Source organism: Oncorhynchus masou, chromosome 15, assembly GCF_036934945.1.
Source record: "Oncorhynchus masou masou isolate Uvic2021 chromosome 15, UVic_Omas_1.1, whole genome shotgun sequence".
In the NCBI taxonomy this organism is placed as follows: Eukaryota; Metazoa; Chordata; class Actinopteri; order Salmoniformes; family Salmonidae; genus Oncorhynchus; species Oncorhynchus masou.
In genome coordinates this window covers 30,753,617-30,897,795 of record NC_088226.1, presented here as the reverse complement: position 1 = coordinate 30,897,795, position 144,179 = coordinate 30,753,617, and the positions used below count along the sequence as shown (strand labels likewise).

Sequence of the window (144,179 nt, the reverse complement as noted above, 5' to 3'; positions counted from 1 at the left end):
TGAAATGCTGGTAGAAGATAATACAGATTTAAGTTTGCCTGCATTAAAGTCCCCGGCCACTAGGAGCACCGCTTCTGAATAAGCATTTTCTTGTTTGCTTATGGCCTTATACAGCTTGTTGAGTACGGTCTTAGTGCCAGCACCGGTTTGTGGGAGTAAATAGATTGCCATGAAAAATATAGATGAAAACTCACTTGGTAGATAGTGTGGTCTACGGCTTATCATGGGGTACTCTACCTCAAGCGAGCAATACCTCGAGACTTCCTTAATATTAGACATTGCGCACCAGCTGTTATTGACAAATAGACACACACCACCACCCTTTGTCTTACCAGATGTAGCTGTTCTGTCCTGTCGATGCACGGAAAACCCAGCCAACTGTATATTATCCATGTCGTTGTTCAGCCACGACTCATTGAAACATAAGATATTACAGTTGTCAATGTCCCGTAAGCTCATCCAGTTTATTATCCAGTGATTGCACATTGGCCAATAGAACGGATGGTAGGAGGCGGGTTACCCACTTGCCGATGAATTCTCACAATGCTCCCGGATCTGCGCCTCCTGTATCTCACGCGAATAACAAGGATTTGGACCTGGTCCGGGAGAAACAGTATATCTTTCGCTTCACTCATTAACGGAAACATCTTCATCCTGTTCGAGGTGAGTCATCGCGGTTCTGATATCCAGACGCTCTTTCGGTAATAAGAGACGGTAGCAGCAACATTATGTACATAATAAGTTTCAAACAATGAAAAAAACACAAAATAGCACGATTGGTCAGGAACCTGTAAAACGGTGCCCCCCCCCATTATCAGATCTTGTCACGTTATCGCTGTGCATTCAAATTGCCATCGACAAAATGCAATTGTTTTCACTGTCTGTCACTTATGCCTGCACACCATAACCCCACCGCCACCATGTGGAACTCTGTTCACAACGTTGACATCAGCAAACCACTTGCCCACCTGATGCCATCTGCCCGTTACAGTTGAGACTAGGATTAATCTGTGAAGAGCACACTTCTCCAGCGTGCAAGTGGCCACCGGAGGTGAACACTTGCTCACTGAAGCCAGTTCTGACGCCGAACTGCAGTCCGGTCAAAACCCTGTTGAGGACGACGAGCACGCAGATGAGCTTCCCGAGACGGTTTCTGATAGGTTGTGCACATCCGCTGTCCTGGTGGCTGGTCTCAGATGATCCCGCAGGTGAAGAAGCCGGATGTGGAGGTCCTGTGCTGGCGTAGTTACACTTGGTCTGCGGTTGTCAGGCCGTTTGGGCGTACTGCCAAATTCACTAAAAGGACGTTGGTGGCGACTTATGGTAGACAAATTAACATTCAATTGATCACAGCTCTGGTGGACAGTCCTGCAGTCAGCATTCCAATTGCATGCTCACTCTAAACTTCATATCTGTGGCATTATTTTGTGTGACAAAACTTCACATTTTAGAGTTGCCTTTTATTGTCCGCAGCACCGGTGTAATGGTCATGCTGTTTAATCAGCTTTTTGATATGCCACACCTGTCAGGTGGATGGATTATCTTGACAAAGAAGAAATGCTTACTAACAAGAATGAGAGAAATACGCTTTTTGTGCATATAGAACATTTTTGGGATCTTTTATTTCAGCTCATGAAACATGGAACCAACACTTTTTTGTTTACATTTTTGTTCAGTAGTTACATGACCGAGAGCTTGCTATGTGGCATTGAAGAATTCTCAGATTTTACAAACATTTTTGGTGTACCATATTTTGGTGTACCAATAAACATTTTCATAGCTTATATCACTTTTACCTGAAGAAAAGGTAAACAATCATTGTTCAGCATAGTTTTGTAGAGGAATATGAAGAAACAGCAAGAAAAATAATCCTTCTAAAATGGGCCCAAAACACACATTGATATCTACCAGTTTTTACTTCCCAGTTAACCAGCAGCCAAAGGAAACATATTTGTTTCCCCATAAAATACACAAGGAGACTTTGTAAAACAGTCACACATTGGTATTTCCCCTGTCCCTCAAGTTGTTTCTCTGTAGACAAAGCAAAACATTGTCAATGTCAAGAAATGGCTTGTCATTTGGAATGATTCTGACAGGGAAGTGCGTTTGAATAATGCATTTAAATACATTGGAGTTGGCTCGTTCTCAAAAAGCAGCATTGATTGTCAAACATCATTTCAAATGTCTCATTCAACTTGAGTCACAATGTTGTGAAGTTTCAAATGTGAAGAAGTAGTCAGAAAAAAGAAAGTTGGTTCTGGTGTTTGCTTGTCACAAACATTGGCTAACCTTTGGCTTGAGTAGTATAACAAGCGTTCTTCTTGGCTAGTTATTTTCTTGTGTGACTTGACCACTTCCAATACATTCTCTTCCCTCTCTGATGCACCCTTGTTTTGACATTTCCACCCATTGTGCAACTAGAGGTGTACCACACGCAACACACAACACACAAAACCAATAACATTATCAGGTCCACCTCTACAACTCAGCACCTCTTCAGCCCCACGTTACCCCAAGGCACGGTCAGGGATCAGTCACTCAATCAGAACAATACAATAGACCTCCACGGTCAACGTCATTTGACGTCCATCTATCCGTCCCTCCTCACCCTCCCTCGCATCCCTCTTGCCCTTCCTCTGATGTAGTGCAGTGGCTCAGACTTAGACCAAATATGGACCCATCTGTCTCTGTGTACTGTGTTCCACCTCCTCAAATCTCAATCTTAAACCAGCTCAAAACCAGCCCAGACCAGTTCAAACCGACTCAAACCAGCTCCCTGCACCCGAGGAGACACGCCTAGCACTACCAGCCATGGTAGACAGTACACATCACTGTGCAAGCTTTGATTGGAGTCAATAACACACATCCATCCTTCTATGGGCTACTTATTCTTGACTTGGCTTTCTGAAGTTGCTCCCCCGTTGGATGCAGTGGGGGCATTGACGGTGTCAGATCGTGGTTTAGATTTAGGAGCGGAGTCTGGCTCCCAGAGGAAGAACTCGTGCAGGAGGGTGTTGACGCTCTCGGGACACTCCATCATCACCATGTGACTGCCCTCATTGATTATCTTCAGGAAGGCCAGCAGCAAGATCTGAGAGGAGGTAGAGAGGTTAGATTAGGTTTAAAGAAAGGGTTAAAGTTGGCGTTTAAAGGTTTCTCACTCACCTCTGCCATGCGTTGATCCTCCTCCACGGGCACAAACTTGTCGTACATGCCGTGCACCAGTAGGATGGGCACAGTGATCTCTGCATGGTACACCTCGTCGCCCTCTGGCCAGTACTGGCCACTCATCATGGCACGCAGCACAAAGGAGGACACGTTGAAAGCATTGTTGTCTTTCAACAGCTGCTTCTCCTTTGCACCCTGATGGGCAAATCCAGCCCTGAGGGAGGCAGAGGAGAGAGTGAGTAGGATATAGGATATCATACTTGAACGTCATAGACGGAAAGATATTTGTACTGAAGTTTGTCTGTACCCATACAAGGAAGGCATGCACACACACATACACACTCTCTCTCTCTCGCTCTTACTTGAGAAAGCTCCAGGAGAGGCAGGGGGAGAGGCAGTGCAGGACGCAGGTGGGCAGGTTGAAGATGGAACAAAGGCTGGGCTCCAGGGCTGTGGGGCCTCCTCCGTTTATCATCACCATCTTGTGGACCTGGTCGGGGTACTCATGGGCCAGGAATGTACAGAATGACACACTGTACAAAGAGAGAGATGGAGAGAGTCTGGGAGAGCAAAAGGCAGAAAATACAATATGTAGTGTCTATAACTAACACACTTCTGTCTAACTCACCCATAAGAGTGTCCAATGAGAATGTTCCTTTTCCGTGCATATCTCTTAAAGATGGCCCTCATGTCCTCGGCCAGGGCATAGAACGTGTATGCCGCCGCGATCTGGGGCGCCGAGCTCGCCCCGTGACCTACCAGATCTGGCACGATGACCTCATAGCCCAGACGGAAGAAGAAGTCCAGCTGACTGCCCCAGATGTCCAGCGAGCCACCCACACCGTGCACAAAGAACAGTGCCACGTCCGCATGTGTCCCCTTACACGATGTGATCTTCCTCTCACTGTCGATCACCACTGTGCGCTTGGGCTTCCGCCGTCGCTTCCGGGGCTGCTGGGTCAGATCTGGAGCTGTTGCTGCTCCCCCTGTCCCAACCACTGACCCTGTCTTGTCCACTTTGGTGTCAGAATTGGGAGTTGGATTGGAAGGTGGGTCTGCGAGCTCTACCTCTACTGTACAGTTGGGTTCTGCTTCTCCGTTCGGAGCATGTAACCGCTCCTGTCTCACCGCATCCCCCAGGTTTTCTATCAGTAGCTGTCCGTTACGATACACTGTGATCTTCCTCTTGCAGTGGACGCTTCCCCCTGGCCCGCTGGGCTCTTCCTCCACCTCCCGGTCCGGAATGACATGTCGGACCCTCAGGACGCGACCTGGTTTGACCTCCACAAACTCGTAGCCGTCAGCGGGTTCTGAGGTTTCTATGGGAACCACAACGTTGGCCGACTTCCCCGTCAGGCAGCAGAGGAGGCCGTCCATTAAGGTGGTCAGCATGGCTGCCCCTGGATGTTCACACACATAGACATAAACATGAGTCAATTGCATATGAATAATGAAGGCAATAACAGTGTCTGACAATACATACCCGGCTGTTTCACTATACATTTACAAATATAAGGAAACACGCACCCACTAACAGCATCCACACACAAACACATGCTGCCAGGATAATCCCTATTCTAAAGCCGTTAGGGGTAAGGTTAGACTATGTGACAGAGTCCACTCTTAGAATCCTAGCACAACAGAATAATGAGCGCATAATATATCAGGAATGGGAGAGGAACTCCTTTGACACGTTGGTGACTCGTTAAAACCACAGAAACGTGACCATTTTCCTTCAGACGTGGCTAATAAATAGGCTCTTCTATCAAGCCTCTTCCCCTAGTGAGGCCTTAGAAGTATTAATAGAAAGGGGGGACCGTAATAGCCCATGGCTGAGATAAAGCCGGCTACAGTGTGCCTATGTGTGCCCCCTGTGTCTTCCAGAATTATTACACTTCATAGGACCCAAGGCCTGGGGTGAATATTGTTGAGGCTACAAAGCAAGAACGTGTTTGTTTTGATAAGCAAAGTAAATGACAAACTTTGCATTTCATTGCTGATGCTGTTTTCCAACTACTGTTTTTTAAAATGTAGAATACTTAAACAATGTTTCTGTTATTTTCGGGCTGTTCCAATCTGATTATGAAAATGGGGTATTTGGGATTGGAACTGCTCTGAATGAAGCGAAGATGACATGCGTTCACAGATGTTGCCCACACAAACCTAATCGGGCTCAGGACAGCCCTTTTAATGGGATTGGGGTGTGGCTCTTCTGAGTGGGCAGCATCTTGGCTTTTAACAGACTTGTTACACTGTTTTCACATATTGACAAACAGCTGACAAAATGTTCCCGACAAAAGAACAAAACAAATCAGACAAAACCAGATTGTGACAACTACTAATATGTATTTCACACTATGTCCTCTCACTGTGTTCCTAAAGTATTATTTCCTGAGCAGCAACTCTTAAGATAAGTGTTATTTATCAGACTGGCAATAGCAGAGAGAGTCAAGCTGGGTCTGTCTCCTGTGCTATTAGTCTTCCTGCTGCTCTCCTCACCTTTCTTGTACACCCCTTTCTTTCTCTCCCTCCAGACACACTGCAATCCGCAATATGTTTGTCTATCTATCCTTTCTAAATAATATATTTTAAAAATATGTGGTTCTCCATAAACAATTCTTTCAACTTTTGTGTTTGCAATAGAATAGAATAGGCCGGATATGTCTTTTCTTTTGTGGTTTGATGTTGGAACCAGACTTTCTCTTTGTACAACTGCAGGACTTTTCAACCTCAGCCCCCACTGCTCACTATGGTTGGATGAGGATTATAGTAACAATGTAGCATATAACTCCGCTCCTCTTGTTTTCTCTCCTTTTTCCCCCTCTCTTTTGCTTACTTGCACTTCCTCAGCCTACACGGTGTTCTGTGGTGCTGTGTGTTGTGTGATAAGCTGTAGGCCTTTATGTCTGACACATCAGGTTTTAACTATTGGAAAAAAACGTGTCCCTCGACTACTGTGGCGTGGCCCTCCAGTTTCTCTTAGTGTCGATTCTGACAGGGGCATGGCCAGCATGTAAAGACCCTGTCCTGTGTTTTAAAGGTAAACCTCTTATAGGCTACCTAACTTACCATACACCATACTGTTAATAAGTAGTCCATTTCAGGTGCCATTTTAGGTAGAAAACTGACACACATTGCGTCCCCCTCCATAAATGACTGCCTTTAAACCACACCTACCCCTCCTTTTCATAGCAGTCTCCCTCAGTGCTCATATATATTATTCAATAACCAGGAGTATAGATGCTATAGGTTTAAATTATTCATAATTCCAGTGATTCCTAAAAACAGACTCAGTGTCTCCTCACAACACACTGAATGACAAATCACTGAGTGGGACCTCTCCCAGAAACGCCACAAACTGCAAACGTGGGCTTATTTGTGGTGTGGCACACAACGGTTTTACATCTCTCATATGTGGTCTTATCTGAAATAATAATAAAGGATTCGAAGGTACTGCCACCCACTTTCTTGGCCAATAACGATGTTATGATGTTATCGGCATAACACGGCACTGGCTACAAATAGCAGAAGTCCCACACACATTCTTCGCATGCACACTCATTAAAATCCCCCCGCTGTCTACCCACTGAGGAACAAGAGTGTAACGTTTTGGCAACTACAAACAATTTCAGCAATTGGGTCAAAATCTCTGGTCCATATGAAAATTTAGTCAATCCTTCAAAATTGGCCAGTAATATCTGCAAGGCTAGCAGTAGTAACACACAGACTTCCTGCCAATGGCGTAGCTAAAACAGTGTTACATAAGCCCAGATCAAAGGGTAGTCAACTCTGCGTAGGGATTGGCGCTTAGAAAAGAGCAGATAGCATCAGATGGATTAAAACACATTATGGCCTGTGCTGACGGTCTCGGGCCTGCTAAGGGTCAACAAACACTAAGAATAATCCTTCTTCTTCTAGGTGTGACTAGGGGCGTGCTTCTGTTCTGCATGATGCAAAGTGGCATCCTTAATATATCAAGGTCACAATATTGTGTGATTGTATGTAGTTCTGTCCTTCAGCGGTCATTGCCTGTTCATGTTATGTATTCTGTCATATTTTATGTTTTGTGTGGACCCCATACTAACAATGGCTCCAACTTCTGTGGATGAGTGTCAGGACAATTGATTTGTTGGCTCATGGTGAGAGTCATAACCATGAGATGTGCATAGGCTACATGGGATCAATAGATACTTTAAAAATGGTGTTGAAATCTAATGCTAAGCGGACTCTAAATTCATGTATACATGCATGTTATATATTCTGTACTACATCAAGAGGCGAGACCAGCCATGAGAAAAGTTTCTGAGGAGTTGATCAAAATCAGAGCCTATTTGGTACTAAAAACACAATTTCTAAATGCTGCTGAGAATGTGTTCAATATCCTCCAATGGACTGGTGTCAGCTGGAGGATCCAATCAATATCAGCTACTTTACAAGGCAACACATCACATGACCTATCACTGGGTGACATCTTCAAATCAATACACAGGATAGGTGCTTTGTCTTGAATACAAAATAATCAAAACAATTGGTCCCAAAACCAATCAAATAGGATATTGGTGTGACATTAAATACAAAAGACATCATCATTATCAAAAGGAAAATTATTTTCATGACGATGTATTAATAATATATCATCCAAGCTTATTTTGAAACCCTCAACCAGTACAATATAATCTCAGGAATACCATGCAATAAGTGGGCTGTCCAAAGGACAAATCCTACCTGGGCTCTCATGAATCACATGTCAATAATTAGGTCATATCACAACTGAAATGAATCTAATATCATTTATTGTTATTAGTTGGATACAACAATAGCCAACAATGTATATATATCTAATAAATGAGGTAGTTTATTTGCTACTGTTCCGTTTACTATGGGTCCCCTTCCATAGAATGGAAAACAACAAAGCGTGCGCACTGCCTTTTACTTCTGAATGGATCACTGACGGAACATCTGATGCAGCAAATATACAGCAAACGCCAGAATGTTTTTCACCTTTTGTTCACCAATTTTCAAGATGCATTAGATCAGCCATACCACTTTACACACAAGTAATAACACATCCCCATTTTGGTATTTGATTTAGGCTAATTACATTCTGAGAATTTGTTATGCAATTGGTTTAGTGTATCTCCCTACTTTCCCGGTGCGTTCTCTTTTTGCCTTCTGTTGACACGAAACACAATTATAATCATACATCAGGCTTCATTCATATACATTCTCAACAACGAAGAATCATACCTTATTATTGTCGAAGTCCACAGGGGTAAAATTGTTAGATCATACGCGTCTTCCTCGGTATACTGCGTCTTGGAAGCAGGCGCGCTATAATCTGTTGCAGCCAATCCAATAATCTAATCTAATTGGAGTCAGCAGCACTGTTCTCAACCTCAACATTCTTACCCGTTAGTTTACCTGATAAACTACTAAAAATGAAAACCAAGGTGCATTATCAATTCCATTGCATATTGGACGTGCCCGTGGGCGCATAGTGTATGCGCACGCCAGGTGTCTATCTACATGTGCAGGATTTTAATCCATTGTAAAGCGCACGGCTCACGCTTTTTCAAACTGTTCCCTGTTCATGTGACTGCCTCTCTGGAACCTGGTCTCAGAGCAAAACGTTTTTATATTTGACTAAAATCCGGGTCAATACGTTTAGTATGAAATGTTACTTTACATTAGGTTACATTACATTGGCCCTACCAATTTAATAACGGTCGTAAAATATAATATGAATTGTAGGATGTATAGTATCCTATATCTTGATCACAATTGACCTGTTTAGTATGATACATTACGTTCGACTGCTTTAGTATGATATCCTATGTTAGGTTAGGGTTAGGAGTTAGGTTAAAGGGTTAAATTTAAGGGTTAAGGTTAGGGAAAGGGTTAGCTAACATGCTAAGTAGTTGCATTGTAGCGAAACAGTAGTAAGTAGGCAAAAAGTTGTTAATTAGCTAAAATACTAAAGTTGTCCGTGATGAGATTTGAACACGCAACCTTTGGGTTGCTAGACTTTCACATTAAACGTCATGGAGGACTTTTTTGACTCATTGGTTCAAGTTGAAAAAGAAATGCTGCTCTCATGGAAGGGCATGCTTTGAGCACGACCAAAAAAACTACTATTTGCATGTGTATGTATGCCATATACTGCATTTGCCATAGGCCTATGGTTTTTGTTGGTGACCCTTTGATATCTCTATAATTTGCAGATGTTTAAAGTGCGAATCCACAGTTGAAACAATAACAAAGCTGTTAAAAGACGAGAGATGGGCATGGAGAAATGTAACCACTTTCAGATTAATAGACAGAGCTATGGATGCAAGGACTGACACTCTATTATGTCAAAAGTATTGTTTTAAACATGTTTTTTTTCAGGCTACACATTGTTTGTTTACATTTACAATGTTTACAAACATAGGGGGGAGAAAAATATTATATTTTGGATTCTCATGGGTGTGACAGTTGAACTAAGCTCATGGTCTGATTAGGATCTCTTTTAGTTCTCATTTGGACTAATCGTCCAAGAATCCTTAAATGTAAAAAAAAATACAATTTATAATACAATCACATTTTCACATAACACACTGTTACAAATAACGGAAATAATACACTGACATATTGACCAGATAAATACTCTGACAGTATGAAAATATAGATTGGTTCCTTCGTCTACCATAGTCCTGCACAACCTTCAAAGTATTGTATTTAACTGGTTCTAAAGTATTGTCTGAATTAATAAACGTTTCTGTTTTGCTCAGATAAATTATTACATTTCTTTATTGCTCTGAATCTAAAATGTTATTTTGCCTATTTCTCTTTTCTGCCAGAATTACACAGATGGTGGACAACCTATTCCTAGTATTGACTGAATGTCTGTCTCTTATCAACTGAATACCGCTGTGAACGGAGTTTGGCCGTTTAAATGGTGTACATTGTGAAATAAAACAAATGTTTGTTTTTTTAAATTCTCTTGTTGATTGATAACCACCCAAGAGTATTGCACATGACTAAAACAGAATAACCATATCTCCACCTTAAAACAATCATTACTGATTTATTCTGTGCAATCTGCAGCCTCTTAAATATTACTTCATGATAGATTTCTCCAGACCACAGAAAAACAGTTCATCTGACTCCCAATTAATGCTTGGGTTGTTTGCTTAAGAATCTTTCCTGGTAAATATTTAGCTATCCTTCTGATCATGCATGCAGTTATTTATTTTTGACATAGATTAGTAATTTAGATAACGAATTTGTACTCCCCCCCCCCCCATGCTTAATCACACCACATATTGTATTGCCCTTTTGGTGGAACAGACCAACATAACCTTCTTAGCGTTCAAAACAAGTTTGTTTCGGCAAACCCACTCCCTGATATTTCCCAGATCTACCGGTTGTACCGATTGCCTTGCTGTATAAAATTGTAGTATCATCTGCAAATACTTTAGCTTGAGTTTTAGATAAGGCATAAGAAAGGTCGTTGGTATACACTACCGGTCCAAAGTTTTAGAACACCTACTCATTCAAGGGTTTTTCTTTATTTTTACTATTTTATACATTGTAAAATAATAGTGAAGACATCAAAACTATGAAATCATGTAGTAACAAAAAAAGTGTTAGACCAAAATACATTTTATATTTGATGTTCTTCAAATAGCTACCCTTTGCCTTGATGACAGCTTTGCACACTCTTGGCATTCTCTCAACCAGCTTCACCTGGAATGCTTTTCCAGCAGTCTTGAAAGAGTTCCCACATATGCTGAGCACTTGTTGGCTGCTTTTCCTTCACTCTGTGGTCAAACTCATCCCAAACCATCTCAATTTGCTTGAGGTCAGGGGATTGTGGAGGCCAGGTTATCTGATGCAGCACTCCATCACTCCTGTTGAAAAATAAATAATATCCCATCTGGTTTATGCTTAGTGGAACTAAAAGTTCTTGAAATCTTCACAATTGACTGACCTTCATGTCTTAAAGTAATGATGGACTGTCATTTCTCTTTGCATATTTGAGCTGTTCTTGCCATAAGATGGACTTGGTCTTTTACCAAATAGAGCTATCTTCTGTGTACCACTCCTACCTTGTCACAACACAACTGATTGGGTAAAACACATTAAGAATGAAATACATTCCAAATATTAACTTTTAACAAGGCACACCTGTTAATTGAAATGCCTTCCAGGTGACTACCTCGTGAAGCTGGTTGAGATAATGCCAAGAGTGTGCAAAGCTGTCATCAAGACAAAGGGTGGCTATTTGAAGAAAATATATTGTGATTTGCTTGACACCTTTTTGGTTACTACAGGATTCCATGTGTTATTTCATAGTTTTGATGTCTTAACTATTATTCTACAATGTAAAAAACAGTAAAAAATAAAGAAAAATCCTTGAATGAGTAGGTGTTCTAAAACATTGACCAGTAGTGTATCTGAGGAATATGTAAGATAGTATATGTACAGCAATAGTTGAATTTGGATGGCCTTGACTAGAATACAGTATATCCATTTAAAATGGGTAAAACAGTATGCAGTTGCCGTACCAGGCGGTGATACAGCCCGCCAGGATGCTCTCGATTGTGCATCTGTAGAAGTTTGTGAGTGTTTTTGGTGACAAGCCAAATTTCTTCAGCCTCCTGAGGTTGAAGAGGCGCTTCTGCGCCTTCTTCATGATGCTGTCTGTGTGAGTGGACCAATTTAGTTTGTCTGTGATGTGTATGCCGAGGAACTTAAAACTTACTACCCTCTCCACTGCTGTTCCATCGATGTGGATAGGGGGGTGTTCCCTCTGCTGTTTCCTGAAGTCCACAATCATCTCCTTAGTTTTGTTGACGTTGAGTGTGAGGTTATTGTCCTGACACCACACTCCGAGGGCCCTCACCTCCTCCCTGTAGGCCGTCTCGTCGTTGTTGGTAATCAAGCCTACCACTGTTGTGTCGTCCGCAAACTTGATGATTGAGTTGGAGGCGTGCATTGCCGCACAGTCGTGGGTGAACAGGGAGTACAGGAGAGGGCTCAGAACGCACCCTTGTGGGGCCCCAGTGTTGAGGATCAGCGGGGTGGAGATGTTGTTGCCTACCCTCACCACCTGGGGGCGGCCCGTCAGGAAGTCCAGTACCCAGTTGCACAGGGCGGGGTCGAGACCCAGGGTCTCGAGCTTGATGACGAGCTTGGAGGGTACTATGGTGTTAAATGCCGAGCTGTAGTCGATGAACAGCATTTTCATGTAATCATGTAGTAAACAAAAAAAAGTGTTCAATTATTCTAAATATATTTCATATTTGACATTCTTCAAAGTAGCCACCCTTTGCCTTGACAGCTATGCACACTCTTGGCATTTTCTCAACCAGCTTCACGAGGTAGTCACCTGGAATGCATTTCAATTAACAGGTGTGCCTTGTTAATAGTTCATTTGTGGAATTTCTTTCCTTCTTTATGTGTTTGAGCCAATCAATTGTGTTGTGACAAGGTAGGGGGTGGTAATCAGAAAATAGCCCTATTTGGTAAAAGACCAAGTCCATATTATGGCAAGAACAGCTCAAATAAGCAAAGAGAAATGACAGTGCATCATTACTTTAAGACATGAAGGTCAGTCAATCTGGAAAATTTTAAGTGCAGTAGCATAAACCATCAAGCGCTCTGATGGAACTGGTTCTCATGAGGACTGCCACAGGAAAGGAAAAGCCAGAGTTACCTCTGCTGCAGAGGACAAGTTCATTAGAGTTACCAGTTTCAGAAATGGCAGCCCAAATAAATGCTCCAGAGTTCAAGTAACAGTCACATTTCAACATCAGCTGTTCAGAGGAGACTGCGAGAATCAGGCCTTCATGGTAGAATTGCTGCAAAGAAACCACTACTAAAGGACACCAATAAAAAGAAGACTTGCTTGTGCCAAGAAACACAAGCAATGGACATTAGACCAGTGGAAATCTGTCCTGTGGTCTGATGAGTCCAAATTTGAGGTCTTTGGTTCCAACCGCCATGTCCTTGTGAGACGCAGAGTAGGTGAACGGATGATCTCTTCATGTATGGTTCCCACCATGCAGCATAGAGGAGGTGTGATGGTGTGGGGGTGGGTGCTTTGCTGGTGACACCGTCTGGGATTTATTTAGAATTCAAGGCACACTTAACCAGCATGGCTACCACAGCATTCTGCAGCAATACATCATTCCATCTGGTTTGCGCTTAGTGGGACTATCATTTGTTTTTCAACAGCACAATGGCCCAACACACCTCCAGGCTGTGTAAGGGCTATTTGACCAAGAAGGAGAGTGATGGAGTGCTGCATCAGATGACCTGGCCTCCACAATCACCCGACCTCAACCCAATTGAGATGGATGGGGATGAGTTAGATCGCAGAGTGAAGGAAAAGCAGCCAACAAGTGCTCAGCATATGTGGGAACTCATTCAAGATAGTTGGAAAAGCATTCAAGGTGAAGCTGGTTGAGAGAATGCCAAGAGTGTGCAAAGCTGTCATCAAGGCAAAGGGAGGCTACTCTGAAGAATCTCAAATATAAAATATATTTTGAGTTGTTTAAAACTTTTTTGGTTACTCCATTATTCCATTTGTGCTATTTCATAGTGTTGATGTCTTCACTATTATTCTACAATGTATAAAATAGTAAAAATAAAGAAAAACCCTTGAATGAGTAGGTGTGTCTAAACCTTTTACTGGTACTGTACGTGTCAAGGTAAGTTCTGATACAAATTTCCTCTGACACAACATCAATGTACATCCATAGTTAGCATGTTTTTCCAGATATTTTCCCATGTTTCAGGAGAAAGGCGGACACCCAAATCAATCTCCCAGGACAGTTCTACACTGTGGTAAACAGAAGATCTGGAATTATTCATGATTTTATAAAGTTGACTAGCTATGTGTCTTTTGGACTTAAAAATGTAAATAAGTTTGTTTTCAAATTCAGTAGACTTTGGAGGGTCGATCTTGAGTAGGAATTTTTTACTGGGTAAATTGAATACATTTCTAAACAATCTCATATTGTTGTCAAAGAGGGGCTTGGGGTGATTATATTCCAACAAAGCCCATAGTTATGTAAATTGAAAGCAATCTTATGATAGGATTCTTTATCCCTTACCAGTATTTCAGATTGTCTCTTCAAGGATGAGTGGTACAAAGAACATTTGTTAATGTCTAAGACTTCTTGTTCTATGATCTCCCAAGGAGTGGGAGTGAAATCGTTGTGAAAAGCCCATTTAAGAGGGTACCTTGCATTAAATGCCAAATAGTATTTCTGAATATCAGGAAGGCCCAGGCCACCTCTATTTCTGTCCATTGATAATTTTGAGCAGCTGACTCTTCCTGAATAAGTATTGAACCTCCAGCTAACTTTGTCTAAATATTCGGAAATAACTTTTACTTTTTTTTTAGAAAGATAAGCTTGAACTGTGCTTGGTGTAGGCTAATTGACTGAACAACAAAACACACATATCTAAGTTTAGCTTTCTTAATTATCCAGAAAATCTATTGTTATTTCTGGGTTGTTTATTGAAGTTAGCTGGCTAACTAGTATACCCCTCTGCTCTGTGAATTAATTAAAACAGCTGTCTCCATGGAGATGGCAGCCTACACATGATAACATTGGAAACAGTGTTCACCTCCTAGCAGACACACTACTGATACAGGGGGAATGTAATCTATTCATGGATAAACAGATTCTGAAAAGTACCATTTCAGTAAAAGCTAAGTTGTTTCCATTTACACTGGAAAACAGTTACAATTGTAACTGATAAAGCCAATGAATCCCATTGGTTTCCAAACAAGTCTAACAGGAAAATGCAAACTCCCAAAATCTTCCTCTCTCCCTATCCTCCTCTAGCTGACAACCACTGCTGATGTGGTTTCTATTAGTTTTGTTGCTAAGGAACAGTTACCAAGGGTCCAGGTGCCAGAGAGGTGAGACAAGGCAGACTTCCATACATCAGCGGTGATGGCCTATATTCACAGCTGTGTTTCACATAGGCTTACCACAAAAATAATCATACAGAGCAGCAACATAGGTCTCAAATAAAGTTTAGAAATTTGCTGAAATTATCTTGTGAAGATATTCTGTGATTGGCCTATATCAATTTAGTCATATAGCATCAATGCACTAGCGAGAAAGAACTGGTAGGTGAAAGCAAATTCCACAAAGTCTGCATTTATGTTATAGATCAATGAGAGGAGACTATCGAGATGCATCATTTCCATCCCTACCTGCCCATTTGTCAACCTATCCCTGGTTTTGGAGTGGGGCTAAAATATTATAGCCAGGAATGGAGAGCCCTGCTCTCTGTGACCGGAGGTCGCCCTCACAGGTTCTGTCACTCTCCTCTTCTCCCTCCTGCCCCAGACTGTAATCTCAGCCAACCACCCACAGTTAATATCATCCAAATTATAATCCCACCTGACTTCAAAGGGAATATGAAGAAATGTAGGATGGGACCTGCAGGACTTTTTGAAACATTAAAAAAAAAAAAAAACTAAATTAGGCTTTTGAAAGATCTAAGGGCAGGTCTGTTTGTAACAGCCCTTTCACAGACTCATTCACAACCAGACAACCAACCATTCCACTACAGGAGTATCCCCAGCATCCTTCAGTTTGGGATAAGCTTCCAGGGTAACCCTTTATTTTACCGCCTGTTAGTAGGTAAATACATAGTAGCAAAAACAAAATATGTACCAATAATTTAGTCTTAAATGTAGTTACTAGGAACCAAGCAAGTAAGTACTACATATTTAGTATAGGTAAGTAAAAGTAAATACCAGTGAGCCTACCAGATTAGCTAAATGCCTTCTATGCTCGCTTCTAGGCAAGCAACACTGAACCATGCATGAGAGCGCCAGTGGTTCCAGATGACTGTGTGATGATGCGGCAGCCTATAGGGAGGAGGTCAGAGACCTGGCAGTGTGGTGGCAGGACAACAAACTATCCCTCAACGTCAGCAAGACAAAAGGAGCTGATCGCGGACTACAGGAAACGGAAGGATGAGCATGCCCCCATCCACATCGAGTTCCTCAAAAAGTTAAGCAGCTGTACCATTGAGAGCACTGGCTGCATCCCCGCTTGGTACGGCAACTGCAAGGCACCCGACAGCAAGGCGCTACAGAGGGTGGTGAATACGGCCCAGTCCATCACTGTGTTTGAAAGTAACTCCTATAACTTTTCTTACACAAGCTGTATGTGAAAGTAAATTCGGAGTGAGGTTGGGTTCATGTGCTTTTTCTTTTTACCAATCTACCAATAGGTTCCCTTCTTAGTAAGGCATTGCAAAAGCTCCCAAGTCTTTGTGGTTGAATCTGTGTTTTAAATTCACTGCTCGACTGAGGGACCTTACAGATAATTGTATTTGTGGGGTACAGCGATGAGATAGTCATTCAAAAATCATGATAAACACTATTATTGCACAAAGAGTGAGTCCTTGTAACTTATTATGTGTGACTTTTTAAGCAAATTTTACTCCTGCATTTATTTAGGCTTGCCATAACAAAGGGGTTAAATACTTATTGACTCAAGACATTTCAGCTTTTCATTATTAATAATAATAAAAAAAAGCTTTGACATTATGGGGTATTGTGTGTAGGCCAGTGACACAAAATCTCAATGTAATTCATTCTAAATTCAGGCTCTAGCACAAAAAAAATGGATAAAGTCTAGAGGTGTTACATACAGTTCCTTGCAAAAGTGTTTTTCCTATTGTGTTGCATTACAACCTGTAATTTAAATAGCTATTTATTTGGATTCCATGTAATGGACATGCATAAAACATTCCAAATTGGTGAAGTGAAATTAAAAAAAAAACAAAAAAAAAAACATGCATATGTAGTGGTGCGTGCATATGTATGCACCCTCTTTGCTATGAAGCCCATAAATAAGATCTGGTGCAACCAATTACCTTCAGAAGCCACATAATTAGTTAGATTGCACATAGGTGGACTTTATTTAAGTGTCACATGATATCAGTATATACAGTGGGGCAAAAAAGTATTTAGTCAGCCACCAATTGTGCAAGGTCTCCCACTTAAAAAGATGAGAGGCCTGTAATTTTCATCATAGGTACACTTCAACTATGACAGACAAAATGAGAAAAAAAATCCAGAAAATCACATTGTAGGATTTTTATTGAATTTATTTGCAAATTATGGTGGAAAATAAGTATTTGGTCCCCTACAAACAAGCAAGATTTCTGGCTCTCACAGACCTGTTACTTATTCTAAGAGGCTCCTCTGTCCTCCACTCGTTACCTGTATTAATGGCACCTGTTTGAACTTGTTATCAGTATAAAAGACACCTGTCCACAACCTCAAACAGTCACATTTCAAACTCCATTAAGGCCAAGACCAAAGAGCTGTCAAAGGACACCAGAAACAAAATTGTAGACCTGCACCAGGCTGGGAAGACTGAATCTGCAATAGGTAAGCAGCTTGGTTTGAAGAAATCAACTGTGGGAGCAATTATTAGAAAATGGAAGACATACAAGACCACTGATATTCTCCCTCATTCTGGGGCTCCACGCAAGATCTCACCCCGTGGGGTCAAAATTATCACAAGAACGGTGAGCAAAAATCCCAGAACCACACGGGGGGACCTAGTAAATGACCTGCAGAGAGCTGGGACCAAAGTAACAAAGCCTACCATCAGTAACACACTACGCCGCCAGGGACTCAAATCCTGCAGTGCCAGACGTGTCCCCCTGCTAAAGCCAGTACATGTCCAGGCCCGTCTGATGTTTGCTAGAGAGCATTTGGATGATCCAGAAGAAGATTGAGAGAATATCACATGGTCAGATTAAACCAAAATATAACTTTTTGGTAAAAACTCAACTCGTCGTGATTGGAGGACAAAGAATGCTGAGTTGCATCCAAAGAACACCATACCTACTGTGAAGCATGGGGGTGGAAACATCATGCTTTGGGGCTGGTTTTCTGCAAAGGGACCAGGACGACTGATCCGTGTAAAGGAAAGAATGAATGGGGCCATGTATCGTGAGATTTTGAGTGAAAATCTCCTTCCATCAGCAAGGGCATTGAAGATGAAACGTGGCTGGGTCTTTCAGCATGACAATGATCCCAAACAGACCGCCCGGGCAACGAAGGAGTGGCTTCGTAAGAAGCATTTCAAGGTCCTGGAGTGGCCTAGCCAGTCTCCAGATCTCAACCCCATAGAAAATCTTTTGAGGGAGTTGAAAGTCCATGTTGCCCAGCAACAGCCCCAAAACATCACTGCTCTAGAGGAAATCTGCATGAAGGAATGGGCCAAAATACCAGCAACAGTGTGTGAAAACCTTGTGAAGACTTACAGAAAACGTTTGACCTCTGTCATTGCCAACAAATGGTATATAACAAAGTATTGAGATAAACTTTTGTTATTGACCAAATACTTATTTTCCACCATAATTTGCAAATAAATTCATTAAAAATCCTGCTATGTGATTTTCTTGATTTATTTTCTCATTTTGTCTGTCATAGTTGATGTGTACCTATGATGGAAATTACAGGCCTCTCATCTTTGTAAGTGGGAGAACTTGCACAATTGGTGGCTGACTAAATACTTTTTTTGCTCCACTGTATATACACCTGTTCTGAAAGGCCACAGAGTCTGCAACACCTCAAAGCAAGCGGCGCCACCAAGCAAGTGGCACCATGAAGACCAAGAATCTCTCCAAACAGGTCAGGGACAAAGTTGTGGAGAAGTAAAGATCAGGGTTGAGTTATAAAAAAAATCTAACTTTGAACATCCCATGGAGCAACATTAATTCCATTATTAATAAATGGAGAGAATATGGCACCACAACAAACCTGCCAGGAGAGGGTCGCCCACCAAAACTCACGGATCAGGCAATGAGGGCATTAATCAGAGAGGCAAGAAAGAGACCAAAAATAACCTTGAAGGAGCTGCAAAGCTCCACAGCGAAGATTGGAGTATCTGTCCATCGGACCACTTTAAGCCGCACACTTAACAGAGCTGGGCTTTACAGAAGAGTGGCCAGAAAAAAAGCCATTGCTTATAGAGAAAAATAAGCAAACACATTTGGTGTTCGCCAAAAGGCATGTGGGAGAGTCCCCAAGCATATGGAAGAAGGTACTCTGGTCAGATGAGACTAAAATTGAGTTTATTGGCCATTACGGAAAACGCTGTCTGGCACACACCCAACACCGCTCATCACCCCGAGAATATCATCCCCACAGTGAAGCATGGTGGTGGCAGCATCATGCGTTGGGGATGTTTTTCCATCGGCAGGGACTAGGAAACTGTTCAGAATTGAAGGAATGATGGTGGATGGCCCTAAATACAGGGAAATTCTTGAGGGAAACCTGTTTCAGTCTTCCAGAGAATTGAGACTGGGACAGAGGTTCACCTTCCAGCAGGACAATGACCCTAAGCATACTGCTAAAGCAACAGTTGAGTGGTTAAAAGGGGAAACATTTAAAAGTCTCGGAATGGCCAAGTCAAAGCCCAGACCTCAATCCAATTGACAACCTGTGGTGTGACTTAAAGATGTCTGTACACCAGCGGAACCCATCCAACTTGAAGGAGCTGGAGCAGTTTTGCCTTGCCGAATGGGAAAAAATCCCAGTGCCTAGACGTGCCAAGCTTATAGAGACATACCCCAAGCGACTTACAGCTGTAATCGCAGCAAAAGGTGGCGCTACAAAGTATTAACTTAAGGGGGCTGAATAATTTTGCACGCCCAATTTTTCAGTTTTTGATTTGTTAAAAAAGTTTGAAATATCCAATAAATGTCGTTCCACTTCATGATTGTGTCCCACTTGTTGTTGATTCTTCACAAAAAATATGTTTGAAGCCTGAAATGTGGCAAAAGGTCGCAAAGTTCAAGGGGGCCGAATACTTTCGCAAGGCTCTGTATTTACACCAATAGTCTTTATGGGCATGAGTGTTGCACACAATTCTCTCACTAATAAAATGCATATTTACAGGTGATTTAACCTCCAACAAATGGTATTATGGCAGCCATATTGGATACCATATTGGATTTGAGGCCATATTGGATTTGTATTTACTTTTGCAGTCAGGACCATACATCACTGAATGAGAGCAAATATGACTTGGAAAGTTGTCTATTAATTAGCTACCAAAATGTAAAGCTTATGTTCTTCATAAATATTCATAGTTGATATTTCTGCATATTATATCAATGTGTTACAGGTCTATATTCCCAAGATGCAATTTTTATGTTTAATTTCACCTTTATTTTACCAGGTAGGCCAGTTGAGAACAAGTTCTAATTCACAACTGCGGCCTGGCCAAGATAAGGCAAAGCAGTGCGACACAAACAACACAGAGTTACACATGGGATAAACAAACGTACAGTCAATAACACAATAGAAATATCTATAAAAAGTGTGTGCAAATGTAGTAAGATTAGGGAGGTAAGGCAATAAAAATAGGCCATAGTGGTGAAATAATTACAATTTAGCAATTAAACACTGGAGTGATAGATGTGCAGAAGATGAATATGCAAGTAGAGATACTGGGGTGTAAAGGAGCAAAAAGACAAAAACATTATGGGGGTGAGGTAGTTGGGTGGGGTATTTACAGATGGGCTGTGTATGGGTACAGTGATCGGTAAGCTGCTCTGACAGCTGATGCTTAAAGTTAGTGAGGGAGATGACTCCAGCTTCAGTGATTTTTGCAATTAGTTCCAGGGATGACCGCAGCAAAGAACTGGAAGGAAAGGCGGCCAAAGGAGGAGTTGGCCAGTGACCAGTGAAATAAACCTGCTGGAGCGCGTGCTTCTATGGTGACCAGTGAGCTGAGATAAGGCGGGGCTTTACCTAGCAAAGACTTATAGATGACCTAGAGTCAGTGGGTTTGGCGATGAATATGAAGCGAGGGCCAGCCAACGAGACCATACAGGTTGGTAGAATATGGGGCTTCGATGACAAAACGGATGGCACTGTGATAGACTGCATCCAATTTGCTGAGTAGAGTGTTGGAGGCGATTTTGTAAATGACATCGCCGAAGTCAAGGATCGGTATGATAGTCAGTTTTGCGAGGGTATGTTTGACAGCATGAGTGAAGGAGGCTTTTTTGCGAAATAGGAAGCCGATTCTAGATTTAATTTTGGTTTGGAGATGCTTAATTTGATTCTGGAAGGAGACTTTACAGTCTAACCAGATTTCTAGGTATTTGTAGTTGTCCACATATTGTAGTTGTCCACACATAAGTCAGAACCGTTCAGAGTAGTGATGCTAGACGGGCGGGAGGGTAAGGGCAGCGATCGGTTGAAGAGCATGCATTTAGTTTTGTTTGCATTTAAGAGCAGTTGGAGGCCACGGAAGGAGAGTTGTATGGCATTGAAGCTCGTCTGGAGGGTTGTTAACACAGGGACAGAAGGGCCAGAAGTATACAGAATGGTGTCGTCTGCGTAGAGGTGGATCAGAGAATCACCAGCAGCAAGAGCGACACCATTGATGTATACAGAGAAAAGAGTCATGCTGAGAATTGAACCCTGTGGCACCCCTATAGAGACTGCCAGAGGTTCGGACAACAGGCCCTCCAATTTGACACACTGAACTCTATCTGAGAAGTAGTTGGTGAACCAGGCTAGGCAGTCATTTGAGAAACCAAGTCTGTTGAGTCTGCCGATAAGAATGCGGTGATTGACAGAGTCGAAAGCCTTGGCCAGTTTGATGAAGATGACTGTATTGTCTTTTATTGATGGTGGTTATGATATCGTTTGAGACCTTGAGCGTGGCACCCATGGCCAGCTCGGAAACCAGATTGCATAGTGGAGAAGGTACGGTGGATTCGAAATGGTCGGTGATCTGTTTGTTAACTTGGCTTTCGAAAACTTTAGAAAAGCAGAACAGGATGGATATAGGTCTATAACAGTTTGGGTCTAGAGTGTCTCCCCCTTTGAAGAGGGGGATGACCGCGGAAGCTTTCCAATCTTTAGGGATCTCAGACGATACGAAAGAGAGGTTGAACAGGCTAGTAATAGGGGTTGCAACAACTGCAGTGGATCATTTTTAGAAAGAGAGGGTCCAGATTGTCTAGCCCAGCTGATTTGTAGGGGTCCAGATTTTGCAGCTCTTTCAGAACATCAGCTATCTGGATTTGGGTGAAGGAGAAATGGGGAGGCTTGAGCAAGTTGCTGTGGGGGGTGCAGAGCTGTTGACCGGGGACCGGGGTAGCCAGGTTGAAAGCATGGCCAGCCGTAGAAAAATGTTTATTGAAATTCTCGATTATCAGGGATTTATGGTGGTGACAGCGTTTCCTAGCCTCAGTGTAGTGGGCAGCTGGGAGGAGGTGCTCTTATTCTCCATGGACTTTTCAGTGTCCTAGAACTTTTGGAGTTTGAGCTACAGGATGCAAATTCTTGTTTGAAAAAGCTAGCATTTGCTTTCCTAACTGCCTGTGTATATTGGTTCCTAACTTCCCTGAAAAGTTGCATATCGTGGGGGCTATGTGATGCAAATGCAGTACGCCACAGGATGTTTTTGTGGGCAGTCAAGTCTGGAGTGAACCAAGGGCTATATCTGTTCTTAGTTCTACATTTTTTGAATGGGGCATGCTTGTCTAAGATGGTGAGGAAAGCACTTTTAAAGAATAACCAGGCATCCTCTACTGATGAAATGAGTAGATATCAATATCCTTCCAGGATACCCGGCTAGGTCGATTAGAAAGGCCTTCTCGCTGATGTGTTTTAGGGAGCTTTGACAGTGATGAGGGGTGGTCGTTTGACCGCGGACCCATTACGGATGCAGGCAACGAGGCAGTGATCGCTGACATCCTGGTTGAAGACAGCAGAGGTGTATTTAGAGGGCGAGTTTGTCAGGATGAAATCTATGAGGGTGCCCGTGTTTACGGATTTAGGGTTATACCTGGTAGGTTCCTTGATAATTTGTGTGAGATTGAGGGCATCTAACCTAGATTGTCGGACGGCCGGGGTGTTAAGCATATCCCAGTTTAGCCTGTTGAAACTCTAGGGGCGCAATTTCATTTTTGGATGAAAAACGTTCCCGTTTTAAACAAGATATTTTGTCACAAAAAGATGCTCGACTATGCATATAATTGGTAGCTTTGGAAAGAAAACACTGACGTTTCCAGAACTGCAAAGATATTTTCTGTGCGTGCCCTAGAACGTGAGCTTCAGGCAAAACCAAGATGAGACGGCATTCAGGAAATGAGCAGGATTTTTGAGGCTCTGTTTTCCATTGTCTCCTTATATGGCTGTGAATGCGAGAGGAGTAAGTCTGCCCTTTCTGTCGTTTCCCCAAGGTGTCTGCAGCATTGTGACGTATTTGTAGGCATATCATTGGAAGATTGACCATAAGAGACCACATTTACCAGGTGTCCGCCCGGTGTCCTGCGCCGAAATTGGTGCGCAAAAGTCAGCTGCAAGTATTTTTCCATGGAATTTAGAGAAGAATGCAGGCTTCCACGAACGATATATCAATGAAGAGATATGTGAAAAAACACCTTGAGGATTGATTCCAAACAACGTTTGCCATGTTTCGGTCGATATTATGGAGTTAATTCGGAAAAAGTTTGACGTTGTAGGTGACTGAATTTTCGGTTCGTTTCGGTAGCCAAATGTGATGTACAAAACGGAGCGATTTCTCCTACACACAGACGCTTTCAGGAAAAACTGCGCATTTGGTATGTAACTGAGAGTCTCCTCATTGAAAACATCCGAAGCTCTTCAAAGGTAAATTATTTTATTTATTTGGTTATCTGGTTTTTGTGAAAATGTTGCGTGCTAAATGCTACTCAAAATGCTAAGCTAGCTTAGCATACTCTTACACAAATTAGTCAATTGGTATGGTTCAAAAGCATATTTTGAAAATCTGAGATGACAGTGTTGTTAAGAAAAGGCTAAGCTTGAGAGCAGGCGCATTATTTTCATTTTATTTGCGATTTACAGAAATCGTTAACGTTGCGTTATGCTAATGAGCCTGAGGCTTTAGTCACGATCCCGGATCCGGGATGGGGAGTTTCAAGAGGTTAAGTCACATAACAGTACAAACTCTGAAGATAAATGGGGGGGGGGCAATTAATTCAAATATGGTGTCCAGGGCACAGCTGAGGGGGGTCTATAACAAGCGGCAACAGTGAGAGACTTATTTCTCCTGAACTTATTTAGGCATGCCGTAACGAAGGGTATGAATCCTTGTTGACTCAAGATATTTCTGTATTTAATTTTCAATAAATGTGCCAAAATTACTAAAAACATGTTTTCACTGTCATTATGGGGTATTGTGTGTAGATGGATTAAAAACAAATGTTTTAATCCATTTTGAATTCAGGCTGTAACACAACAAAATGTGGAAAAAGTCAAGGAGTGTGAATACTTTCTGAAGGCACTGTCAATCCGACCTGTCAGCCCCTTTTTGCTTAAAGATAACAAAAGATTAGATAATGTATCTAATGATGTTCTACTCAATATGTTCTTTATTAAACTCTATTCCTGCATCCCGTTTTCCCTCATACTCTATCTCAGTCTCTCCCTTTCCCTCTCATACCATCCACACTGTATCAGTATATGTTCCACTGTCTTTGTTTCCTGGCAGTAATCAAACCTTCCTGTTCAATGCTTTCCTATCATATGTCATGTCTTACTCAGCCGGCTGTGTCCCACCCGTAGCCTTCTAAAGATGGCCTCCTCTCTTCTGTCCCCGACTTTCCTCTGTACTTTTCCATATTTCTAATGTCTCCCATTTATGAAATGGATGGTTGTGTAAAAATATTTTACTGCAAAGTGGTTAAATTGATAAATATTGTGTTAAACCCCCTTAACTCCTGAGTGGCACAGCAGTCTAAAGCACTACATCTCAGTGCTTGAGGTGTCATTACAGACAGACACCCTGATTCGAATCCAGGCTGTATCACATCCGGCCGTGATTGGGAGTCCGATAGGGCGGCGCACAATTGGTCCGGGTTTGGCCGGTGTAGGCCGTCATTGTAAATAAGAATTTGTTCTTAACTGACTTGCCTAGTTAAATAAAGTTTAAATCAAATAAATAAAAAACAAACTACAGAAAAATGACTGGCTGGATTGGGGAAGGGCCACATGAACTCATGTAACCCAATATTTCAAGCTTTTTTGAATACAAGTAGTCAGGCGTCTACCCCACAAACACAAACAGAATTAGGATATATTATTATATTAGGAGTTCCCCAAGATGGCGTAGCAGTAGGACGTGTGTATTTGTCTGTGTAAATAGCCAGTCTTATTTTGTATATATCTTAATCTCACTTTCTATCTACAAACTAAATATACTTTCCTACAAACCGCCTCACCCTATGTGGTACGGATCTGATATTTTTATTCCTTATAACCGGAACTTCCATCATGAGCTCGCCAGCTAACTAGCTACTAGTCTTTGTTAGCCAAGGTCTTCATCTTTTTCTCGGGTCAACAAGCCAGCCTTAGCTCGGACAACACCTGCCTGTCTGCACAGCGCGACATCAACCCAATCAATCGGACTGCTTCTCTCTACCGTATCACCGGATTCCTGCCGCTCTGGATCAATACACCAGATCATTGCAGCTAGCTAGCTGCAAACGAGTGGCTACTGTTAGCTAACGCCTGTGTCCCGAAGCAAGCACCAGCTAGCCTTGATCTAGTCTCAAAGAAGGCCCATATACCACTTAATTCTAGGTACAATACCTAATTTGCCAATTGGCCTGGACCCTTTATTGTCAACACGGAACCCCACCAATCCATCACGACTGGACTGCCAACGTGATCTCTCGATGTGGTCTCAACAGGCTATTCAGTTACGATGTCACCGAAGAACCCGCTACTTGCCCCGGACCGCTAGCTTTTCTGAACGCTGTGTCCCCTGCTCGCCTAGCGTAGTAGTGACTACCGAATGGCACCCTGACTCACCTGTTGCTACTCTTTTGACCCTATGATCACTCGGCTACACAGCTGATGCCCCCTGGACTAGTTTCAAAAACACGGTACCTCATTTTGTTTACGTGTCAGCCCCAGTCTCGAACTCAGGTCCTGTTTCTACCTAACTGACTCGCTCTGCCCATTCATCGCCATTTACCCGATGTTGTCTTAGCCATCCTGATCAACACCTGTGATTGCTTTTTGCCTCTCTCTAATGTCAATATGCATTGTCTACTGCTGTCTTGGCTAGTTCTTATTGTTTTATTTCACTGTAGAGCCCTCAGTCCCGCTCAAAATACCTTAGATAGCTCTTTTGTCCCACCCCACACAGATGCGGAGACCTCACCTGGCTTAACTGGTGCCTCCAGAGACGAAACCTCTCTCATCGTCACTCAATGCCTAGGTTTACCTCCACTGTACTCCCATCCTACCATACCATTGTGTGTACATTATTGCCTGAATCTATTCTACCAGGCCCAGAAATCTGCTCCTTTTATTCTCTGTCCCCAACGCACTAGATGACCAGTTCTTATAGCCTTTAGCCGTACCCTTATCCTACTCCTCCTCTGTTCCTCTGGTGATGTAGAGGTTAACCCAGGCCCTGTAGCCCCCAGGCGCTATCATTTGTTGACTTCTGTAACCGTAAAAGCTTTGGTTTCATGCATGTTAACATCAGAACCCTCCTCCCTAAGTTGATTTTATTCACTGCTTTAGCACACTCCGCCAACTCTGATGTCCTAGCTGTGTCTGAATCCTGGCTTAGGAAAATAATTCTGAAATTTACATCCCCAACTACAACATTTTCCGGCAAGATAGAACTGCCAAAGGGGGTGGAGTTGTAATCTATTGCAGAGATAGCCTGCAGAGTTATGTCATGCTATCCAGGTCTGTGCCCAAACAGTTCGAGCTTCTACTTTTAAAAAGTATAATAAGTCAAGAGGTATGAATAATCTCTGAAGGCACTGTTGTTCCTCACTGTCTCTGGCCCACACTCACATACAGTTGGTGGTGGTAATGCACCATTAATGTTGGATGATAAACGGCAATAAATCCCATCGAAGGAGAATGCTAAAGAGGTCTGTGACGCTCGCCGCTTTGTGCGATGCAGATCCACAGGAGAGAGTGGGAAATGGAAAAGACGTTGTCTGTTCTTTTGAGTTTTGATGTAGAGTCTTTACCATAAGATTAAGGTAAGAAGTGTAAGTTATCCCGTGAGAGCGTTTGTTTCTAAAATACTAAAGTGTTTTAGGTGTCAAGTTTATGGGCATGTTGCAGCTGTATGTAGGAGGGAGAGTCCTAGATGCGTGAAGTGTGCAGAAGGGCATGAGACAAAGGAATGTGTAGTTTCAGTGGAGAAAGTTATGTGTGTTAGTTGTGGGGTTGCCCATGGGGCTGGAGCTCAGAGGTGTCCGGTGAGAGAAAGGCAGGTTGAGGTTGCTAGGGTCAGATTAGTACAGAAAGTGTTATATGCTGAAGCAGTGAAGAGTGGTACAGGAAGATGGGTACAGGGTGAGGGACCCTGAGATAATTCCTGTGAGTAGGCAAAGACTAGCAGAGTGATGGGAAAAATATTTGCATCAGTAATGTAGGTTTCTTGGCATTCATAGCTATGGTTGTCAATTGTACAGCAGAAATGGATCAAAAGTCCCAGAAATAAAAGGTTGAGGTGGCAGCAGCCGAAATACACTTAGGATTGCGAGGTTTTACTGCAGAACAGTTCAGGGGGTGTTGAGTGGTAGTGTTCTGTCCTCCTAGACTGTTGGGCTGGAGTAGGATTAGATAGGGTAAATAATGGAGTGGTGTTTTTTTTAGAGAGAGAAGGCTAATAGTTGGCATGGTAATGTTTCCTTTTCCCCAATTTTATAGTACTGTAGAACAAATAATTGAATGTCAGTAGGCGTGAATGGCGTCACACCCCAGTACATTAGGCTGCGGTGTCTGCACCTTAAATTGGATGCGAACCACGAACACAATCTCAAGACTTTCTCCAACTGCTAACATCAGTGGAATCTGAGGACGATTGCTGGGACGAGGGTTGATTGGAGCTCCGGTAACAATCGTTGATAAACAAACAATCAAACCTTTCTCTGCGTGGCGGCGGTTCGGCATGGCTGTGCTGTGACTGGGACAGAGATGGTATGAGATAGTTATAGAGAAGAAAGTCAAGCAAGTATGGAGCAAAGCGGTACAAGGGGGGGATTAGGAAAGTGAAAAGGAAAGCGGGAGAGAAAGGGAGTAGGGGTTTTATGGGGAGCGAGAGGTTTAAGGAGGCAGAAAAATATGTTTTCTGAGAGCGCACAGAAGAAGTGCGAGATAAGTTGCGAGTAAAGTAGAGTCTAAAACAGAGAGGATTCAGCTAATAGTGAACGCGGCTGGGAGGCGTCTGAGAATGACAGGGTTGACATGGGAAGAAGTTAGAGATTACTTCATTCAACCAAGGGTGGAGTCATTTATTATTGGATCTTTGTTATGGTGGTAGTACTACCATGGAATGCTCGAAGCGTGTTAGCAGGAGTTTAAGCAGTTCATTGTGGATATGCCAGTTAAGCAACAAAAAAACAAGATGGCGCCGGCAGAGCTGGTTGCCTCGCTTCAAGTCCTTAAGAAACTTTGCAGTAATTTGTTTTTTTAATGTATTATTTCTTACATTGTTAGCCCAGAAAATCTCAAGTGTTATTACATATAGCCGGGAAGAACTACTGGATATAAGAGCGACGTCAACCTACCAACATTACAATCAGGAATAAGACTTTGCCAAAGCGAACCATTTGTTCCGACCTCCACCTTGGACATGGGATCTTATCTCAGAGACCGACACAAAACAACACGGTTGCCGCAGGAGAGACAGACGGAGCAGTCTACTGGTCAGACTTAGAAGGCGAGCACACCATCCACCACTTCCGAGCATACTACTCGCCAATGTCCAATCTCTAGACAACAAGGTGGACGAAATTATGGCACGAGTTGCCTTCCAGAGAGACATCAGAGATTGCAACATTATCTGTTTCATGGAAACATGGCTCACTCTGGATATGTTCTCAGAGTCGGTACAGCCACCCGGTTTCTTCATGCATCGCGTCGACAGAAACAAACATCTCTCTGGTAAGAAGAAGGGCGGTGGTCTATGCCTTATGTTTAATGACTCGTGGTGTAATCATAACAACATACAGGAACTCAAATCCTTTTGTTCACCTGACCTAGAATTCCTTACAATCAAATGCCAAACGCATTATCAACCAAGATAATTCTCTTTGATTATAGTCACAGCCGTGTATATCTCCCCCCAAGCAGATACCTCGAAGGCCCTGAAAGAACTTCACTGGACTTGATGTAAACTGGAAACCATATATCCTGAGGCTGCATTTATTGTAGTTGGGGATTTTAACAAAGCGAATTTGAGAACAAAGCTTCCTAAATTCCATCAGGATTTCGAATGAGCGACATGAGCTGGTAGCATGGATCATCTGGTGCTAATCTTGACCATTGCTTCCACGAGCCTGTAGACAGAAACTAAAATAGGAAACGCCCGTGCTCAGGTCTTTCCAAAGCTGGTCCGACCAATCGGATTCCACGTGTCAAGATTGCTTTGATCACATGGACTGGGATATGTTCCGGATAGCCTCAGACAACAACATTGACGTAGATGCTGACTAGGTGAGCGTATTCCCTAACAAGAAACCGTGGATTGTTGGCAGCAATCCCGCAAAACTGAAAGTGCGAACCACCGCTTTTAATTATGGTAAGGCAACTGGAATCATGACTGAATATAACCAGTGTAGCTATTCCCTCTGCAAGGCAATCAAACAAGCGAAGTGTCAGTATAGAGATAAAGTCGTCGCAATTCAACGGATCAAACACAAGACATATGTGGCAGGGTCTACAGTCAATCACAGATTTAAAAAAGAAAACCAGCCCCGTCGCGGACATCGACGTCTTGCTCCCGGACAAATTAAACAACTACTTTGCTTGCTTTGAGGAAAATACAGTGCCACTGACACGGCCCGCTACTAAAGCCTGTGGGCTTTACTTCACTGTGGCCAACGTGATTAAAACATTTAAACGTATTAAACCTCCCAAGGCTGCCGGCCCAGACCCCATCCCGAGCCGCGTCCTCAGCGCATGCGCAGACAGCGCATGTAAAGACACCCTCTCCGGGGTCTTTACAGACATATTCAATAAATCCCTATCCCAGTGTGCTATGCCCACATGCTTCAAGATGGCCACCATTGTTCCTGTTCCCAAGAAAGCTAAGGTAACTGAACTAAATGACTATCGCCCCGTAGCACACACTTCTATCATCATGAGTTGATTTGAAAGACTAGTCAAGGATCATATCATCTCCACCCTACCTGTCGCCCTAGACCCACTGCAATTTGCTTACCGCCCCAATAGGTCCACAGACGACCCAATCACCATCACACTGCACACTGTCCTAACCCATCTGGACATGAGGAATACCTATGTAAGAATGCTGTTCATGGACTACAGCATTTAACACCATACTATCCTCCAAACTCGTCATTAAGCTCGAGACACTGGGTCTCAACCCCGCCCTGTTCTACTTGGTCCTGGACCTTGATGGGCCCCAGGTGGTGAGGGTAGGAAACAACATCTCCACCCCGCTGATCCTCAACACTGGGGCCCCACAAGGATGCGTTCTCAGCCTTCTCCTATACTCCCTGTTCACCCATGACTGTGTGGCCATGCATATCTCAAACTCAATCATCAAGTTTTCAGACGACACTACAGTGGTAGGTTTAATTACAAACAACGACGAGACGGCCTACAGGGAGGAAGTGAGAGCCCTCGGTGTGGCGTAAGGAAAATAACCTCTCACTCAACAAAACAGAGGAGATGATCGTGGACTTCAGGAAACAGCAGAGGGGGCATCCCCCCATCCACACCGACTGGACAGTAGTGGAGAAGGTGGAAAGTTTTAAGTTCCTAGGCGTACACATCACGGACAAACTGAAATGGTCCACCCACACAGACAGCATGGTGGTCAACGTCAGGAGGCTGAAGAAATGTGGCTTGTCACCTAAAACTCTCAAACTTTTACAGATGCACAATCGAGAGCATCCTGTCAGGCTGTATCATGACCTGGTACGGAAACTGCACCGCACACAACTGCAATGCTCTCCAGAGGGTTATGCGGTCTGCATAACAAGGGGCAAAATAGCTGCACTCCAGGACACCTACAGCACCCGATGTCACAGGAAGGCCAAAAAGATAATCAAGGACAACAACCACCCGAGCCACTGCCTGTTCACCCCGCAATCATCCAGAAGGCAAGGTCAGTACAGGTGCATCAAAGCTGGGACGGAGAGACTGAAAAAAAGTTTCTATCTCAAGGCCAACAGACTGTGAAATAGGCATCACTAGAAGAGTATCTGCTGACAACATACAGACTCAAATCTCTGGCCACCTTAATAAATGTTATAAATTGATTTAATAAAAAGGTATCATTGTCACTTTAAATAACATCAACATATCCTATATTACTCATCTCATATGTATATACTGTATTCTATACCATCTACTGCATCTTGCCTATGCCGCACGGCCATCGCTCATCCATATATTTATGTACATATTCTTATATTTTCCTTTACATTTGTGTGTATAAGGTAATCTTTGTGAATTTATTAGATTACTTATTAGATATTAATGCATCTGAATTAGAAGCACAAGCATTTCGCTACACTCGCATCAACATCTGCTAACCATGTGTATGTGACAGGAAACATGTCTCAATCGGACTGTGGAGGGATATGTAGTGATTTCTAGGGACAGATATGAGGGGACTTTATGAAGGTGGCAATAATAAGGTATTGAACAGGAATGTGTGGTGGTGAAGGTGTGGTTGAGTCTTCAAGGATGGGGCTAGTGGTAGTGAACTACTATAATCCTTGTCAGATATTGGACTGGGAAGTGCTGGAGAGGGTGGAGGGCCAGGATTGAAATAAGGTGATGTGGTGTGGGGATTTTAATGGATGGAAATGGCCAAGTGGTATCTAGTGCGATGGCAGGAATCTGTGAGTGGGAGGTATGGGAGGAGTCGACAGTAGGGAGTGATCATTACCTCATAGTATGCACAGTTGGTCGGAGGGAGGCGGAGGTGTCAGTGGATGGGGTAGGCAGGTGGGTGTTTGGAAGGACAAAGTGGGATCCGTTTCAGGAGCTGAGTGAGCAGGTGATTACTCAGGTGGATAAGAGAGGGGATGTGAACAGAATGAATAACTTGGTGAGAACAGCATTAGTGGGGGCAGCTACTGAGGCTATACTTAAGAGTTCAGGGAGGAGGAAGAAAGCAGTCCCATAGTGGACAGAGAAGCGTGGGACAATGATGAGGAGTAGGAACAGAAAGGGACGCATAACTTCCAACATCTGATTCAGTATAAGCAGGCCCAGGCCCTGGTGAGGAGAACTATCAGTCAGGCAAAGGGGTCATGCTGGCGTCGGTTCTGTGACACCATTGGAAGGGGATGATTAAGAGGATGAGTGGGGTCAGAAGGGAGTGGGGTTATCCAGTGTTGACACGTGGGAAGGATGTGAAAGTAACAGGTGAGGAAAAGGCAGAGATGATGGCCAAATCGTTTGTCCAAGTGCATAGCTCGGCAAATTTGTCAGGAGGGGCGGAGGAGGAGAGAGAGAAAGAGAGGAGCACCCTAGAGTGCTAGAAAGGAGGGATGATGTAAATTATGCGTTGAATGCACCATTTACTATGGCAGAGATGAAAAGGATAATAGATAAGCTTCGGTTAACTTCACCTGGGAAAGATGAGGTGTGCTATGTTATTTTGGCCCATCTTTGTGATGAAGCACTGGATAAGGTATTGTTGTTGTACAACAGAGTGTAGGAGGAGGGGAAACTACCAGGCAGCTGGAAGGAGGCAGTAGTGGTACCAATCCGGAAGCTAGGAAAGGACCCAATGCTACATCAGAGTGGGTTCAGGAAGTGTAGGAGAACTATGGACCCAGTGCTCTGCTTAGAAGCAGATGTCAGGAAGGCTCAGGTGAACAAGAAGACCGCTGAAGCTGTCTTTTTTGATGTGGAGAAGGCTTATGATATGATGTGGAAGGAGGGATTGTTAATCAAGCTTGATATTATGAGGGTAGGAGGAAGACCGTACAAATGGATAAAGGATTTCATGTTTGGAAGATCTATCCAGGTGAGGGTGGGGACGTCTCTATCAGGCAGCTACCTGATGGATAACGTTACACTACAGAGGAGTATGATTAGATTAGTCTTCTGTTGTTCTCAATCATGATCAATTATGTTTACTCTCAGGTACGGCCGGATATTGGTAGGTTGGTATTTGCAGATGATGGGGCTTTATGGAAGAGGGGAAGAAATGTGCCATACACAGTCAGGAAGGTACAGGAAGCAATTAATGACATAGCGCGGTGGGCTTTAATGTGGGCATTCAGGTTCTCTGTAGAGAAAACTCAAGACAGTGTTCTTTGCCAGGAGGAAGGTGGGAGATTAGATATGCGGGAGATGAGGTATGTTTGAGGTTATATGGAAGAAACGTGGAGAGAATAGGGTCCTTCAGGTTCCTTGGGGTATACTTTGACACCAGACTGACCTGGGCAGAACACATTGAAAGTGTGGTGGGAAAGTGTAAGAAGGTGCCAAATGTGATGCGCTGTCTGACGGGGAAGAAGTGGATAATATGGAACCATGTATGTTGCATTGATACAATCTGTAATACACTATGGCAGTATAGCGTTTGGTTGGGCAGCCCGGACCTCATTGGAAAGGCTAGATGTCATACAGGGGCAAGGATTCAGAATATGTCGTGGGGTGTTTCGGACCTCCCCACTGGCTGCACTACAGGTGGAGATGGGGGATATGCCATTGCAGATTATGAGACAGCAGCTGGCAATTAATTATTGGGTCAACCTACAGGGACATGGGGTGTCTCATCCTGCAAAAGGGATTTTAGAAGCATGCTGGGAACATGAGCGAGAACAGAACACAAACTTTGGGTAATACCCAGGCGAAGGGACTGTATAGAAGGGAGTCCAACGATAGCTATTCCTGTAAATCCACCATGGCCAATCCCGCCTCCCATAGTTGATCTGTGTTAGAGAGACTACAGAAATATAGGGAGGGTGATTTGTTAAATAGACATCATGATTTTTGTATTTTACCAGGTAAGTTGACTGAGAACACCTTCTCATTTACACCTGGGGAATAGTCACTGCCCTGAGGCATTGGGATATTTTTTAGAGGAAAGAGTGCCTCTAACACCACTTCCAGCAGTCTCCCATCCAGGGACTGACCAGGGATTGACCAGGACCAACCCTGCTTAGCTTCAGAAGCAAGCCAGCAGTGGTATGCAGGGTGGTATGCTGCTGGCAATACTGATACTATGAGTCAGGATTTGTTTTTGTTTTTTTGTTGTTGAATTTTTACCCTTTTTTCTCCCCAATTTTGTGGTATCCAATTGTAAGTAGCTACTATCTTGTCTCATCGTACGGGCTCGGGAGAGATGAAGGTTGAAAGTCATGCGTCCTCCGATACACAACCCAACCAAGCCACACTGCTTCTTAACACAGCGCGCATCCAACCCGGAAGCCAGCCGCACCAATGTGTCGGAGGAAACACCGTGCACCTGGCAACCTTGGTTAGCGTGCACTGCGCCCGGCCACAGGGGTCGCTGGTGCGCAATGAGACAAGGATATCCCTACCGGCCAAACCCTCCCTAAACCGGACGACGCTAGGCCAATTGTGCGTCGCCCCATGGACCTCCCGGTCGCGGCCGGTTACAACAGAGCCTGGGCGCGAACCCAGAGTCTCTGGTGGCACTGCAGTACAGCGCCCTTAAGCACTGCGCCACCCGCGATGCCCCGTGAATCAGGATTTTGTGGCAATTTACACAGATGATTCAAACGATCCAAGGACAGGATGCACTGGGTCCGCATTTGTAGTGTAGGAATGTGGGGTGGCAGTCAGGAAACTATTATTACAGATCATCTGGCTGTATATACGGCAGAGCTGATGGTCATGCTGTTGGTCTTGCAGTGGGTGGAGGAGGTCAAGCCAGACAGAGAAGTTATTTGCTCTGATTCATGTGCAGTGTTGAGCAGTCTGCAGTCCTTTAGTTCACGTAGCAGACAAGACCTGCTTTATGAGGTACTACAAACCCATTGCAGGATTAGACAGATGGGTACACAGATAAGATTTACTTGGGTTCCAGCCCATGTGGGGGTGGGGGATAACGAGGCAGTTGATGTACTGGCTAAATAAGCACTTAGTAGTGGGGATGTTGATGTTGTAGCTTCAATGAGCAAGGCAGAGGCAAAAAGCCTGAAATTGACAGTGATGGTGCAGAGACGACAGGAGCAGTGGAATAGAGATTCTAAGGGCAGGCATTTATTTCAAGTACAGAGGAAAGGGTAGGATGGCAGGAAGGGAAAGAATAGAGGAGGCTATTTTTAGAAGATTAAGGATGGGACACAGCCAGTTGAATAATACTTTAAATGTGATAGGAAAGCATCCAACAGGACAGTGTGATTATTGCCAGAAAACAGAGACCGTGGAGCGTGTATTGCTACAGTTTAGGCAGTATCAGTGGGAAAGAGAGGATGAGATCTAGTATGAGGGAGAAGGGGATAAGGGAAATTAGTTTATAGAGTATATTAAGTAGCAAGTAGGATTTAGTTTCTCCGTGTCTGCTCCACACTCCAGTACATTAGGTGGTGGTAATGCACCATAACGTTGGATGCCAACCACCGATTAACCCCACCGAAGAACACAATCCCAAAGAAAAAAACGCTAAAGACTCAGGCCACGAAGCCAGCGAGGCCCTTGTATTATAGCCATGACCATGTGCCTTACTGTAGATTGTGACAGCCGGTTAAATGGCATCCCTTGAGAAGGCAAGAACAAGATGTATGTCAGAAGAAGTGCAGTACTTTCATACGCATATGTATATTTGGAATATGGAGGAGGAATGGTGGGAAAAAGAGAAGCAGGAGGAGGTCTAAGAGAGAGAGGGGGGAAGAGGGTGAGCTTGAGTCGGTAAAAAAAATTCAGAAAAAAGGGAGATGGTTTGTTAAAGAAGAATGGTAGAAAGTGTAAGCAGAGTGAGCTGAAGACGGGCAGAGAAATGGAAGTGAATGAGGGTGAAGTGGCGGAGGTGGTAGGTGGTAGGTGTGATGAGGTTCTCGGAGCCCGAGGCTTGCACCGAGGGTCAGGATAAAGATGAATCTGTGAAAGTAAGAGTAAAGTTTAGAAAAAGTGGACCCTTGCCTTTTGGCTGATCCATTTGTGATTTCAGGGTGGGTGCAAACAGAGTTGGGTGCTGTTGAATTGGTGAGGGTAACCAGAGGTGGTCTTGTGATAATTGTTAGTGTTTCTGCTGGTCAGAGGGAGAAAGCGCTCCGTGTTAAAAGAATGGGGGCAATAAATGTGAATGGTTTTGCTCTCAAGAAAAGAGCACCATTGAAAGGAGTGATTACTGGGGTAGCAGTAAATGTAAAAGTTGACCAACTGAAGGGGAAGATTCCCGGTGTTTGCGGGTGGCGTGAGTGGTGAAACAGAAGAATCATTGACTGTTCTTTTAAATGTTGATGTTGAGTCTGGCCAACAAAGTGAACTTAGGATTTAAAATTTATCATGTTCAAGCTATTATGCCAAATACATTTTATTGTTACAGGTGTCAAGCTTATGGGCATGTGGCAGCAGTGTGTCGGAGGGAGGTTCCTAGGTGTGAGAAGTGTGCAGAAGGGCATGAGACAAAGGAATGTGTAGCATTGGGGAAAGTAGTGGTATGTGTTTGTTGTAGGGGTGCCCATGGAGCTGAGGATCAGAAATGTCCTGTAAGAGAGAGGCAGGTTGAGGTTTACAGGGTTAAAGTAGTGCAGCATATGCTGAGGCAGTGAAGAAAGTAGAGGAAGATGGGTCAAGTGGGAGGGATCCTGAGAGGAGTGGTGTTTGTAGTATATACTGTATGTACCAGCACAGAGGGACAGGCCAACAAGTGATATGTTTCAGTAAGATTGGATTTTTAGCATTTATAGCAATGGTTATCAACTGTACTGCAGGGATGGAAGGTAAGTCACAGAAAATTGGGTTGTGGAGGCAGCTGCAGAGAAGTATTTGGGTGTGCGAGACTTGATATCAGAAGAGTTGCAGGGTGTGTTAAGTGTTGGTATAGATTTTTTTTAAGCAAAGTATAAGGGAGTTATACTCCAGTCTAGTAGGTGGCGGTAATGCAAACATTTATTGGATGCCAACCGCAGTTAAACCTAGTCGAAGAAGTGCCTCACTGTACTTGCGGGTTTTCACGATTACAGAAGATAAAGTTGGACGCAAGAATGTATACAACAGCGTGCTTCAAATAACAAGTGACTGTGGAGGATTTCATAAATATTGGCTAGTAGGCTGGAGAGCAGGTAGCAATCTAACTAGCTAAAACAGCAGTCTAACGTTCGCTGGCTTGATAAAACAGTCCATTAACTTTACCTAGCTACCTGCCACATTATCTATCCAGCTGCAAGATATTGTGCAAAGCTCAGTCAGCGTTTCGTCTTGCGACACAAAAAGGGAACATCATGGACAAGGTAACTTACCGGCAAAACGTTTTGCGAAGAGAAAGCAGCTACCTAGCTGGCAGCTTAGCAATATAACGTTAGCTAATGTCAGTTCAGTGATCTCATCATATGGCTGTTCATTTTTCAGTTATTTAATTGTATGATCTGAAGTAGCTTTCTGTCTTATTGGTAACGTTCATGTGTTGCCATTAAATAATAGTTAGCTAGCTTGTATCACATAACAATGAGACAGATATTTCACCAGATGGATAAATGTGAAGCATCCGGTTGGCGTTTCCACTCACTATCAAATATGGTAGTGAGAGGAAGCCCAGTGTCCGGCGGTGGGAGAAGATGGAACGAGATGGATTTTGGCCGACATTCTGTTAATATACTAATCGATGAAACATTTGATCTCAATAGTTTTCTGTAACCAAAACAAAGGTCTGTTGCAAACAGAGTGGGGTTTTTTGTAGAATTTACCCTTTAACAAAGTTGTTTATTTATTTTAAATTTGCGTTTAGACGGGGCGCAAAGGCGTCTCGAGTTATTGTACACGCGCATTTGAGTGGGCGTTCCCCAACGGAAATATGAAAATGTTGCAAGAACACGCCAATTGGATCTCGCTATCTCGTGCTTTTGGGTCTCTCCCCCCCTTGCTTGTTCTGCCCACTATGGCTCATTTGTTCCCATTTGAAACGACAGACCACAGCCTCTCGTTTTAGTTATACAAATCTTTGCTTGTTTCTCACCTGCCAGCCAGCAAGCCAGATAGAATCCTCCACTTGTTTCGACCATATGACAGGGAACGCCCAGGGTGTCAGCCACATGGCATCAGCCCCGGTTTTGAGCAGAGGTGTACCCCACCCACCCCATGGTGTCTTGGAGGTCACTTATTCCAGAACATACAGTCCTTTGCTTCTCTGTAGTTTGAACCAACTGCTGTCAAATGGGCAGTAAAGCATCCTTCATATTGAACTAACTAGATGTCAACCTAAACGAGCCATGTGGGGTACATGGTACTCCTCCACTGAGTTGAGTGCAGACTAGAGTTTTTTTATTTTTTTATTAACCTCTGATTCCTTCAAGTCACTCTGTGTCGATACTTAAATGTACCCATGTTTGTCCTCTGTTGCGTGCCTTTCGCTGTTTCTTTTTAATAAAACTTTAATTAAATACAACCACCTCGGCGCTAATACTCATGTGCCAATTTAATTTCAATGTGGAGGAGTTGAGGTACTTAGCTAACCTAAAACCAAACATGATAGATAAGGCAAGGGATGGTACAGAATCTTGCAGGGCAAGAGGCTTGGTCACCCATGAACTGCAGGACTAGGATGAGACACTGCAAAATTGGCAACTTTTAGATGTAGTCTACACCTTTGCTTAGCTACACAATACCGACTGAATAATGTTTTTCTACAGGCAGATTTCTTAAAGGGTCTCCCTGTTTACAACAAGAGCAATTTCAGCCTGTTCCATGCAGACCCTGTGTGCAAAGCATCGGTGAGCACTTACTCATCTATCAGAACATTTGTAATATAATATGACAGATGAACATCAGTCTTGCTCCACCTGAAACTATTTTAAATCACTTTTTACAGAACCGAAGACCGTCTGTGTACCTCCCGACATGCGAGTACCCCTCAGAACAGAGTAAGTTCCTTCATCCTTACTGGAGAGCACATACTTCATCGATAGTCTTTATTTTCTGTCTTGGGAAACATGTACTGCTAGAAATGTAAAAATGTATTTTAAACTCAAGCCATTTCCCCTTCCAAAACAACTAAATTATTCCTCATAAATGGATTTCTTTTACTTCCTAGTCATTGTCACGGAGAAAACAAATATCCTCCTTCGCTACCTTCACCAACAGTGGGACAAAAAGGTGAGTTGGCGGGGGCTTCCCATTCCTGAATGAATAGATACATTTATGAATAGCAAGGTGTCATGCAAGAGTAACAGATGTGACCTGTAACAGACCAGGAACTGCTTAAAGCATGGTCAGCAATGCTCACTCTGAAACTGGAACATCAACTTTGTAGAGGAGGTTGTCAATCAGGAGAGTGAATGCACTGATTGTACTCCTCTGTTGAACAGAATGCAGCGAAGAAGAGGGAACAGGATCAAGGAGAGGGAGGGAGTCCAGCACCTCCACACAAAATTGCAAGGACAGATAGCCAAGAGATGAACGAGGACTCTTAGGAGTGTGTGTGTGCATCTGGAGGAAGTACATGACTATAAAGACATACGAGACACTCACACTTTGTCAAACAACCTGAGAAAATGTTCACCCTGGTTTGGGAAAATGAAAAGTGGCTTTTTTTGTTACCTTCAAAGAGTTTCCTGCCTTGTCTAGTGCCCTGTTTTCAGATTCACTCCCTAGCCCTGACCACATGGGGCACTGCAACATCTTTCCACACAGTTTGCAGACCCAATACACTGAACTTCTGCCTGCCACAGCAGGGGAGGACCCGAGGATGTATATAAACTCTGGTTTGATGATGCAATGTATTGGCCGTTGAGAGGCTTTGAAGCCACTGGTCGGCCATATTGGCACTCCAGTAGGAGCAGTCCGCCGTAGGAATTAATGGAATTCAACAGTATTTCAATTAAATGTTTGAAGAACAAAATTACATGCATTTAATTTCAGTAACCCTAGTACTCACAAAAAATAAACATTTAATGTTTAGCTCACATAATTTAAAAGTATGTATTAGTGTCTAATAGACTAAGTGTCAAAAACGAATGTGGCTTCCAATCTTTTTATTTTTTTTATTTTTTTACAATGGAGGATTACCAAGATGGCTGTGCTGAGGCTTCAATACAGTGTCCCCTGTCAGTCATCCAGGGTTTATACACATCATTGGGAAGAACCCTCCCCCTGGACTTAATGTTCAACGTGCATTATCTTCCATTCTGCTCTGGATTTGTTTCTGTTGAAGTCTGTTGCTTTGTTTTACTGTCAATTTCAGTTCTGAGATGTTAACTAGGACAAGTCAGTTAAGAACAAATTTTTATTTACAATGATGGCCAAACCCGGACGATGCTGGGACAATTGTGCGCCGCCCTATGGGACTCCCAATCACGACTGGATGTGATTCAGCCTAGATGACAAGTGACTCAACAGTATACTCGCTTAGTTTGAATTCCCTGTTAAACAAAAAGGATAATATGTCAAGCCAAAGTGTTGACTACTCAGTTTGCTAGAATTGCTTTTCAATTTGTTTATACGGCAATCGATGGACCCATTAGGTATTTTAAACTCAAAAGTTATAGCACCGGTAGAACAAAGAATAGTAGCCTACATCAATGAGGGGAAGAGAGAAAGTTGTATTCAGTATGAAGACCTACAGTGCCTCCTGAAAGTACACACCCATTGCACATTCTTCACATTTTTGCTGCCTTAGAATTAAATCTTAAAAGGAATGAAATTAGATTTTTTTTTCTCCACCTTGTAGATCGGTTGAAAAATAATCAAATGTAGTCCTGTGTTGTCTTTCATTTTTTTTTATATAGCAAAATGTGAAGACTGCAACTTGTATGTAAATATAATAGCCAGTGCCAGCTGTTAGATATTAAGGTCTTGGCTTGATATTTATCAAAATAAATTACTTTGAATCTGCCTTTTTGTAAAAATGAATACACGTAGCTACATGGATATTATACTAGATGCTGTTATTAAATGTTAAGAGAAGCACTGCTACCCAATGTTTGTGATCTTCAAGAAGAAAAAACGTCAAACTTCCCGAGCTGGGGGGGAAAGTTGTGTGGAGAAGAGGATAAGGGAATAAAGATGGTATGATACGTAATAGACCACTTGCCATGGAATGCTAAAATAGGTGCAGTCGCCATCCTGCCTTGTTCCAGAGATTTAGTTGGTACTCGTACTGGTGTACATTCACAACATTGAAGATAAAATAGTCATGAAAAGCGATGATATGATTAATATCTGCTCTGGAGGTCGACCGATTTATCGACATGGCCGATTAATTAGGGCCTATGTCAAGTTTTCATAACATTCGGTAATTGGCCTTTTTGGATGCTGATTATGGCCAATTACATTGCAATCCATGAGGAAACTGTGTGGCAGGCTGACCACCTGTTACACGCGAGTGCAGCGCGTCAAAAGGGACCTAGTTGCTAGCTAGCATTAAACTTATCTAATAAAAAACCATCTTCACATAATCACTAGTTAACTACACATGGTTGATGATATTACTAGTTTAACTAGCTTGTCCTGCGTTGCATATAATCAATGTGGTGCCTGTTAATTTATCATCGAATCACAGCCTACTTCAACTCCCCCAAACGGGTGATGATAACAAAAGCACATTCATGAAAAAAAGCACTATCGTTGCACAAATGTACCTAACCATGAACAGCAATGCCTTTCTTAAAATCAATTTTAAACCTGCATATTTAGTTAAGAAATTCATGTTAGCAGGCAATATTAACTAGGGAAATTGTGTCACTTCTCTTGCGTTCAGTGCAAGCTGAGTCCGGGTATATGCAACAGTTTGGGCCGCAGCTCCATGCGAACTGTGAGCTAATTTGCCAAAACCTTACATAGACATTGAAGGTTGTGCAATGTAACAGAAATATTTAGACTCAGGGTTGCCACCCATTCAATAAAATACAGACGGTTCTGTATTTCACTGAAAGAATAAACCTTTTTTTTTCTCAAAATTATAGTTTCCGGATTTGACCATATTAATGACCAAAGGCTTGTATTTCTGTATTTATTATATTATAAGTCTATGATTTGATATTTGATAGAGCAGTCTGACTGAGTGGTGGAAGGCAGCAGCAGACTCGTAAGCATTCATTCAAACAGCACTTTACTGCGTTTGCCAGCTGCTCTTAGCAATGCTTGATGCACAGCTCTGTTTATGACTTCAAGCCTATCAACTCCCGAGATTAGGCTGGCAATACTAAAGTGCCTATAAGAACATCCAATAGTCAAAGATATGAAATACAAATGGTATAGAGAGAAATAGTCGACGCATCATAATTCCTATAACTACAACCTAATAAAATTGGTTGATTAATCGCTATCTGCTTTTTTTGGTCCTCCAATAATCAGTATCGGTGTTAAAATCATAATCGGTCAACTTCTAATCTGCTCTATATAATACATTTCTATACATTTTCTGTAACGTTGCACCCCTCAGAACAGGCCCCAGACCTATGTTAATATTTACACTGCTCAACAAAATCACTGCAAATGTATTTTCCAGATGCTGCAATCAAAGTGAGTTGACTCTTGTCAGTGATGTTCCATCCTGACTTTGAAGCATAAAGACATGTTATGCTTCTACTAGACTGTTCTCAATACACATGCTATGCCTTGCCCTGTTTTATTGTGTATAGATGGGTTGGCTGACAACATCATGAAAATTATGGGCGCACATCGATGTGGCCGGAAGGTGCACGTTATGATTATGAAAAGTCAGAAAAATTGCAACAATGAAAAGAAGCTACCTTGTGGGGGATCGTAGGTGGCTTGTTTCAGTTCATATCTTGTTATTGAAGCCATGTCTTGTTTTGACTGATGTCATGTCTATGCCTATATGGCAAAGATTTGCTAGTTAGCGAACCAACAACTCTAAATATGTATTCGAGAGACAAATGCTCATTGTGCAAATGTATTTGTTTTCAATAAACATTTGGAGATTAAATATAGTTTACTTCTCAACAGTCTAAACCAACCCCGTCTGTTTTGCCCCATAGATGCGTATGTGTCGAAACAACTAACCTATGTAGGTCAAATGTTCTTTTCAGCTTGGCTCAAAAAAAAAAAAGATTGAAAAGTAGACCGCTGCTGGAAACTAAGACATTGCAGTGCTTGAGGCATCTCTACAGACCAGGGTTCAATCCCAGGCTGTGTCGCAGCTGGCCATGACCGGGAGACCTATGAGGTGGCGCACAATTGGCACACAGTTGTCCATGTTAGGGGAGGGTTTGGCCAGCCGGGATGTCCTTGTCCCATCGCGCTCTAGCACGCGCTCTAGCAACTTATTGTGGCAGGCCGGGCGCATGCACGCTGACTACGGTAGCAAGCTGTAGGTGTTTCCTCTGACACATTTAAAAGCGAGCAAAAGTAGCAGTGCGGCTTGACAGGGTCATGCTTCGAGAATGCATGGCTCTCGACCTTCGCCTCTCTCTCGGCGATGGGACAAGACTGTAACTACCAATTGGATATCTCAAAAATTGTGGAGAAAAAGGAGTAAAAAGTACCCAAAAATTATAACACATTTTTAAAAAGTTGTTTCCGTTATGTAATTGAAACAATGTAAATGTACATTTGTTTCATACTTTCATGTTTCAGGGAAGAAAAAAAACGAACATTTCAGTTTACATTTGTTTTATTATCTATTTTCAAATCTTACAAAAAATGACAAAATAAAATAAATAATCCCATTTCCCAGTATTATATTTTTCTTGAAAATAAAGATTTTTTTTGTACAGTGGTACATTGGAAGAGAACATGATGTCTTGTCAGTGAGGCTGTTGTGAATATGTTTTTTAAAATTTAGTTAAGAGGTTTAAGGGAAGGGTTCTACATACTGGTAGCTGTACAGTACACCCGTACACCTCCACACATCCACTTCACGGCATCAACAGCACTCCTCCCACAAGTCCCCAGAAAACGTATGTTTTGGAACTGAGAGGGATCTTTTCATTATAAAGTTGGAGGAAATACATTCCTAGCGTGCAAGGAATGTGTTTGCTGGCCTCCTGAATGCTCGCCAGCTAGCTAACCTGTTTGCAATTCCTTTAGCGTTGCTTGCTGGCTAGCTACAGAGGTTAGCTGGCTAGCTACTGCCATCAGTTGTTGTGTTGGTATCATATTTGGCCTATTCCAAGTTTTGTATAATGCATACTGGCATTTGAATGTAGCGTGGGATAAGGGAATCCGGACACGGTAGACACATTTAAATATAGGTGTAGACACGACGCATTCGTAATACCATGATCCAGAACTCTGATCGGATATTAAAACTGAACTGTCAAGTCCAACTGTCAAGTCTAAACACGGCATCAGTTCTCTTCTCGTAACCCTTGTAATATTTGTAACTAAGCAGTGCAATGATAGAACATCAAAAGGTAAACTCTTTCAGAGTACTTCCTTACAGTTTTAAAATACGTATAGTTGCATTGATACTGACATGAACCATTTCACTACTTCGAAGTAGCTCTGTCTGATAAAAGGGTCAACGTGTTTAGTGAGGCCAAAGGACATGGACGGCCACTGATCCAAGGCAGGCTGCATCTCGATAGTCTTACTAACATGGCCTGAGCTCCTCGTCTCCTTTCCATCATCGGCACTTATCTGAAAATACCAGACAGGTAAAAGCAACATGTTAGTTGCCTGCTGGGAATTTGCTTTAGCTTGTCCATTTCTTTCAGATCAGGGAAATAGAGGAAGCCATTCAGAACTACGAAGATACAACCTGTATCAAAGGTGAAACAAAGAAACCAACCTAGTCTGGTTCCAGAGCTGCGGCAGACAGGTGTACCATGGATGACTGTTACTAACAATAGTCTATGACAGAAAACCTAATCAAACACTTCCAAATGTGTCCGACTAAGCAGCTGCAGTAAAAGAGAACAAAATTGAAATCATGTCTCAATCCGTGTCATCCATGGCCTAGTTATTTGGCATTATTCACAAATGTATGGTGACGATGATAGTAACCAAATGGTTTCCTTGTTATTTGTACAGAATTACTTAATGGCTGTAGAGTGAGAGCGAAATGTAATGATAAGGTCACAAACAACTGCTCTTTCTGTTTCCTTGAAGTGCCTTTTCAGCTCAAATACATTCTCATGTCACTACTACTACCAGTACTAGTTCAGTCAGTCAGAGCTCAATACTCATTGTTTCAATCATATGCATGAAAATACTCAACCTGGTCTCAGAGCATTTCTTATCATTCTGTAGCTAGGCTAGGGGTTAAGGTTAAAGGGTTGGGGTTTGCTAAAAGGATTAAGATTAGGGGAAGGGTTAGCCTAAAGGGTTAGGGGAAGGGTTATCTAATACGCTACGTAGTTGCAAAGTAGCTAAAAAGTAGTAAGTAGTTCAAGTTGCTAATTAACTATAAATTGTCCATGATGAGATAAGTAACCATACTAAACATAATATATCATACTAACTTGAGTGTCCCGGATGTACATGTACTATGTTATGTCTAGTCTATGAGACCAGGCTGAAATACCATAGAGTTTCATTGCAGAAGCATGACATTATTTTGTATCTTGTATAATTACAGCAAGGCAATCCATGCAAAATTAAAGTTTATGCATGTTTTTGCCAAAATTCATATTTGATAGGCATTTTAGGTAACCTCGTCTCATATTTAAAGCACAGAGAGAGATGAAAAGGACAGTGTACCAGGGAAGCTTCCTTAGATTAGGTTTCCTATTTCAGAAGGGAGACAGGTGTGTGTCTGGTTCAGCCCAGATGGAGAGAGGAGAGATGAGATGTTAATACCCACACTGAGAAGCCAGGTCAGGTGGAGGAGATCGAAAAATGTAGGTGGTGGAACAAGAGATGCAGTTGGCTAAGGCATGGACCAGTAGAAGACTAGTGTATATGGCTGAGCCACTATGTCCCTCCAATACTATATTATTGCAAAGATCCTAGCCAAAGAGGATGACGTGGAGGTGCACAGTTAGTTTACTGCATGTCTCTGTGCTGAATCTCTGCTGTGAATTGCAGTGGTTCTTCTCTTCAATGAAGAAGACTGGATGTACTATGAGTTTATAAGCACAGATCTAATGTTAGATTACCTTCCCCAAATCCAAAATTTAACAGTAGGGATGGGGGACACACAACTGACTGCTGATCAGTATCCAAGGACAATGCCATCGTACTCTAAATTAGAGACGTATAAACCACTTTCTTGTTCTCTTGGCACCATCCTCTGGCCACATTATAGAAAATAAAGATGGTTGAATAATCCCTTTGGATTTTCTTATAAAAGGAATTTAGAAATCTGGGATCTCCAGAAATGTAACTATGTTCTCACATGCCAGAAAGGTACTGCTTTGGCAACATCCCAAATGACATATGTCCCCAAAGACACAAGGTGAAGTAAAATATATGTCAGCTCTCGAATGATTGGGATCATCAGCCATCCAAATGAAATAACAACAGCATCAGTATAAAATACTAGCGATAAAAAAAGCAAGTGTTTGCATATGTTAGGTTGTGTTATGAGCCAGGCTGGTATGGTCCTTCCTTACAGCTGCAGAACAAGCTCTGCTGTCTCAGTGCAGTACTTCGGGGTTTAGTGCAAATGTTCTCTCTTTCTATCTCACTAATCTACTCAGATCTTTGTGTTGAAATGCAGTGCCAGGATTAGTATACTGTCTATAATGTGTCTCTCTACCGGCTTGAATGGGGAGATATTAGAATGGCACACAGTAGACTACAGTAACCCAAACTCTACATAGCACATACTGTACACTGCCTAGTCTACACACACATCCATGTCAACATCCTGTGGCATCTTCCTTCATCGGACTCTCAGTTTCCTGGGCAGGCATCAGTCAAAACAACTGTCATTCTCTCCCTCTCTTTCTTTTCCTCTCTCCCTAGAACACATACTGATACGAGACAGTATGTGTTGGTTGTCTTTTATCAAACGACTTTCATCTCGGTCTTTCACAACATCCACTCTCACTGTCAGACATACACTTCAGATATTCCTGTTGTTTTCTTGGGAGGTAAGCTCGGGTGGTTCTTTTTGCTTTGTAAATAAAGCTCATAGCACTTCATGTATGTCTTTAAATGGGAGATGAGGCTGATGAGAATGAACTTCACGTTTTGCAGTACTGCCCAAATTTTAAACACTGATTGATATTGCATGGCTAGCAAAGCCGCTTCGTTTAAGTAGAAAAGCTGATAGGCCTTCATAGTTCAAAATTTGTATGAGATCAGGCGACCATTTTGTGGATGCTACGAAAGGTCTCATTATGCCTTTGATAAATGTTTTTCCTTCTCTCCCCCAAAACCAAGCTATTATGTTTCAGTGGCAAAATGGCCACCAAGATGATTAAAATTTTCAGATGAGAATAAAATCAAGATAAACTGCTCTCCCTTTTTCCCCAAAAAGTTTTAGAAATACAGCCCATGCATGTCTATATATGTATTGCAGACAAAAGTGAGGTATGTGTGTCTCTATACACGCACGGGTTATCATCATCATCACCATCAGCCCATTCCCCTCACAGCCTCTAGGCAGTGTCTACATACACAACATCAGACAGCATGGAGAGGCTTGGCCATTTCACCCCACTTATTTTTTCCTTGTAGTAGATATATCAAGTTAAGTTCTCACAGCAGTTTATTATCTCTTTCCAAAGAGAGACTAGACTTTACGGTCCGAGGAGTCTGTGTGGTGTTCGTTCTCCCCTGCGTCCCCTCCAGGTGAACGGCTCTCGCCCGTCACCCCATTCAGGTCAGACTTGGTGAGCTGTTTGTCAGACACCTGGGACCCCTCTCCTGGTCGGGGTAACTGGATCCCATTCACACAGGAGCCCCCCTCCGACTTCCCAAAGTTAAACAGTTTCCCCGGGTTGAATGACTTGCTTGGCGACTGAGACCACTCCTGGTTACCACTTGGGACGGTCGCAGACATCGTGTTATTCGTTGCCGTGGCTGCCGCTACTGCAGCAGCAGTCGCTGCCGCTTCCTTCTTATTCTCGGGCGACTTGAGGAATTTGAAGCTAAGGAACCCGGGGAGCTTAGGTTCGTTTCCGGTGGGAGATTGAGGGGAGCGCGTGCTGCTTGAGGAGAACTTGTTCTGTAAGGGGATGATTTGTTTGAGCTTCATCACATTGTTGTTGGCCAAGAGGGAGCTGGGCCTCTTGGGCTTGTCCCCCCCTCCACCCCCTCCAGTGCGGGACTTCGCCCTATGGCTCTTGTCGTGGTGGTCTCCCCCAGAGGAGTCCTTCCCCTCATCTCTCTCCCTTTCCCTGCGAGCCTGATACTCCACCTGCCTCTGCCTCTCCTCCTCCTCTCTCTTCCTCCTCTGTAGCTGTTGATAGTGTTGCTGTGCTTGCCGCTCGTGCCTCTGTAGGGAGAGAAACAACTGTTACAACAACTCATACAATCACAGTCTGACAAAACTGTGCGCACTCTGAACCGAGAAACTATCTATTCACTCTTCACCTCTACCAGGTACAGCCAGAAGATGATGTTTTCTTTTCTGGGGAGTTTTCCTACCCAATGTGCCTCTGCTTGCTCTTTGAGCTCTAGGCCGGGTTACTGTATCACTTTGGGTTACTGGGTCACTTTGTGATAACTGGTGATATAAAAAGGGCTTTCGAAATCAATTTGATTGATTATTGATTGATTGATACAATGAACTCCTCACAACACCAATGTGATTCAGGCATGGACAATTTACCTTAAAGGCCTCCCTGCGTTGGTACTCCAGTTTTGCCATCTTCTCTCCTACCCAGCTGGGGATATCTGGGATCGCTACGTGAATGATGTACTTCAGCAGGATGGCAAAGTGCTGAGAGAGAGCGAGCAAGAGGGAACGTTATAACATTTAAAAAACCAGGCTGGTCAGGCATTTTGAGTTAGCAGGCCCAAGCCAGAGAGCTGTTTACCTGTGAGCTGTTTACTGGCTGCAGTGCTGTGTTGTGTTTATTTAGCATGTTGAGACTGTCCTATTCTGTCCACCCCACTCCCTCCCCTTTATACCTCACCACCGGCAGTGTGACAGAGTGGTGGAGATGTCCAGAGATCAAGTAACACTTGAGCTTTCTTACAAGTACGTACAGTCTCTGGCTAGGAGTAGGGTTCACATCACTCACCACCCACCTGTCCTGTCAACAACCACAGAAGTAGCCAGGAATGATCCGCCTCATTTCACACTTACTCATTTTTACTGCTATGGGCACTTAGTTGAATATCTGAAAGCTGCCTCAGAGAAGAATACATTTCATTGAGGTAGCTGTGGCTAGCTTCAAAATAGTATTGCCTGTTTCTAAGCTTTCATAGGGGCTTAAGACACACTTGCTGCTGACTAGTGAGCAAGACTAGCTTCAACATGGTAGATACCGTTCTAACAAATCCCTTCTCTGGGATGTAAAACAACTTCGACACCTTTACTTACAAAATATTTAAATAAAGGAGGAAGTTAATATGAAATTGCAAATGACATGCCCAGCAGTCTCCAAAATATTTGTCATATTTATTATTTTGACTTAATTTTAATCTCATCTGAAAGCCTGCTAGTATACTGCACACTGAGGACGGCTTGATGCCAAAACGCATTGGTGCAGCTGCAGGTCATAATAAACATTTGAAATGTGTCTTGGAAGACGCTACTATGACCACAGCTCACCGAGGTGACTTTTAAAGAGACAAGTCTGTAAGGCCTGCTGGGCTGCTGTCAGGTTGAGCTGCTCTGAGATCAGTTGACCAGCCATATATCCACCCCTCAACTATTAGAAGACGTCAATCAAATCTGACTCTTGATCAGTGCTAAGTGTTAGTCTACCTCCTACAAAATCCCTATTTAAACCCTGCCAACACTGAAACAGAGTGAGAGTCAAAAACCCAATCAGCTAACTGAGCTAAAGCCTAGGCATTAGCTGATGTCATGTGTGTTACTGTAGTAGAGTCTGTACTTCGAGGATGACAATGGAGATGATGGCCATCTCAGGGCTGAGCCAGGGGAAGAGTCGCTGCAGCTGACCACACTGACCAATCAGGTAACAGTTGACTATGATGGCGATTAGACCCATGGCTTCCATTGCTGTCTGCAGAGAGAGAGAGAGAGAGAGAGAGAGCGAGAGAGAGAAAGTATTTACATGAAGAGAACATGCTTTCAAAGCGAGAGAGAGAAATGATTAGGTTTATACTAAAGGACAGGGCAGAGATGAAATATTAGCGAGAGAGAAAAGCCCGAGAAAGAGCGAGATAAAGAAAGACTGCCGGTCTTAGGACTGTCCTATATTAGAGAAACTGTCCCTTAGCAAGTCCTTGTCCTACTTGTCATTGTCCCTCAGTCCTAGATGAGAGAAAGTACTACCTGTCGAGCGAGAGAAAGTCCCTCAGTCCTACCTGTCACTCAGTCCTACCGCCAGAGTCCCTCAGTCATATATGTCACTGTCCCACACACACACCACTGTCCCTCAGGCTTACTGTATTTACATGCAATATAACACATGCTTTCAAAGCTTACACAGGGTAAATTCATGATTAGGTTTATACTAAAGGACAGGGCTCTGTTTATGAAATATTAGTGCTAGGCTGCAGCAAAAGCCCGTGAACACTGTGGCTTTCCATAACCAGTCCCCCGTTCCCACTGCCGGTCTTAGGACTGTCCTATATTACTACCTGTCACTGTCCCTTAGTCCAACCTGTCCTTGTCCTACTTGTCATTGTCCCTCAGTCCTACATGTGCCGTCGCTCAGTACTACCTGTCGCTCAGTCCTACGTTCCACTGTCTGTCGCTCAGTCCTACGTTCCACTGTCTGTCGCTCAGTCCCACCTGCCAGTGTCGCTCAGTCCCACCTGCCAGTGTCCCTCAGTCCCACCTGCCAGTGTCCCTCAGTCCCACCTGCCAGTGTCCCTCAGTCCCACCTGCCAGTGTCCCTCAGTCCCACCTGCCAGTGTCCCTCAGTCCCACCTGCCAGTGTCCCTCAGTCCCACCTGCCAGTGTCCCTCAGTCCCACCTGCCAGTGTCCCTCAGTCCCACCTGCCAGTGTCCCTCAGTCCCACCTGCCAGTGTCCCTAAGTATCATTTCTACTTTTTTTTGTAAGTTCTTTCAATTTGACATTATATTAAGTACTGAGCTTGAACAGACTGTTCTACCTGCCACTGTCCGATGCTCTCCACCCTCTGACCAAAGGGCCTCTGCAGGCCGGTACAGAGCTTTAAGGCATCGCTGCGGATCTCTATGATGTTGTTAATGAGAGCACACATGGCCGCCAAGGGGAAGGCTGAGGAGAAGAGAACCACATAGCCAAACTGGACAAACATCTCCTGGTAGTCCTGGAAGGTGTCCTGGAAGGGACAAAATACACAACAGACAGCACTGTGACATGGATAGATGATTATCACAGTGTTTAATATCTTTATTGTTTCAGTAAGGGCCAGAACAAAAGTTGTGTAAATGTAGTTGTACGTGAATGGGAAGTTAGCTAGTCATGGCTAACTTTGCCTCGCACAGTGACGTCAAAAGAGTAATATCTTACTGATTCTCGGTGCAAGACACAGACACCATGTATTTACATTTCTTGGTGGTAATACATACTGTATCTGCACTGTAGGGTTGTTCCACAAAAAGAGTGCCTTTTGCGTCCCTTTGATATTTTAATACGAAATTGTGCACCAATATATTGCATTTCAAAGCCAGTTATATTAGGGGCCTCCCAAGTAGCGCAGTGATTTAAGGTGCTAGCTGTGCCACTAGAGATCCTGGTTCGAGTCCAGGCTCTGTCGCAGCTGGCCGCAACTGTGAGACCCATGGGGCGGTGCACGATTGGCCCAGCGTCATCCAGGTTAGGGGAGGGTTTGGCCGACAGGGATGTCCTTGTCCCATCGTGCTCTAGCGAGTCCTGTGGTGGACAAAGGATGGCACGCTGACACGGTTGCGGTTCCTCCGACACATTGGTTTGGCTGGCTTCCAGGTTAAGCGGGCATTGTGTCAAGAAGCAGTGCGGCTTGGTTGGGTTGTGTTTTGTTTTCGGACTTAAATCACTGCTCTAGACTTTCGCCTCTCCCACCTCTACCAATTGGAAACCATGAAATTGGGGAGAAAAAAAAAGGGGTACAATATGAAAAATATATCAGCCAGTTATATTAAATTAAGTACCTTTTAATATAGACCACATGGAGAAATCAATAAATCTTATTTTTATATGAATAAAGACTTGCTCAAGTGCTGACATACAACATTTTGACACCCCCCCTGTGCACCCTCTGACTTATAGGAAGATTTTAACCCACTTAACCAACATTTCTCCAAGTTTTCACCATTAGTAGCTAGGTTTCCATCCAATTAATTGGTGATAGGTTTTAAATGTGCATATTCAAAAATTTGCATTAAATAATATAAATTTTCCCACCAGATACGCTTCAATCAAATGTGTTTCTATCAAAAAAAGGCTTTGCGTGATGATGTAGTGCACTTAAAATACCCTTTGAAGTCAAATGGGTTTCCATTACATTTTCAACTCTACTAATGGTTTTCTCATAAAAATGTTGTACTATATAGCATGTGCCCACTCTGGTATTGGCACTTGTGCTCTAGCCAACAGCTCTTAGATACAGTGCGGGTAGGATAGCCTACATGATGAGATTATTATGGAGAGCATCATGTTGTGGGGGTGCTTTGCTGCAGGAGGGACTGGTGCACTTCACAAAATAGATGGCATCATGAGGGAGGAGAAATTTTGTGGATATATTGAAGCAACATCTCAAGACATCAGTCAGGAAGTTAAAGCTTAGTCGCAAAAAATGGGTCTTCCAAATGGACAATGACCTCAAGCATACTTCCAAAGTTGTAGCAAAATGGCTTAAGGACAACAAAGTCAAGGTATTGGAGTGGCCATCACAAACCCCTGACCTCAATTCTATAGAACATTTGTGGGCAGAACTTAAAAAGTGTGTGCGAGCAAGGAGGCCTACAAACCTGACTCAGTTACACCAGCTCTGTCAGAAGGCATGGGCCAAAATTCACCAGCAGGGAATTTTTACTAGGATTAAATGTCAGGAATTGTGAAGAACTTAGTTTAAATGAATTTGGCTAAGGTGTATGTAAACTTCCAACTTCAACTGTATCTATGTATGTGTGTTTGTTGTCCTACCTCATAAGTCTGCATGCAGCTCTCAATCTCAGCCTGTGCCAGAATCGTACTCTCTTGCTCCTCTGGGGGGTTGATCCACGACTCCCTCTTGGTCTCAGAGTCTAGTCTCTCCAAACTCCTCTGCCTTCTGTGATGACGCACCCTCACCGTGCTCTCCGGCCCAGAAGGCAGTGGGGCAGCTGCCACACTTTCATTGGCCAAACCACCCGTGTCCTTCATCTCATTGTCATCGGCATCATCATAAGTCTCGAACACCGAGGCCGGGTCCATCCCCTTCTCCACCATGGTGGGGCTGCCATCCTCCAGGAAACTATCCTCTATTGTAGGGACGCAGCCCCCTCCAGACAACTTCCTGTCCACCTTCTCTATGAAGCTAACCTTCCTCAGCTTCAGGCCACAGTCTATCAACTCCTCGTTCTCTCCCTCACTGAACCTCCCGCTGTCTCCCTCCTCCCTCTCCTTCTCGTCAGGCACCCCACATCCCCCGTTCAGACACTTCTTCTCCCTATACACCAGTCAGAAAGTTTAGGCTTCCACTTACAATAGTGTTGATTAGACTAAAGTATGTAAATAGGTCACACATCCTCAAACAATTCAAAACATAGGCTTGTCTATAGTCAAAGAAACATGCCCTAAAAAAAGCTCTAATTGAACTTATTCGTGAATGAATATAAGCCGTTGTGTCAGCATTACCTGCGGCCAGGCTGTTCCACCCCGGATCTGGTTCCCCTCAGGCCGTGGCTCGGTACGGCCTGGTCGGTGGGTGAAGCCTGGGCCTTTCCTGCGGCCAGCCGGCAGTACTTGAGCAGTGCTGAGAGGAGCAGGTCCCAGACGCCGTGCAGGGTGAGCTCGCCCAGCTTATGGCGCTCGTACAGGTAAGGCTGCAGCACCTCTTTCACGTTCTGGACAAACTGCCTGGTGATCAGAAGGGTGGCCAGCATCTGACAGGATCAAGGCTTAAAGGTCAGAGTTGTCATGATCGGTCAATGGGTTTGAATACCATGGGTGGAGTTTTCCATAAGTTGGCACCACACTATACGAAGAAATACACTGCGTATACAAAACATTAAGAACACCAGTCCATGACATAGACTGACCAGGTGAATCCAGGTGAAAGCTATGATCTCTTATTGAGTGCCTTTCAATGGGATATGGTAGTAGGTGCGAAGCGCACCGGTTTGTGTCAAGAACTGCACCGCTGCTGGGTTTTTCATGCTCAACAGTTTCCTGTGTGTATCAAGAATGGTCCACCACCCTAATGACATCCAACCAACTTGAAACAACTGTGGGAAGCATGGGAGTTAACAAGGGCCAGCATCCCTGTGGAACGCTTTCAACACCTTGTGGAGTCCATGCCCTGACGAATTGAGACTGTCCTGAGGGCAAAACTCAATATTAGGAAGGTGTTCCTAATGTTTGGTATACTCAGTGTATAATATTCATTCGGTACTATATATGATGGACTGAAAACAATCCTCTATATAAACAGCAAGCAGTTCACGCCCATTCAAATACAGTAGATACACACACTACTCTGTATGCAGCCTAGTCAAATGTGCCACATCAAAACCATGACATGTAAAACTACTACTGCAGGAATAACCACAGGGCATTGTGCTCAAGCCCAGAGGTAATACCCAGGACACAGACACAGTGTCCTTTCACTGCAAACCATGACCAAGTCAACGCACAAACCACAGACAGCCCATAAGTCAGTCCATCAGTTTACACAAAGGCCCATTCAGTGCTTATAATGTTCCTTAACACGAACAGCAAGTGCAGTATGAAAACATATCCCAGACATTTTTGGCTTACAGAAATAAAACACTGGGAATATACAGTAAACACCCAAAGACAGTAATTAACAGAGTTGGTGAAAGAAAGACAGATGGAAAAGAGTACAGAGTGATGTGCCAGGCACATGACTTTCACGACACGAACCTTATAGGTCAAATGTCCAAATCCACAGGTGGTCAGACTCTATAAAACCCATAACATAACACTGCTTAACAGACATGTCAAATGCTTAAAAATTTACATCATATACACAATTAACAGGTAGAAAAAACAACTGTGGGAAGCATTGGTTTTGTGTGTTATGTTTTGTAAATCAACATAGCATTAAGTTCTGGGTCCATACATGTTAAGAGATCAAGAAATGCTAGAACGATGAGCTCCACCCTCTCTCTTCGCAAGTTACGGGCCAAATGTCCCTCCTCTTCCGAATTTCGAAAGATACTAACAACTGCGAAATCGTGATTTATCGAAAAACCCAAAACACTGGAACTACTGCTACTCTTATATTACGCATCCCATTCATTCCCGACAGATTCTCTCGATTTACTCGCATAATCTTTCCACGAGAGATTCACCTAAACATAGAAACACTTTCTATGCAATGCCAACGATACATAAAGATGCTACAAACGACAAGCACAACAAACGTACAGACTACAACTCTAAACAAATAAGCGCAGGTGAAAGTGCTTCGGTACGGCGTCCTGGCAAAACACGAGCCGATTACAGTAGTGGCCTCGTATAATCTGGCCTAATGTCAATCGGCATTACACTTTTTGGTGTTTTGTGTAAAAGGTGTCTCTTTCCATTCACCACTGTTTGGAGGCTGGAAATATGTTGCGAGTGGATGAACATGCGCGGGTAGCCCAGTAAAGGAGCCCTTTGAAGTGAGTGATTGACAATCATATGAAGACATCATAATGGGTTGCATTTATGCCACAATAAATACATTTTAAAAGTTAAAAGACAAATCTTCACAACTAGGCCCACAGAGATCATATTGAATTAAATAGGGATTCTATATGTAATTCTATGATTAGGCCCATAAAAAATGTGGGATGCTGGGCAGGTAATGTCGAGATGACTAACCCCTGACCCCACGGTGGTGAGCGAAGTCGTACTTTGGACCTAAAAGAGGCCCTGATGACCCAGATGGTGAAGACCAGCACCAAAGACCCACACAACACAGAGACAGATGGAGAAATAGGCAGAATGGAGAGAGAGCAACATGTGAAGAAGGTAGAGGGATTAAAGAAGGAAGACCAGGGAGGTGAAAATGGTTTGGGTAACTTTTGGAAGGAGAGGAAACATGGTGGGATTTCAGTGGTTTTTACCTCTTTCAGGCGCTCCATGTCTCTGAGGTAGAATCCAATGTAGAAAAGACTGAGATAAGAATTTACAAACTGAAACTGCAAATAAAGAAACAAAACATGCGAGTTGAAAAACTTTAGAGAGAAAGTATAAGTGTGGAATCTGTATTTCAATCATTTGTCATGTGAAAAGTGAGTCCAATTTCCATGTAATAAGGAAGAAGAAGACCACTCACAAGAACCATTTTGATGATGAGATTTTTCTCATAGGCACTCTGGAGTCTGTAGTTTTCTGTGGGGGAAGAAATATAATGTCAGCATTCACAGAAATAATCATCATCACCTGAATAAAAATAAAATACACTGCTCACAATGTAACTCCAAGTCAATCACACTTCTTTGAAATCAAACTGTCCACTTTGGAAGCAACACTGATTGACAATAAATTTCACATGCTGTTGTGCAAATGGAATAGACAACAGGTGGAAATTGTAGGCAATTAGCAAGACACCCCCAATAAAGGAGTGGTTCTGCAGGTGGTGACCACGGACCACTTCTCAGTTCCTATGCTTCCTGGCTGATGTTTTGGTCACTTTTGAATGCTGGCGGTGCTTTCACTCTAGTGGTAGCATGAGACAGAGTCTACAACCCACACAAGTGGCTCAAGTAATGCAGCTCATCCAGGATGGCAAATCAATGCGAGCTGGGGCAAGAAGGTTTGCTGTGTCTGTCAGCGTAGTGTCCAGAGCATGGAGGCGCTACCAGGAGACAGGCCAGTACATCAGGAGACGTGGAGGAGGCCGTAGGAGGGCAACAACCCAGCAGCAGGACCGCTACCTCCGCCTTTGTGCAAGGAGGAGCAGGAGGAGCACTGCCAGAGCCCTGCAAAATGACCTCCAACAGGCCACAAATGTGCATGTGTCTGCTCAAACGGTCAGAAACAGTCTCCATGAGGGTGGTATGAGGGCCCGACGTCCACAGGTGGGGGTTGTGCTTACAGCCCAACACCGTGCAGGACGTTTGGCATTTGCCAGAGAACACCAAGATTGGCAAATTCGCCACTGGCGCCCTGTGCTCTTCACAGATGAAAGCAGGTTCACACTGAGCACGTGACTGACGTGAGTCTGGAGACGCCGTGGAGAACGTTCTGCTGCCTGCAACATCCTCCAGCATGACCGTTTTGGCGGTGGGTCAGTCATGGTGTGGGGTAGCATTTCTTTGGGGTGCCGCACAGCCTTCCATGTGTTCGCCAGAGGTAGCCTGACTGCCATTAGGTACCGAGATGAGATCCTCAGACCCCTTGTGAGACCATATGCTGGTGTGGTTGGCCCTGGGTTCCTCCTAATGCAAGACAATGCTAGACCTCATGTGGCTGGAGTGTTTCAGCAGTTCCTGCAAGGGGAAGGCATTGATGCTATGGACATGTCTCGCTCCATCCACCAACGCCACATTGCACCACAGACTGACCAGGAGTTGGCGGATGCTTTAGTCCAGGTCTGGGAGGATATTAATTTACCTTTATTTTTTACTTAGGCAAGTCAGTTAAGAACAAATTCTTATTTTCAATGACGGCCTAGGAACAGTGGGTTAACTGCCTGTTCAGGGGCAGAACGACAGATTTTGTACCTTGTCAGCTCGGGGATTTGAACTTGCAACCTTTCGGTTACTAGTCCAATGCTCTAACCACTAGGCTACACAGAAGACCATCCGCCACCTCATCAGGAGTATGTCCAGGCATTGTAGGAAGGCATTGCATTAAGTACTGGCAGAACACTGTCTTGCAGGAAATCCCGCACAGAACGAGCCGTATGGCTGGTGGCATTGTCATGCTGGAAGTTCATGTCAGGATGAGCTTGCAGGAAGGTTACCACATGAGGAAGGAGGTTGTTTTCCCTGTAACGCACAGCGTTGAGATTGCCTGCAATGACAACAAGCTCAGTCCAATGATGCTGTGACACACCGCCCCAGACCATGATGGACCCTCCACCTCCAAATTGATCCCGCTCCAGAGTACAGACCTGGGTGTAACGCTCATTCCTTCGACGATAAACTTGAATCTGACGATTACCCCCGATGAGACAAAACCGCGAATCGTCATTAAATAGCACTTTTTGCCATTCCAGTCTGGTGCAGCGAAAGTTTGTGCCAATAGGCGACGTTGTTGCCGGTGATGTCTGGTGAGTACCTGCCTTACAACAGGCCTACAAGCCCTCATTCCAGCCTCTCTCAGCCTATTGCGGACAGTCTGAGCACTGATGGAGGGATTATGCATTCCTGGTGTAACTCGGGCAGTTGTTGATGCCATCCTGTACATGTCCCGCAGGTGTGATGTTCGGATGTACCAATCCTGTGCAGGTGTTGTTACACGTGGTCTGCCACTGCGAGGACGATCAGCTGTCCGTCCTGTCTCCCTGTCTTAGGCGTCTCACAGTATGGATATTGCTATTTATTGCCCTGGCCACATCTGCAGTCCTCATGCCTCCTTGCAGCATACCTAAGGCACTTTGACGCAGATGAGCAGGGACCATGGGCATCTTTCTTTTGGTGAGTCAGTCGAAAGGCCCCTAGTGTCCGAAGTTTTCATAACTGTGACTTTAATTGCCTACCGTCTAAGTTGTTAGTGTCTTAACGACCATTCCACAGGTGCACGTTCATTAATTGTTTATGTTTCATTGAACAAGCATGGGAAACAGTGTTTAAACCCTTTACAATGAGGATCTGTGAAGTTATTTCTATTTTTACGAATTATCTTTGAAAGACAGGGTCCTGAAAAACGCACTACCGGTCAGAAGTTTTAGAACACCTACTCATTCACGGGTTTGTCTTTATTTTCACAATTTTCTACATTGTAGAATAATAGTGAAGACATCAAAACTATGAAATAACACATATGGAATCATGTAGTAACCAAAAAAAGTGTCAAAATAAAAATATATTTGATATATTTCAGATTATTCAAAGTAGCCATCCTTTTCCTTGATGACAACTTTGCACAGTCTTGGCATTCTCTCAACCAGTTTCACCTGTTATGCTTTTCCAACAGTCTTTAAGGAATTCCCACATATGCTGAGCACTTGTTGGCTGCCTTTCCTTCATTCTGCGGTCCGACTCATCCCAAACCATCACAATTTGGTTGAGATTGTGGAGGCCAGGTCATCTGATGCAGGACTCCATCATTCTCCTTCTTGGTAAAATAGCCCTAACACAGCCATATGTGTTCGTGTGTGTGTGTGTGTGTATTTGCCTATGTGTTCTCACCCATGTCGTTGAGCCAGCAGGCTATCTTCCGGTACACCTCGTCACAGGCAGTCACAGTGATGGCCAGCATGATCTTAGGGATGAACCTGGCCAAGCGTGGTACCTCCTTGATCCCCATCACAAACTCCTGTGAGACAACAACAGCTGCCTAATTGTTGCAATCCTCGCTAATATGAGCCACGTTACAATTCCCACCAAGTGGGCTAACTCTATTGGCACAACGCATGGGTGTTGACATTTCACGGCAGCGACCCGTTACAATCAATTCCACAGGTATATTTCCCTTTCTACGGTTGAAGGAAATTTTATTTTGTGGGGTTGTTAAATTCCGTTAACTTTCTCAAAATTCCCAGGTTTTCCAGAAATCCCAGTTGGAAACTTTCCAGGAATGACGAAGGAATAAGCACAAAATCCACAATTCTCCAACCAGGTTTTCAGGAAAACCTGTGAATTTTGGGGAAGCTCCCTAGACACTAGGAAGGCAGTTATGTAGGTAGAGCAGCAGCAGCCAGAAGGAGCAGTACTGACATACCTGCAGCTCAAAGCAGATGAGCATGGCCAGGAAGACAAAGCAGAGACAAAGGATACAGATGGGCAGGCTGACCAGCCACCTGAACATCCTCCTCCTCCACGGAGAGTAGTATAACTCCTCACAGCCTGTTATGGGACTGCACCGCTTTACGCCCTGCAGGGGGGAGGGGTCGAGCGAGGAGATGGAGGGAGAGAGGGGAGATGGAGGGGATGGGGCAAGAGGGAAAGGGTGAGAGAGAGGATAAAGGGTAGGAGGAGAAAGGTGGAGGGAAACTGAGAGGGAAGAGAAAAGCAAGAAAGGGTAGAGCTGCCGCTTTCAAGTAGCAGGACTATTTAAAAATATATATATATTTAACCTTTATTTAACTAGGCAAGTCAGTTAAGAACAAACACACCGGCCAAACCCGGACGATGCTGTGCGCCGCTCTATGGGATTCCCAACCACGGCCAGATGTGATGCAGCCTGAATTTGAACCCGACTGCTGCGCCAATTGGAAGCCCCTAAAGCTTATAACCCGGAAGCTTATAAGACATCCTGCCCTACGACGAACCATCAAACAGGCAAAGCGTCAATACAAGACTAAGATCGAATCGTACTACACCGGCTCAAACGCTCGTCAGATGTGGCAGGGCTTGCAAACTATTAAAAACTACAAAGAGAAGCACAGCAGAGAGCTGCCCAGTGACACGAGCCTACCAGGCGAGCTAAATTACTTCTATGCTCGCTTCGAGTCAAGTAGCACAGAAACATGCATGAGAGCATCAGCTGTTCCGGACGACTGTGAGATCAAGCTCTTTGCAGCCGATGTGAGTAAGACCTTTAAACAGGTCAATATTTACAAAGATAACCAGGACGTGTACTCCAAGCATGCGCTGACCAACTGGCAAGTGTCTTCACTGACATTTTCATCCTCTCCCTGTCTGAGTATGTAATACCAACATGTTTCAAACAGACCACCATAGTCCCTGTGCCCAAGAACACTAAGGTAACCTGCCTAAATTACTACCAACACGTAGCACTCACGTCTGTAGCCATGAAGTGCTTTAAAAGGCTGGTCATGGCTCACATCAACAACATTATCCCAAAAACCCTACACCCATTCCAATTTGCATACTGCCCTAACATATCCACAGATGATGCAATTTCTATCGCACTCCACACTGCCCTTTCCCACCTGGAGAAGAGGAACACCTATGTGAGAATGCTATTCATTGACTACAGCTCAGTGTTCAACAACATAGTGCCCTCAAAGCTCATTACTATGCTAAGGACCCTGGGACTTAACACCTCCCTCTGCAACTGGATCCTGGACCTGCTGACGGGCCGCCACCAGGTTGCAAGGGTAGGTAACAACCCATCCGCCACGCTGATCCTCAATACGGAGGCCCCACAGGGGTGCATGCTCAGTACCCTCCTGTACTCCCTGTTCACTCATGACTGCACGGCCAGGCACGACTCCAACACCATCATTAAGTTTGCCGATGACACAACAGTGGTAGGCCTGATCACTGACAACGACAAGACAGCCTATAGGGAGGGGGTCAGAGACCTCGCCGTGTGGTGCCAGGACAACAACCCCTCCCTCAACATGATCAAGACAAAGAAGATAATTGTTGACTTCAGGAAAAGGAGGACCAAGCACGCCCCTATCCTTATTGACGGGCTGTAGTGGAGCAGGTTAAGAGCTTCAAGTTCCTTGGTGTCCACATCACCAGCAAACTAACATGGTCCAAACACCAAGACAGTCGTGAAGAGGGCACGACAAAACCTATTCCCCTTCAGGAGACTGAAAAGATTTGGCATGGGTCCTCAGATCCTCAAAAGGTTCTACAGCTGCACCACCGAGAGCATCCTGACTGGTTGCAACACTGCCTGGTATGGAAACTGCTCGGCCTCCAAACGCAAGGCACTACAAAGGGTAGTGCATACGGCCCAGTACATCACTGGGGCCAAGCTTCCTGCCATCCAGGACCTCTATACCAGGTGGTGTCAAAGGAAGGCCCTAAAAATTGTCAAAAACTCCAGCCACCCTAGTCATATACTGTTCTCTCTGCTACCGCACGGCAAGCGGTACCGGAGAGCCAAATCTAGGTCCAAAAGGCTTCTCAATAGCTTCTACCCCCAAGCCATAAGACTCCTGAACAACTAATCAAAGGCCTACCCAGACCCCTCTTTTACGCTGCTACTCCTCTCTGTTATTGTCTATGATTCGTCACTTTAACCCTACCTACATGTACATATTACCTTAATTACCTCGACTAACCGGTGCCCCCGCACATTGACTCTGTACCGGTACCCCCTGTATATAGCCTCGCTATTGTTATTTGACTGCTGCCATTGAATTATTTGTTACTTTTATTTTCTATTTCTTACTTAACACTTATTTTTCTTAAGTCTTCTTAAAGCATTGTTGGTTAAGGGCTTATAAGTAAGCATTTCACTGTAAGGTCTACACCTGTTGTATTCGGCGCATGTGAAAAATAAAATGTTATTTGATTTGAAATATTCTCATGTCCTCCTCACCATAAACTGTGTCCGTGGTTCCTCTAGGGACTCGTTAGGGGTATCCAGCGTACCCCACTTATAGGCTAGCTCCGCCCCCCTTCTCTTCCACCTCTCCAGGAACAGCGTGGCCCACACCACGTTGAACAGAGCAAACACTACACAGCAGATATCACGACTTGTCTGAGAGAACACACAGAGAATACACAGGTGAATCTTTAAATAGGAAACATGTAACCTCTATAACACCTGTGTAAAAACTAAAGGAGGACTGGAGGAAAAGGAAAACGTCTTAGAAAGAAATGGGATCATCATATCTGAGGTTACTTCGAAATAATTCCTACATTTTCAAGTGTCAACAGTTCGATATCTCACTCTGTGATTCCATTGAAAAGGCATTGTTAGAGAACGGCATAAGTCTGTTAGAGAGCAGATGAGTGTATCACAATTAACATCTGTGTCCAGACAGTACACTTGAAAAGTAAGTGGTAAGTAAGCCTTGGACAAGTAAGGCTTGTCTGAGCCAGAACTACCCATAGGGGCGAATCTTATAGTGCCTTCAGAAGTTATTTATACCCCTAGACTACCATATTTTGTTGTGTTACAGCCTGAATTGAAAATGGATTATACACGCAAAAGTGAAAACCAGGGGTTGGAACCGGTTCAGGAAACAGAACAGAAAACCGTAAAAGAACGCAATTTTTCAGTAACAGAAACGTAACCGGAAACGAAAGTAATCTATACCGTTCCGTTACTTTTAAAGCACGGGAACTGGTCAATAAAATTGTTTTACGTTTCAGACATTTTGTTCTAGTCCCACAACAAAATACAACAAAGCACCTACGCAAAGCACTCACTCTGTCACTCAGAAACATATACCAGTGTGTCACGCCCTGATCTGTTTCACCTGATTGTCTCCACCCCCTCCAAGTGTCGCTGATTTTCCCCAGTGTATCTATCCCTGTGTTTCCTGTCTTTCTGTGCCAGTTTGTCTTGTATGTTTTTAAGTCAACCAGCGGTTTTCCCGTTCTCCTGCTTTTTGCATTCTCCTTTTTCTAGTCCTCCCGGTTTTGACCCTTGACCGTTTCTGGACTTTGTAACCGCCTGCCTGACCATTCTGCATGCCCTGACCACTAGCCTATCTGCCAATCTGTACCTCCTGGACTCTGATCTGGTTTTGACCTTTTGCCTGTCCACGACCATTCTCTTGCCTACCCCTTTGGATTAATAAACATGTTAATACTCCAACCATCTGCCTCCTGTGTCTGCATCTGGGTCTTGCCTTGTGCCTTGATAAGTGTCTGCCTGCAAGCTGAAAATCTTTGCCTGTGCATGTTTAGGCTACCTGCTCCTCCCCCTCCCGAAGCATAGGCTACTGTACTGATGTTACAAGCTTGATTCAGAAGAGAAGGAGAGAGATTTTTAATTAGTAGAGAAGAATGGATAAACTTTTTCAATGCTAGGATACTATAGGTCTATTTATCACATTGGATTAATTAAGGCCTGTCTAACTAAAAGGTAAGACGTGTTTTTAATTATTGTGCTGCTCTGCACACACAAGCTAGCTAGCTCAAGCTTGTAAGCTAGCTAGCTCAAAGGACATTTCAAGGTTCCTCCATAGAAGCCGCTCCTTCTAGGAATAATTCATATAATGCATGTCATAACAACATGCCCAGCGATTCAAGCCTCCTCCTCAATCCTCTTTCACTCTCTCCCCACCCACAAAATTTAAGTTGCATATTGCAGCATAGGTTACACTTGTCTGTCCACCACGTATGTAAACAACTAGCTTGCCTGCGCTCTCCGCACGGATTGAAGTAATTTAATGAGCTAAATGTAAAAACCTGTTGATTTCACAGGTTAAAAAAGGAACAGATAGGAACAATATAAAATGGTACTTTTTTGGGGTCGAACCGGTTCAGGACTTTATTTTGCCTGTCAGAACAGTGGAACAAAACCCCCCAAAATAATGGTTCTGTTCAGATCGAAACGTTAGATTTTGTGTGTGTACATTTATTGAAAAATAAATAGAGAAATATCTCATTTACATGTGACAGTATGTAGTCACACATCAATACTTTGTAGAAGCACCTTTGGCAGTGATTACAGCTGTGAGTCTTTCTGGGTGAGTCTTGAACTGTAACTTGGCCAATCCAGAACATTTACTGTCTTGTTGGTAAGCAATTTCAGTGTCGATTTGGCCTTTTGTTTTAGGTTATTTTCCTGCTGAAATGTGAATTAATCTCCCAGAGTCTGGTGGAAAGCAGAATGAACCAGGTTTTCCTCTAGGATTTTGCCTTAGCTTCATTCCATTTATTTTTTATACTAAAAACTCCCCAGTCCTTAATGATTACAACAATATCCATAACATGATACAACTACCACTATGCTTGAAAATATGGAGAATGGTATTCAGTAATGTGTTGTATCTGCTCCAAACATAACACTTTGTATTAAGGACAAAAATGTCATTGCTTTACAATTTGTTTTTGCATTATTACGTGAGTGCCTTGTTGCAAACAGGATGCATGTTTTGGATTATTTTTATTCTGTACAGGCTTCCTTCTTTTATTTCTGTCAATTAGGTTGGTATTGTGGAGTAACTACAATGTTGTTGATTCATCCTCAGTTTTCTCCCGTCACAGCCATTAAACTCTAACTATTTTAAAGTCACCATTGGCCTCGAGGTGAACGCCACTGGCCTCCTCTCCGGCAACGGAGTTATGAAGGATGCCTGTATCCTTGTTGTCTCTGTATTGATACACCTTCCTAATTGCAATTAATAACTTTACCATGTTGAAAGGGATATTCAATGTCTGCTGTTTTTTGTATACCCATATATTAATAACTCCCCTTCTTTACAAGGCAATGGAAAATCGTATTGTGTAAATCCATTTTAAATCAGGCTGTAACACAACAAAATGTGGAAAAAAGTCAAGGGGTGTGGATACTTTCTGAAAGGCAATGTATCTCCTGATTCTGTAGTGAGGTAGCTTGATATACAAGTACACCCCGTGGACAGGATGCTAGAAAAGGCACTTGATAAGGCCCAGTGTGAACGTCACCTGATCAGACTCCGTCAGAATCCAGAGCACAAAGCCTATGACAGCTGGATACAGCATAGATGTGGTGTAGAACCCCAGCCAGGCAAAGTACATGGCTATCTTCACCCCAAAGTAATCATGAATATCATCTAGATACAGCACAGAGGGACCGAGGGAGAGAGACAGTTAGCAATGAAACATTTATAATTCCATTCAACATACAATTCTGTGAGTGAAGAAACTTTTTTTGGTGAGTTTTGGCCTCGGTTGACCTTTTTTTTAAATTTATTTCACCTTTATTTAACCAGGTAGGCTAGATGAGAACAAGTTCTCATTTGCAACTGCGACCTGGCCAAAATAAAGCTTAGCAGTGTGAACAGACAACAGAGTTACACATGGAGTAAACAATTAACAAGTCAATAACACAGTACAAAAAAAGGGGAGTCTATATACATTGTGTGCAAAAGGCATGAGGAGGTAGGCGAATAATTACAATTTTGCAGATTAGCACTGGAGTGATAAATGATCAGATGGTCATGTACAGGTAGAGATATTGGTGTGCAAAAGAGCAGAAAAGTAAATAAATAAAAACAGTATGGGGATGAGGTAGGTGAAAATGGGTGGGCTATTTACCAATAGACTATGTACAGCTGCAGCGATCGGTTAGCTGCTCAGATAGCACATGTTTGAAGTTGGTGAGGGAGATAAAAGTCTCCAACTTCAGGGATTTTTGCAATTCGTTCCAGTCACAGGCAGCAGAGTACTGGAACGAAAGGCGGCCAAATGAGGTGTTGGCTTTAGGGATGATCAGTGAGATACACCTGCTGGAGCGCGTGCTACGGATGGGTGTTGCCATCGTGACCAGTGAACTGAGATAAGGCGGAGCTTTACCTAGCATGGACTTGTAAATGACCTGGAGCCAGTGGGTCTGGCGACGAATATGTAGCGAGGGCCAGCCGACTAGAGCATACAAGTCGCAGTGGTGGGTGGTATAAGGTGCTTTAGTGACAAAACGGATGGCACGGTGATAAACTGCATCCAGTTTGCTGAGTAGAGTGTTGGAGGCAATTTTGTAGATGACATCGCCGAAGTCGAGGATCGGTAGGATAGTCAGTTTTACTAGGGTAAGTTTGGCGGCGTGAGTGAAGGAGGCTTTGTTGCGGAATAGAAAGCCGACTCTTGATTTTATTTTCGATTGGAGATGTTTGATATGAGTCTGGAAGGAGAGTTTACAGTCTAGCCAGACACCTAGGTACTTATAGGTGTCCACATATTCAAGGTCGGAACCATCCAGGCTGGTGATGCTCGTCGGGCATGCGGGTGCAGGCAGCGATCGGTTGAAAAGCATGCATTTGGTTTTACTGGCGTTTAAGAGCAGTTGGAGGCCACGGAAGGAGTGTTGTATGGCATTGAAGCTCATTTGGAGGTTAGATAGCACAGTGTCCAAGGACGGGACGGAAGTATATAGAATGGTGTCGTCTGCGTAGAGGTGGATCAGGGAATCGCCCGCAGCAAGAGCAACATCATTGATATATACAGAGAAAAGAGTCGGCCCGAGAATTGAACCCTGTGGCACCCCCATAGAGACTGCCAGAGGACCGGACAGCATGCCCTCCGATTTGACACACTGAACTCTGTCTGCAAAGTAATTGGTGAACCAGGCAAGGCAGTCATCCGAAAAACCGAGGCTACTGAGTCTGCCGATAAGAATATGGTGATTGACAGAGTCGAAAGCCTTGGCAAGGTCGATGAAGACGGCTGCACAGTACTGTCTTTTATCGATTGCGGTTATGACATCGTTTAGTACCTTGAGTGTGGCTGAGGTGCACCCGTGACCGGCTCGGAAACCAGATTGCACAGCGGAGAAGGTACGGTGGGATTCGAGATGGTCAGTGACCTGTTTGTTGACTTGGCTTTCGAAGACCTTAGATAGGCAGGGCAGGATGGATATAGGTCTGTAACAGTTTGGGTCCAGGGTGTCTCCCCCTTTGAAGAGGGGGATGACTGCGGCAGCTTTCCAATCCTTGGGGATCTCAGACAATATGAGAGAGAGGTTGAACAGGCTGGTAATAGGGGTTGCGACAATGGCGGCGGATAGTTTCAGAAATAGAGGGTCCAGATTGTCAAGCCCAGCTGATTTGTACGAGTCCAGGTTTTGCAGCTCTTTCAGAACATCTGCTATCTGGATTTGGGTAAAGGAGAACCTGGAAGGGCTTGGGCGAGAAGCTGCGGTGGGGGCGGAGCTGTTGGCTGAGGTTGGAGTAGCCAGGCGGAAGGCATGGCCAGCCGTTGAGAAATGCTTGTTGAAGTTTTCGATAATCATGGATTTATCGGTGGTGACAGTGTTACCTAGCCTCAGTGCAGTGGGCAGCTGGGAGGAGGTGCTCTTGTTCTCCATGGACTTCACAGTGTCCCAGAACTTTTTGGAGTTGGAGCTACAGGATGCAAACTTCTGCCTGAAGAAGCTGGCCTCAGCTTTCCTGACTGACTGCGTGTATTGGTTCCTGACTTCCCTGAACAGTTGCATATCGCGGGGACTATTCGATGCTATTGCAGTCCGCCACAGGATGTTTTTGTGCTGGTCGAGGGCAGTCTGGAGGTCTGGAGTGAACCAAGGGCCGTATCTGTTCTTGGTTCTGCATTTTTTGAACGGAGCATGCTTATCTAAAATGGTGAGGAAGTTACTTTTAAAGAATGACCAGGCATCCTCAACTGACGGGATGAGGTCAATGTCCTTCCAGGATACCCGGGCCAGGTCGATTAGGAAGGCCTGCTCACAGAAGTGTTTTAGGGAGCGTTTGACAGTGATGAGGAGTGGTCGTTTGACTGCGGCTCCGTAGCGGATACAGGCAATGAGGCAGTGATCGCTGAGATCCTGGTTGAAGACAGCGGAGGTGTATTTGGAGAGCCAGTTGGTCAGGATGACGTCTATGAGGGTGCCCTTGTTTACAGAGTTAGGGTTGTACCTGGTGGGTTCCTTGATGATTTGTGTGAGATTGAGGGCATCTAGCTTAGATTGTAGGACTGCCGGGGTGTTAAGCATATCCCAGTTTAGGTCACCTAAAAGAACAAACTCTGAAGCTAGATGGGGGGCGATCAATTCACAAATGGTGTCCAGGGCACAGCTGGGAGCTGAGGGGGGTCGGTAGCAGGCGGCAACAGTGAGAGAGTTATTTCTGGAGAGAGTAATTTTCAAAATTAGTAGTTCGAACTGTTTGGGTATGGAACTGGAAAGTATGACATTACTTTGCAGGCTATCTCTGCAGTAGACTGCAACTCCTCCCCCTTTGGCAGTTCTATCTTGACGGAAGATGTTATAGTTGGGTATGGAAATCTCAGAATTTTTGGTGGCCTTCCTGAGCCAGGACTCAGACACAGCAAGGACATCAGGGTTAGCAGAGTGTGCCAAAGCAGTGAGTAAAACAAACTTAGGGAGGAGGCTTCTGATGTTGACATGCATGAAACCAAGGCTTTTTCGATCACAGAAGTCAACAAATGAGGGTGCCTGGGGACATGCAGGGCCTGGGTTTACCTCCACATCACCCGCGGAACAGAGAAGGAGTAGTATGAGGGTGCAGCTAAAGGCTATCAAAACTGGTCGCCTAGAGCATTGGGGACAGAGAATAAGAGGAGCAGGTTTCTGGGCATGGTAGAATATATTCAGGGCATAATGCGCAGACAGGGGTATGGTGGGGTGCGGGTACAGCGGAGGTAAGCCCAGGCACTGGGTGATGATGAGAGAGGTTGTATCTCTGGACATGCTCGTAGTAATGGGTGAGGTCACCGCATGTGTGGGAGGTGGGACAAAGGAGGTATCAGGGGTATGAAGAGTGGAACTAGGCGCTCCATTGTGAACTAAAACAATGATAACTAACCTGAACAGTATACAAGGTATACAGTAATCACAGGTGTTGAATTGGGAAAGCTCGCTAAAACAGTAGGTGAGACAACAACAGCAGGTAAAATGGCGTTGACTAGGCAACGGGGCCGACAGATAAAACATAAACAAGCAGAATGAGGTACCGTGATTAATGGACAGTCCAGCGTGCATCAGCTATGTAGCCAAGTGATCAGTGTCCAGGGGGCAGGGAAGCTGGATTAGTGAGTGTTATCCAGGTTAAAAAAAACTAACAATGACTAAATAGGTTGTAGCTAGTTAGCTTCTGGAGGTCCTTGAGTGTGTTCTAAAAATTAAAAAGAATAGCGATTCCGTATCACATTGGGTGAGGCAGGTTACCGGAAGGTATAAACAAATTAAAAATCGGAAAAGAGAGTAAATATGGGTCCAGTGAGTGTTTGGGACGAGGCGATTCAGACGGTTAGCAGGCCTGTGCTAACAAGCTAACAGTTAGTGGGCCGGGGCTAAACAAGGTAGCAGTTAGCGGACCGGGGCTAAACAAGCTGGCAGTTAGCCCGCCGAAATAGCAAGCAAGGAGATAGCAGGGGCTAGAGAGTTAGCCTTTGGGGGACGTCGCGATGGGGTGAGTCTGTTTATTCCTCTTCATGCGGTGACATCGATAGACCGGTCGTGGGTCCGGGTAATTGTAGCCCAGGAGTATGCTACGGTGGTAGGTATTGTAGCCCAGGAATATGCTACGGTGGTAGCACAGGTGCTCTGGCGGGGCTAGCTTCAGGCTAAGTGGGTGGAAGCGCTAGCCAGCAGTAATCGTCCGGGGTTGCGGTTTAGCTAAATAACTAGTTGTGAAGATCCAGCTGAAAGATGTTCCGTTTGCGGCGGGAATCCGGGGATAAAAAAATAAATAGGTCCGTTATGCTCTGGTTAGAGTCGCGTTGTTCGAACTGGCGAGAGCTTTCCGAGCTAAAGGTTAGCTGATGACCGGTTAGCTGAAGACCGCTAGCATAGCTGGTAGTTAGCTGACTAGCTTCAGTTGAGGAGTTTAGGGAATTACTTTAGGGAAAAAAATAGCTACATTGGGTGAGGCGGGTTGAAGGAGAGTATTTGGAAGCTGAGGTTTAGCAAAATGTTTTAAAAGATATGCGAAGAAAAAATATGTAAAAGACTAAATATACACGGGACAAGGGACACGACACGTCTTACTGCTACATGTGCTTACATGTGACCTTAAGTTTAAGGTCACATGAACCACATATACAGTTGAAGTCGGAAGTTTACATACACCTTAGGCCAAATACATTTAAACTCCGTTTTTCACAATTCCTGACATTTAATCAAAGTAAAAATTCCCTGTCTTAGGTCAGTTAGGATCACCACTTTATTTTAAGAATGTGAAATGAGCGAATGATTTGAGCGAATGATTTATCAGCTTTTATTTCTTTCATCACATTCCCAGTGGGTCAGAAGTTTACATGCAGTCAATTAGTATTTGGTAGCACTGCCTTTAAAATGTTTAACTTGGGTCAAACGTTTCGGGTAGCCTTCCACAAGCTTCAAGCACAAGTGATTTTTGGCCCATTCCTGAAAGAGCTTGTGTAACTGAGTACGGTTTGTATGCCTCCTTGCTCGCACATGCTTTTTCAGTTCTGCCCACAAATGTTCTATATGATTGAGGTCAAGGCTTTGTGATGGCCACTCCAATACCTTGACTTTGTTGTCCTTAAGCCATTTTGCCACAACTTTGGAAGTATGCTTGGGGTCATTGCCCATTTGGAAGACCCATTTGTGACCAAGATTTAACTTCCTGACTGATGTCTAGAGATGTTGCTTCAATATATCCACATACTATTCCTTCCTCTATTTTGTGAAGTGCACCAGTCCCTACTGCAGCAAAGCACCCCCACAACATGATGCTGCCACCCCCGTGCTTCACGATTGGGATCGTGTTCTTCGGCTTGCAAGCCTCCCCTTTAACCTCCAAACATAATGATGGTCATTATGGCCAAACAGTTCTATTTTTGTTTCATCAGACCAGAGGACATTTCTCCAAAAAGTACAATCTTTGTCCCCATGTGCAGTTGCAAACTGTAGTCTGGCTTTTTTATGGCGGTTTTGGAGCAGTGGCTTCTTCCTTGCTATTCTTCCTTGTCGATATAGGACTCGTTTTCCTGTGGATATAGATAATTTTGTACCTGTTTCCTCCAGCATCTTCATAAGGTCCTTTTGCTGTTGTTCTGGGATTGATTTGCACTTTTCGCACCAAAGTACGTTCATCTCTAGGAGACAGAACTCGTCTCCTTCCTGAGCAGTATGACGGCTGTGTGGTCCCATGGCGTTAATAGTTGCTTACTATTGTTTGTACAAATGAACGTGGTACCTTCAGACGTATGGAAATTGCTCCCAAGGATGAACCAGACCTGTGGAGGTCTACAATTATTTTTCTGAGGTCTTGGCTGATTTCTTTAGATTTTCCCATGATGTCAAGCAAAGAGGCACTGAGATTGAAGGTAGGCCTTGAAATACATCCACAGGTACACCTCCAATTGACTCTAAAGCCATGACATCATTTTCTGGAATTTTCCAAGCTGTTTAAAGGCATAGTCAATTTAGTGGATGTAAACTTCTGACCCACTGGAATTGTGATACAGTGAATTATAAGTGAAATAATCTGTCTGTAAACAATTGTTGGAAATATATACTGCTGAAGTTGGACATTTACATACATTTAAACTCACATTTAAACTCACAATTCCTGACTTTTTTTACACCCTTTTTCTCCCCAATTTCATGGTATCCAATTATTAGTAGTTACGGTCTTGTCTCATCGCCCAGTACGGGCTCGGGAGAGACAAAGGTCGAGAGCCATGCGTCTTCCGAAACACAACCCAACCATACCACACTGCTTCTTAACACAGTGCACAACCAACCCGGAAGCAAGCCGCACCAATGTGTCAGAGGAAACACTGTACACCTAGCGACCTGGTCAGCCTGCACTGCGCCCGGCCCGCCACAGGAGTTGCTAGTGCGCGACGAGACAAATGCACAAAGTAGGTGTCCTAACCGACTTGCCGAGACCATAGTTTGTTAACCTGTTACATCTAAGGGGGCGCTATTTCATTATTGGATAAAAAAACGTGCCCGTTTTAAGTGCAATATTTTGTCACAAAAAGATACCTCGACTATGCATATAATTGCCAGCTTTGGAAAGAGAACACTCTGATGTTTCCAAAACTGCAAAGATATTGTCTGTGAGTGCCCCAGAACTGATGCTACAGGCGAAACCAAGATGAAACTTCAAACAGGAAATGAGCAGGATTTTTGAGGCTCTGTTTTTCATTGTCTCCTTATATGGCTGTGAATGCGCAAGGAATGAGCCTGCCCGATCTATCGTTTCCCCAAGGTGTCTGCAGCATTGTGACGTATTTGTAGGCATATCATTGGAAGATTGACCATAAGAGACTACATTTGCCAGGTGTCCGCCCGGTGTCCTCCGTCGAAATTGGTGATTCATCTTCAACTGCACGTCTTTTTCCAAGCGATTCACAGGAGAAAGTAGACATTCACGAATGATATATCAATGAAAAGATATGTGAAAAACACCTTGAGGATTGATTCTAAACAGCGTTTGCCGTGTTTCAGTCGATATTATGGAGTTAATTTGGAAAACAGTTCGCCGTTTTGATGACTGAATTTTCGTGAGGTACCAAACGGAGCGATTTCTCCTACACAAAGAATCTTTCAGGAAAAACTGAACATTTGCTAGGTAACTGAGAGTCTCCTCATTGAAAACATTCGAAGTTCTTCAAAGGTAAATTATTTTATTTGAATCCTTTTCTGGTTTTTGTGCAAATGTTGCCCGCTAAATGCTACGCTAAATGCTACGCTAGCTATCAATACTCTTACACAAATGCTTGTTTTGCTATGGTTCAAAAGCATATTTTGAAAATCTGAGATGACAGTGTTGTTAACAAAAGTCTAAGCTTGAGAGCAAATATATTTATTTCATTTGCGATTTTCATGAATAGTTAACGTTGCGTTATGCTAATGAGCTTGAGGCTATAAATAGGATCCCGGATCCGGGATTGCTCGACGCAAGAAGTTAACAAATAATTTGTGGAGTGGTTGAAAAACTAGTTTTAATGACCCCACCTAAGTGTATGTAAACTTCCGACTTCAACTGTACATCATGAAAGATTCACCCAGCACAGCCTGACTGCACTAACAATTCACTTCCAGCAAACACTCATCTAACAAGGAAAAGTACACAAACAGTTCTGTGTGTGTGAGAGTGTTAACTGGGGAGAACGGGCTTGTGGTAATGGCTGGAGCAGAAAAAGTGGAATGGTATCAAATGCATCAAACCATGTGTTTAATGCCATTCCATTCACTCCATTCCAGCCTTTTTTATGAGCCGTCCTCCCCTCAGCATCCTCCACTGGTACTGACCTAGTGGCTGTTTTTCACACACGGCCTGCACCCAGTACTTCATCAGCTGACTGAGGATCCTCTGCTCATGGAGCGGAAACACCTTCTGGATCACGCCCCGCACACTTAGCTCTGGGACTGGTGGAACATGCATACAAACATGAATTCTTATTTTCCAACACACAGAGTACAAAGTGGTACACATAGAAGCATTCAGGAGCACGCACACACACACACACACACACACACACACACACTTACAGTATATAGTATGGTATTGGGATTTACACAGTGCTGGGTATAAACAAGTTACACAACATTATTTACTTCACAGTGACTAACAAAGGCAAAACAAACAACAAATGCTGCTCACTGATTGGCTGTCCCTCCAGGAACTGTATGTTGTGAAGCACCTCTCCATTCTTGGCACGTAGATTGTCGAGCCAGTACTTGATGATGCTTTGCCTCTCCTGAGGAGAGATAGGGACCGACTGGTCAGACAGAATCAAATCTTCAGGTTCTCAGACAAGGTTATTTATCACACAAGTGTGTGTGTGTGTGTGTGTGTGTGTGTGTGTGTGTGTGTGTGTTGACCTGTGATGTGAAGAAGCATAGTTCACTCTCAATGTTCTCATAGATGTAGTCTTCTTCACAGGAGAAGCTGCGTGTTCCTCCCCCAAACTCTGGCTTCACTGATTTCCTCAGACCCATCTCCTCTGCCCCACGCAACAGACTGAGAGACAGGGAGAGAGAGAGTAAGAGGGAGAGAGTTAGGGAAACACAGGCTTCCACAGGCCCACAAGGCTGGAGCAGAGTTGGGATGGAGAAATGCACACTCACAAACCAACAGAGAGTGGCACAGAGTGACAGACAAGCAAACAGACAGGTGTTAGGACACGCACACGCACACACAATAAAAACAAGAACATACACACAAAGATTGGAATACATGGTCTAATGTGAATAAGACCTGTCCTGATATGCCACACATCTGATAAGAATTTCATATGACACATCCCATGATAGATGCACATGAAGGGACCAAATAACACTGAACAGAGTAGCAAAGGAAAGCCTGAGTAAACTCTGAATGACAGCATTCTCGATTGACAACAGTATCTATTCTAGGTTCTACTTCGCCTCTCCTCCTCCATTCCTATCCTCCTCTCTCTAGAGGCTGACTCTATGCAGTTGTGCTCTGTTCTCTCTGCAGAATGATAAGCCCAACTCACACAGCTACACACACACACACCACACACACACCACACAGAGGTATCCTGCTACTGCCAACACTCTTTACGAGGGGTCGTGACTGAACACGTCCAAGCACCCAAGCTTCTATTGGATTAAAGGTTTATAGCCTTATTTTCCTTTCAATTCAAGAAGTCATTACCTGCGTGTAGTGTCCCGTTGTCATTGGCCACTGCTAACCTGGGATAAATAACCCAGTCTAATACTGCTGAGAGGGCTAGCCTAGCCAGTTTCTCTATGCAGCTTGCTCTGTGCTAATTTAGAAAATAATATATCACCAGTAATGAAAAATTCTGCCCTGCTTGCGGGAAAAAACAGCGAACTCAGAACTAGAGAAGAGTGAATGAATTGATGAATGTTGCCATCTGCTAGAAGAAAAGTACGATAAGCAAGAATTTCAATAAGCATGTTTCTATGGCTGGCCATGCTTTCCACCTGGCTACCCCTACCCCGGCCAACAGCTCTGCACCCCCCGCAGCAACTTGCCCAAGCCCCCTCCCCGCTTCTTCTTCACCCAAATCCAGATAGCTGATGTTCTGAAAGAGCTGCATCCCTATAAATCAGCTGGGCTAGACAATTTGGACCCTCTCTTTCTAAAATTATCCGCCGAAATTGTTGCAAACTCGATTACCAGCTTGTTCAACCTCTCTTTTGTATCGACTGAGATCCCTAAAGATTGGAAAGTTGCCGCGGTCAGACACTCTAGACCGAAACTGTTACAGGCCTATATCCATCCTGCCCTGCCTTTCTAAAGTCTTCGAAAGCCAAGTTAACAGATCACTGACCATTTCGATTCCCCACCGTACCTTCTCCACTATGCAATCTGGTTTCAGAGCTGGTCATAGGTGCTCCTCAGCCACGCTCAAGGTCCTAAACGATATTATAATCGCCATAGATAAAAGACAGTACTGTGCAGCAGTCTTCATCAACCTGGCCAAGTCTTTCGACTCTGTCAATCGCCGCATTCTTATCGGCAGACTCAAAAGCCTTGGTTTCTCAAATGACTGCCTCGCCTGGTTCACCAACTACTTCTCAGATAGAGTTCAGTGTGTCAAATCGGAGGGCCTGTTGTCTGGACCTCTGACAATCTCTATGGGGTGCCACAGGGTTCTCGGGCCGACTCTTTTCTCTGTATATATCAATGATATCGCTCTTGCTGCTGGTGATCCATCTCTACTCAGACGACGCCATTCTGTATACATCTGGCCCTTCCTTGGACACTGTGTTAACAAACCTCCAAACGAGCTTCAATGACATACAACAGTCCTTCCGTGGCCTCCAGCTGCTCTTAAATGCTAGTAAAACTAAATGCATGCTCTTCAACCGATTGCTGCCCACACCTGCCTGCCCGCCTAGCATCACTACTCTGGACGGTTCTGACTTAGAATATGTGGACAACTACAAATACCCCTTGGTGTCTGGTTAGACTGTAAACTCTCCTTCCAGACTCACATTAAGCATCTCCAATCCAAAATAAAATCTAGAATTGGCCAAACATACCCTCTAGAATTGTTGCCAAACATACCCTCGTAAAACTGACTATCCTACCGATCCTTGACTTTGGCGATGTCATACAAAATAGCCCAACACTCTACTCAGCAAGTTGGATGTAGTCTATCACAGTGCCATCCGTTTTGTCACCGAAGCCCCATATACTACCCACCACTGCGACCTGTATGCTCTCGTTGGCTGGCCCTCGCTACATATTTGTCGCCAGACCCACTGGCTCCAGGTCATCTATAAGTCTTTGCTAGGTAAAGCCCTGCCTTATCTCAGCTCACTGGCCTCCATAACAACACCCACTCATAGCACGTGCTCCAGCAGGTATATTTCACTGGTCATCCCCAAAGCCAACACTTCCTTTGTCCGTCTTTCCTTCTAGTTCTCTGCTGCCAATGACTGGAACGAATTGCAAAAATCACTGAAGCTGGAGACTTATATCTCCCTCACTAACTTTAAGCCAGCTGTCAGAGCAGCTTACCGATCACTGTACCTGTACACAGCCCACAGATAAATAGCACACCCAACTACCTCATCCCCATATCGTTATTTTTTGTTGTTGCTTTTTTGCACCCCAGTATCTCTACTTGCACATCATCATCATCTGCACATCCATCACTCCAGTGTTAATGCTAAATTGTATATATTTCACCACTATGGCCTATTTATGGCCTTACCTCCCTAACTTTACGACATTTGCACACACTGTACATTGACTTTTCTATTGTGTTTTTGACTGTACGTTTGTTTATCCCATGTGTAACTCTGTGTTGTTGGTTATGTCGCACTGCTTTGCTTTATCTTGGCCAGGTCACAGTTGTAAATGAGAACTTATTCTCAACTGGCCAACCTGGTTAAATAAAGGTGAAATAAATAAATAAATAAATAAATAAAGTGACCGTGTATCATTTTCTTTTAACCTTCTATCTCACGACTATTAGCATTTCCATATCGCTTCATGGTTCAACACAAGTTTGAATCGTTTCAGCAGCAGTAAATGAGATTACATACATTAGCTTTTCTATCGCGTTAATTTAGGTCATCCAATACACCTGAGAAGGAGCGTGCAAGTATGTGTGACTGTGTGTATGTGAGATTGTGTGCGCACACATGCTGGTACAGCCATCTGCCTTGAGTAACGCACACTGACACACTTACAGAAAGCTCTCTCTCTTTCTCTCTACTCCGTTCACTTGTTAAGAGGTGAAAGCCACCCTTAAAACTCTCGGGATAGGAGAGTCAAGAGCCCTTGAAAACAGATCAGTCAGCACAACAGTCAGTCAGCACAGCAGTCAGTCAGCACAGCAGACATCCTCTAACACAGAGTGAACTGCATTGTGGGGTAGTGTGGCTAATGCCCGCTGCGCTCTTACTTTGGTTGTTGAGTATTTACCCAGAGTCATCTCTAAATCCCCTGGTATTTACCCAGAGAGGTAAGATACAGCATTATAGTATCATGTACAGTACAGTGTTTAGAAAGAGTTGAAGCTATTGTAGAATGTAAGTCCTTCCAACATTCTACAATGAAATTCTTGTAACTTTCCCCAAATTCCCTGGTTTTCCAGAAATCCTGGTTGGAACATTCCTGGAATAATGAGAAATGAAGGAGGTAATCTGGGAATCCTCCAACCAGGATTTCTGGAAACCCAGGGAATTTGGGGATAGTTACCAAAATTGTGCAATCCTAGGTCCAGATCTCTTAGCAGTGGTTTTAATACACTCACATACAGCAATGGGAGGCCACACTAGTATTGCTAATACACTAACTAACCTTCTGCTGTTGATGTAGGAAATGTTCTATTTATGATCAGTCAAGACACTAATTCAAACAGGTTTACTAAAAGCCTCGGAAACTACCCTGTATCCCCGGATCCATTTAGATGCTAACAATAATAATGACAATTAATTCATACTGCAGCACGCAATGTCATTGTCTATATTGTACATTGGCCATGTGCCCCCCCCCCCCGGATTCTTACTTCTCATAGGTTGCCGTGACGAAGAAGGCATGGACGCGCGTGCGTTTGTGATGTCGGATCTGGATGTTGAGTTCCGGAATGCCCAGACGCAGGTGGTTCAGTAGCCATAGCAACGTGTGGTCATCTGTCTGGTCTGTCACAGGGAAGAAATAGAATGGAGATGAAACACATACAGTACATGCATGTTTTAAAAAATACAATTATTTGGTTACATCATCATAATAACGGTTTAAATGATAATTCCAACCTTCAAGATATTAACAACAGTTTTACTGTGAAATTGTTCCACATAAACCAACACAGAAACACTGTTTTTAATTCAACTCAGAGGTAGCATCATTATCTCAAAAGAGTAAATAACCCATATTAGTATCATTACTTTCACACTAGCCTGGAGCGATGAGTGCGTGTTGTCTAATGAGCATTATGTTCCAGTAATGACTGAGAAGAGTAGCACAGCATATCTATGTACTGGGATGGCTAATGTTTCTATTACATTATCACCATTCATAAAGTCAGGCCACAGAGACCAACATGAAAAATTACTTCTGCGTACTTCTGCTTTTCAAAGTCCTGGATGGCCATGCAAACATGTAGGTAAACAAAAACAAAGAGACACCTGAGAAAGTCATGAGGATGTCACAGTTCTCAGTGGGCACGGTCTTCATCCAGGATTTATGAGACATTATGTACCGCCCAGCCTGCAGCAGTCGCTTCCCAAATAACTTATCTAGAGAGGAGAGAGAAAGAGACAGATAGAAAGAGAATCACAACGACAGTCACCTTCCAATAGTGAAGCAGAATGACAGATTAGGACTCTTCTTTTCAAACTGTCAGTCAGTGCTCCTCTCTGCCCCTCCCCCCTTTCCACACACATCCTTTTCCTCTACCACACACACACACACACACACACCCTTTTGCTCTACCACACACACACACACACACAATCTGCCAAACACACACACAGTGCATTTGGAAAGGATTCAGACCCCTTGACTTTTTCCACTTTTGTTACATTAAAGCCTCATTCTAAAATGTATTAAATATTTTTTCCCCTCATCACTCTACACACAATACCCCATATTGACAAAGCGAATACAGTTTATGTTTTATGTTTTCAGAAATACATTATTTTTATAAGTATTCAGACCATTTCCCATGAGACTCGAAATTGAGCTCAGGTGCATTCTGTTTCCATTGATCATCCTTGAGATGTTTCTACAACTTGATTTTTAGTCCACCTGTGGTAAATTCAATTGTTTGGACATGATTTGGAAAGGCACACACACCTGTCTATATAAGGTCCCACAGTTGACAGTGCATGTCAGAGCAAAAACCAAGCCATGAGGTCAAAGGAATTGTCTGTAGAACGCTGCAGCATTGAATGACCAAGAACACAGTTGTCTCCATCATTCTTAAATGAAAGAAGTTTGGAACCACCAAGACTCTTCCTAGAGCTGGCCACACGGCCATACTGAGTAATTGGGGGAGATGGGCCTTGGTCAGGGAAGTGAACAAGAACCAGATCTTCACTCTGACAGAGCAAAAATGTTTCTCTGTGGAGATGGAAGAACCTTGCAGAAGGACAACCATCTCTGCAGCACTCCACCAATCAGGCCTTTATGATAGAGTGATCAAACGGAAGCCACTCCTCAGTAAAAGGCACATGACAGCCCACTTGGAGTTTGCCAAAAGGCACCTGAAGGACTCAAAAATTATCTGGTCTGATGAAACCAAGACAGGACTCTTTGGCCTGAATGCCAAGCGTCACGTATGGAGGAAACCTGGCACCATCCCTACGGTGAAGCATGGCGGTGGCAGCATCATGCTGTGGGGAAGTTCCCAACAGGACAACTAACCTAAGCACACAGCCAAGACAACACAGGAGTGGCTTTGGGACAAGTCTCTGAATGTCTTTGAGTGACCTAGCCAGAGCCCGGACTTGAACCCGATCTAACATCTCTGGAGAGACCTGAAAATAGTTGTGCAGTGACGTTCCCTATCCAACCTGACAGAGCTTGAGAGGATCTGCAGAGAAGAAGGGGAGAAACTCCCCAAATACAGGTGTGCCAAGCTTGTAGCGTCATACCAAAGAAGACTCAAGGCTGTAATCGCTGCCAAAGGTGCTTCAACAAAGTACTGAGTAAAGGGTCTGAATACGTATGCAAATGTGATATTCCGAGCTGACAAGGTAAAACTGTCATTCTGCCCCTGAGCTAGGCAGTTAACCCACTGTTTCCAGGGCGCCGATGACATGGATGAAGATTTAGGCAGACCCCGCACCTCTCTGATTCAGAGGAGTTGGGTTAAATGTGGAAGACACATTTAAGTTGAATGCATTCAGTTGTACAACTGAAAGTCAAGGGGTCTGAATACTTTCCCACCTTGTCATCCCAGATCCTGGAACTGCTCATCTCCTCCTGAACGCATTGTCTATCTATCCCTAGGAAGCCTTCTCTGCAAGAAGGTACACCCGTCCCCTCTCTATCTGCCAGAATTAAATGTCACCCTCCTTCCCTCTGCAACATAAGAGCGAGGGAGTCGGACTTAACCCCTACCTTTCTGGGAGACACTCTTTCTCCTTCTACATTGTCAACACTGACTATCTCTCTCTATTACTGTGTATGTGTGTGCGTGTTCATGCGTGCATGCATTTATTCCTACAAGTGTGTCTGCATGTGTGCGTGAGACCACACACACACACACACACACACAATGAACCAACACATCTCCAGGCTGTGTAAGAGCTATTTGGTCAATAAGGAGAGTGATGGAGTGCTGCATCAGATGGCCTCCACAATCACCCGACCTCAACCCAATTGAGATGGTTTGGGATGAGTTTGGGTCCATGGCCAGGAAGCTCCCCAGACCTTAATCCCATTGTGAATCTGTGGTCAATCCTCAAGAGGTGGGTGTACAAACAAAAACCAACTCATTCTGACAAACTCCAAGCATTGATTATGCAAGAATGGGCTGCCTTCAGTCAGGATGTGGTCCAGAAGGTAATTGACAGCATGCCAGGGCGGTTTACAGAGGTATTGAAAAAGAAGGGTCAACACTTCAAATGTTGTCTCTTCGCATCAACTTCATGTAATTGCCAATAAAAGCCTTTGACACTTATGAAATGCTTGTAATTATACTTCAGTATTCCATAGTAACATCTGACAAAAATATCTTAAGACAATAAAGGAGCAAACTTTGTGGAAATTAATATTTGTGTCATTCTCAAAACTGTTCTGTTTCTCAAACTAGACAAACTAGCAACAGGTGTGGCTGAAATAGACAATTCCACTAATTTGAAGGGGTGTTCACATACTTTTCTATATATACTGTAGTTTCTATAAATCATATATCATGAGTTGAACTAGATACCACAGTCCTATAATTACCTGCCACATTAAAACACTTGTTCTCTGACCAGTCCACGGTGACCTCTAGCCACATATCGGATTTATACCAGCACTAGTCAAACAGTCAACTAAGCTCATCACCAAGCCCTTGACCAGTTGAATTAGGTGGTCTAGAGTGTATATTTGGAATATGTATCAAATATGTTGAATAGCTAGGGGTCCCCAAGGACTGGTTTGAGAAATACACTGTTCAGCTCTGTGTGGTTCTGCTTCCTGGAACAGACTGAGGATGAAAGAAGGGCAGAGTATGACTACTTCCTGGAAAGAATGCCCAGGGGGTGTTCCAAAGAAATAAAAATAGCCCCCATACTGTCAACATGTATATCGCAAGGTAAAATACGGTTGGGATTGTTATTCTGTAACACTAGATAACCTTCATGCATGCATCACTTTGTTACATAGGCAGTCTGAACATGTAGAGTTGAATTTGGAGTTCTTACAGAGTTAAGGAATTTCATCCCACTGGGCACACTGGTTAAATCAACACTGTGCCCAGTGGGATTTTGTTTCAGGATGTTATTCTATTCCAAATAGTGATTTAACAAATGAAAACAATAGAAACAAATGTAAAAAACATTTTTATTTCAGTTTCATCTTAAGAGTTATTATTCACAGTCTCTAAATCCATCCTGTTCCCCATGCAGCTGCAGTTTGGCAGAAAAGGAACAGCCTGACAAGCATTCTAATGAGGCCTGTATTCACTGCTCTAGACACACACACACCGTCTGAAAGCCAACACCTCCACAATACCTCGATTTATGAACCAAATTGACAGGCAGACTGCTGTGCAGCTTACGTGTGTGGGTTTTAGTGTGTGTGTTCGTCTCGGTGTTTGAGTAATGCTCATAGAAAAACCCATTCACACTGGTGTCTCCATTTTTATTTAACTAGACAAATCAGTTAAGAACAAATTCTTATTTACAATGACGGCCTACCCCGGATGACGCTGGGCCAATTGTGCGCCGCCCTCTGGGACCCCCAATCAGAGTTGGTTGTGATACAGCCTAGAATCAAACCAGGGTCTGTAGTGACACCTCTAGCACTGATGCAGTTCCTTAGACTGCTGTGCCACTCGAGAGCCCCCATTTTCCCAGACATTGCCCATCAGGGCTTAAGTGGGGACATTTTGCCAGTCCCTACAAGGAAAATGGTTAGGCTTATAGGGGATAGGTTTAGGGTTACAAGTAGAGGGTGAGGAGTAAGGGTTAAGGTTAGCTTTAGGGAAAATAGGATTTTGAATTGGAATCAATTGCTTGTTCCCGAACAAGGATAGCAAAACAAATGTGTGTGTGTGTGTGTGCTCTGCTCACTTGGCTCCCCTGCAAGAGGAGGTCGTAATTTCCACCAAAATACCATGGAGAGACAAGCGCACCTGACACCATGCAGCTGAAGAGACGGAGGAAAATACAGCCCCTATCAACAGACCCAAGGTCAGCAGTCACAGACAAACTCAAGCATTTTACTGGGAAATCACTGTTTTAAGAACAGGGCTTATCTAGCGACAGCGAGGCCAAGGCCCCTGCTCTGTTATGTGTCCTCAAGTATGGGCTCCAATGATCTATCACCAATCCGGTATTGTTGAATAATATTCCATACAGTACCAGTCAAAAGTTTGGACACACCTACTCATTCAAGGGTTATTTCTTTAGTTTGACTATTTTCTACATTGTATAATAATAATAATAATAGTGAAGACATCAAAACTATGAAATAACACATATGGAATCATGTAGAATCATGTAGTAACCAAAAAAAGTGTTAAACAAATCAAAATATAATTTTAGATCCTTCAAAGTAGCCACCCTTTGCCTTGACAGCATTGCACACGCTTGGCATTCTCTCAACCAGCTTCAACTGGAATGCTTTTCCAACAGTCTTGAAGGAGTTCCCACATATGCTGAGCACTTGCTGGTTGTTTTTCCTTCATTCTGCAGTACAACTCATCCCAACCTATCTCAATTGGGTTGAGGGATTGTGGGGACCAGGTCATATGATGCAGCACTCCATCACAAACTGGAGGTGTGTTGTGAGTCATTGTCCTTTTGAAAAACAAATGATAGTGGGACTAAGTGCAAACCAGATGGGATGGCGTATCGCTGCAGAATGCTGTGGTAGCCATGCTGGTTAAGTGTGCCTTGAATTCTAAATAAAATCAGACAGTGTCACCCGAAATGCACACCCACATCATCACAACTCCTCCATCCTTCGCGGTGCGAACCACACATGCGGAGACCGTCCGTTCACTTACTCTGCATCTCACAAAGACACGGCGGTTGGAACCCAAAATATAAAATTTGGACCTATCAGACCAAAAGGACAGATTTCCGCCATTCTAATGTCCATTGCTCATGTTTCTTGGCCCAAGCAATTCTCTTCTTCTTATTGGTGTCCTTTATTGGTGGTTTCTTTGCAGCAATTCGACTATGAAGGCAGTCTCCTCTGAACAGTTGATGTTGAAATGTGTCTGTTACTTGAAGCATTTATTTGGGCTGCAATCTGAGGTGCAGGTAACTCTGGGTCTTCCTTTCCTGTGGCGGTGCGCATGAGAGCCAGTTTCATCATAACGATTGATGACTTTTGCGACTGCACTTGAAGAAATTTTAAAAGTTCTTGAAATTTTCCAGATTGACTGACCATGTCTTAAAGTAATGATGGACTGTCATTTCTCTTTGCTTATTTGAGCTGTTCTTGCCATAATATGGACTTATGTCCATAATATGTATTTTACCAAATAGGGCTATCTTCTGTAAACCACCCCTACCTTGTCACAACACAACTGTTTGACTCAAAAGCATTAAGGAAAGAAATTCAACAAATTCACTTTTAACAAGGCTCACGAAGATTGTTGAGAGAATGCCAAGAGTGTGCAAAGCTGGCCAAGAGTGTGCAAAGCTGGCATCAAGGCAAAGGGTGGCTACTTTGAATAAATCACACAAATAAAATACATCTTGATATGTTTAACACTTAAGTTTACTATATGATTCCATATATGTTATTTCTTAGTTTTTTAGTTTTTGTCCTCACTGTTATTCTACAATGTAGAAAAGAGTAACAATAATGAAAAACCCTGGAATGAGTAGCGGTGTCCAAACTTTTGACTGATGCTGTATATAATAATAATAATAATAATAATAATAAATAGTTAGAAACAATATAATTATAGAAAAGCAAGGCATAGGACTAAATGGAATATAATGTACTATTGTAAGTCCTCTTGAGGAAAGAGCTTGATGTAGAATTTTTTTGGGGAGTGGTAATGCTGAAGGAAATGCAAACCAACATGTAAATTCACTAACCTCAACCTCCCCCAACTGCTACAGTAAGTTCACTTCAAATAAGGGTTACATAGACTACAGTAGTTTAAAAAGTCAAATGTTGAGGCCTCGGCCTACATGTAAACAAGTAGGATAGTTTACATGTTAGCTAAGCATCAGCCAAAGTAATTCAATTTCACTGAGACTTTAAATACGATCACTCTCTGAGCACTAAAGCTCTGGTTTCTGTTGTTTAGCTGTATTCACAGACACTTCAGAGTATATTAAGTGGTTGAGAGCATCATATTGAATCCTGGGGGTCGACTCAGGGGGTGGGTCAGCCTATGTGAACAAGCTTTAGGGGTGCTTTCATGGGGTCTACATCCAGAGCGTGATGCGCTGTGCAACGCCAACATGTCACATACTAAATTACTGCATACACAGGACAACACAGATGGGATGTCAACTTTGAATAAACAGACCTGGAACTTCTCATATTCATACTGCAAAACAGACCAGAAACTAACTGCTTAATACACATTTATAACAAAATCCTGACTACATACATGTGCGTTCATGAACCAGGAACAGTTCATAACATGTTTATTACACATTCATAAACTACAAATAGGTTCTGCTGGGACCTTTTCCAAGTATATGTTATGTAGTGACCCCAAAAAATGTATTCTCTGTCAATCCATGGAATTTTAGACTACATATTAACAATAGAGTCTAATTATAGGATTCAGAACTCTCACACAGAAACACCTCTAGGGTGAGTTACATGCTAACCACACCACTCGCGTTACGTGTGTGAGCGTTGCAAAATACATTTACACATGCATGTTATTCAATTATTTAATCCAAACTGCTCGCACGTGTTTGCGTCGTTAGGCGCTAAAATAGGACTTTGTGATATTTTTACGTTTTAAGCGCTTCAGGACCCGCCTCTCCCATCTCCTCATTGGTTTTTAGGAGCATATATCCACGTGGGAGATTGAAAGCTGAACTGAGGTCCACACTCCAGTCCAGTTGGTGATGGTAATGCACCTTAAAAAGTCCACAGAAGAAGAGATCATTAGAAACGAACTAAGTTTCCCCTTTCATTTGTGGATTAATTGTTGGAGTAGAGAACACACCTTTTTTTGTGTGACTCAAAGTGAGTCAAAATTCTACAAAGATCAAGGAAAAAAAGGACCTTGTGCATTTCAGGTAAAATAACAACCCAATGTTTATATCCCAGGACAAATTAGCTAGTAACAACAAATTAGCTAGCAACAGCAAACTAGCTAGCTAAATGTCCATGAATGTTTCATGTTTTTCAAACTGTTCCCAAATGAAATAGTTGGTTCAGAGTTCATTTTGATATTTCAACCTGCGTGTCCTGATCATGTCTGGTGTGGATGGATAAAAATCAACAAGCCTCTGATGACGCGCGTGCCCAGTGTAGTCCGAATGTTAGTGTTCTTTCTTATCCCATATTCCCCCTAGCAACAGTGACTATTACCTCACAGGCAGACCATAGGGAAGGGAGTGTGTGGAACTGCTTTGAGCGGCACCTGTTTCTCAAGGGCTGGTTTTAGAGGAATGACATATACCGAACCCCATTATAAAACACAAAACCAGCCCTAGCCCTGAAGATCTGAAAGAACTGGACAGCTGCCCATTGATTTTGGATTCAGCACTACCCTATGTACTAACATGATTATGTATGACTAACAACCACGTCCACAGCCACAATACCAGTACAGTGTAATAGCAATGATCCCATTAAGAACATCCGCTCTGTTTCTGGGCCAAATTATCTAATCATGCTCATTTCTTCAATTAGAAGGTCTTCTGTTCCTCTCGCCCTCCCCCTCTCGCTCTCCTTCTCACTCACCCGCCCAGTCTTTCTCTCACCCCCTCCCTTGCCCCCTCGCCCACCCCATCTCTCTCCTGCCCCTCTCTCTCCCCCTCTCTCTTGCTCTCTCCCCCTCTCTCTCAAAATGTGGGGCTCTTAAGGTTTTAAAGCCTTTCACTAATTTGTGCTAGTTCAACAACCGTATATTTTGTCAATAGAAAATGGGGGTTCAAGAACATAACTGAGTGTGACCTTCAACACAGTATATTACACTGTATAAAGAAGAGTGGGCTAGATCAGACAGTGAAGAGCAGCAATATAAGGCGGAGTCTGAACAGTAAAGTGCCAGAGCCACAATGTCTGCTATTCATCCAGGTAACAATCATCAAAGAGTGCCAGTGTGGAGCGGAGCCCCTTTCACACAACTCCATACAGACTTCTTCCCAGATCCACAGCTTGCTGGTTATCTAACTGGCTGAATTGGCCATTGTGATGAAGGGGGATTAAGAGAGTGGCTCTGAATATAGTTAATGAATAGCAGCTTTTGTGTGTCCAACTCCAACGGACAGCCGTGTTCTATAGTTGTCACAGCAAAAGCCCCCAAATACAAGAGGAAGATCCTCTAATGACCACAGCAACAAAGGGATACAGGATTTACCAGATCAACAGTACAACCATGACGATGCAAGGCCGTTTGGGCATTGCAAGATGTAGCACAATTTTTTGTAACGTGTAGTTGTGCACGTTACAAATTACTGGGGGGGGGGATAATTGATTGGGTAGGGTCTGAACTATTAAGTCTAATGTGATAACCCTAACTCAAGAGAGGGAATTTACAGAAGGAAAAAGTTGTGAGATATAACCTACGGTTGAAAACAGTTCCATAAAAAGGAGGTATAGGTTTTTGATGTGTTTCTCAAACAAAAAAAATAAGGAATCCAAAAGGGTACCAAAGGAGGTGAGCAGAACTAAACCAAGTACAAGGTCTTTCAGTAAGATGCTTAAAGAGAGAGCGTTACGGCTTTCTTCTGTTGAAGGAGGAGCGGACCAAAATGCAGCGTGGTGGTTACTCATATTTATTAATGGAAAATGACTAGACATGAAAATATTGAAATTTACAACAAAACAACAGACGGAAACGTGAAAAAACTATACAGCCTGTCTGGTGAAACTAAACACAGAGACAGGAACAATCACCCACGAAACACTCAAAGAATATGGCTGCCGAAATATGTAATAAACATAATATATTTCGACCAGGGCGTGACAGAGAGGGCATTAGCGTTGGAGGCACTGACCCACTTCTGACTGACACCCCACTGGGCAAAAACTGGTTGAATCAACATTGTTTCCACAATTTCAACCCCCAAAAATCTATGACGTTGAATCAACGTAGAAAACTGAATGGATTTGCAAAAAGTCGTCAACGCAAGGGCATTTCATTTCACCCTTTTAATCTAAATCCAATGACATGGTGACATTTGTTGTTGATTTCAAATGTAAATCAAAACTAGATGTTGAACTGAGGTCTGTGTCCAGTGGGACTGTTAGCAATGACCAACTATTTCAGGAAATAAGGGATTTAAATCTATTTCCATTTTGAGGCAAAGACCTACTAGTGTATTATCTGTATAAAGAATTTAAAAACTCAAGTCCATTTATATTTCTCTCTCTCCCTCTCTCTCTCTATTATTAGGTTACAGTGAGTAAAAAAAAACAATTACAATGCACCCAGCTAGCACATTTAGTTCCTTGGAAGTTGTGTGAACGTACGTTTTTGGTTTCCCATTGGTTCTGGGAACGAAGCCATACGTTTCCTGACTGGTAAAACATAACGTTATTTAAATATTCTGAGAAGATTCATTTTTTAGGTTGCAAGGAGGTTGAGAATGTTTTACTATGGTTCCCTGAAGGTTTTCCTGGGAGATTTTATTAACAGTCTGTGAATGGAATTGATAGGTTTTTAAAAAAGTAATTACAATAACATTCTGAAAATAAGATTTTTAATAACACTGCTAGCTTAGTTTGGATGAACTGCTTTGAACGCTAAGCACAGATGGGACACATGGAAATTAATTTGCATGAGCATTAATGATGCAAACATTGTTTTTATTATTGTGGCATCAGGGAGATTTGAACCTATGATCTTCTGTTCTCTATCAACAAAATTAGTCCACTGAGCCATGTTTTCTTAATTCACACAAAGCTGATCATTTGTCTATTCAATCAGCCCCCCTTTCAAAGGAAACAAGTATTGATTAAGATCAGCTGAGGCCAATTAGTAAGTGCGGCCACCACACCTGAACACACTTACCAAGATAGAAGACAGAGAGAGTTTGGTTGATGCTGCAAACGGAATGTATATGTTTTAAATTCATTATTATAATGTTCTTTGGACGTCAATGTTTTGTTGTGTTTTTATAGTCCCGGTAGGTATTCACACAATAATAAGGAATTCTCCTCGACCACACCCACAAATTGGGCAAAAACCAACATTCTTTCCTATTGACCCCTACTGTAAAAGAGGCAACTTTGTTGTTTTTGGTTATACAGAGATAACAAAACATGTCGAGAAGCTGCTGTGTTGTTCAATGTACAGAAACTAATTTATAAAAAATGTAAACTGAAATATCACATTTACATAGGTATTCAGACCCTTTACTCTGTACTTTGTTGAAGCACTTTTGGCAGCTATCACAGCCTTGAGTCTTCTTGGGAATGACGCTACAAGCTTGGCATACCTGTATTTGGGGAGTTTATCCCATTCTTCTCTGCAGATCCTTTCAAGTTCAGTCAGGTTGGATGGGGAGAGTTTCTGCACAGCTATTTTCAGGTCTTTCCAGAGATGTTAATTTGAGTTCAAGTCCAGGCTCTGGCTAGGCCACTCAGAGACTTGTCCCGAAGCCACTCCTGCATTTTCTTGGCTGTGTGCTTAAGGTCACTGTCCTGTTGGAAGGTAAACTGTCGCCCCAGTCTGAGGTCCTTAGCACTCTGGAGCAGGTTTTCATTAAGGAACTGTACTTTGCACCATTCATCTTTGTCTCGACTAGTCTCCCATTCCCTGCTGCTGAAAACCATCCCCACAGGATGATGCTGCCACCACCATGCTTCACTGTAGGGATGGTGCCAGGTTTCCTCCACATGTGACGCTTGGCATTCATGCCAAAGAGTTGAATCTTGGTTTGATCAGACCAGACGATCTTGTTTCTCATGGTCTGAGAGTCTTTAGGTGGTGTCTTTTGGCAAACTCCAAGCGGGCTGTCATGTGCCTTTTACTGAGGAGTGGCTTCCATCTGGCCACTCTACCTTAAAGGCCTGATTGGTGGAGTGCTGCAGAGATGGTTGTCCTTCTGGACGTTTCTCCCATGTCAACAGAGGAACTCTGGAGCTCAGTTAGAGTGACCCCGATTGTTCAGTTTGGCCGGGTGGCCAGCTATAGGAAGAGGTGGTGCTTCCAAACTTCTTCCATTTAAGAATGATGGATGCCACTGTGTGCTTGGGCACCTTCAATGCTGCAGAAATGTTTTAGTACCCTTCCCGAGATCTGTGCCTTGACACAATCCTGTCTTGGAGCTCCATGGACAATTCCTTCGACCTCATGGCTTGGTTTTTGCTCTGACATGCACTGTCAACTGTGGGACCTTATATAGACAGGCGTGTGCATTTCCAAATCAATTTATTTTACTATAGGTGGACTCCAATTAAGTCGTAGACAAGTCTCAATGATAATCAATGGATTCAAGATGCACCTGAGCGCAATTTTGATTCTCATAGCAAAGGGTCTGAACACTTATGTAAATAAGTTTTTTTTATACATTTGCAAACATTTCTAAAATGAAAAGGGTGCCTTTTCTTCGCTGGGTGGGCCGTTTGGGAACTTTTTGGCAAAATTAGAGTGTTCCCACCTCTCCAGGCACCAGTACACCACTGCATAGGGCCGAAGGAAACACAGCAATCACACAGCGCATGATGTTATAGGATATACATACAGTAATAAGCCAGTAGGTCCCAATCATAAGAATACAAAAACACAACCATTAAACATTTCCCAATAAGAAGTTACATAATTACTTCATTGCAAAAACATGTCGCCAAAAACATGTAATTGGTGACCTAAAGTTTGAATGCAACAATGTTTCACACACATAAGTTATTTTCAAAGAGATGGCTAACAACAGCTAGCGAGCTGCAATTAAAAAATAAATAAAAAACAAAAGTTCCACTCACCAGATGATGATCATTTGAAACTTAACTTTTTGTTGAAAGTTATTCTTGAAAAGGGAGACGCTAACAAATTAGCAACAACATCCTCTTTGATAACACCTGTTGGAGCCGCTGAAAACTAGCCGACAACAAAAACTAGTTAACTAGACCATGGGAAAACTACTGCTAGCTTATTGCGCAGAGACCGGTTGGCCTTTGAGAAGGCAGAAGTATCCATACGTTTTTGGAAGTCAAAATGTGATTGGTTGATGTCACAGTCACTACAAATTGTTGCCTTATTACGGTTGAATGGCAAATGACTTCTATCTTGCTTCTGATCTATCTAGCCAAAGGCTGACTAGAGTTAGCTCCCCAGAAACTAGCAAAGAAAAATCCTGATTGGATCTTTATTTCCTCTTCAGTGTTAACCCTTTCCTTTCCAACAAAACTGAAGAGATTAAATCAGAACATTGAAAATATTATTGCTATTATTTTATAAATACTTATCCCTTCTCTGAAGGCATAGAAGGCCCGTTCTCCCACACTGTTATGAATGTATTAAGAATTCATATGTTGTTCTGAAATACTGGACAATTTGACAAAAATTACAATCATGGACCCCTTGTCCCCCTCCCGGTCTCGGTCTTGACTCGGCCTCGCCCCCCTCTGGACTTGGTCTTGACTCCAAATCTATTTGTTCCTGTTTTGAAATCGGTCTTGCTTTAAGTGGTCTCGAACACAACACTGCTTCAGACACATGAAATGGTTCAAAATGGGAACACTTCGCCCGGTGTGCAGGGCAGCTGATCGACCGGTTGGTGACAAATGTCCTACAATATGATGTTTTTCTAAGTAGTGAGAATGCTCGGGAGTAGGCAATGTTGAAAAGTAATCTTTAGACATGTACTTTTTTAAATGTAGTTTTGTAATTACTGAAACAAGCAGACAAGAAAATTGCATTTGAAAAATGTAAAGTTCTTGCTGTGAGCCAGGCAGGGTCGTGACGTTCTGTGTAATACCGACTGAGTCTATGGAAGGTTCTTTTTGTTCTGAAAACATTACTTTAAATACAACCATGAGGAAACGTGATGCTAATGTATTGAAATTCCCACAGAAGAACATTGTTTCTTAACATTCTCTGAAAAATGTGAGAACATTACTTTAAATAGAACCATGAGGAAACCTGTAGGAAACGTTAAGCTGAAGTACTGAAATTCACACCTTAGAAAGATATGGTTCTCAGAACAATATGTGCTAGCTGGGCATTATTTGTGTCCCTTATTTCACATCTCTCATTTCACATCTCATCAGTTTACTTCTCATAAGGCCAATAAGGAATGACATAACTCTTATTACTACAATATTACATATTTACACCCTTTACTGCATTTTCATGTGTATAGCCCATGGCTCTAACAGTCAAATAACATGGAACATTTTACTTAATATGATGTAATGTAATACTATGGTAGACCAGCGATGAGATGACAAACTGTCTAGCAGTGACTTAATCCAGATTCGTAATAATTTTATTTCTGTCTAAAAGAGAGAACATTTCACTTTCCTGATGAATTAGTTAAAATTGCCAAACTGCTGCTGTGCTCTGCCTCTGAGCAACGCTCATCTCCATACTGTACAACCACACTGATGATAACAGAATATCCATTTATAGAAAGTCATTCTAGATCTAATTTCCGCTTTTAACTCGCACACACTATCACACATACTATAGTGACACATAGTATCATACTGTATATCCAGCAACCCTAACCCTCATATCCGTGCTGAGACTGATGCCCTATACCGTAGTAATGATACGTCTTTGAGGATGTGGATGTCAATAATAATGGCAGTGGGACACTACAGTCAGCAATTGGGCTGCTGATCTCGAGCTCTTATCACTGCTATTATAGGCCTAGGTTTTATCTGTAGAAAGGTCCTATTGTAGTGGTAGATACAGTACATGTTCATGGACGGTTCCCAGGCAGATCGATACCCTGAGGATGTAGAAATTACAGCCCTTAGATTCACTCGCAGTCGGCGTTCCAATTCACCACAAAGTTGTTTGATGGGCTTGAGGTCAGGGCCCTGAGCAGGCCAGTCAAGTTCTTCCACACCGATCCCAACAAACAATTTTTGTACGGACCTTGCTTTGTGCACAGGGCATGGTCATGCTGAAACAGGAAAGGGCCTTCCCCAAACTGTTTCCACAAGTTGGAAGCACTGATGCGTACCATGACCAGCCTTTCAAAGCATTTCCTGGCTACAGATGTAAGTGCTATGGGCTATAGTTATTTAGTCAGGTTACCTTGGCGTTCTTGGGCACGGGGACTAGGGTGGTCTGCTTGAAATGTGTGGGTATTACAGACTGGGTCAGGGAGAGGTTGAAAATGTCAGTGAAGACACTTGCTAGCTGATTAGCGCATGCTCTGAGTACGGGTCCTGATAATCCGTTTGGCCCTGCAGCCTTGTGAATGTTACCTGTTAAAAGGTCTTACTCTCATCGGATACGGAGAGCGCAATCACACAGTCGTCCACAGTCGTGCTCTCATGCATGGTTCAGTGTTGCTTGCCTTGAAGCAAGCATAGAAGGCATTTGGCTCATCTGGTAGGCTTGCTTTATCAGCAGCACGCGGCTGGATTTCCCTTTGTAATCGATGATAGTTTGCAAGCCCTGCCACATCTGACGAGTGACAGGATTCAATCTTAGTAGTATGATTTGATTTTAGTCCTGTATTGACACAATTCTGAGGACATCAACATAAGACAAAAACACTTAGACATTTCTAAAGTGGAAATGTCGGGTGCAGAATCAGGGTATTTTCCTGACAGCCTATTTGTGAGAGGTTATTTGTGAGAGGTTCTCATGCAACACTGCACAAAGGCAGTTGACCTTCTTGTTTTAGTTTTGCTGAGGGGTCAAAAGTGGCACAAGAATCACAGCGAGGAGTTTGGTTAGCAACTGTGTTTTAATCACGTTGCCTATGCACCGAAAGATAACTAATATGATTGTATGTGGGGGTTTTTAATATCCACTGCTCATTTTCCACAAATATAAAACGTATTCAGAACTGAATCTGTCATCTATTTTTGGAATAACCAATTAGGAAAAGAGGAGAGACAGTGATGAACTGGTGCTGAAATACTAATGCCTGAAAATGGACCAGAAAGTGTTCCTCTCCCCTGTAGGCTAACTAAAAAGCCCTTCGGTAGAGGATAGAGAGGAGCTGATCTGGTGATATTCCCCATGTCATGACTGAGGCTGAAAACAGCCTTCCTCTGCATGGCTCCATCGCCATTGTACTTCTACTGGCCTCGCTTAGCAACAACAACAAAAATCCCCTCCTGCTCAGTCCCCCCCTGCTCAGGGAGGATAAAGGAGAGGGATTCTCAGTTTCCATGAGAATTGCAATATCTATTTACACACACCAAAGAACAGCAGTATTGACTCTGCGGGCAGCGATCACAGGGTGACATGCTCAAGAAAGACATTCAAAAGCCTCTCTGTATTGGCAAGGTGGATGTTTATAGATGAAATGCAAACATTTCTCATGTCTAGAATAGACCTAACTTTTAGGAAGAGAGTCCACATGCATCCACAAGCCAGTCAAAACCATAACCACAGGCTCTTGAGTAAGAGGCAGGCTGACTAGATTTCACCCTCGGACAGACAAGATAAATGTATGACCATTTTTCATCTCTGGAAGAACGATAGAAACACAAGACAGCAACTTGAGAGAACGGACTGGAGGGCCCCACCAGGTTGCTCACAAATACTCTCATCATCCCTAAATATGTCCCGTAGACTGCACAGCAACTGCTATCTTTAATCTACCCGATCTTTGGGTCGTTCCATGAAATTAATGCCCTTTGCTTCCCTTTGATACTTGTAAGTAGAAATTGTAAAAGCCTGTTATATTCAATGAAGTGCCCTTTAATGTAGACCTAAATGTTAACCTAAGTATACCTCATAATATCTATAGCTACTTCATCATGGATTTAGCCTAAGTGTAAGCTATACACACTATGCAGGCTAGTTTGTAGGCTCTTTTAACCCTGAAAACATTGGATCACTTCTCATAAGACATTGTAACCAGGTTGTGCAATGGACTGGCTGTTAAAATATCAAAAACATCAATGTGCTTCTCCTATAAAGCAGTAGTCTATGGTGCTATGAGAGGAGAAGTCTATTAATAGGTAGTTATCAATAAAACGGCACAATAAGGCGCAGAGTGTGGGATTTGCCTGCTGGGGGTCTAGGAGACCCTCAACTGGCAACTGCACATCGGTTTCAAGGGATTGTTAAATAAATAAGAACTATTGGGTTGTAATATCACCTCTTGAAGAGCGTAGTCGGAACTACAAAATGTCAGATTATTCCAAATGTAGCTCTATCAGAGTTTTACAGCAAGTACAGTGGGGCAAAAAAGTATTTAGTCAGCCACATATTTTGCAAGTTCTCCCACTGGTAACATCATGCTTTGGGGCTGTTTTTCTGCAAAGGGACCAGGACGACTGATCCGTGTAAAGGAAAGAATGAATGGGGCCATGTATCGTGAGATCTTGAGTGAAAACCTCCTTCCATCAGCAAGGGCATTGAAGATGAAACGTGGCTGGGTCTTTCAGCATGACAATGATCCCAAACACACCGCCTGGGCAACGAAGGAGTGGCTTCGTAAGAAGAATTTCAAGGTCCTGGAGTGGCCTAGCCAGTCTCCAGATCTCAACCCCATAGAAAATCTTTTGAGGGAATTGAAAGTCCGTGCTGCCCAGCAACAGCCCCAAAACTTCACTGCTCTAGAGGAGATCTGCATGGAGGAATGGGCCAAAATACCAGCAACAATGAGTGAAAATCTTGTGAAGACTTACAGAAAATGTTTGACCTCTGTCATTGCCAACAAAAGGTATATAACAAAGTTTTGAGAAAAACTTTTGTTATAGACCAAATACTTATTTTCCACCATAATTTGCAAATAAATTAACAACAAATCCTACAATGTGATTTTCTGGATTTTTTTTTCTCATTTTGTCTGTCATAGTTGAAGTGTACCTATGATGAAAATTACAGGCCTCTCATCTTTTTAAGTGAGAGAACTTGCACAATTGGTGGCTGACGAAATACTTTTTTGCCCCACTGTAACTACATGCTTTTCGTGATCAGTAAACATCAATAATTGTTCATGTCATTTCAGATATGTGTGAGTAGCCTTAAGATATCTCTCAATATTGGCCACCATTCAGATATGCGAGGGTAGAACATTCTTATTACAGCTCAGTGGGGTAGCCTCACGATATCTCTCAATATTGGCCACCATTCAGATATGCGAGGGTAGAACATTCCTATTACAGCTCAGTGGGGTAGCCTCACGATATCTCTCAATATTGGCCACCATTCAGATATGCGAGGGTAGAACATTCTTATTACAGCTCAGTGGGGTAGCCTCACGATCTCTCAATATTGGCCACCATTCAGATATGCGAGGGTAGAACATTCTTATTACAGCTCAGTGGGGTAGCCTCACGATATCTCTCAATATTGGCAGAAAGGAGCATTTGTCAATGTACTGTTAGCTGATGTTTTCTTTGCAAGCTACTGGTAGAAACAGTTGGCTTAAAACAGTGGTAATTATACCTAATGTACTTTTTTCTCCAACCAACGTAGGGCTACCTCACGAAGTTAGCTAACATTATCCCCTTTTCAACATTGTTTTTAAGAGTGTTTAATTCTGATTGCTGCTGACAAGACATGATATGCTACATTGATCGATGGACGATATCAAATTAGCTAGCTAACTAATAACAGATCACGTCAATATGGCTGGTTAAGAAGCTAACTTTCAGGGTATAAACTAGATGGCCAGCTATTTCCAAATATAGTTTGATTTGCTTGCCATCTACAGTGGTGATGACAGAAGTCCGACTGGCAACTTTACCAGGACGAGGATTTACCGGTGTAAATGGATAGGTTACCCTCACGTGTCAGGACCCGGTTTCGAACCTGGGTCTCCGGAGTGAGAAACAGTCACTTAACCAACTGAGCCACGAATAGACAGCAGAACCCAGAAGATGAGGCAGACACAGCAGTACTTAAGACGGTGTATTTAATAAAGAAAAAATCCTAAAATACAAAAAATGGCAAATCCAAAAGGTGGTAGGAAAAACACAAAAAGACCTCAAAAGAAACTCACCAAAAATAAACAAAAACAAAAAACAGAATACCACAAGAACTTCACCCGGAATCGACAAGAGCACACAGAACACTAGGGCAGGGTGCTAACATACAAACACAGAGCACAGAACTGAGGGAAACAAAGGGTTTAAATACAATCAGGGGAAACGAGACACAGGTGCAAATAATAATGGGGATCAAGGGAAAAACATAGGGACAAAAAGCACAATGGGGACATCTACTGACCAAAACCCGGAACAACCCTGGCCAAATACTGACACTCACGTATCTTAAATGGCATGATCAATTGGTGTTTACTGATCATGAAAAGCATGCAGTTACTTGATGTATAACTCTGATGATGGTGTAGTTCTGACCATACTCTTCATGATATTAGTGATATTAAAACCAAATATTAAAACCATAATTTTAATATTAAAATATTAAAACCAAATAGTTAGCTATAACATTTATTTAACAATCCCTTGAAAACAGCACATAGTTGTCAATGGTTTTTTGAGAAGGTGGGGATCTTCTTGCTCCCCAGTAGCCAAATCGAATACTCCTCACCGTATTGTGATGTTAGAATAAAATAGGATCAGATAGAATTGAATAGAATGTGTACTGCAATGTCTACAGTAAAAAGTGTAGGTTCTTGCTTCTACAAATGTGGTGGTGAGTTTGATGCTTTTGCATAAATTGTCTTGCCTTTCAGTGCTGTCACAGAGGGTTAGTGTGCACTATTAGAAAAAAAGTGTTCTTCGGCTGTCCCCAGTAGGAGACATTTTTGATTCCAGGCAGAAACCGTTTTTAGTTCCAGATAGAACCCTCTGTGGAAAGGGTTCTACCTGAAACCAAAAAGGGTTCTTCAAAGGGTTCTTCTATAGTCCTAAAACCAGGAAATAAGTTAGCTCTGGTTCGTTCAGCCATCCCGATGGGAAAAACGAAGGGGGAAAGAATAGGGTTTTGGAATAAATGACGAAATTAAGGTCTGAGATTAACACAGGCTTAGGAGATCTTATACGTTTGGTTCTATGAGATAATAGCAGTCAGTTAACATGACTATGAATTATGATGCCTTTTTATTATTATATAATATTCACAAAAAGTGACGTAAGCGGATGAAGATTAAACCTACAAAAACATTTTCCTCATAAGTTTTGTCCAACGAACCATGACGGAGTTGGTGCCTACAAAAAGAAGCTATTGCTATTTCTCACTAAGGGGACAGCCAAAGAACCCTTTTGGGTTCGAGATAGCACCTTTCTTTCTAAGAGTGCATTTAAACCAACTTGTGTGACATTGGACCTGTCTAAATCTGCTTAAAGCAGAGCGGAGGACTCCTTGCTGAGGGGTAAAAAGAGAGAAACAGAGAAAGTGAAATCCCTGTCAGTGCCAAGGGTGTGTGGATGATGTGTGCTGAGACAGTGTGCATATCCCTGCTTAGAGGGATAGTTCGGGATTTTGGCAATCTACTTCCCCAGAGTCAGATAAACTTGTGGATACAATTGTTTTGTATCTGCATGCAGTTTGAAGGAAGTTCCAAACTATCGTTAGTGCAATGACTGGAAGTCTATAACAAGTTAGCACTGACTTGTGAAACTACCTCTAGCTTCCTTTATACTGGACAGAGACATAAAAACGGTATCCACGATTGACAAAATACCGACCTATTCCTTTTACAACATTTTACTTGTGCCTTATTGCACAAGGAGAATCGCCTTTATTAATGCTGAGTTCTGAAGAAAGAAACTCTGTTAAATAAGTTTAGACAAACGAAAATGGACCCCCCATCCTATCTCACCAAAATCACAGAATAGATTGAGTGCCACTTTCTGAGGTTGTTTGAGTCGGCAGAGTGAAAACCCTTCTCATGAGCTGATCGTTTTAGACAGGAGGGGAGTTTCTCAATATGCAAACTCCCGTGCTTCACACTCTCATGCTCAGAGTTTGTTCTCCAAGAGTGTTCGAGTTTAGTCTTAACTTGGGGACTCGTATTGCTCAGATCAGTGCTTCACTTGATCTATAGAGAGAAATACAGTAAAACCAATGGGAATTAGAAAATATACTTGTTATAAGCACAGTTCAAGTACATAAGAGGAATAACCCTCTTCACAACCAAAACCTATTATATCAGGTTAGGGAAACTCCACAGAAACTTTTGCTTGCCTTTGACTTTTCAATAATGGATGTCCCTTCCAAACAATAAAAACACTGATGTTCTGGTTGAATGAATATCCACCATAAAACCCATGCCCTGATTTCACTACTGTAACCATCTGTATCTTATCAGCACCACCACTCTGCACTGGAGTGGTCAATACTTTCTGAAACTACGGAGACGCCCCAAATGGCAGCCTATTCCCCTGGTCAAAAGTAGTGGACCACATAGGGAACAGGGTACCATTTGGGACTCATCCTAAGATGACTATGTTATATGATGGACATGTAATTAATGTAGAGGACGAGGGAAGGGACTGAGAGGGTGAGGTCACAAAGGACGGTGTCTTAATGGATCAAAGCTACTTTAGGCTAACTGAAAAAGGATTAGGAAGAGCTGCTTAAAACATGGAGAAGAAACATCCAATCCTCCCCGCCCGGCTAAAACAGAGAGCAGGGCTAAGGTGGAATCAGGCATCAGGACTCAACATGCTGTGTGGCGGCGTGGTGCTGACAGACACTGACACGTGTGAAAGCAGTTATGTGATATGTTAATCATGATGAAAGTCTGCACTGACTCCCCAGCTATTCTCCCCCATGAACCAACTGGGAAATACGGCCCATAATATATACTACACGAAGTGTACAAAACATTAGGAACACCTTCCTAATAGTGACTGGCACCATCTTTTGCCCTCAGAACACTCAATTCGTCGGGGAATGGACTCTACAAGGTGTCAAGCATTCCATAGGGATGCTGTCCCATGTTGACTCCAATGATTCCCAGAGTTGTGTCAAGTTGGCTGGATGTCCTTTGGGTGGTGGACCATTCTTGATACACACGGGAAACTGTTGTGCGTACTGCCATGAACTGTTCAAAGAACTTACATGTTGTCTTGCCCATTTACCATATGAATGGCACACATACACAACCCATGTCTCTGTCTCAATTGTCTCAAGGCTTAAAAATCTTTCTTTAACTTGTCTCCTACTCTTCATCTACACTGATTGAAGTGGATTTAAAATGGCTGGGCGGCCAGCACTAGGAAGAGTTGGTGCTTCCAAACTTCTTCCATTTAAGAATGATGGAGGCCAATGTGTTCTTGGGGACCTTCAATGATGCAGAAATATTTTGTTACCCTTCCCCATAGCCCTGTCTCGACGGACAATTCCTTCGAGCTTGGTTTTTGCTCTGACATGCACTGTCTACTGTGGGACCTTATATAGGCAGGTGTGTGCCTTTCCAAATAATGTTCAATCAACAGGATGCAAGTGAGCTCAATTTCGAGTCTCATAGCAAAGGGTGTGAATACTTATGTAAATAAGGTATTTCTGTTTTTATATTTTATTTCTAAAAACCTGTTTTCGCTTGGTCATTATGGGTTATTGTGTGTAGATTAATGAGGAAAATAAATCATTTCATCAATTCTAGAATAAGGCTATAACGTTTCAAAATCTGGAAAAAGGGAAGGGGTCTGAACACTTTCCGAATGCACTGTACAAAGTAAAAGTGGTATACATCAAATTCCTTGTATTAAGCAAACCAGACGGCACGATTTTCTTGTTTTTTTTTTTTATTTATGGTCAGCCAGGGGCACACTCCAACACTCAGACATAATTTACAAACACAGTATGTCTTTAGTGAGTGCACTAAATCAGAGACAGTAGGGATGACAACGCTTTATATTGATAGGTGTGTGAAATGGACCACATTGCTGTCCTGCCCCAGCATTCAAAATGTAATGAGTACTTTTTGTTTTCAGGGAAAATGTATTGGAGTAAAAAGTACATATTTTCTTTAGGAATGTAGTGGAGTAAAAGTAAAAGTTGTCAAAAATATAAGTAGTGAAGTACAGCTACAAGAAAAATGCTTAAGTAGTGCTTCAAAGTATTTTTAATTTGTAACTTTACACCACTGCAAAAAACATAATGACATCACTGTGCTTATCCTATCAACCATCAGTTCTTCAATGTTATATCCACTATCAGAAAAAAACTGTATGGGCAGCACCTACTGGAAAATGTATCAATCTACAGCATTTGCATATCAGTGCCTTTTCAGATGAGGGGGACGATTAGTTTATTCATGAGCATAGCCTTATTTCTATTACAGCATATTGGATGACTGTCATTCATATTCCATTCACCCAGTTTAAAATGTAACAGCGATAGGTTTAGGCTACTACATGATACTCAAAATGTCCCTATAACCATCATGAGGTTGCTACAACCTAGCCTTTGAATGAAAGTTTACAACGTAGGTGCACACAGGTCGAGAGACAAATTTGATGTGACAGGCAGTGACACATGGACAGACAATAACATTCAATAACGCCGTGCACACTTTTGCCTGCATCTAGCTGATAGTGGGTGTAATCATTAGTCCAACAGTTGCAAACAGGAGTTTCTATTGGACAAATTCAGGTATGTTTATCCCCGTTTTGTTCTGTTTGCTTCTGTTTAAGAAACGTTTTTCCACAGAATTGGCAGAATGAATACACCCCTGATCACACAAACACAGTTCAGTTTCATAGCAGCCATGTAGAATTCCTTCTCACATCGACATTATGCTCTCTCCTCCTTTCACCTCTTCCCTTCGCTTGTGGGAAAGACACAACACATCAGCTGTATGTGACCAGGTGAAAAAACCTTTCCAAGCCAAACCGCTAGACATAGCCTACATTGATCTCACCATATTTACTAAAGTAACATCATAGTCAGCATAGCTAACAGAACTAACATTTACATTTACATTTAAGTCATTTAGCAGACGCTCACACATTAGTAAACCCGCTACAATCATGCAGTAATGTTACAGTCAGTAAGTAGTTACACCGGCGGGTCCCGGTGGCAATAAAAGCTTACCTTGACTTGGAAGAGTTCCAGTGTTGTGTTAGCCAGCTAGCTCGGTTTCCCTCGGTTTGAGCAGGGTGTTTCAGTAGGCTAAACTAGCTAGCTGCATTTGAAAAAAGCTGAAAGTGAGGAAAGAACTAACAAAATCTCTCCCTCTCTCTATTTCTCTTGCTTTTCCTTCAATTAGGAAGAAATTAATTTGTTCAAAGTCATTCCAAAGGGCAGGTTTAACAGAACAAATCATGTGACCATACTTTATCACTCATATATAATATCATCAATGATGCGTTGATTCCGCCTGCACTGATCTGTCTTGTATCTCACAAAGGGTAATGGGATAGCTCAAAAGTAGTTTGGCTACAATGAGTTTTCATAACATTACATATTACCTAGGCGACGTCGCCTAATGAAGCCAATTTCACTCTCAAATAGTACAAATTAATATATGCTAAAACAATAAATCCATAATTGATTGTCAAGATTTTTTTGCTGAGGTAGTCTTAGTTGCCTACATTTAGCGAAGAAGTTTGGTGCTTGACAGAGCAGTATTTCTGGAGTTTGACAATGTGCACGACAACTAGCTTACATTTTTCCATTAGGTTGTTAACGTAGCTCTAAGCCATTCACCTCATATGAAATTAATAGGAAGCTAACCTAAAGCACACACTCAGTGCTGAACACCAAATGTTTCCTCCACAACCTAGCTAGTTAGCAGGCAACTTTAGCAACAATATTTTATCACAAATGATGACTTTTGAAGAAGCTGTTGGCGCTGCCTGTTCTGCAGTGATAGCCTCCCGTTAGCTCAGCCTGTGCTGCACTCAGCTGATCCCAACGATCGCAGAGAAACACGCTGATCTACGGACGGATTTCTGACAACAGTCACTCTTTACGCGATCGGCATTCACCTCTGAAGGTAAATAATGTCCTTACATTCAGTAATCTTGCTGATTTGTCATCCTGAGGGTCCCAGAGATAAAATGTAGCCATCATTTTGTTTGATAAAATCCAATTTTATATTCAAATGTAGTAACTGGGTTCTACAGTTTGAACCCCTGCTGTGTAATAATTTAGCTAGCTATTCTGCATATTTCATAGAGTCATAGAGTGCAGTGATATCAAAAATTAGGAACTAAGTTAAAAAAAATTGAATAGCGGATGATTGGGAATCCTAACATTTTAGGATGAGTCCCACGTCCTACAAGACAGATTGGATGAGGGAAGTGCATCGCGTTGGAGTGATGCCATCTGACGTAAGACAATGGGCCTATATAGCGTTTGCAAAATCATCAACATCTGTTTCAATTCAACCCAGAATTTAACTAAAAATAGACAATAAAATAGGCCTAGTGTTTCAAGCTCTGGTTGATTTCAAATGTAATGATATATACTGATATTGAATTGTGTTCGGATGTCAACGCATCCAAATATCAATATTTGAAGGAGATGTATCTACTGCTTGGATAGTTCCATCTGTGACACTGGCTTTAATTCCAGTTTGTCTACAGATTAATAATTGATATGTTGGATTCAAGTCTCCATTTCAACCCAAAATCAAGGTAAAGAATAGGAATAATTCAAACTTTATTTAAGCATTTAAAAGTGTGATTTAGACCCGATTCTTTAACTTTTTGTGGGATTGAGAAGGAGACATGAATCCAACATATCAATTATCAATTTGTAGACAAACAAAGTCAGTGGCACAGATGGAGCCAACTATCCAAACAGAAGACAAATCTCCTTCAAATGTTGATATTTGGTTGCGTTGACAACCAAACACAATTCAATATAATTTTGAAATACAATAAATAGCCTATTAACTTAGACAAGTTAACAAACTATATGTTGGATTCATGTCTCCAACTCAACCACAAATAAAAATTTAAGAATGGGATTAAGACAGTGGCTCATATGGAACAATCAGTAGATACATCGCCTTTAAATGTTGATATTTGGTTGCGTTGTCAACCAAACACAATTCAATATTACTTTTTTAATACTAAAGTTAAGGCTAACTTTCCACATTAAAATGGCCACATTGAGGTTACTGTAACTATAAATGTTTTCTTATGTAATTACATAAAGTGTGCATGTTCAAGATTGCATGCATAGGTTATAGCAGGTCTGTGGAGAACTTTACAATTGCTGCAATAATCTGCGCAAAATCTTGAACGGCATTGATGACTTGCACTTGTATTTTTATGTATTTTCAACTGCAATCCAGGCCACTTGGTTCTGCTATTAACACACTGATAACACAATAAAATGTTGTATAAATAAACAAAATATCTGACATTGTATTCCTATTTAAAGTGTTATCAGTGTGTTTGTATTCCTATTTAATCCTATTTAATTGAAAGCACAGTGATGGACATTTGGGTGACTAACTGTCACACCCTGACCTTAGAGCTTTTTATGTCTCTATTTTGGTTTGGTCAGGGTGTGATTTGGGTGGGCATTCAATGTTATTTTTTCTATGTTTTTGTATTTCTTTGTTTTGGTCAGGTATGGTTCTCAATCAGGGACAGCTGTCTATCGTTGTCTCTGATTGGGAACCATACTTAGGTAGCTTTTGGCCACATGGGTTTTGTGGGTCGTTGTTTTCTGTATGGTTTAGTTTCCTTACAGAACTGTTCGTTTTCCTCTTTGTTCGAGTGTTCTGAGTTAATAAAATATCATGAACATGTGCCACGCTGCGCTTTGGTCCAGTCATTTACAGGAAGAGGATCGTTACACTAACTAAACCAAAAATCAGATATTGTTTTTCCATTGGAATTTGTTGATGCTTTTAGATGGTTGCAAGCATAGTGATAACACATTGAAAATTCAACAAATTATTTTTGCATGGGTAAATAAATATTGTAATCTCATTGATCAACATCTACCAAATATTACCAATTATCCACATTGAAAGTATGTGGTGTGCCCAGTAGGTTGATAGAAGGGGGCACAATGCCAAAGAATCTTCACAAAATACTTAATTTAAATAACAAACTATTCAACTGTCATTGTGGGTAATGCGTTTTAGTTTGAACAGGCTATATCGCCTATGTTTTCGTGGTAAACGTTTATATTTTGGGGTTGAATTCACATGGAAACAACGTTGATTCAACCAGTTTTTGCACAGTGGATGGTAATTCCAGGTTGTTGCTGGATATTACAGGCTAAACCTCCCACATGTCAAACCTACGACACACACATATGGAGTGAGTGTTAGCAGGCTAGTCTAGAGACAGCGACGATGATACTGTGACATTTAAGGACAAATACACCCTTCTACAAACAATATAAGATGTGGGATGTTTCTATGGTGGCCATGTGCCTGAAAAGACGAAAGGACGGTGCAGCGCCGGTCCTATATTGCTCGTCTAGTTTCCCGTCGCATCTACCCGTCCCGTAGCCGCAATTCTAACTACATTACATTTCCGCCCACAAGCCAAACTGACCCTTTGAAATACGGGCTCACCCAGTACACCGGAGGACGTTTGCAGCGAGGAGGCAGCACTTGGATCTGTCTTTTCTCCCTCGCGTTGCGATCGGTGTCTGTGCCAAAAGCCCTCGGTGCCGTCTCTGCTGTCGGAGGAGCTGATACTGGCAGCTGCAGCTGCTGCTCCCGTCGCCCCGGTCTCAGGCATGCTATTTCAGTGGGGTGTAACGGACGATACTCTCCGGGAAAAGGGAGAATGAAATAGCATCTCAGGCAGGCAAAGCAGGGACCGCGACAGACCGGTGGGTCAGAGAGACAGAGGTTAAATTAACGTGAAGTGATGGTTGTTGTGCTGGTGGCTCATCCTAGTTTGCAGCAGAATGCGAGCAGATGGATAGCGCTCGGTTGATTCTTAAATATCGAGGCTTAAGAGAAAAGGGGAGACGACACGTATGCTACAAGCCAGCCACCACACACAGACACATGCACTGGAAATAAAATATCGTTATTTTCCTCCTTGCCCTCCAAGAGAGCATTTCAATAAATACACCTTTCACTTTCTCTGACCTCTGCAAACAGCCAGAGAGCAAATTGTTTTTTTTTATAGAACCACTACCCGATGAAGCGCCACCCCCCATCTGATATCAGTCAAAATACTAAACGATTTACTTTCCAATCCCACTGGTCACGCTGTCATTTCAATTTAGATAATTGGGTACTATTTGGTTGAGACGTTGATCAATGATATTACAACCTATAGTCACCCACTCAAAAATACAAAAGTTAGTAAAATGTCCAATGTATTATCATGATGCTTTCAACCATCTACTAATAAAACCACAACCAAATTCCAAGGGAAAAACAGTGTCAGATTGTTGGTTAAATTGGCACCTAAATGTATGTCACTGTGCTTTCAACCATTTAAAGGCACAGCAAAGTTCAAATGGGAATACAATGATCTATATTGTGTTTATGTATACAGCAGATTAGTATGATATCACTGCTTCATCTAATAGCCCAACCAAATGATGCTGGATTGCAGTTGAGATGCATTACCAGTAGTACTACTCTTCAAGACTTTGTGCAGATTATTACAGCAATTGTGAAGATCACCACTGACCTGTGATGACCTATGGGTTCTATCTTGAACAGGCATGCTTACATGATTGCGTAAGAAGAAATGTATTGTTGCAGTAACCTCAAAATGTGGCTATGGATGTGTTACTCCATTTTCAGGTTGAATGTTACATTAGTTTATAGCCTTAACGTTAGGATATTTACTATATTACAAAAGTAAGGCTTAAAAAACAAGATATATATTTTATCAATAATGTCTGTTAATGCCGAAAAGGCTCCGACCATCTTGAATGGCCTTTTCTATTACAAATTTGGAAGATTTCAACTTTCCAGCTGGAATAATAAATATAATAAAAAATATTATATACATGTTCCTTAATCAAAAATATACACAAATAATACATTATCTGATGAAATTGCTTTAGAAAGTGGCACAAGACAGGGTTGTCCTCTCTCCAGTTTTCACTGGCAATTGAACCACTTGCAGAAAGAATTTGACAATAACCAAATGTAACAGGTGCCAGTATTGGTAAGCATGAATATAAACTAATCTTATTTGCAGATGATCTCCTGATATACCTGACCAATATTGAAAACGCAATGCCCCACTTGTTAAAAATATTTTCAAAATACTCTAAAATCTCAGGATATACAATGAACGTGAAAAAAAAACATGAAATAATGGCAATCGGAAAAATGAAAAGAATAGCTCATGATCTACAGCAATCCTTTAAGTGGAACACAAAAAATATCAAATACTTAGGGCGCTAAATAAGTGATAAACAAATATATAAAGATAACTTTATCCCATTACTCAACAATATGAAAACAGGTTTATTTGTTCCATTTTATCTTCCCATAAAGCTTACAGGTAGGTAGAATAAACCTCTTCAGAATGGTAATACCAATTACCCCACCGAAGACATCCTTTAAAAAAGTATACAGTGGGGCAAAAAAGTATTTAGTCAGCCATCAATTGTGCAAGTTCTCCCACTTAAAAAGATGAGGCCTGTAATTTTCATCACTTCAACTATGACAGAAAAAATGAGAAAAAAAATCCAGAAAAATCACATTGTAGGATTTTAATGAATTTATTTGCAAATTATGGTGGAAATAAGTATTTGGTCAAAAACAAAAGTTTCTCAATACTTTGTTATATACCCTTTGTTGGCAATGACAGAGGTCAAACATTTTCTGTAAGTCTTCACAAGGTTTTCACACACTGTTGCTGGTATTTTGGCCCATTCCTCCATGCAGATCTCCTCTAGAGCAGTGATGTTTTGGGTCTGTTGCTGGGCAACACGGACTTTCAACTCCCTTCAAAGATTTTCTATGGGGTTGAGATCTGGAGACTGGCTAGGCCACTCCAGGACCTTGAAATGCTTCTTACGAAGCCACTCCTTCATTGCCCGGGTGGTGTGTTTGGGATCATTGTCATGCTGAAAGACCCAGCCACGTTTCATCTTCAATGCCCTTGATGATGGAAGGAGGTTTTCACTCAAAATCTCACGATACATGGCCCCATTCATTCTTTCCTTTACACAGATCAGTCGTCCTGGTCCCTTTGCAGAAAACCAGCCCCAAAGCATGATGTTTCCACCCCCATGCTTCACAGTAGGTATGGTGTTCTTTGGATGCAACTCAGCATTCTTTGTCCTCCAAACACAACGAGTTGAGTTTTTACCAAAAAGTTCTATTTTGGTTTCATCTGACCACATGACATTCTCCCAATTTTCTTCTGGATCATCCAAATGCTCTCTAGCAAACTTCAAACGGGCCTGGACATGTACTGGGGGGACACATTTGTGTGTTACTGATGGTAGGCTTTGTTACTTTGGTCCCAGCTCTCTGCAGGTCATTCACTAGGTCCCCCCGTGTGGTTCTGGGATTTTTGCTCACTGTTCTTGTGATCATCTTGACCCCACGGGGTGAGATCTTGTGTGGAGCCCCAGATCGAGGGAGATTATCAGTGGTCTTGTATGTCTTCCATTTCCTAATAATTGCTCCCACAGTTGATTTCTTCAAACCAAGACGCTTACCTATTGCAGATTCAGTCTTCCCAGCCTGGTGCAGGTCTACAATTTTGTTTCTGGTGTCCTTTGACAGCTCTTTGGTCTTGGCCATAATGGAGTTTGAAATGTGACTGTTTGAGGTTGTGGACAGGTGTCTTTTATACTGATAACAAGTTCAAACAGGTGCCATTAATACAGGTAACGAGTGGAGGACAGAGAAGTCTTTTAAAGAAGAAGTTACAGGTCTGTGAGAGACAGAAATCTTGCTTGTTTGTAGGTGACCAAATACTTATTTTCCACCATAATTTGCAAATAAATTCATAAAAAATCCTACAATGTGATTTTCTGGATTTTTTTCCCTCATTTTGTATGTCATAGTTGAAGTGTACCTATGAAAATTACAGGCCTCTATCATCTTTTTAAGTGGGAGAACTTGCACAATTGGTGGCTGACTAAATACTGTTTTGCCCCACTGTACTCTGTCATGACATATTAAATAAGGGAAATAACACTAATATAATAAAAGGAAGGTTTTACATCTTGCTAAGTCTAAGGGTGGTATTAACCTCCCAGGATTGGAATTGTATCAACTCGCCACCCATGGCTTTGACTTGCAATTGATAGGTAAATGCACTAAAGAGGAACAATGTGTACATATTGAAGATGCGCAAGCTCATCCCTAAAATCTTTTCACGTGGCGATTTTGAAAGGTTAACGCAAAGAACATTGACAATTTCATAATTAAGAACGCTATAAAATGGAAGAAAATTAAAAGTATACTACAATAACTAATATCACTCCCTAAAAACACAACCCTATGGAACAATCCTTGGATAAAGTTTCAAAATTAACTGATTGTTCCACATGGAAAACTGGCGTAAGGCATAGGAACCGTCAATGACTTGGTAATATGAAATACATTTATTTCCATGACAGAATTAAAAAGGAATTTTGGACTGACCAATATAGATATTTTCAAATATATGAAACTTAAAAGTTTCATATCATGACATTTATATTTGAAATCTTTTGGACATCAGAGCAATCTTGAGGGTATTCTATTTTAGTCAGAAAAGGATATTCATAAATAGGTAAGAGTAGGTGAGATGTGCATTCGGAAAGTATTCACCTTTTCCACATTTTGGATGACATTTTTTTCCTCATTAATCTACACACAATAGCCCATAATGACAAAGCGAAAACAGGTTTTTAGAAATACCTTATTTACAGTTGAAGTCGGAAGTTTACATACAGTACACCTTAGTCAAATACATTTAAACTCAGTTTTTCACAATTCCTGACATTTAATCCTTGTAAAAATTCCCTGTCTTAGGTCAGTTAGGATCACCACTTTATTTTAAGAATGTGAAATGTCAGAATAATAGTAAAGTGAATAATTTATTTCAACTTTTATTTCTTTCATCACATTCCCAGTGGGTCAGAAGTTTACATACACTCAATTAGTATTTGGTAACATTGCCTTTAAAATTGTTTAACTTGGGTCAAACGTTTCATGTAGCCTTCCACAAGCTTCCCACAATAAGTTGGGTGAATTTTGGCCCATTCCTCCTGACAGAGCTGGTGTAACTGAGTCAGGTTTGTAGGCCTCTTTGCTCACACACGCTTTTTCAGTTCTGCCCAAAAATGTTTGTGATGGCCACTCCAATACTTTGACTTTGTTGTCCTTAAGCCATTAAGCCATTTTACTTCACAACTTTGGAAGTATGCTTGAGGTCATTGTGCATTTGGAAGACCCATTTGCGACCAAGCTTTAACTTCCTGACTGATGTCTTGAGATCTTGCTTCAATATATCCACATCATTTTCCGCCCTCATGACGCCATCTATTTTGTGAAGTACACCAGTCCCTCCTGCAGCAAAGCACCCCCGTGCTTCACTTTTGGGATGGTGTTCTTCAGCTTGCAAGCTCCCCCTTTAACCTCCAAACATAACGATGGTCATTATGGCCAAACAGTTCTATTTTTGATTCATCAGACCAGAGGACATTTCTCCAAAACGTATGATCTTTGTCCCCATGTGCAGTTGCAAACTGTAGTCTGACTTTTTTATGGCAGTTATGGAGCAGTGGCTTCTTCCTTGCTGAGCGGCTTTTCAGGTTATGTCGATATAGGACTCATTTTACTGTGGATATAGATACTTTTGAACCTGTTTCTTCCAGCATCTTCACAAGGTCGTCTGCTGTTGTTCTGGGATTGATTTGCACTTTTCGCATAAAAGTACGTTCATCTCTAGGAAACAGAACGCGTCTCCTTCCTGAGTGGTATGACGGCTGTGTGGTCCCACTGTGTTTATACTTGCGTACCATTGTTTGTACAGATGAACGTGGTACCTTCAGGCATTTGTAAATTGCCACCAAGGATGAACCAGACTACTGGAGGTCTACAATTTATTTTTCAAAGTTCTTGGCTGATATATTTTGTTTTTCCCATGATGTCAAGCAAAGAGGCACTGAGTTTGAAGGTTGGCCTTGAAATACATCCACAGGTAAACCTCCAATTGACTCAAATGATGTCAATTAGCCTATCAGAAGCTTCTGAAGTCATGACATCATTTTCTGGAATTGTCCAAGCTGTTTAAAGGCATAGTCAATTTAGTGTATGTAAACTTCTGACCCACTGGAATTGTGATACAGTGAATGATAAGTGACATAATATTTTTGTAAACAATTGTTGGAAAAATGACTTGTGTCATGCACAAAGTAGATGTCTTAACCGACTTGCCAAAACTATAGTTTGTTAACAAGAAATGTGTGGAGTGGTTGAAAAATGAGTTTTAAATGACTCCAACCTAAGTGTATGTAAACTTCCGACTTCAACTGTACATAACTATTCAGTCCCTTTGCTATGAGACTCGAAGTTGAGCTCACGTGCATCCTGTTTCCATTGTAACTTGATTGGAGTTCACCTGTGGTAAATTCAATTGATTGGACATGATTTGGAAAGGCAAACATCTGTCTGTATAAGGTCCCACACAGTTGACAATAAGGCGCTGAGAAAGGATTGTGTTGAGGCACAGATCTGGGGAAGGGTACCAAAAAAGCTCCTCTCCTAAACTGTGAAATGGCATAATAAAGCACACAGCCTGTCCTGTCTGGGAGGATTACCTACATTATGATTGATTTATGTCTTCACGGATATGGGGTAGCAGGTAGCCTAGTTGTTAGAGCGTTGGGCCAGTAACAGTGGTTACTAGATCGAATCCCCGAGCTGACAAGGTACAAATCTGTCGTTCTGCTCCTGAACAAGGCCGTTAACCCACTGTTCCTAGGCTGTCATTTAATGCCTTGAAGCATATTTCTTGGTCTTCATACGTTTTCCATGTAAACACTGTAATAAATGTCATTCTCTTTCGCAAAGCCAAATTTTCTCTAGTTTCTAAAAGCATAAAGGTGAATCGAGACCTAATTTATTTACTTTGTCAAACCATGTCAACATGTGGAGCACACTGTGCAACTCAGTTTCAATATACTCATCCTGTACTTGTCAATAGACAGAGAATGCCTGAAAAACAGCTTCAAAACAAATATTGATGTTAGCTGAATCTTTGACATTTTTAAGCTAACAATTATTTCAGGTACCATCCCCAGGATCTGGAAGGTGGCCGGCCCATATACTCCCCCTTCACAAAGGTGGTGACCCAAAACATTTTCGCCCCATTTCCAAACTCTTGCCTCGCAAAAATTCTAGAATTCTATAATCCCTCAATTTATACAGAACAAAAAATATAAATGCAACATGTAAAGTGTTGGTACCATGTTTCATGTCCTGAAATAAAAGATCCCAGAAATGTTCCAAATGCACAAAACCCCTATTTCTCTCAAATGTTGTGTACAACTTTATTACCATCATTGTTAGTGAGCATTTCCCATCGGCAAGATAATCCATCAAACTAACAGGTGTGGGATACCAAGAAGCAGATTAAACAGCATGATCACAGCCCGGGCAGGGTCGAAGATTAGTTTTGGCCCGTATTCGTTGACGTTTCACATATGCTTTATAGTGCAGCTCAGGGTACCAATCGCTCCAGGATCCGGATCATACAGAGATACACTATATATACACAAAAGTATGTGGACACCCCTTCAAATTAGTGGATTCGGTATTTCAGCCACACCAGTTGCTGGCAAGTGAATAAAATCGAGCACACAGCCATGCAATTTACTTAGACAAACATTGGCAGTAGAATGGCCTTACTGAAGAGCTCAGTGACTTTCAACGTGGCACCGTCATAGGATGCCACCTTTCCAACAAGTCAGTTTGCCAAATTTCTGCCCTTCTAGAGCTGCCCCAGTCAACTCTAAGTGCTGTTATTGTGAAGTGGAAATGTCTAGGAGCAACAACGGCTCAGCCATGAAGTGGTAGACAACACAGGCTCACAGAATGGGACCACCGATTGCTGAAGCGCGTAGCATGTAAAAATAGTTTGTCCTCGGTTACAACACTCACTACTGAGTTGCAAACTGCCTTTGGAAGCAACATCAGCACAATAACTGTTCGTTGTGAGCTTCATGAAATGGGTTTCCATGGCGAGCAGCGGCACACAAGCCTAAGATCACCATGCGCAATGCCAAGCGTCGGCTGGAGTGGTGTAAAAATCACTGCCATTGGACTCTAAAGCAGTGGAAATGTGTTCTCTGGAGTGATGAATCACGCTTCACCATCTGCCAGTTGACAGATGAATCTGGGGTTGGCAGATGCCAGGAGAACACTTCATGCCCAAATGCATAGTGCCAACTGTAAAGTTTGGTGGATAAGGAATAATGGCCTGAGGCTGTTCTTTGTTTGGGCTAGGTCCCTTAGTTCCAGTGAAGGACAATTTTAACACTACAGCATACAATGAAATTGTTGACGATTCTGTGCTTCTAACTTTGTGGCAACAGTTTGGGGAAGGCCCTTACCTGTTTCAGCATGACAATTCCTCCGTGAACAAAGTGAGGTCCATACAGAAATGTTTCTCAAGTTTGGTGTGGAAGAATTTGACTGGCCTGCACAGAGCACTGACCTCAACCCCATCAAACACCTTTGGAATGAATTGGAATGCTGACTGCGAGCCAGACCTATACACCCAACATCAGTGGCCGACCTCACTAATGCTCTTGTGGCAAGTCCCCGTAGGCTTCTAGTGGAAACCTTCCCAGAAGAGTGGAGGCTATCAATGCAGCAAAGGGGGGACCAACACCATATTAATGCGCATGATTTTGGAATGAGATGTTCAACAAATAGGTGTCTACAGAATACATTTCATAGTTAAAAATAATCTACTTAATGTTAACTGGCTAACAAAAGTTTAATGACCAAAAGGAAATAACGAATATTGATTGTGTTGCAACTATGTGTTAACTAGCTTAATTCGCTAAATTAACTAAAATACAAAAGAATGTGTTCAAACAAGGGCAAAGGGGTGAAATGGACTGTCTGTGAAACTAAGACCTTCTGGAGATCTGGGGAGATGAGAGTATCAAGGTGGAACTGGCAAACACCCACCAAAAATATGGTGGTGCATGGGTACATTTGCGAAAATATGGGGGAAAAAGGCCACTCAGGGAATGCAGAGAATAGTTAAAAATAAATTAAGCAACTCACAGTACATTTCAGTTAGGGATGCACTCAGGAAGCTTGGCGGATGAAAAAGACAAGTGTCAATATTGTGACATGATTGACACCATCATTGGCTCACGCCCAACGAGAAAGCCAATCGGAACTGTGCATACATTGTCATAGATGAGTCCTATGCCTACTGCTGCAAACCAAACACTGAACATTTCATCATCTGAAATTGACGATTCCTTCCCTAGTGGTAAGTTAACAGTAGGCTATGCATAGCAATAGCACACTGTAGGTTAACGTGAGCGAGCAAGCAAAATAATTCTAACAACATTAGACCAAGTAACATTCGCCTACGATTAGTCCACTGGTGATGCACACGTCCATTGCTTACAATAAGTAGACTATGTGAAGCAATGATACATTGTAGCAATTATACACTGTAACAATGGCAATGGTACACAACTGTAAGTTACCGGTAGCTAGCTAGTAAAATAATAACAGTAGGCCATGTAATGTATGGCTTGCCTGTGAGTAGTCCCATTGATGATGCAAGTACGTTGCTTACAATACATAGACATTTTATCTAGCCAAACTAGCCAGCTCAGTCACATTTCAACTTATTTTGGTTAAAGTAATCAATTCTGCAAATGTATTCAAGCCTTGAATATTTGTTTTTCAGGTGAACCTGCTTGTGCTTCAAGGGACATTATCCAGCAAGTGGGGACCTGTACCACCAGTGACAAAGAGGAAAAGGAAGACACCTGACACACACAGCACCACAGCAGCAATTGCAGACACAGAATAAACAATTTGAAGAGTGTGTGAAGTTGGAGATTGATCGCCTCTTGAGAGAATGAGCAGGTAGATAAAATGGTGGCATGGACAGCAAATGAGGAGAAGAACAGCGAAAGGCAGGTTCAGCAATTGAATGAACTCCTCAACGAGAATAAGAGCTTTGTTACTGTGTTTCAGCAGCTGTTAAAAAGGACGTCACGCTGCTTGCTTACCGTGTGCCACTTCCTCTGCCTTGCTAGCACAATTGACTGCTCTCCGGAAGCTTCTTACCAGTCAGCGCCACGCGAAAAGCTAGCTATTTGTTGGTGCAAGTGGAGACACTTCAGGCTGAGGACTAAGTTTCACACATCCGCATGTGCTCCAGTACATTCACCCCTGAAAATTACTCAACAGCGACCCCAGAGTTGTAGATCCGACTTACTCGGCACCCCTGTAAAGGATGTCATACTGCTTGCTTAGCGAGTAGCACTTCCTCCCGATTCGGCCCATACCTGGTGCAAATGCGGAACTTCTGCCTTGCTAGCATACATGACCGCCCTCCTGAAGCGTCTTACCAGTCGGCACGATGCGGAAAGCTAGCGATTCGCTTGCGCAAGTGGGGAAACTTCAGGCTGAGGAGTAAGTATCACACATCCCCATGTGCTACATTGGCAAACACATTTGAATGTGTGGCCGGAGCCCTTGTCCCACCTCATGAAAGCTGTCCCCCAACAACACAAAGCAGGCCCAAAACACAACGTGGTATCCCCCCACAACTCCATTTGGAACTTCAGTGTACACAGCCTCAGATGTGACTCACCTACAATGCCTTCAAAAAGTATTCATAACCCTTGACTTATTCCACATTTCATTGTGTTACAGCCTGAATTCAAAATTTATCAAATATAGATTTTTTCCCCCATCTATACACAATACCCCATAATGACATGAAAACATGTTTTCAGACATTCTGCAAATGTATTGAAAATAAAATACAGAAATAACTCATTTACATAAGTATTCACACCCCGGAGTCAAAACTTTTTAGAAGAACCTTTGGCAGTGATTACAGCTGAGAGTCTTTCTGGGTAAGTCTCGAAGAACATTCCGCACTTGGATTGTGTAACATTTGTCCGTTATTCTTTATTAAATTCTTCAAGCTTTTGTCAAATTGTATGTTGATCATTTGCTAGAGAACCATTTTCAGTTCAAGTAGATTTAAGTCAAAAGTGTAACTCAGATACCCAGGAACTTTCACTGTATTCTTGGTAAGCAATTCCAATGTATATTTAATGATTTCAAGCATACCCATAACATGATGCAGCCACCACTATGCTTGACAATATGGAGAGTGTTACTCACTAATGTGTTGTATTAGATTTGCGCCAAACATAACAATTTGTTTTCAGGATAAAAAGTTAATTTATTTGCCACAAAAGAATAACATGCGTCGTCGGGGTGGAAATGAGAGGACCAAGGTGCAGCGTGGTAAGCGTACATTTTCCTTTATTTATATAAATGTCACCAACAAAACAAGAAACAAAGAAACGACTGTGAAGCTTACTAGGGCTATAGTGCCACTAACAAAGTCAACTACCCACAAAATACAAAGGAAAAAAGGCTGCCTAAGTATGATTCCCAATCAGAGACAATGATATACAGCTGTCCCTGATTGAGAACCATACCCGGCCAAAACATAGAAACAGAAAACATAGAAATAAGGAAACTAGAATGCCCAGCCTAGTTACACCCTGGCCTACCCAAAATGGAGAATAAAAGCCTCTCTATGGCCAGGGTGCGACAGTACTCTGGCACCTGACTCTAAAGGGAAGGGTCCGGGTGGGCATCCCTTACGGCAACGGCTCTGGTGCATGACCTAGACCCCCCTCCGCCTCTGGCTCCCCCCACTTTGGTGGTGCCTCTGGTGCGGGGACCCTCATCACCGAGCCCAGACTGGGGACCGTCCCTGGAGGCCCCGGAATGGGGACCGTCCCTGGAGGCCCCGGACTGGGGACCGTCCCTGGAGGCCCCGGACTGAACCGTGGAGCAGGCACAGGACTCACCAGGCTGGGGAGACCTACTGGAGGCCTGGTCCTTGGAGGAGGCACAGGATGAACCGGGCTGTGGGGGACCACTGGAGATCTGGTCCTTGGAGGAGGCACAGGATGAACCGGGCTGTGGGGGAGCACTGGAGATCTGGTGCGTATTCTTGGCACCACTCTTCCGGGCTGAATGCCCACTCTAACCCGGCACCTCCAGAGCGCATGCACAGGTCGAACCGGGCTGTGGGGGAGCACTGGGGAGCACTTAGACCTTGCACCGCTCCTCTTGGCTGAATGCCCACTTTAGCCCGGCACATGGGGAGCGCAGGCATAGGACGAACCGGGATGTCACAGCGGCGCAGGACTCACCGGGCTGTGAAGGCGCACTGGAGGTCTGGAGCATAGAGCTGGCACAAGACGTGCAGGGCTGGGGAGGCGCACAGGAGGCCTGGTGCGTGGGGCGGGCCCAGTCTTCACCAGACGGCTAGCACGCACCTCAGGACGAGTATGGAGAGCTGACTCAGGTGACATCAAACTGAGGACACGCTCCTTAGGGCGAATTTCGTGCCTCATGCACCAACACAACAGCTCTCTCCTAACTCTCTCCTCCAATCTGCCCATCAAGTCCTTAACTGCCTCTGCTTCATTCCCTTCACTCCCCTCTAAGTTCACCTTCTTCTCCCCGACTGGCTCTGGTTCCAACCTTGGCTCCACCAACCGTCCCGTGTGCCCCCCAATTTTATTTTTTTTGGGGTGGGGGGGGGCGCTGACTCTTCTGGCCTCGCTGCTTGTTCCTTTGGTGGTGGGTAGATCTGTCACGTTTGTCGTAAGGATCGGACCAAGGCGCAACGTGGTATGGGTACATTCTCTTTTAATGACTGAACACCGAACAAACCATAAATAAATAAATGAAAAATGGGGGGCGCACACAGGGAGATTGGCGGAGTCAGGGGTTAGACCTGAGCCAACTCCCCGTGCTTACCGTGGGGAGCGTGTGACTGGTCAGGCACCGTGTTATGCAGCAAACACCCCCAACTTCCCTTCAGTTGACCAAAAGCCCTCTCTACAGTAATGTGAGAAGGACTGAGCCTCATTAAAAGTTGGTCTGTACAGGTGTGATTCCTCCTCTCTCTGAGTAGGGCTTCATCATCCACCAAAGAAGTTGGTAGGCAGAGTCTCCTAATTATACATTTGGCGCATTCACTCCATGAAAGGTCTCAGTCCATCTTGGGAGTAGTCTGCCCTCCTGACTCTCGGTAAATAGTACTGAATTGACCAGCACATGGGCATCATGGAATTAAATGTGTGATCTATAACCCCTTGTAGGATCACAGAGTATAACCTCTTTCTATTATAATAGTCCCGCTTGTCTTGTGGTGCTAATTGGGGTATATGAGTGCCATCGATTGCTCCACAGCATTGAGGGAATCTTGGTTGACGGTCATGGAATCCGTTTACTATGTCTCTGAACTCAGCCTCCGTTGGTTCTCTCGATGTAAACGTTTAACATTTTCTCCCGGATGAGACCGGCAGTTTGATTAGTGACTGTACATGCAGTTGACAAACCTACACCAAACAATAACGAGATGGTTTCAATCAATCAAATGTATTTATGAAGCCCTTTTTACATCAGCCGATGCCACAAAGTGCTATACAGAAACCCAGCCTAAAACCCCAAACATCAAGCAATTCAGATGTAGAAGCATGGTGACTAGGAAAATCTCCCTAGAAAAGGCAGGAACCTAGGAAGAAACATAGAGAAGAACCAGGCTCTGAGGGGTGGCCAGTCCTCTTCTGGCTGTGCTGGGTGGAGATTATAACAGTACATGGCCAAGATGTTCAAACGTTCATAGATGACCAGCATGGTCAAATAATAATAATCACAGTGGTGCAACAGGTCAGCACCTCAGGAGTAAATGTCAGCTGGCTTTTCATAGCCAATCATTCAGAGTTAAAGACAGCAGGTGCGGTAGAGAGAGAGAGAGAGAGAGTCGACACTCTATATTAGTGGCAAGTCTCCACAGATAAATGGCAACACGCTGCTCCACAGACAGTGCTTTCCTGCAATGACACTGTTGCTGGACAAGAGAAGGACGAAGAATATCACATAGATTGAGGAATGTTGTCTTCCTCATCCTAAAGTTCGCCTTCCGCTCTCTCACTCTCTGTCAGTCCAGCCTTCAAATGCAGTGAGCCACCACTGTGCCTCCCTTGGAACAGCCCATATACTCACGGTAAAAGAGAAATACATGGCTTAGGTTTATTACTTCAAATTGTAAACATGAATGGTAATGAATGGAATCCCTCACGACGCCAGGACAGCGGAGTCAATCACCACCTTCCGGAGACACCTGAAACCCCACCTCTTCAAGGAATACCTAGGATAGGATAAGTAATCCTTCTCACCCCCCCCTCCCCCTTAATGATTTAGATGCACTATTGTAAAGTGGCTGTTCCACTGGATGTCAGAAGGTGAATTCACCAATTTGTAAGTCGCTCTGGATAAGAGCGTCTGCTAAATGACTTAAATGTAAATGTAAGCTACAATATAACAATTATAGCCAAAATAATATGTATAACAGATAATGATAGTGCATGCATGTCAATATCACTTATTTGAAAACAGAATATAAAACATTTTAAATTAAATGATATATGCATGCCATCATGTCCTTTTGGCTAGTGTTCTGATCTGATATTAGATGGCTGGTGCCATCTAATGGACAACATTGTAACTGCACTTGTGGGTCATGGCTAGAAGGAATGCAGCTTTTGCCAGAATTGACTTTTCGTAGCAGGTTTTTGAGAATTTACGCTGCAGGTTAGGAGAATTAGGTTAAGTTTAGGAAAAGGGTTAGGTTTAGCTCAAATGTATATTTAAAAAAAATGGATAAAAGCTGAATCCAATCTAGATATGACACAATTTACATGACTGTTATTATAGGCTATAGACAACAAGTTGCTTAGAAAAATCCAGGCATCTTTACTCACCATTTTGCATGCTTTTGGATGAGAACAGTATGCTGAGAAACACTACATTTCATGAACTCTTGATTCATCATTAAAAACGGTTGGCCTTGGCGTTGTGTGAGCCTCCTGTGTCGGTTTAGGTGGATAGTTTTCCATTATCCTGCTGCTTTTACATAGTTCAATAAATTGCATAATGGTCCTGACATTCCGGCAATACTGTTTAGCTTGGTTCAAGGAAATCATAAGAGAAAGTAAAAAATGTAGTAATGTCACGACTTCCGAAGTCGGCCCCTCTCCTTGGTCGGGCGGCATTCGGTGGTCGACGTCACCGGCTTTCTAGCCATCGCCGCTCCATTCTTCATTATCCATTGGTTTTGTCTTGTTCCATTCACACCTGGTTTGCATTCCCCAATCACACTACATGTATTTATTCCTCTGTTCTCCCTCATGTCTTTGTGTGTAATTATTTTTTGTGTTGTACGCACTAGGCTAAGCGGTTGTTCTTTTCCGTGTGTTTTCACTAAGCTTATTTGTATTGCTATTCATTATTGTGACATTTGTGCGCGGTATACTCTTTGCCTTGCTGGCTGATAAAGGTTTTGACGCAGCTGCGTTCATCTGTATATCTCTACTGCTGTAATAGTGAGTGTGCGCCTGTTCACAATTCTCTGCTCTCCTGCACCTGACTTCACCACAAGTACGCACATGCCTGACAAGTAAATTGGTCTCCATTTTTAAGTTAGCTGGGTTTTAATACAGACAGTCCCAGAATTCCCAAAACGCACTCTGATACACTTTAAAAACAAATCATTTTGAAAGCCAAACTTATTCTGTAGAATTCTCGCAAATGCTCTAGAGAACCTCATCAGGGTACCGAATTTCATATGTGAAAACGCCCTAAAATGTACACCAGTCAGATTTCAGACCAGTTCATACTTTTTGTTTTAAATTGTGTTCTTAATTGTTTTTGATAAGAAACACTGTGCAGCCCTTTTTATTGACCGGTCTAAAGCCTTTGACACTGTGGATCACTAATTACTTATTCAGAGGCTTTCATCAATTGGCCTGGACCAGGCTGCGTGTTGCTGGTTTGAAAACAATTTATTAAAGGACAGAATGCAGTGTGTATTTACTGATGGTGTTTAAATCATTTTTTTTGGACATAACAAAGGATGTCCCACAAGGATCGATTCTTGGTTCGGTTCTTTTCACTATTTACATGAACAATATTGGTTTATCTGTAATAAACATTAACTTTCACTTGTATGCAGATAACACTGTGGTGTATGCTATTGCCCCCACAGCTGACCAGGCTCTGTCGGAGCTTCAATCTGCATTTATTGCCATGCAGAAAACCTTAGTTGAACTGAAATTGGTACTTAATGCAGGAAAAACAACATTTGTCATTTTACAAATCATGTAAAAATGTATCTGATTTATGCATACATACTTTGAATGGTGCCCTCATTGATCATGACCCTGCTTATAAATCTGTGAATCAGATTTATGAAAAGCTACCTTTCAAAAAGCATTTTGATGACTTAATTAAGAAATTAAGATTTAAAATAGGCTTCTTCTACGGGAACATGTCCTGTTTTCTGTTAAATGGCAGAAAACAATTAATTCAGTCAACATTCATTCATTGAATATGGCGATATAGTCTATATGAATGCAGTTGCCACTGTACTGAAACCAATTTGACAGTTTATCATAGCGCATTGTGCTTTATTGCGGGTGATAGGTTCAGTATACATTATTGCATTTTGTATCAGAAAGTAGGCTAGCCTTCCTTGAAGTCTCATAGATTGATACATTGCATGCACTCTTTGTCTCAAAAGCCCTCTTGCATAAACTTCTGCCATATCTTACCTCATGGTTGACCTTCAGACTTACAGTATACGTTACCAGACCCAGACTCAAGGATGGCTAACCCTGGAGATCGCTTCAATATCCACTGAGTTAGGAAAATCTTTTTAGTTTTTTTGTGCCTCATGTAGAATGATCTACAAAAGTCCTTAAAGTTGGTGGACTTGGTGCCTCTATGGCAATTCAGGCAGATGTTAGATTTTTATAGCTGTGTCAAATGGTTTCAGTACAGTGGCAACTGCTTTCTTTTTTACTGAAGAATGTGTGTTTCATATGAACGTTTTGCTTTTCATGTTTGCGCGTGTGTGTGTATATACACACACACACACACACACACATACACAGTGCCTTGCGAAAGTATTCGGCCCCCTTGAACTTTGCGACCTTTTGCCACATTTCAGGCTTCAAACATAAAGATATAAAACTGTATTTTTTTGTGAAGAAACAACAAGTGGGACACAATCATAAAGTGGAACGACATTTATTGGATATTTCAAACTTTAACAAATCAAAAACTGAAAAATTGGGCGTGCAAAATTATTCAGCCCCCTTAAGTTAATACTTTGTAGCGCCACCTTTTGCTGTGATTACAGCTGTAAGTTGCTTGGGGTGTCTATCAGTTTTGCACATCGAGAGACTGAAATTTTTTCCCATTCCTCCTTGCAAAAACAGCTCGAGCTCAGTGAGGTTGGATGGAGAGCATTTGTGAACAGCAGTTTTCAGTTCTTTCCACAGATTCTCGATTGGATTCAGGTCTGGACTTTGACTTGGCCATTCTAACACCTGGCTATGTTTATTTTTGAACCATTCCATTGTAGATTTTGCTTTATGTTTTGGATCATTGTCTTGTTGGAAGACAAATCTCCGTCCCAGTCTCAGGTCTTTTGCAGACTCCAACATGTTTTCTTACAGAATGGTCCTGTATTTGGCTCAATCCATCTTCCCATCAATTTTAACCATCTTCCCTGTCCCTGCTGAAGAAAATCAGGCCCAAACCATGATGCTGCCACCACTATGTTTGACAGTGGGGATGCTGTGGTCAGGGTGATGAGCTGTGTTGCTTTTACACCAAACATAACATTTTGCATTGTTGCCAAAAAGTTCATTTTTGGTTTCATCTGACCAGAGCACCTTCTTCCACATGTTTGGTGTGTCTCCCAGGTGGCTTGTGGCAAACTTTAAACAACACTTTTTATGGATATCTTTAACCTCTTACACTTATGGTGGCGCAATTTCATTTTTGGAAGAAAAACGTTCCCGTTTTAAACAAGATATTTTGTCACAAAAAGATGCTCGACTATGCATATAATTGCTACTGTTCGAAAGAAAACACTCTGACGTGTCCAGAAATACAAATATCTTCTCTGTGCGTGCCCTTTAACGTGAGCTTCAGGCAAAACCAAGATGACTTGGCATCCAGGAAATGACAAGGATTTTTGAGGCTGTCTTTCATGATCTCCTTATATGGCTGTGAACGCAAGAGGAATGAGTCTGCCCTTTCTGTCGTTTCCCCAAGGTGTCTGCAGCATTGTGACGTATTTGTAGGCAGATCGTTGGAAGATTGACCATAAGAGACCACATTTACCACGTGTCCGCCCGGTGTCCTGCGCCGAAATTGGTGCGCAAAGTCACCTGCCAGTATTTTTCCATGGGGCACAGAGAGAGAAGCAAGCTTCCACGAACTGCATGTCAATGAAGAGATATGTGAAAAAACACCTTGAGGATTGATTCCAAACAACGTTTGCCATGTTTCGGTCGATATTATGTAGTTAATCCGGAAAAAGTTTCACGTTGTAGGTGACTGCATTTTCGGTTCGTTTCGGTAGCCAGGCGCAATGTAGAAAACGGAACGATTTCTCCTACACACAGACGCTTTCAGGAAACACTGCGCATTTGGTATGTGGCTGGGAGTCTCCTCATTGAAAACATCAGAAGCTCTTCAAAGGTAAATGATTTTATTTATTTGGTTATCTGGCTTTTGTGAAAATGTTGCGTGCTACATGCTACACAAAATGCTATGCTAGCTTTGCATACTCTTACACAAATTAGTCAATTTCTATGGTTCAAAAGCATATTTTGAAAATCTGAGATGACAGTGTTGTTAAGAAAAGGCTAAGCTTGAGAGCAAACGCATTATTTTAATTTTATTTGCGATTTTCAGAAATCGTTAACGTTGCGTTATGCTAATGAGCCTGAGGCTTAGTCACAATCCCGGATCCGGGATGGGGAGTTTCAAGAGGTTAAGAAATGGCTCTCTTCTTGCCATTCTTCCATAAAGGCCAGATTTGTGCAATATACGACTGATTGTTGTCCTATGGACAGAGTCTCCCACCTCAGCTGTAGATCTCTGCAGTTCATCCAGAGTGATCATGGGCCTCTTGGCTGCATCTATGATCAGTCTTCTCCTTGTATGAGCTGAAAGTTTAGAGGGACGGCCAGGTCTTGGTAGATTTGCAGTGGTCTGATACTCCTTCCATTTCAATATTATCGCTTGCACAGTGCTCCTTGGGATGTTTAAAGCTTGGGAAATCTTTTTGTATCCAAATCCGGCTTTAAACTTCTTCACAACAGTATCTCGGACCTGCCTGGTGTGTTCCTTGTTCTTCATGATGCTCTCTGTGCTTTTAACGGACCTCTGAGACTATCACAGTGCAGGTGCATTTAAACGGAGACTTGATTACACACAGGTGGATTGTATTTATCATCAGCTTGAGGATCACCACCTCAAGCTGAACCTCGGCAAGACGGAGCTGCTCTTCCTCCCGGGGAAGGACTGCCCGTTCCATGATCTCGCCATCACGGTTGACAACTCCATTGTGTCCTCCTCCCAGAGCGCTAAGAACCTTGGCGTGATCCTGGACAACACCCTGTCGTTCTCAACCAACATCATGGCGGTGGCCCGTTCCTGTAGGTTCATGCTCTACAACATCCGCAGAGTACGACCCTGCCTCACACAGGAAGCGGCGCAGGTCCTAATCCAGGCACTTGTCATCTCCCGTCTGGATTACTGCAACTCGCTGCTGGCTGGGCTCCCTGCCTGTGCCATTAAACCCTACAACTCATCCAGAACGCCGCAGCCCGTCTGGTGTTCAACCTTCCCAAGTTCTCTCACGTCACCCCGCTCCTCCGCTCTCTCCACTGGCTTCCAGTTGAAGCTCGCATCCGCTACAAGACCATGGTGCTTGCCTACGGAGCTGTGAGGGGAACGGCACCGCAGTACCTCCAGGCTCTGATCAGGCCCTACACCCAAGCAAGGGCACTGCGTTCATCCACCTCTGGCCTGCTCGCCTCCCTACCATTGAGGAAGTACAGTTCCCGCTCAGCCCAGTCAAAACTGTTCGCTGCTCTGGCCCCCCAATGGTGGAACAAACTCCCTCACGACGCCAGGACAGCGGAGTCAATCACCACCTTCCGGAGACACCTGAAACCCCACCTCTTCAAGGAATACCTAGGATAGGATAAGTAATCCTTCTCACCACCCCCCTTAATGATTTAGATGCACTATTGTAAAGTGGCTGTTCCACTGGATGTCAGAAGGTGAATTCACCAATTTGTAAGTCGCTCTGGATAAGAGCGTCTGCTAAATGACTTAAATGTAAATGTAAATGTAAATTAGTCATTTAGGTCAACATTGGATCATTCAGAGATCCTCACTGAACTTCTGGAGAGAGTTTGCTGCACTGAAAGTAAAGGGGCTGAATAATTTTGCACGCCCAATTTTTCAGTTTTTGATTTGTTAAAAAAGTTTGAAATATCCAATAAATGTCGTTCCACTTCATGATTGTGTCCCACTTGTTGTTGATTCTTCACAAAAAAAATACAGTTTTATATCTTTATGTTTGAAGCCTGAAATGTGGCAAAAGGTCGCAAAGTTCAAGGGGGCCGAATAATTTCGCAAGGCACTGTATATATAGTGTAATTGTTTGTTGATATGTTGGCTATGTCGTCATTGTAAATAAGAATGTATTCTTAGTTGACTTGCCTGTAAAATAAAGGTTAAAAAAAAATCGAATTAAAAAATAACCATCTTCACACGAGACAAACTACCCAACCTGTTATCTGTTGTGTGTGTGTGTGTAATGTGCGCGTTTCATGTGCCACTACAGTGTATACATCAACATTATGACTGCTGTTACTACACATACGGTCAGAGGTGCAGTATGAAGACAAAGACTTGGTGCTGATGGCTCAAGTAAGGTGACAGCTGTCCTCTATGGAGTCTACTGAATAATTAAGTACACAGGTTAAATATTGTCCCTCCCCCACCTTAAGCAATAGCTGCTGGGCACAAACTGGTTGAATCAATGTTGTTTCAATATAATTTGTTAGATATATTGTGATGTGGATTCTATGGGGAAAATACATTGGATTTGAAAAAAGTAATCAACCTAAACTATTGTTATGAGGGTGACATTTCTACCACCGGATGATGTTATCATGGTAACCAAATTTCAACATAAACCTGTACGAAGTATGTTGAATTTGTACCTTTGAAACAATGTCACGTCTTCAACGTTATATCCACTATCAGAAAAATGACTATAGGCTGGGCAGCACCTCCTACTGGAGAATTTATCTACAGCTACCCTTTGGTCTCCAATCCAGGGTTTTAACCTAACCAAGTCCAGCCCTGCTTAGCTTTGATATTTGTCAATGATTATTACCAATATGCTATCATGAGAATGATTTGAGAGATCTCCACTTAAAAATGAAATAGATTCACTGTTAATATCATCAAGATACATTGTTTCAATTCAAAACAGGATAAAAATAGACAATACATATAGGACTGGTTGATTTCAATAATTATATTTTAGTTAAATTGAATTGTGTTTGGTTGTCAATGCAACCAAATATCAAAATTTGAAGGAGATGTATCTTCTGTTTGGATATTTCTATCTGTGCCACTGACTTAGACTGACTTTAATCCCAGTTTGGCCACAAATTAATCATTGATATTTCATGTCTCTTTATTTAAAGTGCATTTAAAGTTTGATTTGATTTAGTCCTATTCTTTAACTTAGATTTGTTTGAGATGGAGGTGTGAATCCAACATATCAATAATTAATTTGTATTCAAACTATAAACTATAAAGTCAAACTAAGTCAGTAGCAAAAGATGGAACTATCCAAGGAGAAGATACATCTCCTTCCAATGTTGATATTTGGTTGCGTTGACAAACAAACAATTTATTATTACTTTTGTAATACAATAAATGTAGCATATTAACTTGGGCACACCACCTCATTTCAACATGGATAATTGGGTCATATTTAGCTGAGAGACGTTGATCAGTGAGATTACAACCTATATTCACCTACTCAAAATAACAGCCAAAATAGTTGAATTTCTAATGTGTTGTCATGTCACTATGCTTACAACCATACAAATGCACAACCACAATCCAACGTAAAAACAATGTGCGTTTTTGTCACTCAAATGTCTATCACAGCACTTTCAACCATTTAACTTCTTATGGCTGCAGGGGCAGTATTGAGTAGCTTGGATGAAAGGTGCCCAGAGTAAACGGCCTGCTCCTCAGTATCAGTTGTTAATATATGCATATTATTATTGGATAGAAAACACTGAAGTTTATAAAACTGTTTGAATGATGTCTGTGAGTATAACAGAACTCATATGGCAGGCAAACACCTGAGAAGAAATCCAAACAGGAAGTGGGAAATCTGAGGTTGGTCGATTTTCAACCCAGCCCCTATTGAATACACAGTGGGATATTGGTTATGTTGCACTTCCTAACGATTCCACTAGATGTCAACCGTTTGTTTGAGGATTTTACTGTGAAGTGTGACCGAATGAGAAGGGAATGAGTAAGGTCTGCCATGAGCTGACCATGCACGTTCACATGAGGGAGCTCTGTTCCATCGCACTTCTGAAGACAATGGAATTCGCCGGTTGGAACATTGACGTTTTATGTTAAAAAACATCCTAAAGATTGATTCCATACACCGTTTGACATGTTTCTACGGACAGGAACGGAACTTTGACATTGTCTGCAACTAGGGAATGCGCTTCATGACTTTGGATTTGTTTACCAAACGTGCTAACAAAAGTAGCTCTTTGGACATAAATGGACATTATCGAACTAAAGCAAACATTTAATGTGGAACTGAGATTCCTGGGAGTGCATTCTGATGAAGATCAAAAGTAAATAAATATTTATAATGCTATTTATGACTCCTGTTGACTACCCAATATGGCAGATCTCTTTTTGGCTGCTATGTCTGAAAGCTGTACTCAGATTATTGCATGGTTTGCTTTTTCTCTAAAGTTTTTGAAATCTGACACAGCGGTTGCATTAAGGAGAAGTGCATCTATATTTCCATGTCTAACAATTGTATTTTCATCAACATTTATAATGAGTATTTCTGTAAAATGATGTGGCTCTCTCCAATATCACCGGATGTTTTTGGAACTAGAATGTAACGCGCCAATGTATACTGAGCTTGTTTTATATAAATATGCACTTTATCGAACAAAACATATATGTATTGTGTAACATGAAGTCCTAGGAGTGTCATCTGATGAAGATCAAAGGTTAGTGATTAATTTTATCTGTATGTGCTTTTTGTGACTCCTCTCTTTGGCTGGAAAAAAATTGCAGAATTTCTGTGACCTAACAGAATCGTTTGTGGTGCTTTCGCTGTAAAGCCTATTTGAAATCGGACACTTTGGTGGGATTAACAAGATTGCCATTAAACTGGTATGAGATACATGTATGTTTGAGGAATTTCTGTTGTTTGAATTTGTCGCTCTGCACTGTCACTGGCTGTTGTCATATCAATCCCGTTAACCTCTTACACTTATGGTGGCGCTATTTCATTTTTGGAAGAAAAACGTTCCCGTTTTAAACAAGATATTTTGTCACAAAAAGATGCTCGACTATGCATATAATTGCTACTGGTCGAAAGAAAACACTCTGACGTGTCCAGAAATACAAATATCTTCTCTGTGCGTGCCCTTTAACGTGAGCTTCAGGCAAAACCAAGATGACTTGGCATCCAGGAAATGACAAGGATTTTTGAGGCTCTGTCTTTCATGATCTCCTTATATGGCTGTGAACGCAAGAGGAATGAGTCTGCCCTTTCTGTCGTTTCCCCAAGGTGTCTGCAGCATTGTGACGTATTTGTAGGCAGATCGTTGGAAGATTGACCATAAGAGACCACATTTACCACGTGTCCGCCCGGTGTCCTGCGCCGAAATTGGTGCGCAAAGTCACCTGCCAGTATTTTTCCATGGGGCACAGACAGAGAAGCAAGCTTCCAAGAACTGCATGTCAATGAAGAGATATGTGAAAAAACACCTTGAGGATTGATTCCAAACAACGTTTGCCATGTTTCGGTCGATATTATGTAGTTAATCCGGAAAAAGTTTCACGTTGTAGGTGACTGCATTTTCGGTTCGTTTCGGTAGCCAGGCGCAATGTAGAAAACGGAACGATTTCTCCTACACACAGACGCTTTCAGGAAACACTGCGCATTTGGTATGTGGCTGGGAGTCTCCTCATTGAAAACATCAGAAGCTCTTCAAAGGTAAATGATTTTATTTATTTGGTTATCTGGCTTTTGTGAAAATGTTGCGTGCTACATGCTACACAAAATGCTATGCTAGCTTTGCATACTCTTACACAAATTAGTCAATTTCTATGGTTCAAAAGCATATTTTGAAAATCTGAGATGACAGTGTTGTTAAGAAAAGGCTAAGCTTGAGAGCAAATGCATTATTTTAATTTTATTTGCGATTTTCAGAAATCGTTAACGTTGCGTTATGCTAATGAGCCTGAGGCTTAGTCACAATCCCGGATCCGGGATGGGGAGTTTCAAGAGGTTAAGAAGTTTTAAAATCACAACAAAGTTCAAACACGTCAGATATTTTGTACATACATACATACATACATACATACATACATACATACATACATACATACATACATACATACATACATACATACATACATACATACATACATACATACATACATACATACATACATACATACATACATACATACATACATACATACATACATACATACATACATACATACAGTCAAAAGTTGACACGCCTACTCATTCCAGGGTTTTCTTTACTATTTTCTACATTGAAGAATAACAGTGAAGACATCAAAACTATGAAATAACATATGGAATCATGTAGTAGCAAAAAAGTGTTGAACAAATCAAAATATATTTGAGATTCTTCAAAGTAGCCACTCTTTGCCTCGATGGCAGCTTTGCACACGCTTGGCATTCTCTCAACCAGCTTCATGAGGTAGTCAACTGGAATGTTTTTCAATTAACAGGTCTGCCTTAAATTAATTCACAGAATTTCTTTCCTTCTTAATGCATTATAGCAAGAACAGTGCAAATGAGCAAAGAGAAACGACAGTCCAGCTGTCTTAAGACATGAAGGTCAGTCAATTCAGGAACATTTCAAGAACTTTGTTTCTTGAAAGTTTCTTCAAGTTGTGGCTGTTTCGCGTGATGTATTGTTGTCGCTACCTTCTTGCCCTTTGTGCTGTTATATATATTTTAATCATTATTTAACGAGGCAAGTCAGTTAAGAATAAATTCTTATTTACAACGACAGCCTACCAGAAGGCAAAAGGCCTCCTGCGGGGACGGGGGCTGGGATTAAAAATATATATTTTTTTATATAAATATAGGACCAATCACGACAAGAGAGACCACAAAACTACATAAGAGATAAGAGAGACCTAAGACAACAGCATAGCATGGCAGTAACACATGAAAACACAGCATGGTAGCAACACAACATGACAACATGGTAGTAACACAACATGGCAGCAGCACAAAGCACAGTACAAACATTATTGGGCACAGACAACAGCACAAAGGTCAAGAAGATAGAGAAAACAATACATCACGTGAAACAGCCACAACTGTCAGTAAGAGTGTCCATGATTGAGTCTTTTAATGTAGAGATGGAGATAAAGATTAGTGGAATCTGTGTGGGTAGCTGGACAGGTAGGATGACTGACAGTGAATGTGAACACATGTCAGGTGACAGAGGAATGGATGAGACTGAGGCAGGAATTCATTTAACCATAGTGGTATATTTAGTCTGTGTTGCATCAAAGGAAACAAATTACATGTATCCAATCAAATTCATAATCAAAGATCAAATCATATAATTCATTATTCACATAATTTAGGGAGTTCAACAGTCCAGTTCATTAAGTCAATAGTAATCATCTGAGAATCATTTAGGCTCTTAACTATTTATCATAAATCACGAAAGAATAAAACACTGAATGGTTATTCAATCTAAAATCCCCATTATCAAAGTTGATCAGTTAGCAAACAATGAAGTTTCTCATTTCACTCTTTCAATTGTCTTCATGTGTACATATAATTAATTTCAATACACATGAACCATATTGATTGCATAATTGGCCTATGAGGATCCGTAAGGGCCGTGATCATTGACAATTCACATTACACAATATGTTTGAAGCGTGCGCTCCAAGCCGCGCTCCGCGGTAATAACTATAAACAATGACTGATGGCCCATCTCTGGATCGCAACAGATAATTCAGATGAAAGGTAAGAGTCAGTCGACTTACGTGGATTCATGGACGCACAGAACTTCTGGATCAGATGGAGTTAAGAGAAAGCAGCGAGATCAGGCGATGGCAATTTCCTCCTTTTATGGAGTTGAGATCAGTCGGACATTTCCACCTGACCTAATTAAAGCGCCCCTGGCCCAGCTGAGTAAATGGCAATGAATTAAAGGATTATTCCACCAACTCCATGGGCCTTTTCTACAGGTCCTGTTTGAATGTTTTTTGCATTTCTTTCCAGTCGCTAGCTGCAGTGAACTGAAAAGTGGAGCTACACAGGGATGTGTGCACTTTGGGGACCTTTAACAGAATGTGACTGGCAGAATGGGTGTTGTATGTGGACGAGGAGGGCTGCAGTAGGTATCTCAGATAGGCGGGAATGAGGACTAAGAAGGTTTTATAAATAAGCATCAACCAGTGGATCTTGCAACAGGTATACAAAGATGATCAGTTTACAGAGGAGTATAGAGTGCAGTGATGTGTCCAAAAGGAGCAGTGGTGGCAAATCTGATGACCGAATGGTACAGAACATCTAGCCACTCGAGAGTACCCTTCCCTGCCGATCTATAATCTAGCATGGGTTGGATGGTCATCTGGTTCAGGGTTAGTTTGGTAGCTGTGGTAAAAGAGGAATGAATACGAAAGAAGAAACCAAGTCTAGATTTAACCTTAGCCTACAGCTTTGATATGTGTTGAGAGAAGGACAGTATACCGTCTAGCCATACTTCCAAGTACTTTTATGAGTTGACTACCTCAAACTCTAAACCCTCAGAGGTATTAATCTCACCGGTGGGGAGAGGGGCATTCTTTTTAGCAAACCACATGACCTTTGTTTTGGAGGTATTCCGAACAAGGTTAAGGGCAGAGAAGGCTTATTGGACACAAAGAAAGCTTTGTTGTAAAGTGTTTAACACAAAATCCGGGGATGGGCTAGGTGAGTATAAGACTATATCATCTGCATAAATGGATGAGAGCTTCCTACTGCGTGAGCTATGTTGTTAATGTAAATTGAGAAGACCGTGGGGCCTAGGATCGAACCTTGGGGTACTCCCTTAGTGACAGGCAGTGGCTGAGACAGCAGATGTTCTTACTTTATACACTGCACTCTGAGGTAGTTAGTAAACTAGGCCAAAGACCCCTCAGATACACCAATACTCCTTAGCCGGCCCACAAGAATGGAATGGCCTACCGTATCAAAAGCTTTGGCCAAGTCAATAATAGCAGCACAACATTGCTTAGAATCAAGGGCAATGGTGACACCATTGAGGACCTTTAAGGTAGCAGTGACACATCCATAACCTGTGCGGAAACTAGATTGCATACCCGAGCGAATACTATAGACATTCCAACACTTTTGTACAACAGAATAATGTGTTGTCACTGTGCTTCATTGAATAGCAGAACTAGATGACCTGGATTGCAGTTTAGATTACATTTAAAAAAACATGGTGCAAGTGCTCAATGCCATTTGAGATTTTAAGCAAATTATTACAGCATCTTGAACATGCACACTTTATATGATTACTTAAGACATTTATTGTTACAGTAACCTTAAAATGTGGCCATGGATGTGTTGCATTACTCATTTTAACGTTGAATGTTTAATTAGTTTGTAAGAACCTTCACATTAGGCTATTTACTGTATTACAAAAGCAATATTGAATTGTGTTTGGTTGACAATGCAACCACATCAATATTTAAAGGAAATGTATCTACTACTTACATAGTTCCATCTGAGCCACTGGCTTAATCACATTCTTTAAAAACAGAAACATCGGGATTCCCCTGAAGACCATAGACCCAAATTGCAACAATAAAATAATAAAAACTCATAAGAAACAAAATGGCAAAAGTCTTAGACTTGATACAGTATGTCACGCTGGTATAAATGATTCGGGAGATAGATACAGGAATGTGTAATAGGGGTATTTATTAAGCCCAAATTACGTTGTGCTGTGTGAAGGTACAGGGACGAAGACCATCCAAACACTATACAAAACCACAGGGTTGAAACCCAAACAGAAGAGCGAGGAGTACCTCGAAAAACGACAAGGGACGATACCCATAATACACAATATATAAAACATGCAGCATAATAGCTGCACCAACGCATAGGTACTCACACGACCAACGGACATGGGAACAATAATCAACAAGACCATGGTGAACAAAGGGCACATATATACAAATACAATCAGTGGGTATAGGGGCCAGGTGTGCTCAATGAAAGTTGAGGGATCCGTTACATGATACATATTACTCAAACCTGTTTTTTTTTTAGACATTTACAGACAAATACATTAACATATTTCAGTATAATACAATATTCAAAAAAAGCTAGATCTAGATTTATCAATAGTAGATGCCGAAAAAGCTTTCAACCATCTTCAATGGCCTTTTCTATTCAAAACTTTGGAAGCCTTCAACTTACCAGCTGAAATAATAAATTTCATAAAAATATTACGGTATATAAATATCCCAACCCAAAAATATAAAATAATGCATTTATTGATGATATTCCTTTAGAAAGGGGCATTAATGTTGGTAAACATGAATATAAACTATGTTTATTTGACGATGATCTCATGATTTATCTGACCAATATTGAAAACTTAATACTCTTGCAAAACATATTGAAGTGGACCACAAAAAAGATACTTGGGATGGTTTACCCATTACAGTCTAGGTCCCATCTAAGACGGGGGAGGGGGGGTTCTACTAAGTGGTATGGAATGGTTTTAAGAAGGTCATACCAAGCTATTTGATTTAGAATTTTAAAACCCCTTAACTTCAGACGAGTCCCAGGCTGCCTGTGGGGGTCATAGAGCAAAATGGAGAAAGTCTCATCTTTCCATAGATGGATGTGGAAGTGCAACATCGGCGGATGCGGTGGATTGAGACCAGTGGTGATTTTAGCATGTAAATCTTGGTGGGGCAAACTCAACATTTTTTTAGGCACATGCCAGCAAAGCCACTACACAACGCAACATTAAACAATACATGAATTGTACTATAACAGTGCCAAACGGTGCCCATAAACTGTTAGTGTAACGATGTGCACTGAGAGTCCGGAAGCAAGTTCAGGGAGTGAGTATTTTAATAAAATAAACGGAACACAATACAAAACAAGAACCTCGAACAATACACAGACATGAAACAGAAACAATGACGCCTGGGGAAGGAACGAAAAGGAGTGACATATATAGGGCAGGTAATCACGGAAGTGATGGAGTCCAGGTGAGTCTGACGACTCGACGGTGCGCGTGACAATGGTGACAGGTGTGCGCCATAACGAGCAGCCTGGTGACCTAGAGGCCGGAGAGGGCGCACAAATGACAGTTAGGGCCTACATAAATCTGTCCATACTGCAGGATTAGCCCCTTTTTTTCAATTTTCGACCTAAAATTACATACCCAAATCTAACTGCCTGTAGCTCAGGCCCTGATGCAAGGATATGCATATTCTTGGTGTCATTTGAAAGGAAACACTTTGAAGTTTATGGAAATGTCACGACTTCTGACGAAGTCGTTGCCTCTCCTTGTTCGGGCGGTGCTCGGCGTTCGACGTCACCAGTCTTCTAGCCATCATGGATCCATTTTTCATTTTCCATTGGTTTTGTCTGGTCTTCCCACACACCTGTTTTCAATCCCATTCATTACCTGTTGTGTATTTAACCCTCTGTTTCCCCTCATGTCTTTGTCAGAGATTGTTTATTGTCAGTGTAGTGTTATGCATAGGTGCGCGTCGGGTCTTCGTACCCATATTTATTTTATTGTTCTTTTGTCTATTTAGGGTTATGGAGCATGTTACTTGGACTTTATTAAAAGACTCCATTTTACACTCCGTTTGACTCTCCTGCACCTGACGTCCCTGCCACCTATACACATATGCCTGACAGGAAATGTGAAAGGAATGTTGTAGAATATAACACAATAGATCTGGTAAAAGATAAAACCAACCGTTCTTTTGTATTTAAAAAAAAGCCATAATGTATTACTCCAGCCCAGGTGCAATTTAGATTCGGGCCACAAGATGGCAGCAGTGCATGTGCAAAATTTTAGACTGATCCAATGAACCATTAGATTTCTGTTCAACATTTTGTAGCAAGACTGTACAAATGTGCCTAATTTGTTTATTAATAACTTTTCAGGTTTAAAATTGTGCACTATCCTCAAACAATAGCATGGTATTATTTCACGGTAATAGCTACTGTAAATTGAACAGTGTAGTTAGATTAACAACAATTTAAGCTTACTGTCAACATCAGATATGTATATGTCCTGGGAAATGTTCTTGCTACTTACAACCTCATGCTAATCGCATTAGCCTACGTTAGCTCAACCATCCCGTGGAAGGGACACCAATCCTGAAAAACATAGCTGATATGGCTGACTTGCTTAAATGTGGTTTCTACTGACAATTGAGATGTGCAAACTATGGCACAAGGGAACAATGCACAGATAAGAGGCAATAAATAATGATAATAATAAGAGTAGTAATTCCGATTAAGACATTAATGAGCGAGCTAAGACAGACGTAGTCAATATAACTATTTGTTCAGCACTTTTGAAATGTGCAGCGACAGAATTCAGAACATGGGCCATTTTTACTGTATTCTCCATGTACACCAAGATAGAACTGTAGAATAAATAAAGGTTAAGCAGACAATGAAAGCGCTTACAAGATTTGATGAGGACATTTCTCTAAAACAGGCTACATGTGCATCACCAAGTCAGAACAGTAGGCTAAGTTATGAGAGGGAAAGGGACCAAATTAGTATTACTTTCTTAGCTACAGTATACATATCTCCCTGGCATATTACATTATTTATACAGCAGCATACAAAACGTTTTTGGACTCACCCTGTTGTGCTGTTCTCACTTGAACAGGAAGGTGGCACGGTGGTCCTTCTCGTGGGGACATTTTGTCAAACTTCGTCCTCAAAGTATGGCATTCCCTGGATTTATGGTGCTTTCAAGACAACTGGAAACTCAGGAGAAAAAAAACAAGGTTGAATCATGTCAGTGATCTTCAGGTCGGAGCTCTAGAAAGAGGTCCGAGTTCCCGACTTCCAATTCCGAGTTGGATGACCATTCAAAACGTATTTTCTTAGTCGGAGTTCATTTTTTTTGAGTTCCCAGTTGTTTGAACTCACTGAAGTTTGAGATTTCCCAGTTTCCAGTTGTTTGAACGTGGCAGAAGTCATGCTGAAGTCAACCTTTTCTGGCCCATAGTGTTGAGTGTGAATGTTTATCCTTTTAAGCTTGGAAAAAAGACCCTTAGACACAGACTTGTACCACACATCCTCTCCACCGAATAGCAGGCAGGGTAAGCAAAATCGGGATTGCTTTGCAACGCTTGCAGTTAGCCACTGATTCCTTTCAAATCACTCATTGTTGAATTTGAGATTTCCAACATGTTGTGTAATGTTCATGTCCAATGGCCGATGAGAACCGATACGTTTTATCTATAATTTCTATTCATATTACAAGGTTGAAAAGGATTTGCCAGTAGATTGTCGACATGATTCATGATGATGACTGCTTGTCTAGCTTGCTAGCTAAGATTTTGAAAGTACGATGTTGTCATGATCAGTCCAATCAAAGCTACGGTAGATATGTGATTTGAGGTCATTTTATCTGTGGCCAATGACCTTGAGCCTTCTTGGATAGGCATTTCTATGTAAATTTACGGCAGCACCCAACGGGGCTTGAACTTTCAAGCTCTCCCTGTAAATTTTGCGGTAAGGTTGTGTCGCAATGAGAGCCAATCACGGTGCTACTAGAGAAGATTACCAACCCCTATGCTCTGTATTTTCCACTGGCTACCAATCCACCACAAAAAAGTACTGCTAGGCTGAAACACCTGCATTTTGGAACTGCCTTACTCAAGAAAGCAAAAAAAGAGACCATGTTTGTATGCGGCTTTATATATATTATTATATTACATTGTTTGCAAACTGAAATGTGACACGTATTAATGCCATAATAACAGGCTCTGCCCCACCTGCCCTGAATGACGGGTCGCTACTGATTGAGAAGCATTCAATGCAAATAACCAGTATCTCTAGCTTAAACTGACAGATTTTTATTGGGATTTTTTATTATGCTAATTGATGTTTGTGAGGGTGCGGACATCAACTCTAATGGTTAAGTGACAACAAACAACAAAATCTTACAGGTAGAATAAACCTCCTCAAAATGGCATAGCTCCCAAAGTTTTTACATTTATTCTTGGTAATACCAATTACCCCACCAAAGATATTCTTTAAAAAAGTATACCCGGCCAACAGACTTTTTAATGGGAAAATAAAACTCAAAATAAAAAGGGAAGTTTTATATCTCCCTAAGTCTGAGGGTGGTTTTAACCTCCCAGACTTGGGAATTGTATCAAATTGCCACCCAAGGCTTTTATGTGAGACATATTGTTAAATGCACTAAAGAGGAACAATGGGTACACATTGAAGATACGCATTCTCACACCCAGAATCATTTCATGTGTCTATTTTCAAAGGATAAAGCTAAGCAGATTAACAACGTCATAGTTACAAACATAACAATATGGAAGAAAATGAAACAGATTATTCAAGAATCAATATCACTTTCAAAAAGCACAACCCTATGGAACGATCCTTGGATAGCTTTTCAGAAGGCGCCGATTAACTGGTCCATATGGAAAACTAAAGGCATAGAAACCGGAAATGACTGACACGGAACCCAAACCGACTGTGCCCGTGCTCCATCGTGCATAAATGTATTTTGTCCCCCCCACACCAAACACAATCACAGCACCCAGGTTAAAATATCAAAACGAACTCTGAACCAATTAAATTCAATTTGGGGACAGGTTGAAAAGGATTAAACATGTATGGCAATTTAGCTAGCTTGCACTTGCTAGCTAATTTGTCCTATTTAGCTAGCTTGCTGTTGCGAGCTAATTTGTCCTGGGATATAAATATTGAGTTGTTATTTTACCTGAAATGCAAAGTCCTCTACTCCGACAATTAATTCACACATAAAACGGTCAACCAAATCATTTCTAGTCATCTCTCCTCCTTCTAGGCTTTTTCTTCCAACTTCCATAAATTAGATGCATTACCGCCACTGACCTCGTACGTCTTTCAGTCGCCCACGTGGGTATAACCACTGAAGAGATGGTACGTGGGTACCTGCTTCTACAGACCAATTAGGAGATGGGAGAGGCAGGACTTGCAGCGCAATCTGCGTCACAAATAGAGCTGTCTTCTATTTTAGCCTTTGGCAATGTAGACGCTCGTTGGTGCGCGCAAACAGTGTGGGTGCAAATAATTGAATAATATAGATTTCTAAATGTATTTTTGCAATGCTCGCACACGCGATGCGAGCGGTGTCGTCAGCCTGTTAGTAATAGGAAGTACATTTATTTCCATGACAGAATTAAAAAACTATTTTGGACTGACCAATGTAGATATTTTCAAATGCATGCAACTTACAAGTTTCATATCATGAAATGTGGATTTAAAATCTTTCGGACATTATAGCAATCTTGAAGGAACCTTGCAGACAGTCTATCCAACTGACAACCTCTTAGGAAAAAAATGTAAACTATTGGAACCAAGACTTAAAAATAACTGATATTGGCACAAGATGTAGGGACTGTTGGAACATAAACTAAATTACAGGGAACGAAAACTTAAGCTCAATCCAGTATATACTAATGTATAGAATGTATTATACAATAGCCAAAATGCACAAATCCTACAGAACAACAGCAGAGTCATGTCTTTAGTGTAAAACTAACAATGACTCAATAATCCATGCCTTCTGGGAGTGCTATGAAGTCCAAAAATTATGAGCGGGGTTAGAAAGTTGACTGTCAGAAGTACAATGTAAATGTACTTTTAATCCATCTGTCTGCATATTTCAAGACATGTCATGTGTTGGAGCAGACACGGACAGAGTAGGATTAGCTCAGTTTCAAAGGTGTTTATAAAAACATTAGTCCAAAAGAAAAGGTATCCCCCAAGAGACCCTCTCCGGGATACCGTCTTCTCGGCATGGTGTCTTGCTGTATCCTGTGGGGATCAAAAACTGAACTCCCTTCTGTTACCATCCCCAACTATACGTAACTAATTTCCTCCCCCCCAGTCTCTTCCCTGTGTGCTGCCCTTCTGGCAGCTTTATGGGACTTGGTGAACAATTAGCCATTGATTACTCACAAATCCCCAATCAGCCCCAATTAGTCCTGGCAGGAGAGCCAGTCAAGACCTGGCACGTCCAGCAGATGGAGCCATCGCCTCATAATGTATATGCCCTCTGTCACCAGGCCTCAACGAGTCTTCCCCTGGTGGCTGACCTGCTGTATGCCACTATATATATACATATATAATGGGACTTGGTGAGCAATTAGCCCTTGATTACTCACCAATCCCCAATCAGCCCCAATAATATATATATATATATATATATATATATATATATATATATATATATATATATAGTACAAGTCAAAAGTTTGGACACACCTACTCATTCAAGGGTTTTTCTTTATTTGAACTATTTTCTACATTGCAGAATAATAGTGAATACATCAAAACTATGGAATAACACATATGGAATCATGTAACAACTAAAAAAGTCTTAAACAAATCCAAATCTTTTTCATATTTTATATTCTTCAATGTAGCCACCCTTTGCTTTGATGACAACTGTGCACACTCTTGGCATTCTCTCAACCCGTTCACCTGGAATGCTTTTCCAACAGTCTTGTAGGAGTTCCCACATATGCTGAGCACCTGTTGGCTGCTTTTCCTTCTCTCTGCGGTCCAACTCATTCCAAACCATCTCAATTGGGTTGAGGTCGGGTGATTGTGGAGGCCAGGTCATCTGATGCAGCACTCCATCACTCTCCTTATTTCTCAAATAGCTCTTACACAGCCTGGAGGTATGTTCGGTCATTGTCCTGTTGAAAAACAAAAGCGCAAACCAGATGGAATGGCATATTTCTGCAGAATGCTGTTGTAGCCATGCTGGTTAAGTGTGCCTTGAATTCTAAATAAATCAGACAGTGTCATCAGCAAAGCAACCACACACCATCACACCTCCTCCTCCATGCTTCACGGGGGTCATCTGTTCACCTACAAAGACATGGCATGGTAGTTGAAATCAAACATCTCAAATTTGGACTCATCAGACCAAAGGACAGATTTCCAGTGATCTAATGTCCATTGTTTGTGTTTCTTGGCCCAAGCAAGCCTCTTCTTATTATTGGTGTCCTTTAGTAGTGGTTTCATTGCAGCAATTTGACCATGAAGGCCTGATTCACGCAGTCTCCTCTGAACAGTTGATGATGAGATGTGCCTTTTACTTGAATTCTGTGAAGCATTTTTTTGGGCTGCAATTTCTGAGGCCGGTAACTCTAATTAACTTATCAACAGCAGAGGTAACTCTTGGTCTTCCTTTCCTCTGGCAATTTTCATGAAAGCCAGTGCCATTTTAGCGTTTGATGGTTTTGTGACTGCACTTGAAGAAACTTTCAAAGTTCTTGAAATTTTCCAGATTGACTGACCTTCATTTCTTAAAGTAATGATGGACTGTCATTTGTCTTTGCTCATTTGAGCTGTTCCTGCCATAATATGGACTTGGTCTTTTACCAAATAGGCCTATCTTCTGTATACCACCCCTACCTTGTCACAACACAACTGATTGGCTCAACCTCATTAAGGAAAGAAGTTCCACTATTAAACTTTTAACAAGGCACAGATGTTAATTGAAATGCATTCCAGGTGACTACCTCATGAAGCTTGTTGAGAGAATGCCAAGAGTGGAGGAGAGGGGAGAGGCTACGCAGTGGAGGGTAGGTGGTCATAGCAGGAGCTAGCAATGCTGGGAAGAGCAACCTGCTCAACACACTCTAAAAATAATACACACCGTCAACACACTTAGAATAACACACACACACACACACACACACACACACACACACACACACACACACACACACACACACACACACACACACACACACACACACACACACACACACACACACACACACACACACACACACACACACACACACTCACAGAGAAAGACAAAGTATTACACTCAATTTCCCATTGACATCAATGTATGAGTACACTTAGTCATGCACATACACTTAATTCTAGAGAATACACACCTAAAACAATCTGCAAATGTCACACACGAATGACAATGACTCACAGAGAAAGACTCCTTACACTCACGATACTGCTTAAGTCCGATGTCCCTTGAGAGAAAATAACTGCCTAATGACATTTATGCAACCATGTGTGTTTGGAGGCTGTACCACAGGGTTTCCTATCCGAATAATAGATGTATTAATCCGACTCCATATAAAGTCCTGTTATTGTTTCCTATTGAGCTTTGTCTTTCCCAGGGCCTGACTCATGCCCTTAGCTCTGACACCGATTAATGACCGAGCCTGGCTGTTAGTCTTTTGGCTGGGCAGCTGGGAGGTAGGGATGCTACCATTTAGTACTTTACACTATGTACGTATAGTTTAGCCGGACTAAAGCTGAATTAAGCCATGTGAGTCTGGATGAAAATATCCCATGGCAGGAGAAGGTTGATGTGTTTGTCGATTAACTAATTTTGACATGTTTCCAAGATGATGAAATAAGATAGATATGGGATATAAAAAATATCTAAAGAATGCTTTCGGTTTCCTTATAGATGCGAATTTCACCATCGCGAAGCAAAAATGAGATCCTTGGAGATGGCTCAGTTCTCTCTCTTTCCCTCTCTAATGTATCGTAATCCCTCTGTCTCACTCTCACTCTCTCTCTCCCTATCCAACTCTTTCTCTCTCAAGCCCTCTCTCTCTGTCATCCCTCTCGAACTCTCTCTCCCCATCCCTCATCTCTCTCTCTCTCCCCCACTCCTCTTGATCTCTCTCTGTCATCCCTCTCAATCTCTCTCCCCATCCCTCTCATTTGTTGCAGGGATCACCAGGGACTTGTGGAGACCACAATGGACATTGTGGGGTTCCCTGTCCTCTTGAGTGACACTGCGGGGCTCAGAGACAGCCTCGACAGCGTGGAGAGAGAGAGTTCACCTAAAATTAATACACTTCATTCTTATCTGAGTGAAATCCAGCATACGTGGTGTAATTGGGGGCAATGGGGTTCACATTCACAGATCCGCTCTGTGTGCCCACTCCCCTTGGTTGACTCAGGGTAAGATGGAGTGAGTGTGTGTGATATCACACAGGGCAACAACAAAAAACAGGCCTTAAAAAAAAGGATTTCCTGAGAACAGTAGAGACTCCACCTGTAGCTCTGTCATCCATCAGACACAAGCAGAAAGGAAACTCACTACCATGCAGTCCAACCAAGATTTATAGTTGGAAACAAGCACCCTCAATTGAACTATTATGCTCCTCCAAGAGTGGCTGACTATTATTATGCTCTAGATTCAAAATACCACAACCTTCTGAAGAAAGTCACCATAAACCTGGGCGATATATTCTATTTTAAGTTACCTGGTATGGATCCACATACGGTATGGATTTTTACAATACAGTCTATAACAATGTTTTGATACAGTGCTAAATAAATGAAAATATTTACAAATTGGACTACTTCACTGTCAGTTTTGTCCTAGTTTGTTTGCGTATAAAACAATCAGAATGGAGAAAGCCATTAAAATGATGTAGAATTAATTTGTTGCCATACTATCATTTTTTTGCCAAGATTCTACACAAAATACTATTTCAAAGTGGAAGAATAAAAACATTATACAGTACCAGTCAAATGAAATAACACATGTAATACCCTTGTTAAAACCATGTATAGAGTTTATTTGTTATAATTAATAGGTATTTGATTTAAAAAGTGATCGAATTGCTCCTGAATTGTAATGTCGTTAATGCATTTCTTTTGGAAAAAAATATTTATTTAATGTACAAGTGAATAGTTAAGTTTTAACCAAAAAGGTCGCTTGTTAAGCTGTGGCCAATGGCAGAGTTGACCTGGTTAACAGGAGGCCTGGGAAAGAGACGTTGAACGAAAGAGGGAGACGTTGAAAGAGAGATGGAGAGACGTTGAAAGAGA

General features: G+C 42.5%; 3 protein-coding genes across 5 annotated transcripts; 1 reads left to right on the top strand and 2 right to left on the bottom strand.

The window, feature by feature from the left end:
- Positions 1-2,626: 2,626 nt before the first annotated feature.
- On the bottom strand, positions 2,627-4,560 carry LOC135555079 (protein ABHD8-like). The gene is made up of 4 exons (XM_064987450.1): positions 3,797-4,560; positions 3,531-3,701; positions 3,166-3,382; positions 2,627-3,091 (listed from the first exon to the last, which is right to left on the bottom strand). Exons 1-4 carry the CDS (start codon positions 4,558-4,560, stop codon positions 2,882-2,884), a joined length of 1,362 nt encoding a protein of 453 aa, XP_064843522.1. The 3' UTR covers positions 2,627-2,881.
- Positions 4,561-37,294: 32,734 nt separating this feature from the next.
- LOC135556145 (DET1- and DDB1-associated protein 1-like) lies at positions 37,295-41,209 on the top strand. The gene is made up of 5 exons (XM_064989092.1): positions 37,295-37,614; positions 39,010-39,090; positions 39,189-39,240; positions 39,411-39,472; positions 39,685-41,209. Exons 1-5 carry the CDS (start codon positions 37,606-37,608, stop codon positions 39,787-39,789), a joined length of 309 nt encoding a protein of 102 aa, XP_064845164.1. The 5' UTR covers positions 37,295-37,605; the 3' UTR covers positions 39,790-41,209.
- A 2,725-nt stretch (positions 41,210-43,934) lies between these two features.
- Positions 43,935-106,759, bottom strand: LOC135556144 (anoctamin-8-like). Of its 3 annotated transcripts, none has more exons than XM_064989089.1 (18): positions 106,238-106,759; positions 79,499-79,609; positions 78,880-79,012; positions 74,744-74,882; positions 74,523-74,619; positions 74,171-74,287; positions 65,890-66,017; positions 62,846-63,007; positions 60,323-60,475; positions 59,791-59,917; positions 56,769-56,824; positions 56,557-56,631; positions 54,119-54,366; positions 53,426-53,930; positions 51,429-51,620; positions 50,239-50,370; positions 49,005-49,115; positions 43,935-48,668 (listed from the first exon to the last, which is right to left on the bottom strand). In XM_064989089.1, exons 1-18 carry the CDS (start codon positions 106,404-106,406, stop codon positions 47,964-47,966), a joined length of 3,360 nt encoding a protein of 1,119 aa, XP_064845161.1. In that variant the 5' UTR covers positions 106,407-106,759; the 3' UTR covers positions 43,935-47,963. The 3 variants fall into 3 exon arrangements, with proteins under 3 accessions (XP_064845161.1, XP_064845163.1, XP_064845162.1); XM_064989091.1 differs by having other exon boundaries at positions 106,218-106,324; XM_064989090.1 differs by lacking the exon at positions 60,323-60,475.
- Positions 106,760-144,179: the final 37,420 nt, after the last annotated feature.

Coding starts and splice junctions, on each gene's coding strand:
- LOC135556144 (XM_064989089.1), bottom strand. CDS start 106,406: ATGCCTGAGACCGGGGCGACGGGAGCAGCAGCTGCAGCTGCCAGTATC. Junction 74,288..74,522: donor CCTGGAGGGACAGCCAATCA/GTGAGCAGCATT, acceptor ATGTTCCACCAG/TCCCAGAGCTAAGTGTGCGG. Junction 66,018..74,170: donor GTGTGAAAAACAGCCACTAG/GTCAGTACCAGT, acceptor TGCTGTATCTAG/ATGATATTCATGATTACTTT.
- LOC135555079 (XM_064987450.1), bottom strand. CDS start 4,560: ATGCTGACCACCTTAATGGACGGCCTCCTCTGCTGCCTGACGGGGAAG. Junction 3,702..3,796: donor CTCATTGGACACTCTTATGG/GTGAGTTAGACA, acceptor CTCTTTGTACAG/TGTGTCATTCTGTACATTCC. Junction 3,092..3,165: donor AGGATCAACGCATGGCAGAG/GTGAGTGAGAAA, acceptor ACCTCCTCTCAG/ATCTTGCTGCTGGCCTTCCT.
- LOC135556145 (XM_064989092.1), top strand. Junction 39,241..39,410: donor CGAGTACCCCTCAGAACAGA/GTAAGTTCCTTC, acceptor TTTACTTCCTAG/TCATTGTCACGGAGAAAACA. Junction 39,473..39,684: donor ACCAACAGTGGGACAAAAAG/GTGAGTTGGCGG, acceptor TCTGTTGAACAG/AATGCAGCGAAGAAGAGGGA.